Genomic DNA, 144179 nt, shown 5'->3' on the forward strand with positions numbered 1-144179 from the left:
TGTTAAATTTGAGGGGGGTTGTGTTAAATTGCTCGTTCCAATTTTTATACTAGTAATTTATTTATTTATTATAGTCTCTTCACTAGTACACAGATGGAAATTTCTGGGACTTGCAGTTGTTTTCTCCACCTTTTTCTTTAATTTGCGCACATAGAATTTTTTTTGTCACATTATTTCTTTGTATAGAATTTTTATATAATAACCCGGATGGTAACAAAGTAGCCACAGCACAGGTGTACCGGATCAGATGTCTGACTGCGTATTTTTCGCAAACAGCGATATTAAATATGTATTTATTCAGGTTTAGGAGTATATCCTAAAATACAGAAATACTTGATAAACAAACAATATCTTTAGCAACAATCTACCTGGTCATTACATGTTCTGCCGTACTGTCCCGTACGATGGATTACTTAAAATATTCTCAAAAAGTTGCCCCTTCTGAAAATGAACACCAATTGTAAAAAAATAACGTCCAACCTAGTTATGTGAAACTATATGCTCTAAAATGTCCGAAAGTTCGACCACTTTTGCAGCCCCTTACGGAATTCAATGTATATATCAATAAAATGACAGTTGTTGTGCGGAGTAATATACATGTTTCATATACTTTTCAATTTTAATGTGGAAATATGATTTAATGTCGTTTGATTTTTATTTTCTCTAAATGTAATGCTAAGTCTTATTAGGGTTAATTACACAGCAACTGTGATACTACAGTACGCTCTGTAGTTCAAGCGGTCTATCAAATTTTACACTTTTTTTGTTTTAATTAAGGACAGTTTCTTCTTACAACTTACACCTAAGTCGCAATTTCCCGTGCTTTTACTATTAAATCCCCCACAATATCCAGTGGATTAATTACTAGATCCGTCTACAAACCAATTAGAGTAGTTTTAACTGTTATTCACTCGTCTTTTTTCCCCGCTTTTCACAAGCACGTCCATGACCTCTGCTAAAATACAATAGGAGATTTTACGACTGATAGATTTTCGTAAATCTCGTAAGTAAACGAATATATAATACCCGGGTTGTAGCGCACTCGGCTGAGACGCTTTTATGCAATGCAGTAGAAGTCTTCAATAATATAAGACCTAGTTATTAGTGACAACATTCATACAGAGGAGAAGGAAGGAAAAATAAAAAAGATGAAGATACTTCTTTTTTGCATGTTCTACGGAATTGCACACTGTGCCGAATGTAAGTGTTAATCTTTATTATAATCTGTTACACATAGATAATCAAACGTTTTGCATGTTTCGGTTGTACAATGGGATATGGGCTATATACTAATAACAATACTAGTTTATTATCTATACTATATATTCAAGGCTACACAGTAGACGGATTCTCTATAGGTTTACCCTGCTATTGTTTGTGGATTAGTATATTTAATGATTGTAGTTGTCGGAGAATATCGAATATAATCACTGATAATATAATATTTAATATAATTAACAGCCGGAACTTATTGGCTAGTTTTTTTATCAATTTATGTTATTCCACTGATTATTTTAAGTTTTTATGGACATTTTTATGTGCATGAATGACGAAGCACTTTTTTTTTGAACATATTATCTACTGACAATTTTTAAGAAGTATTAACAGTGCAGAAAACCATATATAACCATTTATTCATGCAGTCTTAAAATCTTTAAGTTTAAACCTGCGGTTTTGATTTGAATTGTAATTTTAAAAGATTTCATTTACTCAGTCTGTAAGTTTATAGAATGAAAAATCTTTAAAGTTATGGATTGTCCGTACATTTACAAAATATCTGTAAATACGACGTAGACCTGATTAAACAAAGTTTTGCACTAGATATCACGGTGACAACATTTAGATGGGGTTTTGTGTAAAAGTATACAGTGCTAACTGCATTTATTGCTACATGTTCTCGGTTTATTTTAATTTGACTTCTGCTTGTATTACAAAGAAAAATTTCATTATTTTAGCTCGACTAGAGAGCTATTCGACTCTCATCGATTTTGTTAAGTTTTTGTATGTAAGCTGCTATCTCAGTTACCAATTATAGGAATGGATTGAAACTTCCCACTCTTTTCCACTGTGAAGAACTGACACATTGCGTATGTTCCACAACTCTTTTTTTGCTTTTTTACAAAGTTTAGCCCCTTTTCCGACATTTTTTTTAATTGACGATCGTTGCCGTCCTCCGACAGCTCTCGTTGGTCAGAGAAATTACGAATCCATTCAGTATGTCTTTAAAATTATACATTATTTAAGATAACCTCTACGAAACACAATAAGCTGTGGGGGTTCCTGTGGTTATTGCTTAGTTTGTTGAATAATACACCAAAGTAGCATTACTAAGGTATAAATGTCTAAAATTGTCTTCTATTCTGTCCGACTATATGCCTATTATCTATATTTTGTTGAAGATTGTATTCATCGCATTTATCATCGAGTTATTGAAACAATTATCTTAGAGTGGTGCCGTGTAAAATAGGTCCTTAATAATACATTCTACATAGTTTTGTGAGTTGTGCAGCTTAATTCTACATAGTTCTGTGAGTTGTGCAGCTTAATTCTACATAGTTTTGTGAGTTGTGCAGCTTAATTCTACATAGTTTTGTGAGTTGTGCAGCTTAATTCTACATAGTTCTGTGAGTTGTGCAGTACTGATGAGTTTTATGCAGTATTTCCTGCTTGCGTGAATCGCGTCACAGAACTTCGATATCAGTGCAGTGTCAGAGAGTTTTAACCTCTTACCATACAAAAATTAAAAAAAAAAAACAGTTCCGTTCAGCGTATGTTTGAAGACATTTAAAATACAAAAAATATGGGTTTATAAATTCCCTCAGTTTAATAAAAAATATAGCTTTACATACTTTCTAAATATGATAAGAGATACAGACTTTATTTAAAAAAATAACAGAGATAAGACATCGAAACCTGTACAAAAAGAAAACTTCAAATGTACATACTTCGGTCTGCAAGACGTACACTTTTATCATGACGTTGCACACATATATAAAACGGAAGAAAGGTGCAGTATAGCCGTGTTCATGTGGGGGTTCTGCAATGATTGGTTTTACAGATTTTTTGATATATGCTTATGATAGCATAAAGCTTATATCCATCCATCAACAATTGAAGGAGTTTTCTGTATCTAGGAGTGTTCCATTCACCCAGAATATCTGATTTATGGCTTGAAGCTGGTCTAATTGATATCAGTAAAATCAACATTCTTTTCATCGCTTATGCCTGCTTTGTTTTTAGTTCAAAGTTTGTTTTGTACTGTGCTTTCAAGATAATATCTTAGATTCTTTTGAATTAGACAATGTACTGATATTTAACATAATGGTGTAATTTGAAGCCTAAAATTCATAGTTTATTCATTTACAGTTTTTCTTCCTGACATGTACCTCACTTATCAACGTATTACGAGTCGTCTTAGTCAGTGAAAATATTACTTTAAAGTTAGAAAATTATATTCATGGTATATTTATTGTGTACGGTTGCCTGTATGGAGAGCGGATATCATATTATCTCTGACCAACGGCTCCGACGGGCTAATTCAGTCAGTACACAACGCTATATATCAATCTAGAAGTCGCAAGTTCGATCCATGGATGATCGGTGTCAGTGACTGTTTGATAAAAGACAGCACGTCTGACGTCATTTGACCTCCACCTCTGATTCATCTGTAGAAGTTGTCAATAATTTACAGACTACAAGCTACAGTTATGTACCAGAGGCCTCCGTGGTCGAGTGGTAAAGGTCTCTGACTTTAAATCACTTGCCCCTCATCGATGTGGGTCCAAGCCACACTCAGGGCGTTGAATTCTTCACGTGAGGAAGCCATCCAGCTGGCTTACGGAAGGCCGGTGGTTCTACCCAGGTGCCCGCTCGTGTTGAAATAATGCACCTGGAGTCACAGCTGGAAAGTCGCCATATGACCTATAATTTGTGTCGGTGCGACGTTAAACCCAACAAAATAAAATACATAAATACAGTTATGTACCAAATATTAAAGTTTACAAAGCATTTCCCAAAAAACGTGCTTGCTTTTATTAAAATGTGATATCTCTGACCATAGTAATTAGTATTTCTCGAAATTATATACTGTCAATACCTAGTACATAGTGCTACAAAATTACACCAACTTAAGCATTCACATCTACATTGCATTGAAATGTGTAAGCTTTACAAGATACTAGTTCACGTCCAATGAAACAGAAGAAAGTGCAGTAGCATTTACAAGTATAGGGAAATACTTTTGGCGCGTAACTGTAACTAGTAATTCTTGTAACCACTCTATATATCTGACAGGACTGATGGCTGTGCCAAGTTTTCTGACTGACGCTATTTTCTCCAAAGCTGATATTGAACTCTTAAGTATACAAACTACATGTATTTTGTGCAAATTTTAAAAGGAATTTCTGTTTTTTTTTGTTATATATTTCCTTGACAATAAGATTAAGATATGATAACCTTTTATTATTTCAGTGTTATAAGATATTACAAAATTCTTAAGCATTAGACCCAAAGGGGATATAAATAATCTGTAACATAAACAAATCACGTATATATATCAGATACAATATACAAGCAAGAACTTTTCGCATACGAAGCCAGAAAATGCTAATTATAATTAACACGATTGATGTACAATGTGCTAAATGTCTGATAGAATATTTCAGATCAATATGCATAGTGCATTCTGTAGATAAAATAACTGTTACTTTGTCTCATGAATATAGGGATAACGCATGTGTTTCGTGTTATAACATCTGCGGAATCCCGAGGGATTGGTTGGTGCCCGAGCCAGATGTATAACCAACGTATCCCGAGGGATTCTATCACAAGATAATATGGTGTCCCTCTAACGGAAAGCGCACGTGTAAAAATGTGTGTTATCAGCACGTGAGCTCGAGAATCTATCTACTCTCTTGTTAAAACACCCCAGAAAAAGGCACTTACTAGAGCACACATACTGTGATTGTAGATATTCAACTTAAAATATTGGCAAAGATTTTTTGCTAGATGCGCAGCGCTGTGCGGTAAGAGAGATTGTACCCTACTTGTTGTAATATAACCTTAAGTGACATCTAATCCTCAAAAAATGAAATCTCTTGCTTTTTTCATCTGAAGGTCTCCACTTTAATCTACACGCACGTGCATAATGAACTTGAGTATTCTCACGTATTTATGTCTAAAGTAAAGATGATGGTATAGAAACGAAAACAAAAAAACAAAAACATACACACACACAAAACAACAACAAGGACAAAAATCCCATCGTTTTTTTTTATTTCATACAGATTGTGAACAAATTGGGTTTGGATTTTATACGGTATTAACACTGCTGTTAAAACAAAGTATTGATTTTCACTTCCTGGAGTTTTCTCAGAAACTTAATTGAATTCTTTGTTTCACCAGGTTCGTCAAGAATCCCGCATTAGAATTTAAACTTATTTCGTGTAATAATAAATAGCTATGTTCAATGAAAAAAGTAGCTGATATTTGCTATGCTCTGTCGTAAACATTCAAGCATTGTACAGTGCATTCACACTAGTATGGAAACATTTACGCAAGTATGTGTACAGTGCATTCACACTAGTATGGAAACGTTCAAGCATTGTACAGTGCATTCACACTAGTATGGAAACGTTTACGCAAGTATATAGATATAGTACGTCTGCCAGTCTGTTATAGAATTAGACGATCTTAAAGCTATGTCTCCGGACAAAACGGTCCATCTACCGCATTGTCATACTGCCTTACTTTATAGAAATTTACAAATGTGTGTTACCAACGGTGGTCAGCGTGAAAAAATCGACATGAATACATATAAACAGGATAAACGGTTATTCAAAATAGTTTTATTTTGTAGACTGTTTAAATATTTACACACGACCAATAGGATTTGACCATGTATACAATACGTTATTGAATTATACTTAGGTGGACAGCACAGATCTTCATTTATTTGACATTTTGACCCTTGTTTGAACCAATAGTGCTGTATCAAAATCCTAAAGTTTTTTCAAGCATTGTTAATGGATTAATTGAATGTATTCGTTTTTGAAATACATATAGCCGACGGCCATAATTTTATGGAACGCCGTAGCTTATGTTGCGCTTTTCGGCTATGCTGAACGCTTATTTTGGGTCATAATGTTAAGCAGAAAAAACGAACGAGTTACACACTTGAACGAGTTACACACTTGGTCATGTATTGAATAGACCCATTGTTCGCCCAAGTTTGCTCTGTTAATCTGTGCATCAGATAAACCAATACCGTACTGCTCAATTAGTCTTTGCATGGTTGAAACCATGCGAAATTCGCCCGAGACGTTACTGTGTTGTTACCAGTTCAAGAGACAAACCACTGCAAAATTTGTGAACCTCTGTAGACGAGCTACTTAAAGCATCCGCCGCTTGTTAAAATTGACACACATTCTACAAAATTTCACCGTCTGTAATTATATACGATACCTCAGTGCGTGGAATAGCAAGTAGGACATGTATATTCCTATTAAACCCATATACTTTGAATGTGCTTATTGAATGAAATTCAACATCAAGGCATTAAAAGATGTAAACATTACCACTTTTCAATAAGTTTCTTTCCAAAAAAAGCTAGTATATTGATTAAACTTTACCATAATGAAATAAATTTATAAATAAATAAATGATTAAATACTAGTGATATCGAATTCATCAGTACTCTAAAACGACATCAGAATTTAGAGTCTATATAAGTTAAGAGAAGAATAAAAAAAATGTAGAATAGTATTAAGTTAAATTTATTTAAATGAGCCGCGCCATGAGAAAATGCATAGTGCATTTGCGAACAGCATGGATCCAGATCCAGATCAGCATCCGCGCAGTCTGGTCAGGATCCATGCTGTTCGCTTTCAAAGCCTATTGCAGGTAGAGAAACTGCTAGCGAAAAGCATGGATCCTGACAAGACTGTGCGGATGTGCATGCTGGTCTGGATCCATGCTGGTCTGGATCCATGCTGGTCGCAAATGCGCTTTGTTGGTTTTCTCATGGCGCGGTTCAGTTTTGTTTTATTTGTACATGTTGAAATTGTAATAAACAAAAGAAAGAAATAATATAAAGTGAATTCATAGCCTGGTGATTTCAAATCAAAAGGTTTGACTTCAGATATTTTTGTATTTATAAAATAGATATGCACGGGTAACGATATTACAGATGAAACGACTTTTGTTACAGTATAATATTAGATTATTTAGCATTGTTCTGTACAATACCGAGATATATTTGGACGAGTACCCAGCTGAGAAAACCATATTGGACGAGCCGCTGACTTTGTCCAGTATTTTGACTGAATTATAAAGCTCTTGTTCTTTAAACCTATAGATAGATCACAGGACGTAAACATCCAAGAAGTATATGTGGGCCAGTTTAAATGTATCAATCAAATATGTGCGCCTTTACGAACTGCCCTCGCTGTAACGATTTACCATTGTGCTGCAGGCAAGTTCTGTTCTGTTGTGCTCCGATAGTCTTTTTTATGTATTAAGATTTTGATCAACTAATGTATATTTTGTACATGGTCTGGTGGTCATAGGAGCAGCGATCGTAATGTTCGAGTTCGAAGACAAATATAAAGAAAATACTGAGTGATGTCTCCATAACAATAATTGCCATCTGTATAAATTGTTCACTTGGTACTTTAATAGAATACTGGTCATTCTGAAATAGTTTTATTTGTATAAACGCATGTATGTTTAATAGATCAATGTTTTTTATCAGTAAGAATGTTGTTACAGGCACACACATACCTAAATAAGTGTCATAAGTCAGTTTATTAGAATGGGAACGCTAAAAACCTTAGCTAGTTTACATTACAGATTTGAGATACTTTGAAAGAAAGAAAAAAAACAACGAAATATGGTACATGTACTACGAACATATTAAGATGTACTGAGTATATATGTTACCAAAGGGGCTCCGTAGATTTAAGAAAAATATTCACTTCTCTGAAGCAAAAATGTTTCGAATTAATTTGATGACTTCTTTTGAACTTTTGGTTGAAGCTGCTGAGCAGACGTACAGAGCAGACAAATGAATGTTGGAATGTCTACCAACACTCTTTAGACCGATGTTACTCAAACTTGGTTCGATGCTTTTTTTTTTTTGTTGTTGAAGGTTGAATATAGTTCGATGATCGGTTGATCGGCTGATCGACGGACCGACCGACCGACTGACTGACACAGTTATAATGGATCTGAATATGTATATATTTACATTTATATCTCATAATGATAACATTCTTAACTCGTTCTTTTGCGGAGTAATACTGCTCCTTTAACTCGTGCAATATTTCCGATTGTGCATGTTTTTCTATACAAATCTATACAAATCTAATAACCGGTTATCATTTCCAAATAAAAGTTTGAGCCTGAAGTTTTTTTCAAACCTAATACATACATGTATACAAACTATTTAATACTAACCCTATGCAGAAGTGAATACTACGGGATCCCGTTAGTGCCACATTGAATGACTCGACGTAAAACACGACAATGCAACTCGGCACTTGATACGAAAGTCGACAATGCGAGGCGGCATACGACTACTGAACACAGGAATGTTGCGTTGTCGCAGTCGTGTGTCCCGCCTGTAGCATGAAATGCTGTATTAATTACCGAGAGTCGCGTCCCCAAAACAAACACACTAAAGTATTTATATGCATAATCTATGATTTTACGTAAACCAGCTTTAGTTCATTATAAGATAAATCAGTTGTCACGGGCAGAAAATTAACTTATTTTCCAAGAAAATTATGTACCTGATATGTATATTTCAAATGCTTTGACTTAACTGAAATTATTTTATTTTGTCCTCATTAGCAATTAATTTCACCATTGACCTGAGATAACAGTGTTCATATAAGTGAGGAAGATGCTTATGACTGTTAGAAGATCCTGCAGGCATATAGTGCATGAACTGTCCTTCTCCCCACCCCTCCGTCATTCCGTCCGTCCGTCCGTCACACTTTCTTGTGTACTCAACTCTTTCAGTTTTCACCAGATTCATATGAAACTTGAAATGCATCCTTTGGAGATTTATTTTCACTTAGTATTTTAACCTTTCTCGATTTAACACGCTACATCGGCTATATCGTTTTGCATGCACCAATAGCCGAATTTTGAACTTATGAATTATGCTATCAAGCATTTTTTTTAATGAACCTACTTTTCTATTCTGTCAAGCATTATCACGGGGGCAATGTGTCATACAATCCATTAGGCAGTTCAATAGCATCGTAATTTAAATACATTTTATAAAGAAATTGATCAAGTTACGATGTAGTCGCTGTATCGTTGTAAGTCGAGAAAGGTTAAGATACAGATATATCAAACCATGCGTAAGTATAATAAGGTGAAACAAGAACTGTCGGATGACAGCGCGCTCGACTATTCGAAGAATTGATTGAAGAATGGAGGCAAAATATTTCCATAGATTTTCAGACTAAACAAAAAAATGGATTAAACAAAAAATGTTCCTGTATTTGTGGATTTCGATTAGTCTTGCACTAAATGGCAATGTGTGACCATGATGGCAAATATGTTAAGTTATATGTTAGGCAAAACATGGACTTATATGAAAAATTTAACTAATTTCCATGTCCAAAAAGGGCCATAATTCAGTCAAAATAGTTGACAGAGTTATGTACTCTACAGATGGAAATCATGTTGATAAACTAGTGTTAAAAGTTTCAAAGCCACAGTTCAAATAGTTTTGACAAAACGCTGACTTGTAAGAAAAACTGAACAAATTTCAAAGTCCAAAAAGGGCCATAATTCAGTCAAAATTGTTGTCAGAGTTATGTACTCTTGCCTACAGATGGAAATCATAATGATAAACAAGTGTTTAAAGTTTAAAAGCCATATATCAAATAGTCTTGACAAAACATGGATATATACAAAACAGAACCAATTTCCAAGTTCAAAAAGGGCCATAATTCAGCCAAAAAAGATGAGACAGTTACGTACTCTTGCCTATTGATAGAGACTATTATACTGAACAAGATATAAAAGTTTCAAAGCCATATGTCAAACACTTTACACAAAATATAAACTGGTACGAAAAACTTAACCAAGATTTCTAAGTCAAAAGAGGCCATAATTCAGTCAAAATGCTTGATGGAGTTATGTACTCTTGCCTACAACTGGACATTGTGACGGTAAACAAGTGTTGAAAGTTTCAAAGCTTTATCTCAAAAGACTTGTCAAAATGTGGACTGGTACGAAAAAGTTAACCAAGATTTCTAAGTCAAAAAGGGGCCATAATTCAACCAAAATGCTTGATAGAGTTATGTACTCTTGCCTACAACTGGATATGGTGATGGTAAACAAGTGTTGAAAGTTTCAAAGCTTTATCTCAAAAGACTTTGTCAAAATATGAACTGGTACGAAAAACTTAACCAAGATTTCTAAGTCAAAAAGGGCCATTATTCAGTCAAAATGCTTGACAGAGTTATGTACTCTTGCCTATAACTGGACATGGTGATGGTAAACAAGTGTTGAAAGTTTCAAAGCTTTATCTCAAAAGACTTTGTCAAAATGTGGACTGGTACGAAAAACTTAACCAGGGTGTGACGCCGACGCCGACACCGACGCCGACGCCGACGCCGTGGTGAGTAGGATAGCTCTACTTATTCTTCGAATAGTCGAGCTAAAAATGGAAAATAATATAATTGCTAATAAAATACATGAGGTATGATGTAAAAATTATCTTTTTCCAAATTTTGACGTTTGTAGAAATTTATGGTATAGATTTTAATGTTGTGTAAATTAGTCTATGTTACGTACTTTATGTGCGTAAAGAAGTGACACTACTGCTACACATGATCAATTTAAAATGTCAGTTAATTTTAATTCCTAATTTATTAATTTTCAATTGAATTTTAAAGTAGCACTGTAAATGTGAAAAAAATCAACCATTGAAGTTTCTGTTTTAGAAGTATAGAAAGATACCCGATTCAAAAGGAAAAGGGACATCGTAGCCAGCTCTCAAAATAATGTCACCAACATCTGAAATGATTGATGTTTTATCGGATGTTTCAATAAAATAATCACTTTAAAAATCTCAAAGTTTTAAATGTTTTAAGGGGAAATGAACGTGACCGCCATGCTTAATTTGATCAGATGATGTGTGCAAGCAAACTACATGATATCCTGTAATTGGATATGATATGCAATTTTTACTAAACTTGAGCACAGGATTAAAACTGAAAAGGGAAAATTGTCCGATATGACAAATATTTGCTAGTAATTGTAACATTAACCCGGATGTACAACAATCTTAACGTGTAGAAGAATATCATGTAAAAACCACACGCCCTGTGGCATGTATTTGAATAAGAACTACATTGCTTTCCCTATTTCATGGTTTAAAGTATTGAGCTATGCTCTGAATTTTGATATTGCCTTTTCCCAAACATAATCTTTATTTTTCCGTTATAATAATAGATGGTTTCTTTCTTAATCATCAGGCACGGCTAAATGTAGAAAATTGGAATATCTGTTGAATATCAAGGACATATTTCTGCACTTCGTCAGATTTTAAAACAATTTATTCCTACGGATGTCAACAGTTGCTCTACGTTCTTATTGCCTATAGCCAATATTAATCATACTATCACTCAACAATTGTGACAAGACCTTGCCTATAGCCAATATTAATCATACTATCACTCAACAATTGTGACAAGACCTTGCCTATAGCCAATATTAATCATACTATCACTCAACAATTGTGACAAGACCTTGCCTATAGCCAATATTAATCATACTATCACTCAACAATTGTGACAAGACCTTGCCTATAGCCAATATTAATCATACTATCACTCAACAATTGTGACAAGACCTTGCCTATAGCCAATATTAATCATACTATCACTCAACAATTGTGACAAGACCTACAAACTGACCTTTACCCTCATATGACTATAATTTTGGTCATACGGCCCGCATAGATCAAACCTACAAACTGATGTATATATATAGAGAGAGGGATGACCCTGACCCTCATATGACCTTCACCTTCAAACTTTGACCCTTAATGAACAATTTTTTTTTTATCCTACAGCCCACATAAATGACCCAATTTATTTAATACTCACACTCAACAAACCGCCTCGGTAGCCTAGTGGTAGAGCGTCCGCTTCGAGTGCGGGAGGTCGTGGGTTCGATCCCCGGTCGCGTCATACCAAAGACGTAAAATGGTACTATAGTAGCTTCCTCGTTTGGCGCTCAGCATTAAGAGGACACCGTCGTTTATATGACTGAAAAATTGTTGAAAAAGACGTTAAACCCGAACACACACATACACACACACACACACACACTCAACAAACCTTGTTGCAAGACCTACAAACTACAAACTGACATATATATAGATGACATTGACCTTCATATGGTCTTCCCCTTTAAACTTAGAATAAAAAAAAAAACACATCTTAGTTATACATCCGGGGCCATGATTTTGCGTTTTGAAAACGCAGCTCCTTGTTAAATAATGTCCTAAACTGACTCAAGCTGTTAGATTTTGGAAGCTGTGTCCATAAAATGATTTTAGAGAAATCAAGTTGGCAAGATGTTTCAAAGAGTCCAAAGTCCCTCACGTTGTCTGTCCGAACCCAAAGTATAGACATAGTACTAGAGATCGATCAATGACATAAATAATAATCCTACCTTGCATTTACATTTACACCTGTATACTGTAAATTAAAAGGCAGAATGCAGTAACTGTATAGTTAACAAGAGCTGTCGGAGGACAGCAACGCTCGACTATTCAACAGCCTTGTCGACTGAATGAATACGAAAGTCGAAAAAGGGGCATAATTTAAAAAAGCAAAATAGGGTTATGGAACCTGCATAGCGCTTATCAGCTCATGACAGTGGACAAGTGTGTGAAGTTTCAATCCATTCCCATTAGAGGGTACTGAAATACCAGCTTACATATAAGAATTTAACCCAAAACTCCTAAGTTTAAAAAGGTGCATAATTTTGTAAAATGCAAAGTTGAGTTATTGACCCTTTGCACTGCATGTCATATCATGACAGTGAACAAGTGTGTGAAGTTTCAATCCTTTCCCATTAGTGGATACTGAGATACCAGCTTACATACAAAACCTTTACCAAAAAATGCTAAGTCGAAAAAGGGGCATAATTTTGTAAAAAAGCAAAATAGAGTTATGGAACCTGCTTTGTGCATGTCAGATCATGACAGTGAACAAGTGTGTGAAGTTTCAATCCATTCCAATTAGTGAGTACTGAGATACCAGCTTACATACAAAACCTTAACCAAAAAAATCTAAGTCGTAAAAGGGGCATAATTTTGTAGAAAAGCAAAATAGAGTTATGGACCTGTGCAATGTAAGTCAGTTTATCACAGTGAATAAGTGTGTGAAGTTTCAATCCATTCCCACAAGTGGTTACTGAGATACCAGCTTACATACAAAACCTTAACCAAAAATTTCTAAGTCAAAAAGGGGCATAATTTTGTAAAAAAGCAAAATAGAGTTATGGGACCTGTGCAATGTAAGTCAGTTTATCACAGTGAATAAGTGTGTGAAGTTTCAATCCATTCCCACACGCGGTTGCTGAGATACCAGCTTACATACAAAACTTAACCAAATCGGGACGCGGACGCGGACGCCGACGCCGACGCCGACGCCGACGCATGGGCGAGTGCAATAGCTCTACTATTCTATGAATAGTCGAGCTAAAAACTTAGGGCTATATTTCATAGACAATACTCCAACACCACTCATTGAGTACACTTAAATAAATTGCCTAACGGTCACGTCTTTACTCAGGAAAGATTCGATTTGTATTCATAAAGGTGAGTGACAGTCGAGTCAACTCCCAAGAGTGAGTGAATGTTGAGGGAGGTCCTGGGGACACTTGAGTGTTTCTCAAGGTCTCATAATGTAAGTTTAGATGATAAATTTACAATATTTAATTAATTTGAAGGTAAGATAACAGTGTCATGTATGTATTTAAAGCGAAAGTTCATATTTGTGCAAGGTATTTTGGAAGAGTAAATTGATGCAAACGGTTAAAAATATAGGAAATCAAATATACATCCACGAAACATAGCCTAACGGGGCTCATCAGTCACTCCCAGAAACACACGTCGTAGTAACAAATATTTACATTTCACAAGCCTAGATATCGGTTTATTCATACTGAAAAATATAAACATTCCCTCAAATTAAATGTCATGAAGAAAACCTATATTTATTAAATCTCATTGTTTAAATGACAACAGAAACATTTATTTTATAAAAAGATATGTTTTAGTTATTGAAATTTAAAAAAAATACGCGGGCTGACATTTGGGAAACACCAACAATTAATGGTAGAGTTAATTCATCGAAAATCAAACTCGTCTTTTTTTAAGTATAAATTTCATGCTACTTATGCAGATGAGTAGACTGACTGACGGACGGACGAACGGACGGAAGGACGTAATATAAAACAAATAGACGGACGGACGGACAAACATACAGACAAGCAATAAGATGACAACTTCCGACTACAAAAATAATGATCAGCACTTTTGCATACCTTTGATGTTATTGTCATATAAACTGTTATAATCCTCTAAATCCATTGTGTACAACGAAACCATTACTCGAGCTGTCCTTCCGAAAGTTAAGATTGAGTGGAATTTATGAATATGACTTTCGAACTCCACTCACACTCCCGCAAGGTCTACTCGAGGTCCACTTGAGTGATACTTACCCAAGTTTGAGTCAAGTGTGAGTTTGAGTGACGACTATGAATATGGCCCTTAGAGATAAGTCATTTCATTGTAATGTCCATTTTCATGGTAAATACTGAAGAGTTTTTTCTTGTTTTTATATATGATGTGTGATATGGTACAAATAACATTATATCTAAATTTCAGCTTAAATAGTGGATCTGAATTTATTTTTATGAGTCTTAAAAGGTTTTCTGATATCATGCAATATGCATGTATTTGACAATTTTTTTTGCACTGACATAAGTTTTTCCTGCAATAACCTAGTTATAATTGGGGATTAAAAAATATCAATGGCTAGATAAAGGTAGGACTATCTGCAAGATGGAAATTAAATGAGAAGTTTCAGAAAATCATCAATAACATGCTTGAAACAGATCAAGACTTGAGTATTTTATTATGTCTTAATTACATGTTTAGCTCGATTATTTGAACTGTTCTCAAAAGTAGAGCTTTTGTTGTTTCTTTCGTCGGCGTCAAAACGTCACAGACGGCGACTTTCAAGCTTTTCGTGGTACAGGAAGAACACAGGTGCCCGTACGGGTGTTATTTCATCACGGTTGGGCACCTGTGAAGAAAAACCTGACATTCTAAAAGCCAACAGGATGGCTTCCTCGTCGCATGAAAATTCATACGTACCGAATGAGATTCGAACACACATCGGCGAGGGCCATGTGATTCGAAGTCAGTGACATTAACCGCTTGGTCACGGAGGCCCCACAATGGTAGCCTAATATGAAGTGAGTGCTGGAACTGCTGAAAAATGCTGGACATTGTTACTTCCACATAGAAAATAAAAGTGTCGACATAGTACCGTCTAGTCACATAGATCTACCAGTCTAATACATGTTTTATCTTCGCACTATTTTATATTAATTATATTCTGAAAAACTGTTGTCATTAAAAAAAAAAGAATACCGTTTTTAAAGAAATAAGAATCAGGAAGACTGACGTTGAATGTGACATGGCCGAATCAACCGCAACATGAAGGTCACGTCTTCATGTGATGACGACAGACGTGCCAATTTTCAGAAAGACGAAAACCAAACCTTTGCGACACTGGGTCTAAATTTTGAAACGATATTAAACAAAGTTAAGGTAGTTCAGCAAATTCAGATCAATGCAGAGTTTGATTAAACTCTGATTTTTTTAAAAAAAAAACATAAGAATATACTTAAATAAAAATTAGGGTCGTATGACTGACTTCCCGTTTGACTGATACGAAAAATGTGAAGCTCACACTAGTTTTCATAATCAGAGTCCATCACGTTTTTGATGGCATTTTCGAGAATACAAAGTTTTCTACAATGTAGATTTCAATGAAACTCACAGTTATAAATTAACGTATGGTCTATACTTTGGAGAAATAAAATGTATAGGTCCGCTTGCTTCTTTTTGAGAGATTTGCCCGTAGTTAATGGGATACATACATTTCAAGCTTATTAGAGACATTATTCGGAATTATTTAATGTAATATCATATTTCACCTTTATATGCGGTATCCGTGTTTTATTCTATTTATGTCATCCTGTACCCTATGCTATCCGGATAAATGACACTACACCATTACTTCCTGGTAAACAAATCAAACTTTCTGTTATTTGGTGTCCAAACTTCAAAATATATAAATCACAGACACTTTGAAAGTAGAGATGATACCTATATTTTAAATTGTGAAAAACAATTAAAAAATTAACGTTGATTGCTTATAGATATATATATATATATATATATATTCCAGTTCTAGGACTAGTTTTGTATTAAAGACCCACCACAATCTAGTGACCTACTTTTTTCACCCCAAAAACTTCATGAAAATCATTCTTTTAATACATGTAATATACAGCTATACTACAAGTTTAGGCCATTCCTGAATAAATGTGTTTTGACATCTTCACCTGCAAACTTATTCAGTCAATCTCTTTTTAGCATAGTTTCTAAAATATAGATGAATAACTATCTTACATTGTAGAAACAAAATGTGATTGAAATTTAACTAAATACATTGATTTCTATACATATTGCTACAGTAATTCATTAAAATGTTAAGATATTAAACACATTGTCTTGGCCTAATATATGTCACTGTCAATTTGTAAATAAATACTTATACAATGTATATCTCTTTTTTTTGCAAACCATGTTTAATTACCATCATGGAAATACAAAAGAATACAGTTATTTTATGGTGCGTCTTTAAAAGCTATGAACTGTTCAAGGTTTGGTACCATTTAGGGCTTCCCAACTTTCATAGCCGACTGAGAAATGGCCTATACGTACCAAAATTTACGTCCAAATACATCACCACAATTTCATACTTGATTTTCAAAAATTTCCTGACCTCCTACCTGTGAAAATTCTTACAGAAATTCTTATCATTTACTTTGTAGGAAAACTGTTTTATTTTGATGTGCTTTTTGGGGTGTGTGTTAATATAAGAAGTATGTAAATGCATACAAAATGTATGCAGTTACTAGGATATTCACATCATATTTAAGAATAGGTTTGTAAGAAGGTCCATTCTTTGATATTTTGCTAAAATTTGCTTAAAATACAGAAAGTTTCAGTCCATATAATGGAAGAAGTTAAGTCTGTCTGTTAAAAAATGTGCATATCATCATTCCTAGTAGCTTTATTAGCGTATACACGATGAAACATGTTTTATTACGGTATATGCAGTAAAAGATTTTACAACTTATTGTTATGCAAAATTTTTACTTCATATCCTGCATAATTGTTTTTCTGTAATGTATGCACTGCACAGTTTATAGTCCATGTTCACTGACATAGCAACAAAATGGTAGAGATAAGATTGTAACAATGTATGTCAGGTTATACCCATGTTCACTGACATAGCAACAAAATGGCAGAGATAAGATTGTAACAATGTATGTAGTTATACCTGTTTACTGACATAGCAACACAATGAGATAAGATTGTAACATTATGTCAGGTTATACCCATGTTTACTGACATAGCAACACAGTTGTAGAGATAAGATTGTAACAATGTATATCAGGTTATACCCATGTTCACTGACATAGCAACACAGTGGTAGAGATAAGATTGTAACAATGTATATCAGGTTATACCCATGTTCACTGACATAGCAACACTATGTTAGAGATAAGATTGTAACAATGTATGTCAGGTTATACCCATGTTCACTGACATAGCAACACTATGTTAGAGATAAGATTGTAACAATGTATGTCAGGTTATACCCATGTTCACTGACATAGCAACACTATGTTAGAGATAAGATTGTAACAATGTATGTCAGGTTATACCCATGTTTACTGACATAGCAACACTATGTTAGAGATAAGATTGTAACAATGTATATCAGGTTATACCCATGTTCACTGACATAGCAACACTATGTTAGAGATAAGATTGTAACAATGTATGTCAGGTTATACCCATGTTCACTGACATAGCAACACAGTGGTAGAGATAAGATTGTAACAATGTATGTCAGGTTATACCCATGTTCACTGACATAGCAACACTATGTTAGAGATAAGATTGTAACAATGTATGTACGGAACAGAGTTCTTTCTGCAATGAAGAATTTTATTAAACACAAAACTTCCCAATATGCAAAAATAAAACGATAGGGCTGCGTTAGACTATACACGAGAGGGCTTTGTTAGACTATACACGATAGGGCTGTGTTGGGCTGTGTTAGACTATACACGATAGGGCTGTGTTAGACTATACACGATAGGGCTGTGTTATACACGACAGGGCTGGTGTGTGAATTTGATTTTGTGCTAGGATGAAATGAAAAACAAGGCAAGTTTTCATAACGTAGTCTATGTGAAACACATTTTCGTTGACTTTTTTAGCGACTAGAAATTTTTTATCACGTGGATTTGTCAACAGCACGCACAACTTTGAGCTTGAATGTTCAGAGATACTGACGGTCAAAATGGTTGTTAGATGATTTATTCAATGTTCAGTATTTGACATTCATTACGATGAATTTCGTTCAATATCGTCTGTTAGACTATACACGATTTGTTATCTTTGATTTAACCGCCGATTTCAAAGATTTACAAAAAGGTAGAACTTTGCACTCTTCAAAGAGCCGAGTGGTTAACGTCGCTGACTTCGAATCCATTTTGTAGCGTTGCCATATTATAAGCCAGCACCCACACTAATGTTTCTATGACTTTAACTCTATTTTTTCTGGTGGACGGATAGCCCAGTGGTTTGCACACTGGCCTTCCAATCCTGAGGCCGGGGGTTCGATCCCCGGCAGCTACTCGGGAATTTTCAGAAACGCTTTTCAGTGTTTCCCGCCCAACACTGGACACGTTAAAGAACCAGGCTGTCTATTCGCAACGAGCTAGGTTAAGTTAGCCGGACAAGCCTGTATCTGATTTCTGATCTCTCTGTCGTGGGGGCTTTGTCTCACTCTGTCCCTCTGGTCAGATCGCTCTGTGTCTGTACTAGTAGAGGATGAATTATGCGCCCTGTGTGGCTGCAATTGAACTATGTGAAGCGCCTTTGAACGTGAAATTGATCATGAAAAGGGCGCTATATAAATCTGGTATAATAATAATATAATAATTTTCTAAGTAGTTCTTCAACTTTTATAATATCAATTTACATATTATTCAACATGATTGTTTTGACAAATTGTTTTTTTTTTTTGTCCCCGGACCGCTCTCGTGACTGCTTCAAACAGCCACGTTAGAACGAAAACTCCTTTCTTAAAGCTAAGTCACAGGCCTTATATAATATTTGGTCGTACACTCATTTAGATACGTTAACATTTGATTTATGAGTTGTCATAAAAGCATGCAAGCAATTCCACAACAATAACTATATTTAGACAACAACATTCTTGCTTCAGCATATTGCACATTCAAAAGCTGTACTACCAACAATGCACTCAGTCTGTCAAATGTCACTATTTGTAGAAATTATTTTATACTTTCATACTTTTGTAACCATGAAAGACACATGTATTATTTGCTGCATATTCATAGTTATGCACATTCTTTCCATATTTAGTCATTGTGTTGCCTTGTAGAATTCTTTTATGTGACTGGGAAGCCAACCATTTGGCTTTCATAAGGTCGGTGGTTCAACCCTCTGCCAGCTCTATCTAAAATAAATCTTCCTCCGCCATTTAAAGCTAGAGTGTCGGTATATGACCAATAATTCTGTTAGTGTGACGTCGCACCCAAAATGAACATTTGTTAAACACTTTTGAATTTTATTGCTGTTAACAGGCCAAATACCACTTCGTTAAATATGAAATATCTATTACCAAAAAATATAGCTTTATGATATATATCTTTCAATTATTTTCAAATGATACCATAATAAACATACTGTGTGGTTCAGATATGAAGAACAGATGAAATATGATAGTATTCTATTGCACAGCCTGATGGGATGCATAGTATACATATAAACTAAAAATAAATTGTCAAAAGACTGATAACGTTTTCTTTATCAACTTTAATGTCACATCAGCATGCTTATTCGTTACTTCAGAATATAAATATTCTTATGAATAAAAGTTTATTCTCCAGAAAAACACTTTACGAGTGAAATATATGATACGTGTAAAAACATGCACGGGCAATAAATCAGTGAAATTATGGAAAACAGTATCGGTGAGGGTCAGGTGGAAACTACGGGTTTAGCAGAGTTTGACTTTGAATGTATATTTCCTATTATTGTTAATCCATCATCTGGACTTTGGGGGCTTCAGTGTGGTTATAACATACAGACAAAGTAAAATGCATTAAAATATCGAGGTATGCCATACAAACAATTTAAACGTGAAAATATTTAGCGCCACTATTCGAAGAATAAAGGGGGATATTGTACTCGCCCTAGCGTCAGTGTCGTCATTGCATTCAGGTAAACATTTATGGCAAGTTTCTCAGCTTTATCTTCTTAACTCCTGCTCCTGTTATTATCGAACTTCACATAAGGGTTGGTATTTGTAAGGGGAAAATATCTGATACTGTAGGGTCAGGTATTCCAAAGATCAAGGCCACATTAGTCAAAATGTTGTAACGTTTCGTGGCAAACCTGTCAAGTTCACTGTCTTATTAACTACTGCCCCTGTATTCATCAAACTTCACATAAGGATTGACCTTGGAAAAAGGCATATATCAATGGGCTTGGGGTCAGGTACCTGAAAGTCCGAAATCACCGGCATCAAATTTTGTACTAGTGTTTGTTAATTTTCATGAAAATATTTTTGTACGAGTCCCCTCCCCCCGCGCAAACCCTACATAAACGTCTTTTATCTAGCCCCCTTCCAACCCATAACAATCCCCAAACCAAGTTACATTCCCCAAACTTACTTTTCCTTCATATTTCTTCTGAGGTTCCTCCGTACACCCCCTGCCTATAATTCCCATATTCGTCCCCATTCCACACCAAATTTCCACCACACCCCACAAAAACTAATGATACAATTACTTAAATCGTAAATCTGTTATGGTTTCGCAGTATCCTTTACACTCCCCACTTCTACCACCGACCACTTGCAGAAAAATTACGTTCCTTACGTATCTCATATTGTTTCTTAGATTCCCTCATAATCAAAAAATTGCATTTCTGAAACGCATGGTTTTACTTTCGTACATGTATTTATTGTTTCGTATATTTCTTATGGTTTCTTAGTTTCCCTAATAGTCCCTCTCTCTCCCCGCTCTTCACGCCTGCATTTGCTTATCATTTAAGTATACTAATATCTTGGTAAAAAATTTCGAATAGTTGAGTGTGATATCCTGTTGACACCTCTTGTTTTAAATCAGCTGCTGTGTTAACCTTAAATAAGAGCGATGACTTGCAAATAGTTGTTTTTTGCTGTAACAAAAACCCCGGTGTTGGTAACTTAAACCGGTCTTATAACAAAATAACTCTTTAATAGGTTTGTTTTTCAAAATACTTTATGTTGAAAACATTATACACCCGCGCGAAAAACATGTTTACTTAAAATGATAAAGTAGAGCAAGGTCCTTTTACTGTGATTTGACATGATTTAAGAACTTTTTTTTCCAAATGGAAATAAATTGCATTTTTATCATTTTTTAACTGAAACGTCAGTCTCCTCATCGGCATCCATTTAATATTTGTTGGTATTTGAGGTCATATGTATGGAATGCGGGTATATATTCACCGGATGACCACAAAACTTCTTTTTTACGTGTAAACGCGGACCGTGATTTGTGGAGAAAATTCACAATAGTTACACGTGTAATCGTGCTACAGTAAGCTATATAAGTGAAATCAAACTTCAAGGGGGGCCCATTTTGCCAAGTCGTTCATATTGCTAGATAGACATTTACCTTAAAAATGAGAAAAGGGGCTCTATGTCAACTAGATATTAGCTCTCGGGTTACCTGAACTGATCCTGTTCCAAAAAGATTTTTTTTTCAAATAGTAAGAAATGTTGATCTTGAATCTTAGCTCGACTATTTATAGAAGAATGATGAGGGCTATTGTACTCATCCTTCCGCCGGCGTCGGCGTTGTTTTAAGGCAAGATTCTGAGTCTCAGTTTATTTTCTTAAATACCGCCCCTGTTATCATCAGACTTCACGAAAGATTTGATATCTTCTATATAACTACTGCCTCATCCATCATAGCAACTCGCACAATGATTAACCTTAGTGAGGGGCAGAAATCTTTTGATTTAGAATCAGGTGGTTCACAGGTCAAGGTCACTGGGGTCAGATTTTGTAACAGCATTGATCAAATTTTATGACAAGCCCCTCAAATTCACTTATATCTAATAATGTTACTTAGTACTGGTATATCCCTCATACCTAAACTTTTATTCCTCTCCGCTTCCTCGAAAAACCTCTCCACCTTTTACACCCGCTTCTTCCCTCATCCCACACAAATCAATATTTTTACAAGTCTCATACTTATATATGATATTGATTCTAATATACATTCATACCCCACTCCTGCCTCTCCTTACACCTCCCCCATTTTATTTCACCCCTCCTGACCTCCCCACAAAGATTCTTTACACTTATTTATATCTTACGTCTGATTGTGGTTTCTTAGTATTCCTCATCCCCATTCACCTCTATCCGCCACCGCCCCTTCCAGATTCTTTTGTATTTCTCACACTGACACCCTTTACTACTCTTATTACACATCTTCTGTCCCCCTGCTCCAAACAAAAAAGTAAACAAAACAAATGTTTTCTTTCGAAAATTGTCACATTTACATATATTAATTTTCGGACGCGCTGTCCTTGGCAGCTCTTATGAAAAGCCAAAGTACACACTGACTATCTCAAACGTATATCTAGACGTTCGAGACGTAAAGATTAAAACGACAATTTCGAAAGACAGAGAATATATTTGATTTTCACCAGTAAAAAGGCAATTCCTATCGTATACTAGTAATTGTATACTACTATGTTTGCATGTTGTGATACTAGTGGTCAAGAAAACCATGTGTGTTTTTGCATACATGACACAGATTACATTAAAATGACACCTAATGTAATCGATTACATTTTATTCCGGATACATTTTTGTCGAGTACGATTACGGTTACATATAGTGTAATCAGTTACATTACACTAATATAGTATTTGATCTGAAGTGTCATACAACCGCATGGAAAACTGTCTAATACCCCAGTCACACATACGGCGTGGATAGCTACGTCCAGCCACGGGTAGAAACGTAGTAATCTGTATCGATCCGTACCTGAGTCGTATCTCAAAGTAGTAATCCGTATCAATCCGTACCAACACATGGTCAAAATGTATTCAAAACTTATCCCGAACTTGCAAGTTTTTCCAACTTTTGAACATGCACAAAAGTTTGAGTTGCCAGGCGCAGTAAAACGTGGTTCAACGTAGTACTTACAGTACTAATTCGCGTCCTGTATTTTTGTTCCCCGTTTCTCACCATTTTTCTCGTTCTAAGACGTACTTGTACATATTTATTCATGTTCGCCCCCGCCCCACACCCCCACACCCACCACACCCACAGACCAATCCCATCCGCACCGTACCTGAATGCTCGGACATATCAGTAGGTGTGACTGGAGATTTAAAGTTTAATTTTCCGTTCCGTCTTTCACGCAAAAGTTTCATGTGGACATGTGGAAACATAAAACAAATCTTGAACTGTTATCTCACTCTTCACGACATCGAGTGCATAGAACAAAATGTCGTTAATGCCAGAGCAGGAAGATACTGTGCTCTAAGTGATCTGGCGATTTTACATGACCGATATACTGGTTACCCTTATAGGTGTCAGAGCGAAGAAGATCCGCATGTGTGCAGTACATTGTACAATGCCTTTAATGTTAGAAATGCTCGTTGCGTGTTGGAAGCAGGTAGTGTTATGCTGCTCATCAGTTGTTTACAAATAGTTCTTTCCCTTGTTTATATTTGAACATTCCTTACTGGATTAATCTGCTGGTATTTGTTAACAAAAGCCACGTGCATGTTGATGTGTTTGCAGCGTTTAGTGAAGTATTAAAATATGAAGCCAAAAATTAATACAACTAATTGAAACATGTAAAGCTAGCCTGGCAAACAGGTTTTTCAAGAATAGATCTAGTTATTTGCAGTAAAGGCTGTGGCATGCGAACACATGGTATGTGCATCTAATGCGAAACGAGTAAAAGAACATAAGAACAAGACTGTATAATGGGTTTCTTAGAATCCACAGTAAAAGTCAGCAACATTAGGGTTTAATACAGATATTTTATTTACAAGAACACAGACTTTGTTATTTAGTTTAGTCAGATAATCTTTATTTATATGCACCCACCTTCCCACCAAACATGTTTATTTAGATTAGCCCATGTCCGTACGCTGGCCTTCCTTCCGGTTGTCCGTACGTTCGAATTTGCGCTGTGCATATCTAAAAAACGTATTTTGACTATGTCATAAAAATGTTACATGTTTGTTATTCAGCAAGCAAGTAGATTCGGTTTATAAATTATACATCTATTGTAATTGCATGTACACCGCTTACGACCACGAAGGCGAGGTTAAGGTAGCAGGGTACACTTTCGAATTTTGGCCCCCTCAATATTTGTTATAAAGAGAACATCGTGATTTTGGATGCATGTAAATTAAGGTGAGAGATAATGATTATTAATTCTTTAGAAAATATATACAGCCGATACATGTAAAATTCTGGTGTCAGTTGGAAAACTAACTGCTGGTAGCTTTGTATGATCAATGAGACACCATTTCGCGGAAAAATTCAATTCACGGAAGGGTTCTGTGCTTGTTGATTGATACTCAGGAACATTTTCGTTATTTTCCGAAAAAACGAGCTGGATAGGCCCCCATTCCGTTTATGTCCTGACGTTCAGTAAGGACTATTAAATTAAGAAATGCAGTAAAACTGGACAGTGTTCTTGCAGCGGGATCATTGTAGGCTGTTCAAAAGGTGCAAAATTGATGATTTTGGCACGCTATTTTTCATGGATGATGTAAACCTTTCGCTTTGATAACTTTCTTTATTCTTGTATGAGAATCCTGATCTTGCCATTAATTAAAAGCACAAAACATGCACGCAATTTATAAAATAGCCACCCAAATTTTGCTCATAGGGGAAGTGCAATATTGCGACTCGCTACATGTAAGACCGTCCGTGCCCAAAATTTTCGCATCTAAGTGTACCTTGCTACCTAATGTCCGTGATGAAAATGAGTTCGCAAAGCTTTGAATTTATCTAAAAACTTATGAATGATCCACGTCGGTTTATAGCGTATACATATTTTAACATACCCAGTCAAATGTAAAATAATAATATGAAAGTAAATTATTTTCGGTATTTAACCTTACCGATTGTGATCAGCAATAAAAAAAATTGCATATGTCATGAACCAGGTTAGTGTGACCTGGCAACAAATCAAAACTATTAGCTTTGTAATATGATTTGATTTTATTCAGTTTTCAGTTTTAACTAATCACATAGGGCGGGGTGCGGGGTAATTACGAGTCATCGTACAGCTTGCCGATCGGGTAGTCATTTTTAGCTCGACTATTCGAAGAATAGGTAGGGCTATTGGATTTACCCGTGCGTCGGTGTCGGCGTCCGCGTCCGCGTTCGCGTCCCGATTTGGATAAGAATTTGAATGTTTGTATCTCTATAACCACTTGTGGGAATGAATTGAAACTTCACACACTTACATTGCAACGGTTCTGTTTTGCCTTATTTTTACTTCAGAACCCACTAAGTATTGCATTCACTTGCTCACTGTGATAATCTGACATGCAGTGCACAGGTTCCATAACTCTATTTTGCATCTTATTTCTTTTTTTTTTTGACTTGGCATTTTTTTGTTAAGTTTTTGTATGTAAGCTGTTAGCTCAGTACCCACTGGTAGAAATGGATTGAAACTTCACACACATATCCACTGTGGTGAGCTGACATACATATTGTACAGGTTCAATAACTTTGATTTCATTATTACAAAATAATGCCCCTTTTTCGACATACATACTCTCTCCCATCTGCCTCGCGTTTGTAGTGCAGACTTCTTCCCTTACATATTTTAATGGATCCCAATAAAATTTCATACATATTTATCACACCGAGGTGTAAATTTGAAATATTTTTATGAACTGTGTAGAGATGCGTGGGTGGGGGCGGGAGCACTAATCCCGAACAAATTTTTTCATTTACTATTTAAAATGCATGCTGTCATCTCAAAAAGGTTTAGATAATTCAGGCCTGGATCCAGAGGGTTGGGGTCCGTGCCCTTTGCCCTAGTCGACTAAGTATTTACCTATTCTCATAAAAGTTTTGTTCAAAACATGTACCAGATGCCACCATTTCATATCTATATTTTAAATATATCCGGAACCCACCCCGTTGAAGTATACACCCTCCCTTGACTAGCCTCCGATCATTTTTGAACTCTGAACAGCTAAAACATAAAATAAACATGAGCATATTATCGGCGCTTTCAGGTCCGTTTAATTTTTTTTCGAGATGTTTTGACTTGGAAATGTTACAAGTACATCAGAAAACGATGTACTCAAATCCTTCTGCAATAAAGAAACAATATTTGCGGGTGCATGTGTCATACAATATTGGTATCATTCTTGTCATGGTAAATACGGTCGATTCTACGGAAACCCAAGACTCAATCGAAAAAAACAAAAAAGGGGGGGTAGTCGGTACACGTTGCCATCACTAGTTATGATATTATTATGTCTAGATTTATCAGAAACACATGTATTGCTTACTTGTCACTTGAAATCTGAAATGAGTGCAGTTCCATAACTTATTTTGCATGTCTTATTTTTTTTTTGTTTTTGACTTGGCATTTTTGTTAAGCTTTGTATGTAAGCTTTGACTCAGTACCCATGTAGAAATGGATTGAAAGTTACACACATTCCATGTGGTGAGCTGACATACATATGTACAGGTTCAATAACTTTTGGTTCATTTATTCAGAAAATAATGCCCATTTTGTTTGACTTTTATATTCATGGATTTTTTTCTTGGGCTTACATACTCTCTCCCACTGCTCGACTTTTGTGCGCAGCTTCTTCCCTTACATATTTTATGGTCAATAAAATTTCATTACATATTTATCAACGAGGTGTATAATTTGACATATTTTTATGATCTAAGTAAGGATGCGTGGGTGGGGCGTTTCGACTAATCCGTACAATTTGTTCATTTACTATTTTAAATTGCATGTTGTCATTCCTAAAAAGCTTTAGATAATTCAGCCCGGATCCGAGTTGGGTCGTTGCCTTTGCCTAGTCGACTAATTTATTTACTTTTTCTCTATAAAAGGTTTGTTCAAACATTGTACAGATGCACACATTTCATAATCTATTATTTTAAAATTTTTCCGGACCCACCCGTTGAAGTTAGTATACACCCTCTTGGATATCGCTCGATCATTTTTGAACTCTGAACAGGCTAAAAAATATAAATAATACATGAGCATATTATCGGCGCTTCAGGTCCGTTTAATTTTTTTTCGAGATGTTTTGACTTGGAAATGTTACAAGTACATCAGAAACGATGTACTCAAATCCTTCTGCAATAAAGAAACAATATTTGCGGGTGCATGTGTCATACAATATTGGTATCATTCTTGTCATGGTAAATACGGTCGATTCTACGGAAACCCAAGACTCAATCGAAAAAAACAAAAAAGGGGGGGTAGTCGGTACACGTTGCCATCACTAGTTATGATATTATTATGTCTAGATTTTTCATCCATTAAACGACACTTATTTGTTAGATTAGCCTTGAAAATCGGTTCGTAAATATGTAGTTATGGATTATTTTCATTGTGTTATCAGGTTATTGATGGTTATTGATGTTTACTTCAAAACCTGCCTTGGACATTTTTATAAAGCCACATGCTTCTACACTCACTTTGATCTTCCAACCCAATTTAAAATGCAGTCAGTTTAGTACTAGAAAGTTTAACATACAGGGTGTATGCATGTTTATCTTCTCTTAATGCATATCATCATCACCGCCACCAGCAGCATCATTTTCATCAGTCATCTTTTGGTCATGTTTTCGGAGGGAATAGGATTGTGCTTGACAGTCAGTCCACCAGTCCGACCGCGTTGTTGTGCTCGCTCAATAAGCATGCCATCCAACAAGGCCTTTAAATTCTGTTTTCTCCCTCCCCATCACCCTATCCCACTGGGGGAGACATTCTTTTGCCCTGTCCGTCCGTCTGTCCGACCGTCACGCTTCATATCCGGTCAATAACTGGTGAACCATTAGACATAGAATCTTCAAACTTCATAGAGTGATAGGGCTACTGAATAGATGACCCCTATCGTTTTGAGGGTTACTCAATCAAAAGTCAAGGTCGCAAGTGCCTGAACATGGAAAACCGTTTCCGATCATGTTTGCCTGTTCGAGCAATTTGATTGACCCATGCCCCGGCTTCCACGTCCAGATTTGGTGAAATTTTTATAAGCCAATATCCTAGATACAACTTTACACACTAATTCACTGTGATGAACTGACTTGCTATTCACAGGTTGCATAATTCTATTTAGCATTTTTTCAAATACTAATAGGAATGGATTGAAACTTCACACATTTGCTCATAGTGATGATCTGATATGCAGTACATAGGTTTCATAACTCTACTTTGAATTTTACAAAATTATTCCCAATGTTCGACTTCTATCTTCATTCAATTGACGAGGGTGTATGATTGAGCGTTGATGTATTCCTCCTAGTATAGAAATGAAATATCGCTTAAGTATTTTATTAACATCAGGAGTGAAAATTTTGTTCAGGCTATTGAAAAAAATCATAATATTTATACAGTACTTATACGAGGATAATAAAAAGAATATTAAGCAGCGAGAAATATGCATTCGCTCGTTAGTGAGATAATACTGGGCTTCTATAATCGCGCAATATTTCCGCTGCATGCAGATCTCGAGTAATTTTCGATATAAACCTATTGTATAGACATCATTGACATATATAATGTCATTAGGTTATGTTGCAAATGAGATAATTATTCACATTCCAACCAGAAAAGAAAAAGTCATTGTTCAAGTTATAGCCTACCCCCAGATATGCTGTGAGAAACATTGTCATGAATGAGATGATTTACTAGCAATGTCGTCAACGTCATTCAAAACCGTGTGTAACATTCGGTCCAGACAACAAACAAAAATAGAATATGCAGTATTCGACAGTCAAACTCGAAATGACGGATGAAAATCGTCTTAGGGATGAGTCTGAATAAGAAATCATATAAGTGGTACACATTTATTTTGATTTATGAATCTATATACGTGCAGTAGAAATTACGCTTCATTCACTTACACTGTATGAAGTGTTTAACCAGGGTCCAGTGATTATTGCTCTTTCTTGGAGTACATCAAGGTTAACACACCAGTTACCCATGGAAAAAAATGGTGCTCCAATTCCAGGTTTTCCCGATTCTATAACATGCTAGGTTTACACGTATTGACGTAACTGTAACTCAAAAAAAAAGTTAGTGGAGCAGGGGTTAGAATTACGACCAGTGTCGTAGTCCGACGTCTTACCATTGGGCCTTTTCGTCCATATATTTTCATTCATAGGTCACATTTTAATAATTTCAGTGTTCTACACCATGTTCAGAGCCTAACAGCAAATACTTGAGAAAATTCAGGTATTCTTAGATTCAGTTAATTCTGGATGTCTTTGATGTAATAAACACAGACATGCATGGAGACATTCTGTTATTACTCATTCTGCAAAATGTCCTTGGTGCTCTTCTAAACAACATTCTTTGTTATAATGGATCTGAGAGAACAAGCACACTTTAAGTACATCTTGTCTTACAAAGAATGTGCCTTGATGTGTTCCACCCTTATGCCTAACAACTATTGCTACATTTTAGAACCAACATCATTACCACAACGTGTATATTTATCAGTTGCCTACGAAGTCAGAACGGCTGCAAAATTAAAATAGTTGGCTGTACGCATTGCCTTAAAATGTATCCGAAGTAAAAAGACCCATGCATTTCTTGAGAAACAGAAACTGTTAATTAATTACGTGTCATGTTTATCTAATTCATGTTTGTTTCTATCCACGTACGTTCATACTTGGTTGAGGAAATTTCAAACTGCTAACTACAAATACTAAGAGTTCAGACAGGGTGTAACGCTGCACGTGTTACGTAAAGTTTCTTTGGGGATTTTTTTTTAGCTCAAATTCAGTTTTTCAGGTATTTATTATTTTTCGCTCGAGTCCACTTAATTGAGGGAATTAGCAAAATCCAGATTCTGTTTCTTCTTTTATTCAGTTTTCAACAACAATATATGGATGTCCACATAACAACAATAATTTCTAAAAACACAACTACAGTAATAAAAACTTTGTAATTATCTAGTCGGATATCTCGACATGAAACACAGAAGTATATGTCCTTCTTATTTCGTAGGTAAAAGTCTTCTGATTTCTGTTATCGTTGATATTTTATGATGTTCATGACAACAAAATTAACCAATGATATTGCAGGAATCCTACATGTCCCCTAGCAATAAATCTCGCATACCGCGATACCTAGTGAGATTTCACGTGATTTCACATGGCCAGGGACCTTTGTCTGCGTGTCAAAAGATTATTATCTCATAAACAGATATTGAGATTATATAATAAAATGCAATAAGACCATTAACAGATATTTAAAAGCAATTACTTTGACACTGCAAGATTTTATCAATCTAGTAAGAAATAAAACATTTCTATAATGACAGCATGTAATTTTTTTTTAAAGATTATTCACAAAATTTGAGTTTTTACATAGATCTATACAACTATTTTTTAAACATTTCAAAACAAATAATTTAACCGTTGTTTAACACTTATGTCACTGCATGACACAGGTTTGCAAGTTAGTTAATCTGACCGCCCGACATGGTACTTATATGTGAGACTGTAGTTAAGCTGGTGCAGCGAGTTATAGGTGTAGTCTTACAATATGGGGAAAAGGTATCTAACGCGTTGGTCACAAAATAAAACTTGATTTATGATTGTCCATATTTTATGTAAGCTACAGGGTTTCAAAACAGGTATGTCCCTTTAACATTGAATAAAGAAAAATCTTCAAAGATTAAAAAAAAAACGATATTAGTTTTCGCCTCGATTTCACAGCGTTTAAATAAAGGTGGATCTTATATACATTGTATAATGAAATTTATTTGCAAACGAATCATGGTAAATATATTGACAAAACGAAATGCTTGATAAATTGTACTGCTTTAGGTTTGTATTGATTGACTATTCACTTCGATAGATTAAATAAGATATTCTTTTTACATTTTTACTAAGAACTGTAAATTCAACAAACACAATTGTATGATATGCTCTACATTTGAAAAGCTAGACAATACAACTTACCTTCCTGCTGTTTTCAAGTGCTTTCTAAATAATCATTTTAGCAGAAACCTGGAACATTTAAGCGTTTAGAGAGTTTATATCACTTCAAAAGTTCATATGATTCAATTTGAACTTCATCCGGCCTCTCAACTGAAAAAAAAGTCTTCAAAATTCTAATTTTGTTCTCTTCTGCATTCATCACACCGTCTCGGTAACGATGGTTCTATTTCAGGACAGACCACTAACAACGCTTGTTTTCTAAATTGATGTTGAAAATTGTCTCACATAAGAGCAGATCTCTATATTGATGTATGACCTTGATAATTATTACCATCCTGTGATAATATTATATAATTGTACCAGACTGGAGAGAAAATTTTTCGTTTTCAGAAATCATAGTGGTTTTTAATGTCATAATTCACTAAATATTTGAATTACTGAAAATTAACAGTTTAAGGAGCAAAAACCCTTTACTTGGCAGATTTTTCTCTAAAATAAACAAAACCGCCAAACTGTTTCCTCAATCTGTTTAGGATCGTTGATGCACAGACAAATTGACTGCAGCAACAACTACAGTATGGTGGGTAGTTAGTGCCACCGGTATAAATTTGGTTGCGTAAATAACTTAGCTCGAATTCTGAGAAGTTTTATTCCAGAGGGGGTATTCAATGTCTATTAAGCATAAAAACGACAAGAAACGTTTTATATGAGCATGTAGTCAAGTAGGCATACTGCAGTATGTGTTTCAGGTAGATTCAGCCGCGTACTGGCGTATAGGCAGCTACGCACTGAAGGTGTGCATATATAAAAAGTATAAGCCATCTCTGTACTTCAGTAACGTGAAGTTTTCTTTTTGGAACTTTGAACTGCTTCATATTAAAAAAAATGTTAAGCGTACCGAAAACACTCGAAGAGGTGTTCCCGGACTTAAGTACTTTCACTTCCTGCTGGTGTTTAAAGCGCTCCGTTCTCGGCAGGAATCCCGAGTTCTTCCAAATTCTCACGATGGGTCTGGAAGAGAATGTTTCGTTAATGACGAAAATGTCTCGTTAATTCTAAGATATTTATATTTCCAACTTTTTAATTAGATAAACAATAATTCTTGCAAAGCGTGTCTGTAACAATATCAAAGTATACAAAGACTGAAAGATCTTATAAGATATTGCTTAATTAAACCGGATTTGCCACTTTTAATGTAGAGAAAAAGATATTTGCTTATTACATCATTTTTTGGGTTCACTTTTAAAAATTAACCTGTCATATGACAATTAACGTAATTTCGCGTAGGTTTTTTTTTTGACCACACACACATTTAGATATTGTAATTGTTTTATGTTGTCCCAAGGAAGTCTAATTTTAAGCGGGTCTGTGGGGATTCGTGCATTGTCACTCTGGACTTCTGCAGTGCTATTTATATCAAAACTGAACCGAAAAGAAAACCTGCTCGTTTACTTAATGAAAACAGATCTATTTTAGATTAATAAGCATAATGCAAATATGTTATCAAGTTATGTAGATAAAATCTGTCTATTCAAATACTTTTGATTGAATAAAAATGCAAATATTTGGGAGATTACTGCACATATCAAGATGACAGTTTCGTTTGAATTAGAAAGATAGTGACATAATTTCAACATTAAAGACCCACCACAACCTAGTGGCCTACTTTTTCCTCTCACATGAACTTCCTGCAAATCATTTTGATAATACTGGTATAATACAGCTATAGTACAATATGACAGGTGGAATATTTAGGCCCTTTTAGACATTTAGAAATGTTTCATGTCTAATTTATAATTTATTCAGATGAGAAATGATTATAAAGACACAAAATGCAACCTGAGTGGCTCATGTTGCTGGCTTCAAACTAGAGCTACTTCCTATTCATCGTTGTTGGTTCGAACCCTACTCGGGTTCTTAAAATTTCTGAAAGTCTTGAGGAGTTTGTTCTGACAGTGGATACGCCTACGGGTGCATGTGTATTGTACATTGCAACTTATTAAAGGTAAATGGTTTGCTCTTTTTATATATGAAGCGTTTGTACAAAATCTTTAAAGTAAGGTCGTTGCTTTTACCAGTGTGTCTGCTTATGCTTGAAATAATGCCCGTGGGCATCTGGGGTCTGCATACACCATCAGGGGCTAAATCTGGGGTCTGCATACACCATCAGGGGCTAGATCTGGGGTCTGCATACACCATCAGGGGCTAGATCTGGGGTCTGCATACACCTTGCAATATATTTAAATGGGAGTCAATTTACATTAAACTAGCAGTGCACAATGGTTTGGGTATACGGGCTTATTACTTTCAATTTACGCTACAGCGAATGACCTAGTGTGGTGAGACAGGTTAAACGCTTGAACAAGAAACCGGACAATTTCAACGGTTACAGTACTCTGTATAGCATAATGGTGGTTCGCGCGGAACAGACAATATTCTGTTAAAAGACCCGTGTATAATTTAGAAAATCTTCATCCAGAAATACTCCATTTGGCGCCCAATGAACAGTCGGGTTTTTCTGCCTGCTATTGTTTAAATATCCCGGCTTTATTTTCAAGCATTTTATAGGCTGAACATTTCAGACGAAAAGTTTTTCGTAAATAACCGAGATATCTTTTAATAATGTTATCTGCCGCACTTGAACAGGGCAACAACGGGTTTCTGCTTTTGAATACCTCTTATACTGAAATAACATGAAAATTACTTTTAAGTTTTTTCAATAGCATTGCGGTAAATCCGATGAAAATTTAAATCGGATAGGTACTGTGATTGCAATGTGAGTGTTCCAGCAACGTCATCCAGTGACAAAGATCAGTCTGGCTGATACTGTTCATTTGTACTGATTAAACTGCTTATTGTTCATACCCAAAATATAAGATAACAATTTTGTTTGCTTTAGAAACCGAGTGATCTAATTTCATCGTTTAAGCGTGATGTATTTCGTACAAAAGAATATGAAAATGTCCTTCCGCCTTGATACAAAGTTTAGATGCAGCTACTTGACTATATTTCTTTCAGATTTAAAGTACGTTGGCTTAGAAACATATTTTTATGATAAAAAATTGGGGAAACGAAGCAAAAAAGATAATTGCCAGCGTCTAAACGCTGAGTTCCCGCGGTTTTAAGTATGTACAGAAGATAAAACTGCTAACTGTGCATACTTTTGGGAAAGTTTTGCGTGTCGGATTTAGGAAATAGCAAGAGGACGAGTCATGTGCAACATCCGGATCCTTACCTTAATGTTCAGTATCTGTTCTTTTCAGGGATTTTAATATAACTTGGTTCATATATTTCTTATTACTCGGACAAGAGCCCTTCTTCGAGAAGTCAAAAGTTTGTCATTTAAGTCCCTTTCTGATTGAAATCCAGTTTCTAGAACTATTGGACCGCGCTTTTCCGTCCGACCGTCCGTCCGCTCTTTCGTGTTTGGTCCATTACTATGTCGTCCATTAATTAAGGGATTTTAACATTCAATGTTCCTCACAACGAGACAACGTCTCATGCGCAACACCCAGAACCCTAGTTCAAAGGTCAAGGTTACACTTAGTGGTCAAATAACAATAGGGGTTTTTCTGTTCGAGCTATTTGATTGGCCCATGCCTCGGCCTCTACGTCCAGATTTGGTGAAGTTTTTATAAGCCAGTATACCTGTTACAACTTCACACACTTTCACTGTGATGAACTGACTTGCATTTCACAGGTTCCATGGGCCTTTGCGGTCTTAGGTCACATTTTAATAAGTTCACTGTGCTACACCATGTTTAGGAGCCTTACAACAAATGCATGAGAAATGTCTGCTATTCTAGATTTGAATGCGATGGAATGCATATAGACATGCATGAAGACATGCTGTTATTACTCATACTGCAAACTGTTCTGATGCTTTTATAAACAACAACATTCCCTGTTATAACAGAACAAGCACACTTCAAGTACATCTTATCTTACAAAGAGTGTGTCTCGACGTTTTCCACCCTTATTCTGAAGAACTATTGTGTCATATTACAGCCAACGTAATTGTAAATCTTATAACCATAGTGTGTATTAGTTTCCATTGAAGTCAGAAAGATTGCAAAATGAAAAGTTGCTTGTAGGCAGGGCGCTATTATGAATTCGATATAAAAAGACCCATGCATTTCTTGAGAAACAGAAACAGTTATTATGTGTCATGTTTTTTATTTCTAATCCAGGTTTGTTTCTTTCAAAGTACATTCAGAGTTGCCATATTAAGGAATTTCAACCTCTTAACTATAAATACTAACAGTTTAGACGTGGTTGCAAGTAAGTTAACCTGACCACTTGACATGGTCCTTAATGTGAGACTGTAGCCAAAGTGGTGCAGCGAGTTATAGGTGCAGTCTTATAATATGATGAAAAGGTATCTAACGCGTTAGTCACACAGTAAAATGATGTAATATAAAGTCAGTTTTATGATTGTGCATATTTTATGTAAGTTACAATGAGGTTTCACTAAAAACGAAATCTCAGATAAATTGCACTTATTTGACAAATTAAATAAGATATTTTCATCCGGAACTGTAAATTCAACAAACCTAATTGTATGATATGCTCTACATTTTACAAGTTAGACAATACAACATACATTTCTGCTGTTTTCAAGAGCTTTTTGTATATTAATTTTAGCAGAAACCTTGAATCTTTAAGCGTTTCGTGAGATTATATCACTTCAAAAGTTCATATGAGCCGCGCCATGAGAAAACCAACATAGTGGCTTTGCGACCAGGATCCATGCTGTTCGCTAACGGTATCTCTAATAACAATAGGCTTTGAAACCGAACAGCATGGATCCTGACCAGACTGCGCGGGCTCGTCTGGATCCATGCTGGTCGCAGAGCCACTATGTTGGTTTTCTCATTGCGCGGCTCAATTATTATGATACAATTTGAACTTCGTCGACCCTCTCACCTGAAAAGAATCTTTAAAATTCAAATTTTGTCTTCTTCTGAGCTGGTCACAACATAACAGTGGCCGTTGCTATAAAGATAGTCCTATTATTATACCAGATTTATATAGCGCCCTTTTCATGATAAACACGTTCAAAGGCGCTTTACAGCAACTGCAGCCACACAGGGCGCGAAATCATCCTCTACTAGTACAGACACAGAGCGATCTGACCAGAGGGACAGAGTGAGACAAAGCCCCCACAGAGAGATCAGAAATCAGATACAGGCTTGTCCGGCTAACTTAGCCTAGCTCGTTGCGAATAGACAGCCTGGTTCTTTAACGTGCCCAGTGTATAGCACTGATACACGCAAGGATTGCCTGGGTTCCTGACCAGTACACCTCTAGCTGGGTGGGAAACACTTAAAAGCGTTTCTGAAAATTCCCGAGTAGCTGCCGGGGATCGAACCCCGACCTCAGGATTGGAAGGCCAGTGTGCAAACCACTGAGCTATCCGTCCACCCATTACACGCCATACCCTAAAACAAAGCTTGCTTTCTAAATTAGAGTTGAAAATTTAATTGTCTCACATCAGGGCAGATCTGTATATGGATGCATGACCTTGGTAAAAAGTTATTTTCGGTGCGTATACGTTCTTTTGCTAAACTTGTATAATTGCACCAAACTAAGGAATAATTTGTTCGTTTTCTATGACAAATGGTCTCATACTGGGTTTTGTCAATGTCATAATACTAAACCAGGCAAGTTTCCCAAGCTCTACATTCTCAGAGAATGTTTCGTTAATGACGAAATGTCTCTTTAATACTTCCAATTTTTGAATTGAATAAACAGTAATTCTTGCAAAAGCACGTCTTTAAAAATATCAATGTATACTAAAAGATGTTATAAAGTATTGATTAATTCGGATATGCCACCTTATGTAGAAATGAAAAGATTTTTACTTATTTACATAAGTTTGTTCACTCTGCAATATGATGAAGAAAAACATAATTTCGCGTATACACTCGCTGTATATGATCCCACCAAAAGCGGATCTATGGCTTAGTGCATTGTCACTCTGGATTCCCGCAGTGTTATTTAAAACAGAAATGAACCGAGTAGACAACCTGCTCGTCCACAGAGATCTTTTCAAGATTAATAAGCAATTTAATCAATGTAAATGTGTTATCAAATTATGGTGATAAAATCTGTTAAATACTCTTAATTGAATAAAAAATGCTAATAGTTTGGAGACAGTTCCGTTGACTGCTCAAATCAAGATGACAGTTTCGTTTGATTTAGAAACACAGTGACATAATTTCAACATACAAGTTTCTATATATTCGCAGAATGCAAATAAATGTACATGACTTTCAAAAAATTAATGAACGCAAACGATAATGACAGTACGAAATATTTCGAGCTTTCACCATCGTAGTTTCATTCTTTCGACTTTTTCAACATCATTGTTTCGTTATTTTGACTTCTCAACATTGAATATCGTTTGCGGTGGTCTTACCGGTACATCGTAGTATCGCTCTTCATTATATCAGACTTACAAATACTTCAAAAGACTGTACATTAACTGTACAATAATATAATAAAAGTTTATTGCTTTGCAGATATTTTACATGTTATTTACATACTTCGATAATGGTTTTCTTAAATTTAATGACCTTTACGCATGATAAAAAATATATAATGAGCTTATTTAAAGTATGCAATTTTATTTTGTAGCTGTTACAAAAGCGCCGTGGCAAGGATCTCTGGGAAGTTATTCGGTAGAGAGAACTGGGAAATTAAGGACTGTTCCATGCCGAAATTTTAATTTATCCAGACGAGAAACATGTAGTTCAGGAAGTCATGTTGCTGGCTCCAAGTGGCTCATGTTGCTTTCTCCAAGTGGCTCATGTTGCTGGCTCCAAGTGGTTCATGTTGCTGGCTCTGAGTGGCTCATGTTGCTGGCTCTGAGTGCCTCATGTTGCTGGCTCTGAGTGGCTCATGTTGCTGGCTCTGAGTGGCTCATGTTGCTGGCTCCAAGTGCCTCATGTTGCTGGCTCTGAGTGGCTCATGTTGCTGGCTCTGAGTGGCTCATGTTGCTGGCTCTGAGTGGCTCATATGTTGCTGGCTCTGAGTGGCTCATATGTTGCTGGCTCTGAGTGGCTCATGTTGCTGGCTCTGAGTGGCTCATGTTGCTGGCTCTGAGTGGCTCATGTTGCTGGCTCTAAGTGCCTCATGTTGCTGGCTCTGAGTGGCTCATGTTGTTGGCTCTGAGTGCCTCATGTTGCTGGTTCTGGGTGCCTCATGTTGCTGGTTCTGGGTGCCTCATGTTGCTGGCTCTGAGTGCCTCATGTTGCTGGTTTCAAACTTCTTCCTATTCATCGTTTTTGGTTCAAACCTTGCTCGGGTTCTTAAAATTTCTGAAAATCTTGAGGAGTTTGTTCTGACCGTGGATATGCCTACGAGTGCATGTATACTGTATAAAGAAACTTAAAGTATACTATAGAATATCTGCGGATAGGGTATGACATGTACAGTGATATTTTCTTTCTGGTCTGCTGCCAGTAATTCTGCAGTATTTTATTCTGTTTGGTCTGGTGCCACTGACCAGAATATAACTTTTATGAAGGTTTGCTCTTTTTATATATGAAACATTCTTAATTTGCGTATGTCACAGTACAAAATCTTTGAAGTAAGGTAATTAGACTAGTCTGGCTACAGAGTGGATGACCGATCTTTCTCGGCTCTTTGAGAAGAAAAGGGACCTAACTATACAAAATTTGAATAGTCTCAGGAGTTGACTCCTGTGAACAAAATATGGGATCTGAACACTGACTACCCATGTGCCTGCTTATGCTTTCAATTAATGCCTAGAGGGGAATCTGGGCCTCCATAGAATCTAGTAAAGTCATCATATGACATAAATTGAATTGATGTAACAATAACCTATAAAAAATCATATCACGCCACATAGTTATTCTAAGTTGCAAAATATTTGAATGGGAGTCTATTTACATTGAACTAGCAGTGCACAAAGGTTTGAGTATCAATTAAAGCATTTTCATAACGAATGACAAGGCGGTGTGGGACAGGTTTAAATGTTTGAACTAGAAACCGGACATTTTAAACAGTTACAGTACTCTGTACAGCACAGTGGTGATTCCCGCGCAACAGACAATTCCTGCTATTGTTTAAACATCTCGACTTCATTTTCAAGAATTTTATAGACTGAACATTTTAGACGTAAATTTCTCGTAATTACCGCGATATCTTAAATAATGTTAGCTGCGACACTTGAACAGAGCAACAACTGTTTACTGTTTTTGAAAACCATTACTTATTAAGCGGACCTACTATTCTTCTTATACTGAAATAAAATGAAAATTACTTCCAAGTTTTTCCATAGCATTGCGGTAAATCCGATGAAAATTTAAATCGTATAGGTACTGTAATAGCAAATTAAACTAACGGGAGCTAAGTGAAAAGTGTCACACGGTATTCTCGCAACGTCATTCAGTAATAAAGATCAGCCTGGGTGATACTGCGAAATAAAATACGCCCATTTGTACAGATTAAACTGATTATTGTGCATATCGAAAACATTAGATAACAATTTAGTTTGCTTTAGAAACCGAGTGACCGACTTTCATCACTTAAGCTTGATGTATTTCGTACAAAATACATATGGCCCTCTGTTTTTGATACACGTTTAGATGCGGCTACTTGGATTTAAACCACGCAAAATGGTCTAAATGTATTTTCTTTAAGATTAGATGAACATTGACATAGAAACATAAATGTACATTGACATAGAAATATAATTTTATTATAAAGACTGGGGAAACGAAGCAAATATAATACTTTCTATATCTATACGTTTACTTCCTGTGGTTTCGATGACAAGATGATAATTATTGTTTCAATGTTATCTTTGATTGCGGAAATCCTGCATCCTTTTTCAGTGTACGCTGTCTGTTGAATTTCTTGAAATGATTCACCTGTCTTAAAACCGGGATGTATTAGGGTTACATATTCTATTTTCTAATATCCGTTCCTATGCATACGTTTCTTGTTGTATATAATCAAAGTTCTTCTTCTAATCTGAGTCATGGTCTTAGCTCGACTATACGAAGTATGGAGAGCTGTCCTACTCGACTCAGCGTCGGCTTGTCCGCACCTGGGTAAAAGTTTTGATGCACTTTCTCATTACCTCTGTAATTGCATGATGTATTTGTTTCAAACTTAAATTAATTATTCCTCATCATCACCGCATCATATGGCACAAGGGCTATAATTCTTGGACCAATATTTTATGAATTATCTCCCTTTCTGATTTAGAATTTTCAGGTTAAGGTTTTGATGCACTTTTGCTCTATCTCACTTATTACTAGATGGGTTTGATTTAAACTTAAAACAGTTGTTCCACTTCATCCCCACATCATGTGACAAGGTCTATAACTTTTGCACCAATATTTCATGAATTATCCCCCTTTTACTTAAAATTTCATGTTAAAGTTTTGATGAACTTTCACTCTGTCTCTATTATTACCCAATGAATTTTATTCAAACTTAAAATAGTTGTTCCATATCATCACACACATCATATGATAGAAGGTCAATAACTCTTGCACCAATATTTCATGAATTATGCCACCTTTTTACTTAGAATTTTAGGTCAATTTTAATACTTTTTAATGCTTTTTTCACCATATATTTGTTGTTACTCAATGGATTTGATTATATTTGATTAATTGATTTAATATTTTTGACAAAGACTTAAGCTATTGTCCAATATCATGTTTAACAATGTACCTGTAGTGTACTCGTTAATTAACTTTCTGTTCTGTTCTGTTCTGTTCTGTTCTATATATATTGCGTAGCAACTTCACATATTTTAGCATTTTTCTGATCGCTCGATGTCCGGCGTCTGTCGTCTGTCTGTCGTCTGGCCTCTGGCTTCTGGCGTCTGTCGTCCGTCAACATTTAGCTTGTGTATGCGATAGAGGCTGTATTTTTCAACTGATCTTCATGAAATTTGGTCAGAATGATTAACTTGATGAAATCTAGGCCGAGTTTAAAAATGGGTCATCTGGGTTAAAAAAACTAGGTCACTAGGTCAAATCAAGGAAAAACATTGTGTATGCGATAGAGGATGTATTTTTAAATTGATCTTCATGAAATTTAGTCAGAATGATAACCTTGATGAAATCTAGGCCGAGTTTAAAAATGAGTCATCTGGGGTAAAAAACTAGGTCACTAGGTCAAATCAAGGAAAAACATTGTGTATGCGACAGAGGCTGTATTTTTCAATTGATCTTCATGAATTTTGGTCAAAATGATAACCTTGATGAAATCTAGGCCGAGTTTGAAAATGGGTCACCTGGGGTCTAAAACTAGGTCACCTGGTCAAATCAAGGAAAATCCTTGTGTATGTCATAGAAGCTGTATTTTTCAATTGATCTTCATGAATTTTGGTCAGAATGATAACCTTGATAAATCTAGGCCGAGTTTGAAAATGGATTATCTGGGGTCAAAAACTAGGTCACTATGTCAAATCAAAGAAAAACCTTGTGTATGCGATAGAGACTGTATCTTTCAACTGATCTTCATAAAATATTGTCAGAATAATAACCTTGATAAAAAAATCTAGATCAAATTTGAAAATGGGTAATCTGGGGTTAAAAACTAGGTCACTAGGTCAAATCAAATAAAAACCTTGTGTATGTCCTAGAGGCTGTATTTTTCAATTGATCTTCATGAATTTTGGTCAGAATGATTGCCTTGACATAATCTAGGGCAGATTGGAATATTGGTTATCTGGGGTCAAAAAGTAGGCCACTAGGTCAAATCAAAGAAAAACTTTGTGTATGTGATAGAGGCTGTATTTTTCAATTGATCTTCATGAAATTTGGTCAGAATGATTGCATTGATGAAATCTAGGTCAGGTTTGAATATGGGTCATCTGTGGTCAAAATGTAGGTCACTAGGTCAACTCAAAAAAAAAAAACCTGTGTATGCGATAGAAGCTGTATTTTTCAATTAATCTTCATAAAATTTGGTCAGAATGATTGCCTTGATGAAATCTAATTCAAATTTGAATATGGGTCATCTGGCATCAAAAACTAGGTCATTAGGTCATATCAAATAAAATACTTGTTTAAACTCAAGAGACCACATTTTTGGTCCAATTCTTATGAAAATTGGCCAGAATATTTCTTTCCATGAAATCCCTAGGTCAAACATGTTTACACTGTTATAGTGTGTTTCTCAAGTGAGCGACCTAGGGCCACCTTGGCCCTCTTGTTTATGTTTTCTTTTGGTTATAATCAATACAATTGTCATCTTCCCAAAGCCATGGTATAAAATATGGAGAAGTGTATTGTTGTTTTTAGCTCGACTATTCGAAGAATAGTCTAGCTATTCTACTCACCCTGGAGTCGGCGTCGGCGTCGGCGTCGGCGTCGGCGTCACACCTTGGTTAAGTTTTTGCATGCAAGTACATACAGCCATCAATTAAAGGCATATAGCTTTGAAACTTATTTTTTCTTTTTCTAGGTCAATTACCAACCTCTCTGGGTCAAGTCCCATAACTCTGACATGTATTTTGAGCAAATTATGCCCCCTTTTGGACTTAGAAAATTCTGGTTAAAGTTTTACATGCAAGTTACTATCTCCAAAACTAATGCAGATATTGATTTGAAACTTCACATGTGTCTCCGGGGTTATAATTAAACTAGTTGATAGCAGCAAGTCCCATAACTCTGACCTTCATTTTGGCCAAATTATGCCCCCTTTTGGACTTAGAAAATTCTGGTTAAAGTTTTGCGTGCAAGTACATACAGCTATTTCTAAAAGGCATATAGATTTGAAACTTATTTTTTCTTTTTCTAGATAAATTACCAACCTCACTGGGTCAAGTCCCATAACTCTGACATGTTTTTTCGAGCAAATTATGCCCCCTTTTAGACTTAGAAAATTTTTGTCAAAGTTTTACATGCAAGTTACTATCTCCAAAACTAATGCAGATATTGATTTGAAACTTCACATGTGTCTTCGGGGTTATAAAACTAGTTGATAGCAGCAAGTCCCATAACTCTGACCTTCATTTTGGCCAAATTATGACCCTTTTGGACTTAGAAAATTCTGGTTAAAGTTTTGCGTGCAAGTACATACAGCTATTTCTAAAAGGCATATAGATTTGAAACTTATTTTTTCTTTTTCTAGATAAATTACCAACCTCACTGGGTCAAGTCCCATAACTCTGACATGTTTTTTGAGCAAATTATGCCCCCTTTTAGACTTAGAAAATTTTGGTTAAAGTTTTACATGCAAGTTACTATCTCCAAAACTAATGCAGATATTGATTTGAAACTTCACATGTGTCTTCGGGGTTATAAAACTAGTTGATAGCAGCAAGTCCCATAACTCTGACCTTCATTTTGGCCAAATTATGCCCCCTTTTGGACGTAGCAAATTCTGGTTAAAGTTTTGCGTGCAAGTACATACAGCTATTTCTAAAAGGCATATATATTTGAAACTTATTTTTTCTTTTTCTAGGTCAATTACCAACCTCTCTGGGTCAAGTCCCATAACTCTGACATGTATTTTGAGCAAATTATGCCCCCTTTTGGACTTAGAAAATTTTGGTCAAAGTTTTACATGCAAGTTACTATCTCCAAAACTAATGCAGATATTGATTTGAAACTTCACATGTGTCTTCGGGGTTATAAAACTAGTTGATAGCAGCAAGTCCCATATCTCTGACCTTCATTTTGGCCAAATTATGCCCCCTTTTGGACTTAGCAAATTCTGGTTAAAGTTTTGCGTGCAAGTACATACAGCTATTTCTTAAAGGCATATAAATTTGAAACTTATTTTTTCTTTTTCTAGATCAATTACCAACCTCACTAGATCAAGTCCCATAACTCTGGCATGTATTTTGGGCAAATTATGCCCCCATTTGGACTTTGAAAATTCTGGTTGAAGTTTTACATGCAAGTTTCTATCTCCAAAACTAATGCAGATATTGAATTGAAACTTCACATGTGCCTTCGAGGTTATAAAACTAGTTAAGAGCAGCAAGTCCCATAACTGATATGCATTTTGGTCAAATTATTCCCCCTTTTGAACTTAAAACTCTTTTGATATTTAACCTTTTTGGGTAATATTTTCCTGCTTCTGGGACAATATTTCGAATAGTCGAGTTTGGCTGTCTTACGGACAGCTCTTGTTATACTTGGCGGAAGAATTTTAATTAGAAAAATAATTTTGTGCTGAATAAAGCAGTAGTGTTGATTAAAGGCATTGGAATGTAAATCATTAGCTCGACTATTCAAAGAATAAGTAGAGCTATTGGACTCACCCATGCGTCGGCGTCCGCGTCCGCGTCCCGATTTTGTTAAGTTTTTGTATGTAAGCTGGTATCTCAGCAACCACATGTGGGAATGGATTGAAACTTCACACACTTATTCACTGTGATAAACTGACTTAAATTGCACATGTTCCATAACTCTATTTTGATTTTTTTTACAACATTATGGCCCTTTTTCGATTTAGAAATTTTTGGTTAAGGTTTTATATGAATGCTGGTATCTCAGTATCTTTTTTATGGGAATGGATTGAAACTTCACACACTTATTCACTGTGATAAACTGACTTAAATTGCACAGGTTCCATAACTCTATTTTGATTTTTTTACAAAATTATGGCCCTTTTTCGACTTAGGAATTTTTGGTTAAGGTTTTGTATGTAAGCTAGTATCTCAGTACCCACTAATGGGAATGGATTGAAACTTCACACACTCATTGACTGTGATGATCTGACATGCACTGCATAGGTTCCTTAACTCTACTTTGCATTTTTACAAAATTATGCCCCTTTTTCGACTTAGCAGCTTTTGGCTAAGTTTTTGTATGTAAGCTGGTATCTCAGTACTCGCTACTGGGAATGGATTGAAACTTCACAAACTTGTTCACTGTGATGATCTGACATGCATTTCACAGGTTCCTTAACTCTATTTTTTTTTTTTTTTTTTTGCAAAATAATGCCCCTTTTTCGACTTAGAAATTTTGGTTAAGATTTTGTATATAAGCTGGTATCTCAGTATCCACTAATAGGAATGGATTGAAACTTCGCACACTTGTTCACTGTGATGATCTGGCATGCATTGCACAGGTTCCATAATTCTACTTTTCATTTTTACAAAATGATGTCCCTTTTTGGACTAAGAAATTTTTTATTAAGGTTTCGTATGTTAGCTGGTATCTCAGTGCCCACCAATGGGGAATGGATTGAAACTTCACACAATTGCCCATTGTCATGAGCTGATATGCATTGTACAGGTTTCTTAACCCTGTGTTGCAATTTTACAAAATTATGCCCCTTCTTGGACTTTAATATTCATTCAGTTGACAAGGCTGTTGTATAGTCGAGCGTTGCTGTCCTCCGACAGCTCTTGTTTTGCTTAATTATTAGTTTTTCTTCCCTGCAAAATTGTGCAATCGGCGATGCATTTAAAGTAAATAGAACTATTTAAGGTATTAACATACTTTGAAGAGACAATTGAGTGTTAATGCGTTGTGCGCATTTTTTATTTAATTTCCTCTCTAAAGACCATAAAATTTATATTTATCAACAAGTATTACTGAATTCAGACTTTTGTAGTCCAAAAGCATTTTTCTTTGCTTTTAAATTGCCATTTTAATTCAACACTTATGCACAATAAAAGTATAAAATATTTAAACCAAGCACCCAGATGGTAAAAAAAACACCAGCAAACATTTTTAAAAACATTTAAAAGCTCCCTATCATAAATTAAACTGCGAAATTTTGAAAATTTATTGTTTTTCTATTCAGAAAAGATATACTGCACAAAATTCCCACCTTAAAAGCCTACATCCTTATTATTTATAATTTATAACGTTGTCATTCAGGTTTATAAACCAGCATATTTACATAATTTTGATTTGATTATGTATTTAATATTCCTGTAAGTGTTTTATTTAAATGTCATAAAATATCTCAGGTACAAAAAAAAGCTCGCACACCTATATCCGTTCTTCCTTGTACTCGTCTCAACTTAATCTAAATCTCACCTTAACTTCTTAACTTTGAAAAAAAAAAGATATCCTGATTATAGCTTTTTTTGTTGGTTGTGTACGCGACTTGTCAAAGAAAGTAGATAAATGTAGGTAAAGCACGATCTGTTTACTTAGAAGGAAACAAAGCAGCTAATATTAATCTTTTTCATGCTTCCCCCTTCGGGAGCATATAGTCGCCACCTTGGCTTGTCCGTCCGTCCGCCACACTTCTTGTCCGGAGGATAACTAAAATATTATTGAAGATAACAACATTGACAGAGCTCATTGGGAGAAAGTGGAGTGATAAGGAACTATAACTCTAGGTGGTCCCATTTTTTAATTATCTTCCTTTATTTGAAAACCTTGTCCAGGGCATAACTTTAATACTATGTAAGGTATTGACTTGATACTCTACATATTGATAGAGGTCCGGTGACAAGGAACCATAACTCTAGGTGGTCACATTTTTTTAGAGGTCAGTGAGGGGGAGTGCAGTGACAAAGAACCACAGATATAGTGGTTCCATGTTTGAATTATCTCTCTTTATTTGAAAACCTTGTTCAGGATATGTAAGGTATTGACTTCAAAAGTAACATATTGATAGAGGTTAGTCAGAGAGAGTGCAGTGGCAAGGAACCATAACTCTAAGTGGTCCCATTTTTACCTCGGCTATACGAAGTAAAGAGAGCTATCCTACTCGACGCGGCGTCGTCGGCGTCCTTCCGCGTCCGCAACTTGGTTAAAGGTTTGATGCACCTTCTCTTGTTCTTATTTTTGTTATCACTTGATGGATTTGCTTCAAACTCAAAATAGCTATTTCTCATCATCTTTCTCATCATCTTCCACATCCATCATATGGCACAAGGGTCATAACTCTGGCGTAAATATTTTATGAATTATAGCCCTTTTTACTTAGAATTTCAGGTCAAAGTTTTGGTGCACTTTTACTTTATCTCAGTTATTACTAAATGGATTTGATTGAAACTTAAAATAGTTGTTCCACATCATCATCCACGTCATATGACACAAGGTCCGTAACTCTGGCACCAATGTTTTCATGAATTATGCCCCCTTTTGACTTGAGAGGGAGTGCAGGACGAGGAACTATAGATCTAGGTGGTCCTAGTTTTGAATTATCTCCCTTTTTTGAAAACATTTTCTGAATACTATGTAAGGTATTGACGTGATACTTTACATACTGATAGAGGTCAGGGAGAGAAATTGGAGTGTTAAGGAACCATAGATCTAGGTGGTCCCATGTTTTTAATTATCTCCATGTTTTGAAAACATTGTCTAGGGGCATTTCATGCTTGACAAATTCATAGAGATCAGTGAGAAGGATGCAGTGTTAAAGAACCACAACTCTTGCTGACCACATTTCTCCTGAACACAACCTCAGTGGCTGAAAAGACCCCTACGCTACAGTTATTTTGGGAAGCATCCATCGGTGTTACTGATCGCCTTAATTTCTCTTAATTTTTATGCCCCCGAAGGGAGGCATATAGTTTTTGAACCGTCTGTCCGTCTGTCGGTCTGTCGGTCTGTCAGTCTGTCGGTGTGTCCGCAATTTTCGTGTCCGGTCCATATCTTTGTCATCGATGGATGGATTTTCAAATAACTTGGCATGAATGTGTACCACAGTAAGACGACGTGTCGCGCGAAAGACCCAGGTCCGTAGCTCAAAGGTCAAGGTCACACTTAGACGTTAAAGGTCATTTTTCATGATGTGCATTCGTGTCCGGTCCATATCTTTGTCATCCATGGATGGATTTTCAAATAACTTGGCATGAATATGTACCACAGTAAGACGACGTGTCGCGCGAAAGACCCAGGTCCGTAGCTCAAAGGTCAAGGTCACACTTAGACGTTAAAGGTCATTTTTCATGATAGTGCATTCGTGTCCGGTCCATATCTTTGTCATCCATCGATGGATTTTCAAATAACTTGGCATGAATGTGTACCACAGTAAGACGACTTGTCGCACGCAAGACCCAGGTCCGTAGCTCAAAGGTCAAGGTCACACTTAGATGTTAAAGGTCATATTTCATGATAGTGCATGGATGGGCGTGTCCGGTCCATGTCTTTGTCATTCATGCATGGATTTTAAAATAATTGGGCATGAATGTGTACCACAGTAAGACGACGTGTCACGCGCAAGACCCAGGTCCATAGGTCAAAGGTCCTAAACTCTAACATCGGCCATAATTATTCATTCAAAGTGCCATCGGGGGCATGTGTCATCCTATGGAGACAGCTCTTGTTTTTTTTTTTTTTTTTTGGTCATTTCTGTTTGATTCCATAATTGCTTAAAATCCTCACTAAATGAAGCTGGCTTTACATAGAACAAACTGACGTGTTCTTCCATGCCGACAGCAGCTGTGAAATTAATATAGACACTGTCATTGTAATTACAAAAAGCTGACAATGGCATCTACTGGCCACAGGCATTCCTCCACAACGCACCAATATGCTGTCAACTACTGGTCACATTCTTTCCTCCACATCATACCAATATACTGACAACCACCGGCCACAGGCATTCCTCCACAACATACCAATATACTGGCAACTACTGGCCACATGCATTCCTCCACAACATACCAATATACTGATTATTCTTCAAACTGTAAAAATAGGACTGTTAACACCAAACAGGACGTAACTACTCAGTGTTACGTGAACAAGTGCAAAATGTAGTTACATATTGTTGATGAAATATCGTAATATGAGGCATATAAGAATGTGGGAGATTTCTTTTTGGCTTATTTTTATTGCTTATTGTATTGAGAAAAAAGATCAAGACCATTTTCGTTTTTAATTTCATTCACTGAGAAAATGTTTACATACGCTTAATTGCTAAACATCAAATTTGATGGGGTGCTGTTTTTCGAGGTAGATTATTTTTTAGCTCGACTATACGAAGTAGAGAGAGTTATCCTATTCGACCCGGCGTCGGCGTCCTTCCGCGTCCGCAACTTGGTTAAAGTTTTGATGCACTTTCTCTTTTTCTCTGTAATTACTTGACAGATTTGTTTCAAACTTAAAATAGTTATTCCTCATCATCACCCGCATCATATGGCACAAGGGCCTCTCACACCAATTTTTCAGGAATTATTCCCTTTTTACTTAGAATTTCAGGTTAAAGTTTTGACGCAATTTCACTCTATCTCAGTTATTACTAAATGGATTTGATTCAAACTGAAACTAGTTGTTCCACATCATCTCCCACATCATATGACACAAGAGCCAAAACTTTGGTACCAATATCTAATGAATTACACCCCCCCCCACACACACACACACACATACACACCTTCCCACCCTTTAACTTAGAATTTCAGGTTAAAGTTTTGATACCTTTTCAGTCTATCTCAGTTATTACTAAATGGATTTGATTTAAACTTAAAATAGTAAAATAGTTGTTTAACATCATCACTCACATCATATGACACAAGGGCCATAACTATTGCACCAATATTTCATGAATTATCCCCCTTTTTACTTAGAATTTCAGGTTACAGTTTTGATGCAATATCAGTCTATCTCAGTTATTACTTAATGGATTTGCTTCAGACTTGAAATAGTTGTTCCACCTAATCACCCACATCATGACACAGGGTGTATAACTTTGGCACGAATTTTTATGATTTATGCTCCCTTTTACTTAGAATTTAAGGTTAAATGCATTTTCACTGTATCTTACTTATTACTAAATGGATTTGATTCAACCTTGAAGTACTTGTTCCTCATCATCGCCCACATCATATGACACAAGCCCCATAACTCTTGCACCAATATTTTATGAATTATGCCACCTTTTTGCTTAAAATTATTATTTATTTAGTGTTTTGGTACACTTTATCTTTACCTCTCTTATTACTTAATATTTTTGACACTGTGAGACTCCAGCTATTGTTCAATATCTTCATCCACAATTGGAGTCATTAAACACTCCGGTGACAGCTCCAGCTTCCTCATATGTGCCCAGTTTCACTATCCAACATCGAAATAGTCGAGCGCGCTGTCTCCTGTGACAGCTCTTGTTTTTATATGTAACATAAGGCTAAATATTTTTTTTAATTTCATTTTTTGTTAAGAAGACCTGTTATACCAACTAGCTATATTGTTTTTAATGTCATTGAAATGCTCTAAAGTTCTTCAAATGAGGTCTCAAGAGTTAATTGTTTTGTCTCAGTTTAGATCTTTACAATTGCTTATTACATTTTGATCGGGCACATGAAAAAAAGAGCTGTATAGATATGGCTTAATAGATGCGATAGTAGAAGTAGTAGTAGTAGTAGTAGTAGTAGTAGTAGTAGTAGTAATAATAATAATAATAATAATAATGCACGTGTCTAATGGCTGTCGTGGTAATATATAAGAAAAATGTAGCGTTTATACATTCCTTTGGATGACATTCATACGCCCAGTTTGTGAACTGATATTTAAAGATTACAGTAAATAACCGAAATTTAACCGCAATAAACAAGCAAACAGACACGGCCTGATAAACAAACAATATTACTTTTAACCATTACAATATGAGATACCCCGTTTCAGGAGTGACGAAGCGTTTCTTTTTGTCATGAAAGAGATTTAGTTTCATTGTGTCGGTTTACAGTCATAGCCATAGAGAGGATGAGAATCCAGATGGTGCTGCGACTGGTCATAATTAAGGTTTTGCCATCCACTACAGGCGGGGACGTTTGTCCATTGCCTCCAAGTTTGGTTAAAATCGATATGTTTTAAATTTTGACACTATGTAAACTTTTGAAATGTGTAAAATAAAATCCTACATATACACGTCTACACGTACACGCACACGTATACACGTACTCGCAAGAATAAATCTCTACCTCTATGCCTGTACTAACTGTCTCGTTATAGTGTTCCTCCAGGATATAGCTGGTGACTTCATTGTAAAACATTGTGAAATAAAAAGTAAAACCTAACGTGATTTACCAATCCAGGCAGTATTTTTATGTAGTCAAGAATGTTCTCTTATCAGACTAATGCGAAAGTCACGCAACAGAAGTTTGACGTAAATTGCTTAGTTCTACAAAAAACGGCATTTTTCTTGCTGAAGTTGTCATGCATGAATATTCGGTAGTAGGAAATTTATTAACTTACATTTCATGAAAAAAAGAAATTTACCTTTTGAAATTTTGCAAATGTTTACGCTGCTGATGTAAACTAACGTTTTGTAGTAATACACCAATAATTAAAATGAAAAACATTTTGATGTCTGAAATGGCTGAAACTAACATAGTTCTAGCATCATAATTCCACAGGCCTTAGTTTTGGTTTCTGATGGCCGTGCCGCGAAAAAAAATCTAAACATAAAAATACACTTTTGACGATAAAGCAAAAGGTATGTTTGAAAAGTTCACATTTCCTCCCTCGAGTTTTAAATAATCCCTTTTTTTAAAAAGAGAAATCAATGTATAAGCAATCTTAAGAAAATTGGGGATCAAAAATGAGGTTGTACCTTATAAAAAAATGTCCTTCTCATATCAACCTGAAAATAATACGTTATAGTCAGATTAAGATCATCTTATGAAAAATGACGTGGTTCTCAGCAAGCTGTTGAAAGTTTGGTATTAGGGTTCATAATGCATTTGAATTAACCTTTGAATGACAGACTATATATATTTATACTGTGTATCAACGAACTTCAAAGTTCAGTGACTTTTTTGTGACTTTTATGTACTGCTGAAGAAAGACCGTAATGATGTGTTTCAAACTGTATTTAACTACCCGTCAAGGGTGACATCCAACTAATTTACTCAAATTTTCAATTGAAAACGAACGCATCTGAAGGGGCATATCTCTAATATGATTAAAAGCTGATATAGCAATATTACGCAACTAAGTGTTGTAAACGCATTTTGATGCTGAGTACCTAAATTAAGTACGCATATGCGCGTATTAACGATATTACTGGTAATGTGATGTTGACATCAAAAAAGAAATATTTGAATGAATATTCACAGTAGGTAACAGATTACCTGGACACGCAATGTTTACCGTGAACTTGTGCGACCACTCATTGATATTGTTCTTCAAAATGCATTGGCTGGGAAAAATCCTTTCCATGCAGAACTTTTGTTCATTTAACCAAGTAAAGTAAACTTTTAAAATCAAGGAATTATTCTAGGGGGACTTTACCCATTTTTTCAACAAATGTTCTATCCAAAACATGTATCATTAGGATTTTGATCGGTGTCTTGACAGGGAAAAAAATGCAAAAACACGACATTTCGAGTGCAAAAAAAAAAATAAACGGAATATCTTGCAAGTGATATTAGACATTGCAACTTATAAACCAAGTTTTTAAAGTAAAAATTTAAATGTTCATACTTTCTTTTGTAATAACTAAATGATGAAAGCTTTACCCTATATTGAAAATGAACTGAGACAAATCTGCAGTTCTACAGCTTTAAGTACGGAATGATCAGAACATATTTGAAAAACAACTGCCACATAACACGTACGCGCACGTATTGGTACAAGAATCGTTGCAAACATAATAGCTTTTACGGCTGCACGTATTACTTAAAACGTACGCAGATTTTTTTCTACTAGAACGTGTGCACGTGCTTTTATGTGCGCACGTGTTAGTATAAAATATCTATGTCAGCTCTGTGCCACTATAATTATCCTCTCACTGTATACAGTGTTCTTTACATTTTTTCTTTTTACTATTTTCAGGGTCATATGCAGGCAACAGTGGTAAGTCAACTTCATTTCAACTACTGTAATTTGACTTTAAAGATATCCAATGTCCATCTTTAACTAAAGTGTGTTCTATCTTCAGATATTCATTTCCAACTTTACTGAATAAATACATTAATTGCATATTGGAGTTACATTCATAAATGGCATGCAGTAATAGTCGGTTGTTAAGAAACTTTAAGTTTTTTTTATGGTAACTCTAGTACACATTTACATTTCTATGCTATTTTTATCGTGGCGTATTTAAACGTGGAATTGTACCGTCTGGATTCTGTCATTCTATAAAATGAAAAGTCAGGAAAACATATTTAAATTTTCATTCTAAAATATAGCGTAAATGTCATGTTTCTGCAGGCGTGGAGTACTGGCCAGAAAGGACTGGCACATTTTGTAATCAGGAAAGGCAATCGCCGATTGACATACCATGGACACTTCAGTACCAAAACTTTGACCCCTTTGTACTGACGGGGTACAACAACATGGCGACTTACGGGCTGAAGCTAAAGAACAATGGACACACAGGTAGGTTATATACCGGGTGATGTATTGAAATGCATCATTAGCATCATACAGGGTACCATTTAAGTGAGTGCTTGGAGTGAGCGGTCGTGAACACTCGCCGTCCATTGTTCGCATGTCCACACTTTTTTTTTTCAAACGACTTTTCCTCTGTGACCGGTAGATGAAACTTTGTGTAATTACTCATGGGTTAGACCTCGGCTAAAAATTTCCATTTGTTGCACATATGGGCAACTAAAGCTAAAACGGAAAAGTCTTCAAAGTACTTATCCTAAACCGCTTATTCGAATTTGTTACATAATTTTACAGAAATTTCCCTTGGCTGTCCCTCTACAAAGACTGTTTAAGTTATTTTGAGACGAAAAGAAAAGAGCTACAGTAGTGGATGGTCAGTTTTATGTGTATGCATAATCTGGACACTTAAATACTGTGCTAATCAAAAATTGCTTGCTAGCTTTCATAGGTTTCTGGCAGCCATGTTTTGGATGATTTTCTACGAAACTTAAATGTCAGATGAGCGATTTAGGGCCATCATTACCCTCTTGTGTTAATTCCACTGTGATAAAATTACGCCATGTACCCGATGAAACGGAAAACGAAAACAAATCTCGTGATTTAAATTAAAACCTGTACTCTGAAAGCAAACATTCCAACGTTTGTTTTAGTAACGACTGTGACTATTTTTCTTTATATCTGCTTACTCAGCTCAGTAGGGAAAGTGCAAATCTTTGGATCGCAGGGTTGTGAATTCTATCCCTGGGCGAGGCGTATGTTCTCTGAGACGGCTGATAACAGACATGGTGTCTGAAATCGTTCGTCCTCAACCTGATTCATGTGAGGAAGTTGTCAGTTGCGGCAAACAGGTTGGTACTGGTACAGAATCCAGGCACACTGGTTAGGTTAACTGTCAGCCGTTACATAACTGAAGTACTGTTAAACCCCAGACAAAAAGTAATGATTTCAAGGGTATTTTTTACAATAAAGAATGAATAAGAATATCGGGACCAAATAATTTGTTCGGTTTAGAGAGGTTTCTGGATAAGAAGGGTTTGGATTAGGGAGGTTCCACAGTATATAATTACATTTGTTTATCTTTATCAGTGATGTCTATAAAATCGTCTGTAAAAGAAAGTTCTTTTAAGCTTTTATGTAAATTCATTCAAGTACTTCTTAAGAAGTTTATGATGCAAAAATACATATCCGAAATTTTACGAGGGTTTGAAAGAAAGTTTCATAAATATTAGTTTAATTAAGTTATAGTGAGTAGCACATGTATATTTCACAGTAATTATTGAAAAGTAGTGCTTCACTTCAGTAAACTGTAACTTCGCAAATTTCAGAGATGACTCTTCACATGTTAAAATATGTTAATATCAGTACAATTCACGATTTCTGGAACATTTATTTTTCATTACTATCTGTCACTTGAGCCTCATTGGTGACATTCGGCGAATAGTTGTCAATATAAGCCGTTTATCTCATAAGTCATGGGAATTTCTCGTAGCTTTTGCCAAATTATCAACTTAAATCACTCAACGTTAACGGCCGTGTCTACATGTTACGAACACACGACTGAATATTTTCAACATTACTTGCAAATGTGAAAACTGTCAGTTTCAGCTCAAATTAACACCGTGTCTGCTGCAGATAAGCCTGCTTTTTAAGAATGAACAGCCGTTTCTTTATGTTTTAAAATCTTTTCATCTACATATACCGCCTGCTTACCTCAGTAGGGTGAGCGCAGATCTACGTATCGTGGGGTCATGAGTTTGATCCCTGGACGGGTCGTATGTTCTCCGTGACGATATGATAAAAGACATTGTGTCTGAAATCATTCGTCCTTCACCTCTGATTCATGTAGGGAATTTAGAACATTAACCTTTTGTTTGAGTTGACAGCTCTGAAATATTTGGTCATAAGTTATGCCTTATGTACAATACTTTATTGATTATCGATAATCATTGTTGAATATCACTCTACTCTATTTTGCGAAGAACAGGTTTTCCTGGTACAGAATATGTTTATACTGGTACAAAACCCACGAACACTGTTTAACATTTTCTGTTTAAGCACAAATTGACATCGCGGCTGCAAGTTTAAATCAGACCTATGTGACCGGTGGTGGTCTTGACGGAAAATACATTGCCGTACAGTTACACTTTCATTGGGGTAGGAACGATGACGAAGGGTCGGAGCATACATTCAGGGGTCAAAAGCACCCACTGGAGGTAAGTTTGTTATATTTTGACGTGGGAAGGGAGATTATTGAATAATGTGTTAGAAGAAAGAATATCAGAGTTATTTCAACTGTACTTCGACGCGGACTGCGAACTTATAGTACGGGTTTTCTCAAAATATTTAAAAATTCGCAAGAAAGAAAATGTATGTGTAGTAACTTTTCTCTTCGTCCGTTATAGTATTGTTCTCTGCTAATACAATACACACGTTTGAAAATATATAGTTAGGAGCTAGCGAACACGCAATTTTCAGATGATCATATTCTATAATTGTGCCCCGGGGGCATATAGATCTCAGGTGGCAGTAACGTACCTAGGAAACAGTATGGGTCCATGAGCCAAATACAGTCAATATATTACAATTATATTGTTTTCTCAGAAAAAAAATCCTAGGTACGTTACTGCCACCTGTGATATAAATTTGGTCTTGTCCGTCCGTCCGTCCGTCATCCGTCTGAAAAAAAGTTTTTGGCGCGCCTAGATCAAGATGTATTTGATATAAATTTATAGAACCATCATGATATGAGCTTGCGCACCTCCTATTTTTCGTATGGCTCCGCCCGGTATTTCCAGAGTTATGGTCCCTGAAATAATCAAAATGCACATTTTCACCTTGAGACGTGTCTAGCTAAAAAGCATTTCATATAAATTGATAAAACCTTGCATGAATCTTTATCATGATATGAACTTGCGCACCTCTTATTTTTCCGTCTGGTTCCGACCCCTATTTCCAGATTTACGGCCCCTGAAAGTCAAAAATGCACATTTTCACCTTGTGACGCGCCTAGCTCAAAAAGTATTTCATATAAATTGATGAAACTTGCATGAGTCTTTATCATGATATAAACTTGCACACCTCTTATTTTTGTCCCCCCCCCCCCCCCCAACCCAAATGAGTGGTGGGAGCATACAGATTTGGTCTTGTCCGTGCGTCCCTGCATCCGTCCGTCCGAAGTTCGTGACGCGCCTAGCTCAAAAAGTATCTGATATAAATTGATGAAACCTTGCATGAGTCTTTATCATGATATGAACTTGCGCACCTCCTATTTTTCGTCTGCTTCCGCCCCCTATTTCTAGAGTTATGGCCCTTGAAATAGTCAAAAATGCACATTTTCACCTTGTGATACGCCTAGCTCAAAAAGTATTTGCTGTAGATTCATGAAACCTTGCATGAGTCTTAATCATGATATGAGTTGGCGCACCTCCTATTTTTCATTTGGCTCCGCTCCTATTTCCAGAGTTATGGCCCCTGAAATAGTAAAAAGTACACATTTTCACCTTGTGACGCGCCTAGCTTAAAAGGTATTTAATATGAATTGATTAAACCTTGCACGAGTCTTTATCATGATATGAACTTGCGCACCGTCTATTTTCCAACTGGGTCCGCGCCTATTTTTAGAGTTATGGCCCCTGAAATAGTCAAAAATGCACATTTTTACCTTGTGATGCATCTAACTCAAAAAGTATTTTATATAGATTGATTAAACCTTGCATGAGTCTTTATCATGATATGAAGTTGCGCACCTTCTATCTTTTTACTGCCTTCGCCCCCTATTTATAGAGTTATTGCCCCTGAAATAGTCAACAATGCACTTTTTCACCTTGTGACGCACCTAGCTCAAAAAGTATATGATATGAATGGACGAAAACTTGCATGAGTCTTTATCATGATATGAACTTGCGCACCGTCTATTTTTTGCCTGGCTTCATCCCCTATTTTTAAAGTTATTGCCCCTGAAATAGTCAAAAATGCACATTTTCACCTAATAAAGTGCCTAGCTCAAAAAGTAATTGAAGAAATTCATGAAACTTTGCTTGAGTCTTTATCATAATGTATCCTTGCATACTTGGCATTCCTTTTGAGAATTTTAGCGTTTATTACAGAGTTATGGCCCTTGAAATAGCCAAAATAGTGTTTTTTTTGTTTGTGATGCTCATAGCTCAAAACGTATATGGCCTAGAAAAATGAATCCTTTTCATAAAATGTTTGTTGAGGCTATACCCCCTTAAGACTGCAAAGATTTGAATTATTGCCCCTTATTTGTGACAAATGTGCCAATGGGGACACACCCTGTGTCCTACAGACACATTCTAGTTGGTGTTTGGCTCTATCCCCTATTTCCAAAATTATGACCACTGAAACAGTCAAAAATGCACATTTTCACCTTGTGATGTAAATTCATGAATCCTTGCATGAGTCTTTATCATTAACCAGGTTTTCAACGAAAACCTGAGTTATTAGATTGGGGTAGATGTCGGTCGGGCGGGCGGGCGGTCGGGCGGGCGGGCGGGCGGGCGGCGGCGGCGGCGGCGTCGGCGTCAAACTGGTGTTTCCGGTCAATAACTTTTGTTTCGGTAAAGATATTTGAATAAAACTTGGTATGTATGTAGCTTATATCAAGACAAAGGCTGGGATTGATTTTGGGGTTTCTGGGGTCAAGATCAAGGTCACTGTTACTTAAAATAGAAAAAGGGTTTCCGGTCAATAACTTTTGTTTCGGTAAAGATATTTGAATAAAACTTGGTATGTATGTAGCTTATATCAAGACAAAGGCTAGGATTGATTTTGGGGTTTCTGGGGTCAAGGTCAAGGTCACTGTTACTTAAAATACAAAAAGGGTTTCCGGTCAATAACTTAACTTAGGAATGAGCTATCGTGATGAAACTTGGTGTATAGAAAACTTATATAAAGTTGTAGCTTGGGATTGATTTTGGGGTTTCTGGGATCAAGGTCAAGGTCATTGTTACTAAAAATAGGGTTAGGGTTAGGTTAGGGTTAGGGTTAGCATATCTTCTACATGCATGGAGGGATTTTGATGAAAGTTGGCACAATTGTTCACCATCATGAGACGGAGTGTCATGCACAAGAACCAGGTCCCTAGGTCTAAGGTCAAGGTCACACTTAGAGGTCAAAGGATACAAGAATGAAAACTTTGTCCGGAGCATATCTTCTTCATGCATAGAGGGATTTTGATGTAACTTGGCACAATTATACACCATCATGAGACAAAGTGTCTTGCGCAGTTCCCTTCCTTAGAATTACTTCCCTTTGTTGTTACTTTAAATAGCTTATATTGTAACTTTTTCATTACTAGACCTAGGGAAAAATCGAGACCACTTTTCTGTAGTACAACATGCATGTTACATCCAATTTTGAGGTGTATTTTGACCAATCTCTACCTGGTAAGGATTTCTGTGTGGACTTACATTTTTTTTTTTTTTTTTTTTTTTTTTTTTTTTTTTTTTTTTTTTTTTAAGATTAACTTCCCTTAGTTGTTACTATAAATAACTTATATTGTAACTTTTTTATAATTGACCGTAGGGAAAAACCAAGACCACTTTTCTGTGGTACAACATAGTTGTTACTTTCTAATTTTAGGTGTATTTTAAGGTATCTCTACCTGGTAAGGAGTTTTTTTGTGGACCTAGAAAAACAAAAGAATTACAATGATTACTAAACAACCACAAAATTAAAATTACATCTGCAAATACAGGTGCTAGAGTAAAGAAATTTGCTGTGACGGGCGTATATTGTGACATTCTGGCACTCTTGTTTATTCTTATGAAAAGTGTTGAAAACCTGGTTTCGTGGCATTGCCGCGTTTCTTGTTGCACACTTCTACAGGGTTTCGGTCCTTGAACTAGCGAAAATAGTTTATTTCTTGTTTATGATGCTCATAGCTCAAAAATATAAATGGCCGTATATATGGCCTAGAATAACGAATCCTTTATTTAAAATGTTTGTTGAGGCTATATCCCCCTAAGACTGCAAACATTTGAATTATTGCACCTTAGAGACATTTCTGGCGTTACCTATCCTTGCCGCGACGGTATGATACAACTCGAACGAAACGACATGCCACTTTATGGAGCCGCGGTTCTACGATAACCTCTTCACTTGAATAAGTTTATTAAAAATTACAACTTGCCTTGCAGTAGGGATTTGAAGGTAACAGCTATTCTCTAAAAAAAAAAAAAAAAAAAAAAAAAAACAGTTTGGTTTTAATTTGTAGCCGTCCATACCATCTCTAAAATTGTTTTTTTTTCTTCGTAACAAGATAGGAAAAAATGCAATTTACAAAATATAATTGTGAAAACGAGTTCTTAACGGTCTGAATAAAATGAACGTCCGTTTATTTTCTTGTTACATAGTATAAAGACTGTATTCTCGCAGACCTACGTACGGAAAAAGTCACTGTTTTTCAGTAGTTTTTGATAATTGTTGAATGTTCCATAATTTTAAGTTTTAATGAAATACTTTGAATGATTTTGTTCAACACTTTGTCTAAAAGTGCATGAAGTTCATCCCCGTAGGAACAATAGTCAAAGTTTGCGAAAATATCCTGAATTAGTTATGTATCAGCATGTTTGAAAAAAAGGAATAGCCACTTCTTATTTTCATAAATCTTAATATCATATTTTGAAAAATGATTCAGAAATGCTCGATCTTGAGGACTAAGGTCACGAATTCCGGGATTTCTTGCCCCAGTTTTATGAAAAAACTTAAGTCGGTTTTATACTTCGTTTTCTGTAAAATTCAGAATTATTGTGTTTTTATCTATGAAATAATCATATGCGGTTCTGATATAGACGGTCAACATTGAAGACTCATTAAGGAAAAAAACAAGCATTTGAAATAACAGACTTAGCTTAGCAATTAAGTTTTTTTCATGATATTGTGGCCTGTCCTCAAAACATTTTGAATCTCAGCTAAGTTTGATACTGAAGCTTTGTCATTTATCAAAGTCGCATTTTTAAATTTTAAATTCATGATTATTTTCAAGTGACTATTCAGTACGGATGGTCTGCAGATTTGACTGAAATTAATAGTTAAATACTAAGAAAACTATCTGTCAAAGTTTCAATCGCAAACCCAGCTGAGACCGAAAATTGTTTTGTGAACATGGGGCATGGGAAGCGTCCAAGGTCAAAATTCCGATTATATTCCAAAAATATTTTATGGGCTGTTCATGCATAGCATTGTCATTGACTTAGTCAACTCCAGTGACACCATTTGAGCAATTCTGTTTAGTAATCTGATAAAAACAGCTTAGTAGTCAATACTAACTTTTTATCATTATTGACAAAACGTTTTTAGTCAAGTACCTTTTCGAACACATGCATATAGGGTATCCCTATGGTATGTGTAGATACTCGAACTCAAGGTTTATATTGGTTTAAAAATTCATTTTGTAGCCATCGTGTATATCATGATAAGGTGATGAATTCAGTGCAGTATAAAGCTGAATCTATATGGTTTGAAATGGTTAAGAATATATAATACCACGTGTGATATTTTTTTACCTCGGTGCATTAAAATGTCACGCATTTTATAATACCTGTGCGCGTTTGCTATCCAAAAAAAGTAGCATTTTAGTATTCCGAGTGCAATAATACTCCATGTTTCCATATACATTACAAGTACCAAATATTCAATTAAAAAATGTCTTGTAACATATGTTGTTGTGATCCCCTACGCATAGGCGTCGCCTGACCTAAAATAGATGAACCTCTTGCATCGCACTAGTGCAGGGGAAGTGTCTGCCTCCTCACTGGGAAGTATTTGTTCAAATCCTGTATTACAGGTTATTTTGATAGTTGAATCAACAGCCATTTCTACCTTAAACGAATACCGGCTGGAACCCCACCGTACAGATAAGTTGCAGCACTTCAAGTGAAATCTAGCTTCTTGTTTGTAAATACGGTAGGCGAAAGATTTGAATACTGTTAGATATATTAACAAAAATCGATATAAGGAAAAGGGGTAAAATCTAAAATGCTAAGAATGCTTGTAATACATCGGTAATTGTTGTACAATAAAACGGATATTAATAAATCTTTAAGACTTATAATGTTACATCATCGATGTCTTCTCAGAAGGATATTTAAGATATAAACAGTATTACTGCATAATAACTAAATATCCCCCTGTACAGTTATGCATAACTCCCGTATATACAGTTTGAGAAAATCCGCAGTCCGTTGTCCGCAGTACGCGTCAAAGTCTCATATCTATAACGGTTTAAAGATGGACTATGCTCATATTTTTATGCCCCCAGCATCTACTGATGCGGGAGGCATATAGTGATTGTCATGTCCGTCCGTTCGTTCGTTCGTCAGTCCGTCCGTTCGTTCGTTCGTACGAGGTTAACCAAATGGGACCGTTTCGTCTAGCATCAATACCCCATACTAGAATGACTTGATACTAATACAAATGTAACCTGTGACCATTCCTCATCTTCAGACATCACCTGACTTCAGTTTGACCTTGACCTCATTTGGACTTAGGTTGCTCTCTTGGTTAACCAAATGGGACCGTTTAGTCTAGCATCAATACCCCTTACAAGAATGAATTGATACTATTACAGGTGTAAACTGTGACCATTCCTCATCTTCAAACATCACCTGACCTAAGTTTGACCATGACCTTGACCTCGTTTTGGACTTAGGTGCAAAATCTATCGACAAGGATGCCACTGGGGGCATCAAGCGTTTATTGAACGCAGCTCCTTGTTGTTGTTTTTTACTTTTTTATCATAAGATATTGATTCAAATCAGGGAATCCTCGTCCAGTGTACTTCTGCTACAAATGACCATTTGTTAAGTATTCCTGTTTTCAATGGCGAATATTACGTATTCACTATTTATAAATCATTCACTGATCAGTGTGTTGTATTAAAACCTGACACACAGTCCTTTTTATAATCACAAATATGTTTAAGTATACATAGATCCTGTATATGAATGTAAATTTATCCCCCTTTTTGTACTGATAAATTGTTTTTCTACATCATTCGAATGTTAACTTTTGGTATGTATTGCTAGAAGGGAGGAATGTTGTTGGTCAATGCTTCTGTCTGTCCTTGCTTCTGTCCGTCCGTCCTTCTGTCCGTCCATCCTTCTGTTGGATTGATTTGCATATATGTTGGCATACATATTTTGTTTGCTTTTTGTCATTTCTTACAGGCCTTTCTATTAAAAATGCCTTGAAATAGTCTTTTGCAATAAATAAGTAAATATAACGTAATAAGACGAATGTTCATTTTCGGAATATAGCTAAATGATTTCAGCGGGCTTAACCACAACATAACTAGTAACTTCGTGCGACTTATATTATATAATTCAGTTACATATAGTTATTTAATATATATATAATTAATATATAATATTATTATATAATATTACTATTTTTTCAGTTACATAAGTATATATATTTTCAGTTACATATATATTTCAGTCACTATAGTTATATATATTTTCAGTTACATATAGTTATATATATTTTCAGTTACATATATATTTTCAGTTACATATAGTTACATATATTTTCAGTTACATATATTTTTTCAGTTACATATAGTTACATATATTTTCAGTTACATATAGTACACTATAAACACGAGTATGGATCTCTGTCAGAAGCTGTAAAACATGGTGACGGACTGGCAGTCCTCGGCTTCTTTTTTACGGTAATAAATTCTATATGAGTTCTATATAAATTTATACTATTTCTTTCTGTGATATTGTTGGGAGCTATTGCACCCGCACCGGTGTCGACATCACCGTTGGCTAAAGTTTTTGATAAAGTCAAATGGAGAAATAATTCCCATAACTCTGATTTGAATTTTGACAGAGGTATGCCCCTTTTTCACCTAGATTTTTTTGTTTGTTTTTAATAATGTTAGCTGTCTCTGTTACTATCAAAGCTCTTGACTTGAAATTTAAAATACACAAATGTAGTTATTTCTATCCAAGTCTACACCAGGAGAAACAATCCCGACAACTCTGATTTAAATTTTGACAGGGTTATGCTCCTTTTTAATTTAAATATTTTGGAAAAAGTTTTAAAAAATGTTTACTGGCAAAGCTCTAATTCAAAGTCAAGCACTGAGAAAAGTCAATCGTGCTGTCTTACGGACAGCTCTTGTTAACATAGAATTTTTTGGTTTAAGTTTTGTAAAGTTTTTACTGGCAAAGCTCTAATTCAGAGACAAGCACTGTTAAAAATCAAACATGCTGTTCTATGGAGAGCTCTTGTTGATACAATTTTCTTTTGATCCTGTTTCTGTGAATCAACTTAAGAGGTGTTTATAAACTGTACTGCATGGACAGTGTCACACTTAACTTAATAAAAAAGTAGCGTCAGCCAGAGCTCGGCTTGCCACTTGGCAGGAAAAAGAATTAAGTGTATCGGTTTGAAAACATGGCACATTGTGACTGTTACTTTGTATTTTTTTCTATTAACTAACCTGTACTTTGAATTATTTATTGCCTTGGCATAGATTATTGCGTTGGTGTCAACATTCTTGGTCCTATTACTTATAATTACCATTTGTATGATAACATGTGGAAAATAATTTAGAGCATCTATATTTGTAGACAAAAGATGCAAAAGACAATGAAAATCTGGCACCTCTCATAAACAGTCTCGACAGTGTTTCCTTTAAAGGTAAGACGGAGCTACGAAATAAGTGGTCCTAAAGATAGAGCATTTACTTTTTGCTTGTCACTGTCCTAAGATCGTGCAACTCTGAAATGTTTCATAATATTAAGGTATCCCTTATGAGAAAGTCAATGTTTATAAGTTTAAGTGTTTAAGAAAACTTGTCTGTTGCATTATTTTATTGATTCTCGATGATCATTGATGACTATCTCTCTAATCTCTGTTCTGAATATCCATCTCTTTAATGAATATTCATCTTCTCTTTAATGGATATTCATCTCCCTTTCATTTCTTCAATGAATATTCATTTTTTCTTTAATGAATATTCATCTCCCCTTCATCTCTCTTTAATGAATATGCATCTTCTGTTTAACGAATATTCATCTACCCTTCATCTCTTTAATGACTATCTATCTTCACTTTAATGAACATTCATATTCTCTTCATGTTCTTTTTAACAAATATCCATCTTCTCTTTAAAGAATTTCCATATTCTCTTTAATGAATATTCATCTTCTCTTTAATAAATGTCCTTCTCCTCTTTAGACATCTCTCTTTTCTTTGATGAATATCTCTTTTTTTTCTTTAACTAATATCATTGGCAAGGCTACACAAATCAAATATCAGGAGAGCTTGAAGCATTGAGCATTACGTGGATTGTAAACGGATTAAGATATCATCCTGTTTGCATTATGAAACCCTCCTCCCTGCCACAGCGGAAAAGGGAAATGTTAAAAATATTTGAACCACTGCTAAACATGAAGTAAGAGCTGCAGCTGTATATATACTGTTGTATCAGTATTAAAACTTGTTTGTCTATTTAAGATGGGAAGGTGCCGATCGGTATCGACTTTGAGGACCTAATGCCGTCCACTCATCAACATTTCTACAGATACATGGGTAGTTTGACCACCCCAGAATGTAACGAAGTTGTCGTCTGGACTGTGTTTGATACTCCCAATACTATATCTTCTGCCCAGGTAAAATGGTCAAACAGCTAGGTTTTATGATGAATTAAAACTGTAAAATTTGCTTTAACTACTTACAACGGAATCCTAGGGTGACATGTGAAACTACTATGTATTGTTTTCAAAGATATGTGCACAACATGCAGTATCTGCAACTAGATTATCTCTGTTTTAAAACGTCCATTTGTTTGGGGAAAATTTAAGTCACGTCGAATTGTATTTATTTTACTCCGTTTTAGTTCAATTTGACATAACTGCTAGAAGTTGTTGTTTACATGAAGGCGTTACCATATGTTGCAATTATAACTTAAAAATGGGTTTCGCAGAGCTTTTTGCTGAAATAACGTGTCTTTATGTCATGTCAATATAAATAACAACCATTCAGGTCACTGTTAAGTTGACATTCAGTTATCTCGAAGTAAAACGTTTTAACACATCGATTTTCTGAGTTGTTTCAACAGCATTAGTTATCTACACCAAATAAGGGGAGTGGTGGTCTAGTGATTAAGGTGTCGGGGGTCGTGGGTTTGAGACCTGCTGGGAGTCACAATCACGCCTTCTCATAAGACACCAGTACTGGCTTTTCCAGGAAGCAGCCTGTAAGAGTACGCAAGCTTAGCATGCAGTTGTCATGCACGCGACACGGTATAGATATATTTACATGCGCGCGAAACATTATATATATATTCACATGCCAGACACAATATAGATATATTCACATGCCAGACACAGTATAGATATATTCACATGCCAGACACAATATAGATATATTCACATGCCAGACACAATATAGATATATTCACATGCCAGACACAATATAGATATATTTACTTGCCAGACACAATATTGATATATTCACATGCGCGCGAAACATTATATATATATTCACATGCCAGACACAATATAGATATATTCACATGCCAGACACAATATAGATATATTCACATGCCAGACACAATATAGATATATTTACTTGCCAGACACAATATTGATATATTCACATGCGCGCGAAACATTATATTATATATTCACATGCCAGACACATATATAGATAGATATATCACATGCCAGACACAATATAGATATTATTCACATGCCAGACAAATATAGATATATTCACTTGCCAGACACATATTATGATGATTATATTCACATGCCAGACACATATAGATATATTCACTTGCCAGACACAATATAGATATATCCACATGCCCGCGACACAGTAATATTATTCTTAGATATATTCACATGCCATACGCAGTATAGATCGATTCACTTGCCAGATGCAGTATATATATATTCACTTGCCAGATGCAGTATAGATAATTATTTACTTGCCAGACACAGTATAGATATATTCACATGCCAGACACAGTATAGATATATTCACATGCCATACGCAGTATAGATATATTCACTTGCCAGATGCAGTATAGATAATTATTTACTTGCCAGACACAGTATAGATATATTCACATGCCAGATGCAGTATAGATATATTCACATGCCAGACGCAGTATAGATATGTTCACTTGCCAGACACAGTAAAGATATGACTGAAATACTGTTGAAAAACGGCGTTAAACCCAAAACAAACAAAACAAACAAACAGTATAGATATATTCACATGCCAGATGCAGTATAGATATATTCACATGCCAGACGCAGTATAGATATGTTCACTTGCCAGACACAGTATAGATATATTCAGTATAGATATATTCACATGTGCGTGACACAGTATAGATATATTCAGTATAGATATATTGAGATTATTATATTCACATGCCAGACGTAGTATAGATATATTAAGTATAGATATATTCACAAGTTCGTGACACAGTATAGATATAGTCAGTATAGATATATTAGTATTCACTTGCCAGACAAAGTATAGATATATTCACATGTGCGTGACACAGTATAGATATATTCACATGCCAGACACAGTATAGATATATTCACATGCCAGACACAGTATGGATATATTCACCTGTCAGACACAGTATAGATATACAAAAATGTATTCCCATGAGCGTGACACAGTATAGATATATTCACACGCTAGACACAGTATGGATATATTCACATGTCAGACACAGTATAGATATATTCCCATGTGCGTGACACAGTACAGATATATTCACATGCCAGTCGCAGTATAGATATATTCACTTGCCAGACACAGTATAGATATATTCACATGTGCGCGACACAGTATAGATATATTCACATGCCAGACACAGTATGGATATATTCCATGAGCGTGACACAGTATAGATTTATTCCCATGTGCGTGACACAGTATAGATATATTCACATGTCAGACACAGTATAGATATATTCCCATGAGCGTGACACAGTATAGATATATTCACATGCCAGACACAGTATAGATATATTCACATGCAAGACATATTCACATGCCAGACGCAGTATAGATATATTCACATGCAAGACGCAGTATAGATATATTCACATGCAAGACGCAGTATAGATATATTCACATGCCAGACGCAGTATAGATATGTTCACATGCCAGACGCAGTATAGATATATTCACATGCAAGACGCATTATAGACATATTCACATGCCAGACGCAGTATAGATATGTTCACTTGCCAGACGCAGTATAGATATATTCACATGCAAGACGCATTATAGACATATTCACATGCCAGACGCAGTATAGATATATTCACATGCCAGACGCAGTATAGACATATTCACATGCCAGACGCAGTATAGATATATTCACATGCCAGACGCAGTATAGACATATTCACATGCCAGACACAGTATAGATATATTCACATGCAAGACACAGTATAGACATATTCACATGCAAGACACAGTATAGATATATTCACATGCAAGACACAGTATAGATATATTCACATGCCAGAGGCAGTATAGACATATTCACATGTGCGCGACAAACTTCAGTTGCAAGGTTGAAAATAACCTCTTCAATGTGAGTATTTTAGGCCAGAAAATAGTAAAAATCTGACGAGTTTCGCATGGAGAAATTTTTCTTGATGTCATTTTAGTAAAACTCAAAAATGATATAGAGCTAATTACCAAATGTAAAATATGTCTGTCTTTGTACTAAGATTTAAGTCGTATATTTTGAAAAGTTCAAACCAAAGCGAGAATATGAATGCTTCACAACCTTATGCATTCTTGCATTTTGTCTTAATTTTCCATACTTTCAAAAACATTTTCTTGCAAGTGAACGTTCTTTGAGGCTACTGTACTTTGGGCTATTATCTCATTGAATAAAATGCAAAATTTAGCAATGAACTAGTTAACCAAATAATTTTCTCAATATTAATATTATACATATTCATATAATTTTAGCTCGCAAAGTTCCGACAACTGTATGAAAAAAAAGAGAATGAGAAAAACGAACACATTACATGGAACTACAGGCCGACACAGAAACTGTTTGGTAGAACAGTATACAAGACTTTCGAGACCGGTAAAATATTTTTTCAGTAATTAACAGCTTTAAGGTAATATGCAGAGATGTATTTCATTCGAACATTTTGAATTGGACACTATTTTTAGCTCGACAGTTTGATATTTTTTCAAGTAGTAGAGCATTTGTTTTCACCCTTTTGTTGGCGTTGACGTCCACATCACAAAAAATGTTTGCATGAAAGCCTACTTCTTTAAAACTACTCGACCAAATGCTTTCAAACATCCAACTTGACCAAATGCTTTCAAACTCCCATAATGTTTAACTTGCAAGTTTCGGTTCATGACATGCATTTTTAAAAGCAGGTTTCTCAAAAACTGCTAGGCTAAATACATTCAAACTTTATACAATGTCATGACATTTAAGACATAGGTCTAGTTTTTACTCTGTCAAAATTATGCCCCTTTTTTAAGATAGAATTTTGGTCAAAGTTCTGTAAAAAAGTTTGTCCCAGGACTTACTTGACCAAATGTTTTCAGATTTTGGTTTTAGCATACTTTGATACTATATGTCGAAAAGCTGTCAAGATCTTGTCATCCATCTCAAGTAATTTTTCTCGGTATATTCTTTAATTCATAGAGCATCGCAGTTTAGTGTCAAAACATTACCTCAGGTATACCACATGGACAATTTTTATCAGGTCATATGAATTAAGGTGTTTGAACTTTATTTAATGGCAACAAACATTGTAAACTCGACTTTTCGAAGAAAAAGTACAGCTGTTGCACATGCCTCAGCGTCTGTGTCGCCTTTGCTTAAAGTTTTTGATAAAGTCAAATCTCTGTTGCTATCAAAGCTTTTGACTTGAAACTTAAAGTAGCTATTTACTATCAAAGTCTACACCAGGAGAAAAATCCCAATAACTCTGATTTGAATTTTGAAAGAGGTATGCCCTTTTTTTGAACTTAAAGTTTTTTGGTTAAAGTTTTTGATAAAGTCAAATATCGCTTTTACTATCAAAGTTTTTGACTTGAAACTTGAAATAGTTATTTACTATCAAAGTCTACAACATGAGAAACAGTCGCCAGATGATGATGACTCTGATTTGAATTTTGACAGAGTTATGCCTCTCTTTAACATAGATTTGTTTTGTTAAAGTTTTTGATCAAAGCTTTTGACTTGACACTTGAAATACAACTTGTAGTCATTTTCTATCAATGTCTACGCGGCAGCGGGCAGGAGAAACTTCCCCTTTTTAACTTGGAATTTTTTGTTAAAATTTTATAAAGTTTTTACAGTGGCAAAGCTCTAATTCAGAGTCAATCACTGTGAAAAGTAAAGTGTGCTGTCTTATGGAAGCTCTTGTTTTTGTTGGTTTTAACATCGCACTGACAAAATTATAGGTCATATGGCGACTTTCTAGATTTGATACTGGTGGAGGAAGACCCAAGGTGCCACTTCAATCATTACTTCCATCAATCTTGAACGGGCCTAGGTATAACCACCGACTAAAATTCCTTAAGCTAGGTGAATGACTTCCAAATATAAAGTGCCCCGAGTGAGGCTCGAAGGGCAAGTGATTGGTAGTCAGTGACCCGAACCACTCAGAGGCTTCTAATAAACATTTTATTATGCTTGTCTCTGTTAAAATACGCTTACGCTAGAATTTCGTCACGTTAACATGCGGTGACGTCAAAGTGACGTGCAACCAAAAAAAGAGCGCTACAATATTTTATCTACTGTTATAGATTAAAGGCATCGCAACAAAATATTTCTTAATTGCAGTACTAGTAATTAAGAATAGTATTTATTATTTCTGTTTAATATTATAATGTGAAGTCGCTGTATGGTACTAGCGCTGCTTTAGAAATGATAGGGAAGTAGATAAATAATTGTCATGTTCGGAAACCTGTAATTTAAGTCCTCGCGCATTAAATATGTTCTCAACTATGTGTTCCATTTGCTGCAAAATATAATGAGAAGTAAAGATACCAGGACACTTTGCGGCTCCTGTTCGGAGACTTTTCATCCTGTAAGCATTTATCTGTATTTACATTTGAGCTTTTGTTTTTCAGATATTCCACCTTCCTGGCATTGGAGTTACGAGGGTGTTGAAGGTAATTACAAACACAAAATATAACATATACGTATTGTTCTTAACATTGGTTATTATACCACCAAATACAATGTAGGCCTATATGTGTCTCTAATAATTATTACAGTCATGCATGTCTGTCAATTTGTTAGACCAGACGTCTGTCCGTAATAGATGTCCACGTCATATCTTCTTAACCACAAGAAAGATTTTCGTAAGAATACCATCAGTTAGTAACACCATATAGACTACATGCAAATAACACAATTCAGGTCAATTGGTCCATGGTCAATGTCACTCTTAGAAGTCAAACATTTTGTGCCCATGCCATGTTTTAATCACTTGATGAATTTTCTTAAAACTAGCACAAATTGCCAGTATTACTGGTCTTTACTACAGGAGTTGTTAAAAAAATAATTACAACATAGGTCGCTTGTCTGTTTGCAGTCCCTTGCAGTTTGCATGGTTCGGACACGAAGGAGTATTATGTACATTTACAAAAGGGTACACCTTTATAAGGACAGGTCATTTTGAATCAGTTCCAAATTTGTTTTCAACTTTTTATTAAGGAGCAGCTTACTGGAAGAATTATTACCAAACATGCAGCGGAGACCGCCAGTCCCCTATTGACGTACCTACTGGGGATCACCTAGAACCATATGATCCCAACTTGAATCTGGAATCCCTCGAGTTCGTGAACTATGACAAGCTCATCACTGGAAAGATTTTGAACAATGGACACACCGGTACAAATCTTATGTTTTAAATAGGTTTTTGAGCTTTGTTTCAGACAGACAGATGCATTTAATTATGCACAAAAATCACTGTAGTTTTTTATACAAACATAATTATGCATTTTTGTTTTCTAAAAAGCAAATAACAACGAGTAACTGCTGTTGCTATAAATGGGATCTTTTTCCTGATGCTCTAACCCTTTGTTTATGTCACGTGTACCGAGCGTACTAATTATTAAACTGAATATATATAATTTTCCTTAAGCTTTCTGCTTTTGATTAATACAAAACGTGTATAAAGAATTTTCCTTAAGCTACCTTGCTTCTGATTTGTTTGACCAGTGATTTGTAAATGATTGTTTGAAACATAAATCAACTAAAAATCAAACAGATAATCAATTTACTATGCGGACCTTATTGTACCCAAGCTGGTTTCAAACAACCTAACTTTATGACCTTTAACCAGCTGTTTTAAACGGTACGTTTTAAACACCTTGTCACGAACCACTCGACCGAGAATGAGTATATGGATTGGAAACCCCACAAGTATGAGCATATGCTGCAAGTATGAGAGACTGACCTTTCCACAACCCACCTAGGTCGAAACCTTAAAACAAATTCAACCCAAATGTCTCAAACACCTAACAATTTTGTCTAAACTACTGTTTTAACCCTTGTCTCAAACTATGTTTTAAACCTTGTCTCAGACCTAACAAGGTTCAGCACTATAACCCTAAACCATCAGCTTATACTGCGACCCGGACCACTAAAATAATATAGCTATCAAGGGGACCCAGCAAGGATGAGCCGAAGCTGCAAATATGAGGGTGCCTCACCTAAATTATTTATTACCAAAGTCCCAGTTATAATTTTTGCTTATTTAATTATTATAAATTATTTCTCCAGTTTCTCTTCGATGTGCACTCTTTGAGCTCCCAGGACGATCTGCCCAAACTGGATGCGCAGTGTGTAATTATATGGCCGTATGACGTCACTCGCCTACGGAAATACCTCTGACTTTTACATAGACTGCTGAATACAATTTACCGAAATGCACTTAAAGCGCGAAAGGACCAATTTCCCAACATTACCCACGCCTCGGATTTTCAAGCGTCCCACTTGACTTCATTTAACATTCATTCATCTAATGTAATTTCAAAGCATATAACATAAAACAGCGGATCTGTCTCAACATTTTAAATACTCTATGATAAATTACTTAAGCTTGTTTAAGGAGATCCATACAATGTCTCCATCACCGCCATCTTTCATCTCTTCTGTTCTTGTAATCAAGTTGGATATGAGTTTGATTCTTTAACCTTCTTTTCCTTTATTATGGTTGAACATTCTGACTCCTTCACACTTTCTATTGATGGATAAAAAACATCTTTCTCAGATATGCCAGAATGTTTCAGCTTTTTATGTCTTGACAGGTAATTCATTTTGTTGAACAACCTTTGACAAATCTTACACAGATGTCTTTTCTGAGTACATTGCAATTCTTGGTCCTGAAATATTGCGGATTTACGTAGATGATCCTTAACCGATGGACATATCATATCCAGACCATGTTCTTTCATCTCCGGTAACTCTGATCTACATACTTTTGACTTACAACGAACAGTCTTACACTTAACATCTGATAAATTTTCCTCTTGAACTCGGGTATGACCTTTCCGAATATATGTTAAGCTAGACATACAACATGTCCTGTCAGCTAGTCTTAGACTACATTCCTTACCTTGTATTATTAATGTATCAGATACTGCATCAACCTGACAGTGTTGAGTTTTAAGAAAGTCTAAGCCAAGAATAGCATTTACATTAATGTTAGCAACTACAACGTTCCAAACACATTTTATGCCTTGTAGTTCAATAAAAACGTTTGTTTTTCCCTTTACATCAAGAGTTATGTTTGAAGCAGTATCGATTTTACTTCTGTATGATTTTAAAGGGTTATGCTTGGAATAGTTTAGAAGTTTGTTCCATAAAGATAATGATATGATAGAAAGAGAAGCACCTGTGTCAATTAGGCATTCAGATTGTAAACCATTAAACTTTACATCAGCAATAAGTCCCGAACCCATGGAATTATTTGACTGCCTATTGTTTCCAGGTTTATGATGTAATTTAGGGCAATTCCTTTGGATATGATTCTCAGAACCACAGTTGAAACATTCACGCTTTTCTTTCAGTTTTGGGTGAAACCTTGGTCTTTGAAAATTTTGAAAATTGCCTTTGTTTGAATTCTTATGACACAATTTGTTTTGATAATTTTCAAGAGATTTTACCGAGTTAGTCAGTTGTTCAACCGTTTTCTGCAGTGTTTTCAAACCTTCAGCAAAATAAGTTTCAGACGTCTTATCACGGTCACCTGCTGAACGGATAAAACCCTCGCTATCAAGATGTTTCCTTTCGGCTTTGTTATAAGCTTCAAGCTAAATGGCGTGTCGCACTGCCTCATTTAAATTAATTGGTCTAGCCTGTTTAACACGAATTCTCATATCTGAATTTATTAGGGCATCCATGAATTGTTCTTTTGCCAAAGTTTCTCTTACGTCATTTAGGGCTGTTGGATATGCCATGTTTGTGAGACGTTGTATGTCTTGACCAAGCTCTGGCAAAGTTTCAGTTGCTTTTTGTTGTCTTTCACGAAGTTGAACCCTATACAGCTCTGTCTGGTTTGGTGGGGCAAATCTTTCTTCTAATGATTTCGACAGTTCGTTATAATCATTTTTGTTGCCTGATAAATTACCAAAAACTCCTTGTGCCTGCCCTCTTAAACATATCGCTAGATATAAACCTTTTTCATCATACGACCAGTTGTTTAGTGTGGAACAGGCTTCAAAGTGAGCCTTGTAATCTAACCAATTCCCTGTTCCATCAAAAGTTGCAGATTTCAGCTTGGCACCACTCTGTTTCAAACTAGCTTTAGCTGGAACTGACATCTTTGGATAGAAATGTCTTGTGTTGGTGTTGAGGTGACTGGTTGTTTCGGCTTCTTTCTGTTAGTCACAAAACGATCTGGGTTTTTGATTTGATCTGTTGTGTTGAACTGAACTTTTCTACTTTGTTTAGGTGTACCCAAAGGTGACGTATCTGTACCAAACATACTGTCTGTGCTTCTTTTATGGTCTTGAAACAACTGTCTTGGCCGTGTTTTGACATCCGTTGTTTCAAGCATACTCAGCTCACGTTCAAGAAATGATATTTCTGTCTGGAGCTTACTGATTTCGTTCCTTCTTTGTACTTCCCTCAAACGTTCGTTCATATTCTCCAGCCGTCGCTCCACATCATCTGGACTGTCCATCTTTATGTGTGGGTAAGTGATATTATTCGATATCTGTTGAATCCCACCGCTGCCACCAAAAACTTCTGTCACGTGTACCGAGCGTACTAATTATTAAACTGAATATATATAATTTTCCTTAAGCTTTCTGCTTTTGATTAATATAAAACGTGTATAAAGAATTTTCCTTAAGCTAGCTTGCTTCTGATTTGTTTGACCAATGATTTGTAAATGATTGTTTGAAACATAAATCAACTAAAAATCAAACAGATAATCAATTTACTATGCGGTCCTTATTGTACCCAAGCTGGTTTCAAACAACCTAACTTTATGACCTTTAACCAGCTGTTTTAAACGGTACGTTTTAAACACCTTGTCACGAACCACTCGACCGAGAATGAGTATATGGATTGGAAACCCCACAAGTATGAGCATACGCTGCAAGTATGAGAGACTGACCTTTCCACAACCCACCTAGGTCCAAAACTTAAAACTAATTCAACCCAAATGTCTCAAACACCTAACAATTTTGTCTAAACTACTGTTTTAACCCTTGTCTCAAACTATGTTTAAGACCTTGTCTCAGACCTAACAAGGTTCAGCACTATAACCCTAAACCATCAGCTTATACTGCGACCCGGACCACTAAAATAATATAGCTATCAAGGGGACCCAGCAAGGATGAGCCGAAGCTGCCAATATGAGGGTGCCTCACCTAAATTATTTATTACCAAAGTCCCAGTTATAATTTTTGCTTATTTATTATAAATTATTTCTCCAGTTTCTCTTCGATGTGCACTCTTTGAGCTCCCAGGACGATCTGCCCAAACTGGATGCGCAGTGTGTATTTATATGGCCGTATGACGTCACTCGCCTACGGAAATACCTCTGACTTTTACATAGACTGCTGAATACAATTTACCGAAATGCACTTAAAGCGCGAAAGGACCAATTTCGCGACATTTACTTATTCCACAACGCAAGCCAATTTCCGCATTAAAGTTATTGCTCGCATTATAGTCCACATAAGACAAATAGACAATTCTACTGTATATATGATATTTATTTTGGTGAAAATTGAAATGTCCCATTATTTAATATGATATTCTTCTTCAAAGATAACTTGTAACTCTAAAGCAAATAACCTTAAGCCTGATGGCCGCAAATGATTCTGCCTTTGTGACCAGTGCAGACCAAGATCAGCTTGCATATCCATGTTTTCAAATTTTCAGTGAAGATCCCTTAAATGATAAATGGTATTGCCCAAATTGAATGATGGACAAGTCTATTTTAGAAATTTAGAAGGGTAAAGGTTAAAATTTTGCAACTTTAATTGATATAATGCTTTCCACTTTCAGTGCAAGTGAACATTGATAGGGATGACATAAAACTGAGGCACGGTGGTCTAAGTGGTGATTATATCGCTGCACAGTTCCACTTTCACTGGGGACATAACAATCAAGAGGGATCTGAACATACTCATGAAGGCAAAGCTTATCCACTTGAAGTAAGTGTGCTGTCCATTTAAAGTTAGATTGCTCTGACCTCACATTTGGACACAAGACCTGCACATTGGAAGTTAGATTGCTCTGACCTCACATTTGGACACAAGACCTGCCCATTGGAAGTTAGATTGCTCTGACCTCACATTTGGACACAAGACCTGTCCATATGAAGTTAGATTGCTCTGAACTTGCACTTGAGCACAATACCTATCCATTTGAAGTATGATTGCTCTGAACTCGCACTTGAGCACAAGACCTATCCATTTAAAGTAAGATTGTTCTGAACTCACACTTGAGCACAAGACCCACCATTTAAAGCAAGAGTGCTCTGAACTCACATTTAAGCACAAGACCTATCAGTTAAATGTAAGAGTGCTCTGAACTCACACTTGAGCTTAAGACCTATCCATTTAAAATAAGATTGCTCTGAACTCACACTTGAGCACAAGTCCTATCCATTTAAAGTAAGATTGTTCTGAACTCACACTTGAGCACAAGACCTATCCATTTAAAGTAAGATTGTTCTGAACTTTCACTTGAGCACAAGACCTATCCATTTAAAGCAAGAGCGCTCTGAACTCACACTTAAGCACAAGACCTATCAATTAAACATAAGAGTGCTCTGAACTCACACTTGAGCTTAAGACCTATCCATTTAAAGTAAGATTGCTTTGAACAATCCATTTAAAGCAAGATTGCTCTGAGCTCACACTTGAGCGCAAGGACTGTCCATTTAAAGTAAGATTGCTTTGAACTCACTTGAGCACAGACCTATCCATTTAAAGTAAGATTGCTCTGAACTCGCACTTGAGCACAAGACCTATCCATTTAAAGTAAGATTGCTCTGAACTCGCACTTGAGCACAAGACCTATCCATTTAAAATAAGATTGTTCTGAACTCGCACTTGAGCACAAGGCCTATCCATTTAAAGTAAGATTGTTTTGAACTCACACTTGAGCACAAGACCTATCAATTTAAAGTAAGATTGCTCTGAACTCGCACTTGAGCACAAGGCCTCCATTTAAAGTACAATTGCTTTGAACTCCCACTTGAGCACAAGGGATATCCATATAAAAGTATGATTGCTCTGAACTCACACTTGAGCACAAGGCCTGTCCATTTAAAGTAAAATTGCTCTGATCCCGTGGTTGAGCACAGGACCTGTCCATTTAAAGCAAGATTGTTCTGAACTCGCACTAGATTACATGACCTGTTCGTCTCGTACTTGAAAACAATGCCTACCACTTGAAGTCAGTTTGCTCATAACTTGTACTTGAAGAGAAGGTCATTCTACCTAAAGTAAGTTTGTTCTGAAAACACATATAGAGGACATGGTCTACCTGTTTGAAGAAAGTTTGATCTGAACACTCTTGAGGACAAGACCTATCAACCTTAAATAAAGTTTAATGTAAATGCACACTTGACACGTGAGGACACTTGACACATGTGAGGACACTTGATACATGTGAGGACAAGGTTTATCCAGTTAAAATAAATCAGAATATGTTCTTGAGGACAAGGCCTGACCGCTTGAAGTAAGTTTTTTATCTGAATACAGACTTGAAGACAAGACCTACCCACTTGAAGTTTGTTATGAATACATGTACACACTTGAGGGCAAGTCTTATCCACTTGAAGTTAGTTCGATCAGAACACTTACTTGAGGACAATGCCTATCCACTTGAAGTTTGTTATGAATACATGTATACAACTGAGGGCAAGTCTTATCTACTTGAAGTTAGTTCAATCAGAACACATACTTGAGGACAATGCCTATCCTTTTGAAGTAAATTTGTTCTGAAAACACACTTGAGGGCAAGGCCTATACCCACTTAAAATAAGTTTGTTCAGAACATCCACTTGAAGACAATTTTAAGGCCTTTCAACTTGATGTAAGTTTGTTCTGAATACATGCTTGAGGAGAAGGCCTATCCACTTGAAGTAAGGTTGATATAAGCCTATCACTGATAGCAAGTTCCACTTTCTGTCTAATAACATATATGTACCTCAGGACAAGAGGAACCCATTCAAAGTCAGTTTCTTTTTAGGTCTTCAGATTAAGGTATTGCATCACCCAATCTGGCTAAAACTGTTTTTGTTTATACTGTAAGAGCTATAGCTTATAATCATCAGATGAGAAGGTAGACAACCAGCCATTTAGGTCCAATTTCTCTGAATACTACAATGGCTATTATTATTAAAGTCCTGATTTTTTAAAAATTTTGCTTATCACTGTATAGCGAGCAGATAGAGCAAGAATTTTTACTCGCACTCATATCTTGTCAGAATTTATTATAGTTTTTAGCTCGGCTTTCGAAGAAAATGTAGGGCTATTGCACTCACCTGGCATCGGTGTTGGTGTCGGCGTCACCGTTGGTTAAAGTTTTTGATAAAGTCAAATATCTCTGCTACTATCAGAGCTATGGACTTGAAACTTAAAATAGTTATTTACTATTACAGTCTACACCAGGAAAAACAATCCCCATAACTCTGATTGAATTTTGACAGATTTATGCTCCTTTTTAACTTAGAATTTTTTTGTTAAAGGTTTTGATAAAGTCAAATATCTCTATTACTATCAAAGCATTTGACTTGAAACTTAAAACAGTTATTTACTATCAAAGGCTACACCAGGAGAAACAATTCCCATAACTTTGGTTTGAATTTTTACAGATATATGCCCCTTTTTAACTTAGATTATATTGGTTAAAGTTTTTGATAAAGTCACTATCACAGTCTACACCAGGAGAAACAATCCCCATAACTCTGATTGAATTTTGACAGATTTATGCTCCTTTTTAACTTAGAATTTTTTTGTTAAAGGTTTTGATAAAGTCAAATATCTCTATTACTATCAAAGCATTTGACTTGAAACTTAAAACAGTTATTTACTATCAAAGGCTACACCAGGAGAAACAATTCCATAACTTTGGTTTGAATTTTTACAGATATATGCCCCTTTTAACTTAGATTATATTGGTTAAAGTTTTTGATAAAGTCACTATCACAGTCTACACCAGGAGAAACAATCCCATAACTCTGATTGAATTTTGACAGATTTATGCTCCTTTTTAACTTAGAATTTTTTTGTTAAAGGTTTGATAAAGTCAAATATCTCTATTACTATCAAAGCGTTTGACTTGAAACTTAAAACAGTTATTTACTATCAAAGGCTACACCAGGAGAAACAATTCCCATAACTTTGGTTTGAATTTTTACAGATATATGCCCCTTTTTAACTTAGATTATATTGGTTAAAGTTTTTGATAAAGTCACTATCACAGTCTACACCAGGAGAAACAATCCCCATAACTCTGATTGAATTTTGACAGATTTATGCTCCTTTTTAACTTAGAATTTTTTTGTTAAAGGTTTTGATAAAGTCAAATATCTCTATTACTATCAAAGCATTTGACTTGAAACTTAAAACAGTTATTTACTATCAAAGGCTACACCAGGAGAAACAATTCCCATAACTTTGGTTTGAATTTTTACAGATATATGCCCCTTTTTAACTTAGATTATATTGGTTAAAGTTTTTGATAAAGTCACTATCACAGTCTACACCAGGAGAAACAATCCCCATAACTCTGATTTGAATTTTGACAGATTTATGCCCCTTTTTAACTTAAAATTTTTTTGTTAAAGTTTTTGATAAAGTCAAATATCTCTATTACAATCAAAGCATTTGACTTGAAACTTAAAGTAGTTATTTACTATCACAGTCTACACCAGGAGAAACAATCCCCATAACTCTGGTTTGAATTTTTACAGATATATGCCCATTTTAACTTAGAATATTTTGGTTAAACTTTTTGATTAAGTCACTATCACAGTCTACACCAAGAGAAACAATGCCCATAACTCTGATTTGAATTTTGACAGATTTATGCCCCTTTTTTACTTAGAATGTTTTAGTTAAAGTTTTTGATAAAGTCAAATATCTCTGTTACTATCAAAGCTTTTGACTTGAAACTTGAAACAGTTATTTACTATCAAAGTCTACACAGGGAGAAACAATCTCCATAACTTAGATTTGAATTTTGACAGAGGTATGCCTCTTTTTAACTTAGAAATTTTTGGTTAAAGTTTTATATAACGTCCAATATTTCTGTTACTATCAAAGCTATCAACTTGAAACTTAAAATAGTTATATACTATCAAAGGTTACACCATAAGAAACAATTCCCATAACTCTAATTAGAATTTTGACAGATTTATGCCCCTTTTACTGGCAAAGCTCTAATTCAGTATCAAGCACTGAGAAAAGTCAAACATGCTGTCTTGCAGAAATTTCAGGCGGCAATTATGAAACAGTGCTTGAATTGCTAAATGCCATCTATAAGGGCCATTTACCCTACATGTCCAACATTTAAAACCAATTTTCTTTCTTTCTAGGTGTCACAATATTCAAGTGATTAATTTATGGGTTTGGGATGATTACAAAAATCCTCATGGTTCACTACAGCAACTGAAATGAAATTGCTAAAAATTGCATAATTTTCTCCTGAAATGCTTCCAGCATGAGCGTGTTAAATGATACAGAAATTTAAAAATATGATTGTTTAAACTGTTAACATATACGGTTATTTTCAGATGCACATTGTCCATTATAAAGAGGAATACAGGGATTTGGCAGGAGCAGCTGTAAAGCCTGATGGATTAGCAGTTGTTGGAGTTTTTATTCAGGTAAAAACATCTCCATTCATAATATTAAAAAAATTCTACTTTTCCCATAGTAAACTTAAACAAATCTACCATTATTTGTAGGGGGCAAAATTACTAGTAATTAATTTTATAGCTGTTTCATTCTGCAAATTTAAATTGGAACAAATTAAACTTTAAGTCTTTGTGATCTTTAATTTAAAATTGACTAATCCAAAGCTGCATTCTGGTTGGAACCCCACAATACTCGTGCGATTTACAACATCTATATAGTCAATGCTCTCTTATGATAAAAGCGATCCTAGCACGAAACCCTGAAATGGACCTATATGGGCTATATCTGGGCAATTGTACCTTACATGTCCCATATGGAACCCATATTGTATTTGCCCACATCTGACCCATATACAATGTCTCTTCGATGTGGGACCCATGCCGATCCTGTTTGCAAATCCCATGTGGGCCCCATATAGAAAACAGTAAGGGGCCATATGAGTCCCATATATTTTGCTAGCTGCGATAATTATCATTATTATTGCAGGGTGGTGGCGCCATTTTGAACAACAACTATGAAACAATCGTATCTAAACTGCCTGATGTAAAATATAAGGGTAAGTACTAAATCATTGTCAGACGCATTGTTTACTATTTCTCAGCTAAAAGAAAGCTATCACATTATTTATACAATAGATCTACAACTGAAATCCTAAATAAAAATATATTCTGACAAACAAATTGGAAATTGAACTGTTTGGTAAATTTAATCTTACATTTAAAGTTCCTTTTATAGGACTGCATGAAGGGTTGTTTTGCCTTACCTGAAACAAACTAGAATCAAATCTATTAACTGTATAAATAAGCTTAGACCTAGCTCTTCAGTAAGTATTATTATGTCCAATTGAAATCCTAAAGGATTTTATCAAAAAAATGTAATTCATAATTTTCTAAATTTTTTTGTTTTATATATATTGACAGATGCAGAGGAAGCTATCAGTGGGTTCAATCTTAAGCAACTTATAAATAAAGACCTCAAACTTAACGCAACAACAGGACTCCACACGAGTTACTACCGATACTTGGGCAGTCTCACAACACCCCCTTGTTCGCCAATCGTGACTTGGTCCGTATTGAAATTCCCTGTTCAAATCAGCCAAGAGCAGGTATATATTCGTTACTTTTTAGCTCGATTATTCAAAGAATAGGAAGGGCTATTGGACTCACCAGTGCGGCCCAATTTGGTATTTTTGTATGTAAGCTGGTATCTCAGTAACCACTTGTAGGAAGGATTGAAACTTCACACTTATTCACTGTCATAAACTGACTTACACTGCACAGGCTCCATAACTCTATTTTGCTTTTTATACAAAATTATGGCCCTTTTTCGACTTGTATATTCATTCAATTGACAAAGCTGTTGAATAGTCTAGCATTGCTGTCCTACGACAGCTCTTGCTCTTCTAGAGTTATAAGATCAATTGTTCAATGCAAATTTCGTATTTTTGTCGTTTTCATCGAATGATGAGGAATCATGACCAAGTACAGCTGTATGCACAAACTCCAACACAGTGTTACTTCCCCTTATCCGTACAGATTGTTTGACAATATTCCTGCCCGGAGGTTGCTGTATGCACTGTTGAAAGGGTAATGAATATACACAATATAATTATGTATACAATATTGGCGGTTGAAGTATTATTTGCCAAAAAGTGACAGCTAGATGGGATTCACCTTAGCTACACCTTGCCTCATAAGTGTACATAATAGTAAGTAAGGGAGACAATAAAGTCAGAGTGGATTTTAGTAAAACTGATAATCAGGGAAAAAAAAAACATTGAAATTTGAACATTAATGTCCTTCAATAGTTATTTTAGAGAATTAAGGACACAAACATGTTTTAGCTCATCTGAGCATTCTGCTTAAGTGAGTTTTGTGATCACCAGTTTGTCTTCCGTCCGTTTGTTGTAACATTTTACTTAAACATCTCCTCCTGTGAAGCTGCTAGTCAGAATTACACAACTTAGTCTGTAACATCCTGGCATAGACCTCCTGTGAAGCTGCTAGTCAGAATTACACAACTTAGTCTGTAACATCCTGGCATAGACCTCCTGTGAAGCTGCTAGTCAGAATTACACAACTTAGTCTGTAACATCCTGGCATAGACCTCTCTCAAACTTTTTCCAAGGGATTAAACATGGCTGATAAACTAACAATTAGATTCTTCAGATAACCTGGATCATCTTCCAAAACTTGTCCTGTTCATGCTGTGGTCTTTTTCAAAAGTTTAGCATGTGGCCATGACACAGACCTGTGAACATATTGGATATACATGTATTAATTAATTCACCATCTACATCCTGCCACGTCCCCTCCAACACAACAAAAAAACAAAAACAAATGACTGAAAAAGCTCCCAACCTACTCACCCCCAACCAAAATAACTGAAATATCTGTTAGAGCTCCCAAAATTACTCCCACCAAAAAACAAGGCTGATCCTGCTAATATCATGTATTTTAGATTGATATAGACATTATAATGCGCATCAACTCAGCTGAGCTATATTGGGCCATCATTGCCGCTCTAGTTTGTTTTTCTTTTTAGTGTTCTTTTTTACTTGTGTCTTGATGCATGCTGCTTGATTAACTGTATTCTCACCACCAAATCCAAGATTTATACAAATATATATTTCTTTTACCAGATTGATGCATTCAGGAATGTCACCCACATTACCAGTGGCCCCGCCGGACAGCACGACTTCATCAAGAAAAACTTCAGGCCTGTACAGGACCTAGCACAAAGGAAAGTTTACCAGAGTTTCCCGGGTACAACCACAGCTGGTTCTTCTGGTATTTTACCCAGCATGCTCTCCATGATGGCCATCTTTGCGATGACTGTTCTACTATAATGAGACACTGGCATAGATTTATATTTAAAACGAATCGCTTTATGACCGGAAGTAAGAGAAACCATTTGTATTTTTATGTTATATTGTCTTGACAAGTCCTGATAAAATGAAGTAAACACCTTATTTTTCCCAAAGTTTTATGAATCAGTAAGCTGAAATTATTACTAAATATGAACTATATGAATTGTCTGTTTCATGACGTAACATACTTAGTCCGTTTTGGAATGAAGTGTTTAATTTGAACTGCGGTTATTTATATAAAATGGCTGTATGGCAAAATATATATTTTCAAGCAAGTTGAAAATATTTGAATGTCAATTGTATTGTCACAAATTGTGTTTCTATATACATTCTGTCATATTTTGACAAATTATATCAAAATAAAATCATGAATAGAAAACTCATTTTAGTGTACAGTGTTGTCATGCAAAATGAGTGCTAAATAGATCTAGGTTAAAAGTACATCATTTCTATGAATATCTTCATGATTATGTCAAGACAAGAAAATAAAATCGGGAGGAACTTGTTTAGAATGTTTTTTCTTGCCAGCATTGTAATTTTTAGCATAAAACAAGTATAATGTGTACCATATGGTTAAAGTCCAAGAAATTTCACACAAAAATGCATGCATGTATCTCTGTTTCAAGATGTGCACTTTGCTCAATATTGGTAGACTATTGATACAACGGTAGAACAAATACATCCATTAGCTGTTAAAGAATAGTATTTATATTAGGGTCAGTTGTTTTTTCTTTGTTCTTTTTTTTAAATATATATATATATATTTTTTTTTCATCTAATCAAAATTGTATGTGCTCATATATACCAAATGTATATTTTATAATATGTGTATGGGTGTGATACTTTTATGGAATGTGACATCATTCAGTGAGAAAACACGTTATGATATTTTTTTAAAGGTATACTAGACACAAATTATTTCAAAGTTGAAAATATGAGAGATACAACAGCTAGCTTCATATGTAAATATTTTAATATTACGAAGTTTATATGCGTTAACAGTACTATATATCAGATTTAAATCATTACATATACAAAAGGTGTATATGTAAACACAGTACAGTGTAACTTCCTAAAACCGAACGACTTCCGGACCAGCCTAAAAGTTTGGTATTTGGAAGTTTCCGGAATTCAGAAGTTTGGAAATTTGCAGGCAAAGCAGACGGGGTGCACTAGAGTTATCTTTTCTTACACATAGGATGAAAGAGATTATTATCTTTTAGGTAACTGTACAAGATTGTATAAAGTAATCAATTAATATATTAATGAATTAATTACAAACATTAAGGATAATCAAGTACAGTGCATTCGCGATGCTACGAATCGCAATTTAACGAAATACTGGTATACTACGAAAAGGTGTTGTGGTCCCGGCTGCTTTTCTTCTTATTTCTATGTTACAAAGTCGCGGTGTTACGAAAATGCAATTTAACGAAAAATGCGCTCCTACGAATGTATTGTTATGCCCTTAAAGCCTGTTTTCAACTTGTTTTAGTTGCGATTTTACGAATACCTGTATTGTCTAAGTTTTCACACCTTCCATAACGGCGTGAAAACACTTTAGAGTGGAAAATGTCACTATCATTTATCTGGACGTAAACAATAATTAAAGTGTGAAAACGTAGTAATTAAATTCGAAACACATACGCTGTACACTATGAGACAAGTTAGTGGTTAATTTTTTCTCCTAGAACTATCAGATCGGATGGCATACCAGTCACACTTGCTTCGATATCTATACGTCTCAAACAATCATTGCATAAAGAATATTTAAGTCCTGATCGTCTGTATAATGTCGTTTTGTTATTCTGAACTATTCAATAAAGGGTAACTGAGGGTATCGGAATATGCAATTGCGATTTGTGTTCTCGTGTAACAATGTACCCTTAAGTTTTATTCAGTGAATAAATAGTGAATGAAAAAAATTATCATTTTAGATACCAGATTCGAATAAGATTGTATAACCAAGTACATATAAATTGATATACATGTACTCATACGAAATTCAAATTTAAAACTTCCGGTACGACGTTAATATTAAGGTGCTGTGTAACGAAATTTCCTATGCTACGCTCGAACGAAAATGCAATATTACTGAAAAAACGGCCGGTCCCTTGGCTTTTCGTAGGATCGCGATTGTACTGTATGTACAGTCCAGAGTTCGTCAGATTTAAATGATGTTTATAACGCATAGTTTACTCGATGTTACTAAATCAATTAAAACATCAATCTTTCTTTCATTCAAACATTAAGCAGGTTTTTCACACTAAAGGTAATTAATTCATCACGTTTTCATAAATTGAAAACAAAGTAATCGCCAATTACTTCTTTACTTTTGCATCAAATGATCACTGTTATTATAATGTGTGTCAAAATAAACGCATGCCGCTAATAGATACACAAAAGAACATGTTGACAACTTGCCATGGATGTTTTTGGATTAACAGGTGACTCTTTTAATCCGGCAAATATTTTGTTGTTCGGTTTTCGGAAGTCAATTTAAGTGATAAAATATAAACAGTCCTACAAAAATCGTCCGGTTTTCAGAATTCAGAAGTTCCGGTTTTCAGAAGTTAAAAATATATAGAAATAAGAACAAGAAAAAATGGGACTTTAAGTTTTGTGCAGTTTTCAAAGGTTTCCGGTTTTCAGAAGGTTCGGTTTTCGGAAGTTCCACTGTATAAGTGTGCACTACCTCTGAAAATGAAAGTTTTTTTTTTAAGGTATTAGGTCACTAATAGTAATGTTTACAAAATGGCCTTTGCTTGGTATATTCTGAAAGGTAACCATGTTTTGCACTATTTTGCAAATTTTAAACAACTTTTACCGTGCTGTTTTTTATAAATTTTGAATAACTTATGGTTTCTCCTCAAGCTCAAGTAGAGACAAATTTCAAAGTGATAGCCACTATCCAAAACGTTTGCAGAGAACTCATTTTACCATTAATTTCAATCGAAGAAACATCAAGCTATTGGTAACCAATTATAAAACACAAAATAAAAATGTTAATATCATTTTTTCTATGGTGCCTCGAGTAAACGGATTTAATGAGACAAAATTCATACTTCAACATTGAAAAAATAAGGTCGAATGATGAGTTTCTGTTTTGAATTTTGCTTACTCCATTTAAAACTAACCTTAGGGAAGACGTAAAACCTACCTAAATTTCTTCCACAATATATAATCTTAGAGTGAAAGCAAAATAGAGAACTTTCACCGTGTGTAACTCAATATTTTTAAAGGTGTGTAACTCTACCCCTTCTGTTTAAGTAGTAAATTCTCTTTGAACACCAAAAAATTGCTTATAAGATTCATCTTTTTCCATTTTAGTACAAAACATCAATAATAAGTCTTGAAAGAAGTAAAAACTTACTAGTAAAAAAGGAAAATAAAGAAAAAAAAATTTGGTCCCAGTAGGCCTTGAACCTACGCCCCCTAAGAATTGCAGTAAAAGTAGGTTTATGGTAGGAATTAAATACTCTTCAAAAAGGAGGTTCTCTATTAGTGATCTAATACCTTAACAATTGACTGTTGCTGTAAGGCATTTAATTACGAATGTAGCATTACTCACATCTAATTTATATAAATTAAGTAAAATTAAATCCATTAAAGAAGATTTTCTGCATTTCAAGTAAATATCTGCAGCTGGAAGATTCTACTGGATGATGGGCATTGCATATCTTTAATCTTATATTCATGCACGTGTTTTGTGTGTAAACAGAATTACTTTTGCGAAGTAAATGTAAATAATGGTATTATGAATATTATCTTCTGTCATTTCAATGTTAATGACATTATTGTAATTGATTGATAGTGAGTTATATAATTTTCACTTTCTTTTGAATGTAATGTGAGGGTATTTTTTTCACATAGAACTAGCTCATGATAAACACGTGTATCTTTATTCATCAACTTACTGCGTTTGATGAAAAAGAATTGAAGGAAAAAAGTGACAGTTTATTTAATAAATATTCGGATTTAGTTTTTAATATCAAATAGTTAATTCAAAATTAATTCACAGTCAGTTTGTCAGTCATTCATTGAGGATTCTGAATTATAATGATATAATTTTCTTTACTCCAAAGTTTCAGATGTTGTATATGATTTGATAGATGTTTAGTGTACATATGAGCCATGCCATGGGAAAACCAACATAGTGGCTTTGCGACCAGCATGGATCCAGACCAGCCTGCGCATCCGCGCAGTCTGGTCAGGATCCATGCTGTTCGCTAACAGTTTCTCCAATTCCAATAGGCTTTAAAAGCGAACAGCATGGAGCCTGACCAGACTGCGCGGATGCACAGGCTGGTCTGGATCCATGCTGGTCGCATACCCACTATGTTGGTTTTCCCATGGCACGGCTCATATAATATTGAATTGGTTATTATATATTCGTAGTTAAACTAAATGTTTTCAAAACATCATGACATAATAAACTTCAGTATTTATCAAAGTTATTGTATTGATATTAACTACAAGAACTTTTAACATTGTATTATATATGTTCATTATTTACAATCAGTAAAAAAATCACAGAGCGACCCAGAGGGTTTAAATGGTTCTGAAGGTGTGTCTTTCAGAAAGGAACAGGCAAGATTGCTAAATGGTTCTGAAGGTGTGTCTTTCAGAAAGGAACAGGCAAGATTGCTAATTTTCTGTGAATTGCTAAAGCAAATCACATTCCATCACAATTAAACCAAATTTAAAATTATACCAGAAGGCGTATATCTGAAATGTAGTGGAATATAGTGTCTTTTTGTACATTTACGCACTGGAATTGGGTTCAAAGGAAGAATTTGAGCTTGATCTCACAAGACCTGGGTCCAGCATTTGGAAACCCGAGTTTTAGAATGCTTTGTGCCATTGTGCATTTTCACAGCTGAGTTTAAAATCAACCTATCAGATGAAAATATTTGAAAACACTTGCGGTAACTTATTTTCACATTTTTATAACTTTTCTCTTTTTCAATATTTTTCTTACCATATACTGTAGCTAAACATCATTGAAATTTCATGCCTGTACCTTTTTAGAGGGTTTGAATGAGACCTGTGTAATTTGTTCTTTAGATGCAATGAGTTACAACAGTCATTCATTCTGTTCTTGATTTGTAGTCTTATGAAGAACCATTTAAATATCAGATTTATATATACACAATACCTCAAAAATAAACACACTTGTCTGAACTATGTTGTTGTTTTACTTCTAAATATAGAGAAACTAGAAGTTGTGTGCAGGTAAATGTAGTTTATAGTTTAATGTGGGTAGTCAACTAAAGTCCCGACCTGGAATTAATGGAACAACTTATTTCCAGTCAAGCCCACGGCAGGTGTCATATTTACCTCCCCAGCATTCAGTCTAGGTCGATACTGCTGGAAACAGTATCGATTTAAGTAAATCACCTAGCACTAAACACTAAGTCTTGATATCAGCTGTGACCGGGAATCACTCCAAGATTGCTGGCATTGTAGTATAACCTGCTAACCACTGCGGCTCTAACTCACTTTTGCTAATTAAAAATTTCATTTGAAAATAAATCATGAATTGTGAAACACTGACAAGTTTTGATGTGCTAACAAAGCTTTCAAAATTAGCTAAAACTAGTGGTTTGTGACTGTGTGGACGATTGACTGCCTCTCTAGTGGTTTGTGACTGTGTGGACATTCTGACCACCTCTAATGGTTTGTGACTGTTTGGACATTCTGACTGCCTCTAGTGGTTTGTAACCATGTGGACATTCAGACTGCCTCTATAGTAGTTTGTGACTGTGTGGACATTCTGACTGCCTCTGTTACAGTGTGGACATTCTGACTGCCTCTCTAGTGGTATGTGACCGATTCTAACTGCCTCTCTATTGGTTTGTGACTGTGTGGACATTCCGACTGCCTCTAGTGGTTTGTGACTGTTGACATTCTGACTGCCTCTGTGACTGTGTGGACATTATGACTACCTCTAGTGGTTTGTGACTGTGTGAACATTATGAATGCCTCTAGTGGTTTGTGACTGTGTGGACATTCTGACTGCCTCTCTAGTGGTTTGTGACTGTGTGGACATTCTGACTGCCTCTCAAGCGGTTTGTGACTGTGTGGACATTCCAACTGCCTCTCTAGTGGTTTGTGACTGTGTGGACATTCCAACTGCCTCTCTAGTGGTTTTTGGCTGTGTGGACATTATGAATGCCTCTAGTGGTTTGTGCCTGTGTGGACATTCTGACTGCTTCTCTAGTGGTTTGTGACTGTGTGGACATTCTGACTGCCTCTCAAGTGGTTTGTGACTGTGTGGACATACTGACTGTCTCTCTAGTGGTTTGTGATTGTGTAGATTTTCCGACTGCCTCTGTGACTGTATGGACATTCCGACTGCCTCTCTAGTGGTTTGTGACTGTGTGGACACTCAAACTGTCTCTGATTATAACTGAATATACAGCAGAACCTTCCTAGGCATACCCCTGTGGTAAGCATCCACTTGTCTTAATTAGCAGCAGTTGGCTTACTTCCCAAATTGACTTTTTGTTCTTAGTTCAGGTAATCTTAATCAGCCCCTTGCTTTTAGCAGCAGGATAGTGGCAGCTTATACAAGTTTGAGGCTGTTTAACACAGGTTTGACTATATGTGTAAAATCTTACTGGGTCAGAGTGGAAAAAATACCAGTCCAGGACAGTATGTAATGTAGTGATAGTTAAACTGTTTTAGTACCGAAATCTGAAAAATATTACCTTTTTGATCCAATTTTGACACAAGTTTATATTTTCATCAAGATTAATCGACTTTTTGTTCCAAAACTTAATATAGCAATTGTACAGTATATATAGAGGGATTTCTGTAAGCAAAATCCAATGTTTACAAAGGAAGAAACATGGTTTACAAGTTAAAATTATTGCTCATACTGATCTCATTAATGCTAGGATAGACCATCACCAAACCCGGTCCGTAGCATCCTTGTGTGACCCTAACTGTGGTGAGAGACATATTGATTTACTCTGGTCTGCATGTTTATGTGTCTGTCACAAATCTTGTCCGCACTCTAAGTCAAACATTTCTTATCCGATCTTCACCAAACTTGAACAAAATGTATTTGCCAAAAAGTCCTCAGCCAAGTTTGATAACTAGCCAAATTGACCCAGGCACTTTGGAATTATGGCCCTTGAATGAACAACAAGAGATCACAGAGTGATCTTGGCGCCCACCAATGTGCCATTTTTGAGTGTTCCAAATTTCAAGACTTATTGACTAGCTCAAGGTCAAATTTCATTTCCGTACACAACACAAATCTATGCATGTGGTCCAAATTTGAAGCCTGTACCTTCAAAAATGTGAAAGTAGGTCACTAGGTCAATGTCAAGGTCAAAGTTTGTTTCAGTATACAAAACTATGCATGTGGTCCTAAATTTGAAGCCTGTAGCTACAGAAATGTGAAAGTAGGTCACCAGGTCAATCTTAAGGTCAAAGTTCATTTCGGTACACAAAACTATGCAAGTGGTCCAAATTTGAAGGCTGTAGTTTGAGAAATGTAAAAGTAGGTCACTAGGTCAAAATCCAGGTCAAATTTTACTTCGGAATACAAAACTATGCATGTGGTCAAAATTTGAAGCCTGTACCTTAAAAAATGTGAAAGTAGGTCACTAGGTCAATGTAAAGGTCAAAGTTTGTTTCAGTACACAAAACTATGCATGTGGTCCAAATTTGAAGGCTGTAGCTTGAGAAATGTAAAAGTAGGTCACTAGGTCAAAATCAAGGTCAAATTTTATTTCGGAATACAAAACTATGCATGTGGTCCAAATTTGAAGCCTGTACCTTAAAAATGTGAAAGTAGGTCACTAGGTCAATGTAAAGGTCAAAGGTCATTTCAGTACACAAAACTATGCAAGTGGTCCAAATTTGAAGGCTGTAGCTTGAGAAATGTAAAAGTAGGTCACTAGGTCAAAATCAAGGTCAAATTTTATTTCAGAATACAAAACTATGCATGTGGTCCAAATTTGAAGCCTGTACCTTCAAAAATGTGAAAGTAGGTCACTAGGTCAATGTCAAGGTCAAAGTTTTTTTCCAGTACACAAAACTATGCATGTAGTCCAAATTTGAAGGCTGTAGCTGGAGAAATGTGAAAGTAGGTCACTAGGTAAAAACCAATGTCAAATTTCATTTTGAAACACGAAACTACGCATATGGTCCAAATTTGATGCCTGTACCTTAAAAAATGTTAAAGTAGGTCAAAATAAAGGTCAAAGTTTTTTCCAGTGCACAAAATTATGCATGTGGTCCAAATTTGAAGGCTGTTGCTACAGAAATGTGAAAGAAGGTCATTAGGTCAAAATCAAGGTCAACTCATGTCAAGGTTCATCTTGCCACTCAAAAATATACATGTGGTCCAAGTTTGAATGTTGTAGTTACTGACAAGAACATTTTAAAAGCTTTTCCCTATATAAGTCTATATGAACCATGTGACCCCCGGGGCGGGGCCATATTTAACCCTAGGAGGATAATTTGAACAAAATTGGTAGAGAACCACTAGATGATGCTACATTACAAGTATCAAAGCCCTAGGCTTTGTGGTTTGGACAAGAAGATTTTCAAAGTTTTTCCCTATATAAGTCTATGTAAACCATATGACCCCCAGGGCGGGGCCATATTTGACCCTAGGGGTATAATTTGAACAAACTTAGTTGAAGACCACTAGATGATGTCACATACAAAATATCAAAGCCCTAGGCCCTGTGGTTTTGGACAAGAGGTTATTCAAAGGTTTTCCCTATATAAGTCTATATAAACCATGTGACCCCCAGGGCGGGGCCATATTTGACCCCAGAGAAATAATTTGAATCATCTTGGTAGAGGACCACTAGATGATGCTTCATACCAAATATCAAAGCCCTAGGCTCTGTGGTTTTGGACAAGAAGGTTTTCAAAGTTTTTCCCTATATAAATCTATATAAATTATAGAAATAAACAAAGGGCCATAACTCACTCATAAATTGTTGAACCAGTCTGATTTTCAGGGGGACACAACTAGGGTACCAATACATCATTCTGACAAAGTTTGGTCAAAATCCCCCTAGTAGTTTCTGAGGAGATGCGATAACGAGAAATTGTTAACGGACGGACGGACGGACCACGGACGCAGAGTGATTTTAATAGACCATCATCTGATGATGGTGGGCTAAAAATACTGATGCCAGTAATACGTGTCTTAGTGCATGGTTAACTCAGATATATAATGGAGGAGAAATGGCAGTAATCTAGATGATTAGGCAGTTGTGGGAGACATGCGCTTTGCTCAAAAGCAGCTCTAGTTTCAAATGGTTTTGCTAGGCTGCTTTAAAAGGCTGCCAGAGCAAAAATAGAAGCCTTACATAAATTTTGAGGACCCTCCTTTTGCATGTTCACCAACATGGCCAGATACAATGACTGCAGGTAACAGTTCTCCAGGTGAGCAAATAAATCTCGCTCGAGTCCCTTGTTAATTTTGTTTGCAATATTCAAATAATTAAGATTGGTCATTCAGAGCCTCCACCAGCCACACAGTCCACCAGGGAACACGCGAATGTCTAAAATTTTCTCTCATACCCTCATGGTGATGGATTCCATCAGGAATGAGGTGTAAATTAGTATAAACTAATATTAAGGATTTAACAGTTTAAGATAATGACAGGAGACAATAGTTTTGCCATGTAGGTGATAAAATAAAAACTGAAAACTGTTTCATATTTATTTCTGATATCTTCATAAAAACAGAGATGGCAAAAAAATAATATACATTTCATGATATTATGACTATCAATGTTGCAAACAAACATAAATATTTCCATTAGACACTGCCGTTGCCTTAAAAATGACATTATGATCAAAACAGAGCTTGTAAAAAAATCAACAAATAACCATTGCTCCAGTAACTACATGCCTTTGAAAAATAATGTTCTTATACTTGTTCAATAAGATAAGACAGACATTGGCAAGTATATGCTAGCAGATATCTAATACACTAATTTCTCCAGAATTAACTTCTATCTTCATTTGCATGACTACTTCAAAGCAATTCCAACTAGTTTGTAAAACAGTAAACTGATGGGCACACACAGTCAACTTTAAAATTTATTTTCAATAAACCGCTCTCATAACATAGTCTCATAGAACTCACAAACAAACACAAATCAATCACATTATATGATAAATTTATCTGGTGTTCATGTATGTTTATGCAAACCCTGCTGAATAACATGCACATCTAAGTAAGCCCTGAAGGGGCTTTATATCAAATGTGTGCATTAAACACAGGGTTTATACATGCATGGACACCTAAAAAAAGTAATCTAAATTACTCAATCCTTAAAATTCCAAGTAAACTTGTTTCACTGATTTTTCTTTTTTTCTGATTTTTCTCTGTCTGTTAATTTTTTAAAACAAATTTTTGATAAATTTTGAATTGAAACAATTTTTTTAAAAACAAATTTCTGATATATTTTTAATTGTAACCATGCTCAATGCATAGGAAATGATCTAATACAAGGCAGTCTGAAAGACAGCTAAATCCCCCACCACTGCTATGGATGACAGTGAAATGGTAAACCTTTGATTTTAGCTGTGTCCTTGACCTTGAACTGACATGGCTGACTCATGAATTCTGCACAACGTCTTGATAAGGTGATCATTTGACCCAAGTTTCATGAAAATCCTTCAAGGGGTTTAGGAGATACAGAGCTGAAACCTTTGACCTTCAGTTGTGACCTTGACCTTGAGTTGACATGGCTGACTCATGAGTTCTTGATGAGGTGATCATTCGACCCAAGTTCGATGAAAATCCTTCAAGGGGTTTAGGAGATATAGAGTGGACATCAAATGGAAGGCTCAAACCTTTGACCCTTAGTTGTGACCTTGACCTTGAGCTGGCATGGCTGACTCATAAGTTCTGCACATCGCCTTGATGAGGTGATCGTTTGACCCAAATTTGATGAAAATCCTTCAAGGGGTTTAGCAGATATAGAGCGGACACAAAATGGAAGGCTCAAACCTTTGACCTTCAGTTGTGACCTTGACCTTGAGCCGGCATGACTGACTCATGGGTTCTGCACATCGTCTTGATGAGGTGATCATTTGACCCAAATTTTATAAAAATCCTTCAAGGGGTTTAAGAGATATAGAGCGGACACAAAATGGAAGGCTCAAACCTTTGACCCTGAGTTGTGACCTTGACCTGGAGCTGGCATGGCTGACTCATGGGTTCTGCACATCGTCTTGATGAGGTGATCATTTGACCCAAGTTTTATAAAATTCCTTCAAGGGGTTTAGGAGATATAGAGCGGACACAAAATGGCAGGCTCAAACCTTTGACCTTGAGTTGTGACCTTGACCTTGAACCGACAAGGCTGACTCATGGGTTCTGCACATCGTCTTGATGAGGTGATCATTTGACCCAAGTTTGATGAAAATCCTTCAAGGGGTTTAGGAGATATGGAGCGGACACGAAAGTGTTACGGACGGAAGGACGGACAGATGGAAGGACAGACGGACGCAGACCATTCCTATAATCCCTCCGCCATGGCGGGGGGTTAAAAACTAGTGCCCACACTAATATGTTTCATTTAGAAATTAAAATTAATCATCAGTCTTGAAATATTACTACAATTAGTTTTGGCACTGAGGCTAAGCTGAAACATGCGCATGAATATGAAAAAGATAAACAAGCAATTCGCCATATTGTGAGTATCTCGGATAAACAAATCAAATTGCTTGAATATATAGATATTGGAATTGTTGCTTCATATTTACATACTTTGTTTACTTTTGTATGATATATTTACCCATCACACCTAATCTGGAATTATAATGTTTTTGATCTTACTGCCAAGTCAGTTAACTCGCATAATGGAACATATTGCTGCCGCTATCCTTTGATAATTAACGTCCTAGTTGTATAGGTTTCTAGCTTGACCATTACCCATCAGTGTTAAGTAGGAAAAAGCTTAAAAGTGATTTTTCCAAGGTGAACTATATTCGTTGACTGAGTCCAATATAGGACTAATAATAGTTACTGATGTCTTATCAGAGATCCAAAATTGGTCACACCTCAAATAAAAGAGAAAAAGCCTTGTAGCCAAAGTTTGTACACACATCTATCTTTGGACTGCTTCCTGATACACATAACACCTGAAATATCAAAATAACTTTCCTAATAATTACAACATACTATAAAGGTACTTAAAATTCAGGTAATATGATGCACCGAAAACATGCTTGAAATAAAAAAATCTAAAATTTTCAAAATACAGATCTCCATTTCATCTCAAATCAAACATTATTGAAACATATTCTGCATACGAAAAATATAGTTTTAGTAAGATTTACTGAAATTTTAGTGAGAGTAATTGAACAGATTTCAAAAAGATAAATACCTTATTTGTTGACGAGTTACTATTGATACTGACATCAAACACAGTACTGGCTGAGCATGGAACTTTCGATTTCACATCTCCATTAACAAACCAGTGATTTACACAGGCCTCACTTCCTCCAGAGATTACCTGATAACAAAACAGATCTTATAATAGCTTTTAACTTATTTCTTACCTTGTAGAAAGGAAATGAAAAAGTTGAAAATGTTCTTATAGTAGTGATATCTATACTTGTTCTGGGAGTAAACCGACCTAGAGGAAATAAAATCTTAACAAATTTGCATATTGGGGTATAACAACACTAAACAGTGGTAATCTTCTGATCAATCAGAATATTGCACGGAAACGGTTTTCAGTTTCAAAGTCATTTTGACCTTGACCTATGATTTATTGTCCCCAAAAACACTAAGTCATTACCTTTGACCTACTGACTCATGAAATAGCTACACTAATCTACAAACCCCAGGTAATCATCCTACAAAGTTTGAAGGCAATACAGCAAAGTGGTGTTTAGTGGTTGAGCTGGAACCATTGTCAGTCCTGAGGTCACTGTGAACTTGACCTTTGACCCTCAAAACTACAGGATGCACTCACTGATCACAGCAATCACCCTGAAGTTGGTGACTGATGGTAAAGTACTGAGTTTTATTCATTAGCTGTGTTTACTCTCCAGATCATTGTGAGGCAAACAATATACCCACTCTTATTTGAAACAGAGTGCCATGAAGATCATAATTTGCTCACCTGAGTATATAGCAAAAAACTATTTCATGGAAATCTAGTCAAAAATGTGATTTTTAAAGTGCAAGTCATGGTTTTCTATTATCTGACACAGTGACCTAGCTTTAAACCACAGTGACATAGTTATGAAATTGTAACATTATTACAAGATTTCATAAAGACCAGGTAGAAAACACGACCTCCAGAGTGTTACTTAGGTTTCTCTATGATCTGACATAGTGACCTAGTTATTTACCCAAGATGACCTAGAGTTAAACTTGGCCTAGATGATATAAGGATTTATGCCGATGTAAATCAGGTAGAAAATGTGTCTTCTGATGTTTTTGTTTTTGCTGAGCTTAACATCATATCATCATAATTATAGGTCATATGGCAACTTTCCAGCTTTCTGATAGTGGAGGAAGACCTCAGGTGCCCCTTTGTGTATTATTTTATCATGTGCGGGCACCTGGGTAGAACCACCGACCTTTTGTAAGCCAGCTGAATGGCTTCCTCACTTGAAGAATTCAGTTTAGGTGAGATATACAGAGTAAATCTCATAATAAATTGTACTGTGTTAACTTTTCATGAACTGAGAGCACTATTATAAAATAAGACAAAAATTATGTGCACTGTTTGATCCACTTTATACGCAACATGGTTTTTAGTGAATTGCAACTTTATTTTGCAAGATTCAGAAATAAACTACACATCATTCTAAAGGCCTTCAAGGATGCTAGTAGGACCTTTTGAATTTTTACAATATTTCTGATAATGTCAGTTTTATGGACAAAAATGTATCTCCCCCAAAATTAAGAACTTGTAGACATTTTACAAAATTTGTGCACAAAATATTTACTTCAATGCTGAAATATCCTGAAGTTTCATAACAAAACAAAGAAACAACTGGTTTTTCAAATTGTTAGTGGCTGAAGTTAACAATGGAAAATACCCCTTCAAAATTGTTTTTTGATGATTTAAAACTAATCAAGATAAAAAAAGTCAAATTACTCTAGAAAGTCTTTAAGAGTGATGTAAAATATCAATGGTATTGACATACAGTTAACTTTTAGCCTGCTGGCGGCAAGTGATTCTGCCTTTGCGACCAGTGCAGACCAAGATCAGCCTCCGTCTGTGCAGGCTGATCATGGTCTACTGTGTTCGCTATTCAGTCAGTAAATTTAAGTGAACGCCCCTTCGAATAATAAATGGTACTGCCCAAATTGAATGCTGGATCAGTCCATTTTAGAAATGTAGCAGGCTAAAGGTTAATGAAGTATCAGGGGAAAAAACCCTTGTTACAGAAAATGATCAACCTGTAGCCCCAAAATGTCTACATTTACACTTACAGTATCGTCATAGAAGTTGACAAAATTATGTGTAGCTCCTGGAGTATTAAACACAGAAACCGGGGCCAGAGATCTGAGATGCCAGGAGGATAAATGTGGTGCTCCTCCACATACCTGCAACAAACAACTTTACAGAACATCCAGTTCAAATGCGAAGAAACAGTGGTTAAAATATAATACAGAAAAGAGTTGTCTAAACTCTGGAAGAGAGTCAGTTTTGTGATCAAATGTTTGTATGTTCAGTTATGCAGTATCTACAACAGGAGAAAATCACATTGATTATACCTTTAATCAGATCAAACAGTTCTAACATTGTTTAAGTGGAAAACATTGGAACAACCTGATCTTATAAAGCTACGACTAGTACAAATTTAACGAACACAATTTTTTTAGACAAGGGCAAATAAATGAGTGACCATGGTGGCATAAATATGTCATCTCTTACTATTTTCTATTTGAAATATAGTAACTACTGTTAAATGCTGAGTATTCTCAACTGACTATCATATATTTTTACTTTGTTTTGTTGGGTTTTTAGTCAAATATCATACAGCTTTAAGTGGAGCTGAACGACCCTCAGGTGTTCCCCAACTTCCCTGAGACGTTCTTGCAGATGTTTACAAACACACCTATCTTCTGGGAGTAAGTTGCAGAACTTCCTCACAAAGAAATCTATATTTTGAATCCATAGTGAGAGGAAAGTGATCAGAGATTTGCAACCTATATCACTTCTCCACTGAGGTTCCTTATTTCATCTGAATATATGATGTACATGAAAACTGCTTTTAAAGTGCAGAATATTTATACCAGCTAGCGAAAACTAACTTCTATTTAAAGTGACAAAAAATCTTATTAAATTCATTATCTTAAAAACATTTACCAGCCAATCTTCATTATTATCACAAGCAACACACCCCACCCACTTGCCAAGGTCTGATCTCGCTGTCAGCTCATGTTTATTTGGTTCCAGTATATGTACAGCCTCGCCTCCTACTCTGCAATCTGTGTAAGTGAAATAAGATACATTAAATAAATCTTTAATTGACAATGCCGAAAAAAAAAAAAAAACAAATAAAAACATTATATCGGTAATATGCCAACTTTCTAGCCATTTAAGGTGGAGAACCAACAGAAATAGGAACCCATGTGCCCATCTGAACACTATCTAACATAACTGCATTTGAAACAATAATTAACCTTCCTCATAACAGCTACTGAATGCTTCCATATATGAAAGAATTGTGCATCCAAAACAAGAATTCAAGGCAAGTGGCTTTAAGTCAGTAACCTAACCGCTTGGCCACATAGCCCCCAGTCCCATCTACCCACACATAAACATCACACGATCTTCACTGTCCGAAGTCCAAACACCTTGCTCATCTTGGATATGCATAAATTTCATGTTTTTAACAATAAAGAATGGAATCAGTAGATGAAACCTCTCAGTCAGATTCACTACATGTAAAAAATAGTTCGAGGACAGTCAAACTTGTCATATGTGACTTTTCACGGGACCATCCATAAAAGGTCACATATGACAGGGAGTCTTTAAATTCAGGTTCACTAAGTGGCAAGGTTAATTGTTTAATATAACTACATGTATGCCATTTTGTGGATTCTATTATCTTTTATACATGTTTAAGACATAAGATACTATGTTGTCAAATAATTTATTCTATATTTAAAATATTATGTTTAAAAAATAAATACAATAAAAATATGTTGTGTTTGTATTAAATGACTATGTACAAGTAATGTATAAAAATCATGTTTTTTGGCATTGCAATATTATGTAATTTTTTGATGATCAATCGTCGGCACATCACTGGTGACTTCCACTGCAATTAACTATTGGGGTGTCATAAAATATTTGGAAGCCGCGGTCCTTCTGTTTTGATTAACACTTTCTGTTATATAAGGCCATAACTTACAAGCCATCATATACAGAAATTGTTGTTTAGAGGAAATCCGCATAAATCACATGTGACCTTCATGACCATACACATTCGAAAATATTAAGGTGTTTAATGGTTGTTATTTTTAGAATGAGGAAAGTCTTGCACACTGGCCATCTGCAAGTAGTTTTCCTAGTAATTTTCCATGACGTAGCATCGTGCATAGATAGCAAAAATCACGGGTGATTTGGGTGGCAAATTACTCGATAAATTTTAATAGTAACCACATGATGTTTTACGCAAATATTGATGACGAAATCCCATACTTTGCATTAATAAACATCCAGAATTTGTTCCTTTAGGAAAAGAATGAAAATAAAGAGATGTTTTGTTTTTTTGTTTTGGGTTTAACGCCGTTTTTCAACAGTATTTCAGTCATGTAACGGCGGGCAGTTAACCTAACCAGTGTTCCTGGGTTCTGTACCAGTACAAACCTGTTCTCCGCAAGTAACTGCCAACTTCCCCACATGAATTATCAGAGGTGGAGGCCTAATGATTTCAGACACCATGTCGTTTATCAAATAGTCACGGAGAACATACACCCCACCGAGGATCGAACTCGTGACCCCACGATCCGTAGACCAACGCTCTTACCTACTGAGCTAAGCGGGCGGGCTATAAAGAGATGTGGATATATGTTTTTGTTCAAATGGCTGATAATCGAGAATATACGTATTTATCTCCGGTAATCGATAGACACGGGTCAATTAAATATAACGATGATATATACAGCAAACTCTTTGAAGAATAAACAATTATCGCTAATTGACTACTTATACCTCCACTGGCCCCAGAGTCAAGGTTACGATGAGGTGCAAAAAACATTTTTTGCAAACCTTTAGGCTGTGAAAAATGCCAAGGGTCATTGAAACCAGCCATATAATCGTCATGGGACGCAAAAATTATGGTCGTTCGTCGCGTCAGACAGGGAGTCGTTTAATTCAGTGACTTTATACAGTAATTTAGGTTGGACGGTCTGGAACAGGGTCGTATACGACAGGAAGTCGTTTAATTCAGTGAGTCGCTATGACAAGTTTGACTGTATTAGTTAAACAAATTAGTTAAGATTACAAAATTCTTTCTTATGTTTTGATTTAAGTAAGGTTTAAGGGTTACACTGTCATAATTTTATGTCAAATGGCAAATTTCCAGCTTTTCACGGTGAAGGAAGACTGCAGGTCTCGAACCCACAATAGTGATGGTCAAATGATTATGATATATTCAACTCAAAAATACCCTGCAAACAATATCAGGATACTGGTACTATCAAAGATACAGAATTTCGGGAACCTCAAGTTCTTGAGATGTAGAAAAATATTGAACTCCAATAAAAAATGAAAGCGTCATGCTGGAGAAAATAAAAACATACATTGTATTTTGGTTGCATTTTTTTGCAGATGTGAAATGTATGTGAGTCTTACCCCAGATCCTGACAGTTCCATCTTCTGCTGCAGACACACATTCTCTACTTGAGTTCTTTATACAGACACAGTGTACATAATCTCTGTGCCCACTGAATGTACGCTGCAAGAAAAATCAAATCAAGCCTAACTACAAATGTGTACTCTGAAAAAAAGTACACTGACAAAAAGTGGCAATACTGTATACAAAAATACATAACAGCGGTTCACAACTGTAAAATGTAATTTTTACAAAATATCTACAATGGAACATAGAAAAAATCTCCCCCAAGACAAAATCCCCATGCCCCTGTTAAATTTGACTAAAGTAAACAAATGCCACCTTTATTTTTTGTTCACAGTTATCCTAATTATCAAAACAGTTCACTTAACAAGAGCTCATAGAACACAAACTGCCCCCCTTTATGCATTCAGTAATTGCACAAGGAACAGAAATTATTTGGTCACTGTACTGGGAAGTTCTACTGTTTTGGGTCAATGTTACCTTGACCTTTGACCTATTGACCTCAAAATCAATAGGGGTAATCTGCTGGTCATGATCAACCTCCCTATTAAGTTTCATGATCCTAGGCCCAAGCCTTCTCAAGTTATCGTCCAGAAATGGATTAACTGTTCTGTGTCAATGTGACCTTGACCTTTGACCTACTGACCTCAAAATCAATAGGGTCATCTGCTGGTCATGACCAACCTCCCTATCAACTTTCATGATCCTAAGCCTAAGCCTTCTTGAGTTATCATCCGAAAACCGTTTCACTGTTCCGGGTCACTGTGACCTTGACCTTTGATCTCAAAATCAATAGGGGTCATCTGCTGATCTAGATCAACCTCCCTATCAAGTTTCTTGACCCTAGGCCCAAGCCTTCTCAAGTTATCATTCAGAAATGGTTAAACTGTTTCAGGTCACTGTGACCTTGACCTTTGACCTACTGACCTCAAAATTGATAGGGTTTATCTGCTGGTCATGACCAACCTCCCTTTTAACTTTCATGGTCCTAAGCGTAAGCGCTCTTGAGTTATCATCCGGAAACCATTTCACTGTTCCGGGTCACTGTGCCCTTGACCTTTGACCTCAAATTCAATAGGGGTCATCTGCTGGTCATGACCAACCTTCCTATCAACTTTCATCATGATCCTAGGCCAAAGCTTTCTTGAGTTTAATCATCCGGAAACCGTTTAACTGTTCCGGGTCACTGTGACCTTGACCTTTGACCTACTGATTTAAAAATCAATAGGGGTCATCTGCTAATTATGACCAACCTCCCTATTAACTTTCATGATCCTAGGCCCAAGCGTTCTTCAGTTATCATCCGGAAACAGATTGGTCTACATACCGACAGACCGACCGACTGACATCTGCAAAACAATATACCCCTCCTTCTTCAAAGGGGGGCATAAAATGGACAATCATCTAAGAAACAAAAATATGCAATAAAAATCAAAGGTCACCGGTATTGAAAGAGTTATCTGCCCTTGAAAACGGCATTTTTGGGTAAAGACCTATAATTTTTATTGCATACAGTCAAACCTGTGAACAAAGACCACTCTTGGGAACAAGCAAAAGTGGTCTTTGTTCACAGGTGGTCTTTATTCGGGGGGAAGGGTCACTTCTCAGTTAGCCATTATCATGCTGATAAAAAGTATTTTCACAGCTTCTTGCTTTCTTTATGTTCTATGTATTAATTCGGCTGGTACAAACTTGCAAATTTTCAATCAAGCAGTAATTATTATGTTTGCTATAAGGTGAAAGTTGTGAAAATTTGGCGGAATTTAAGTATTTTTATGCCGGAACGGTCCAGCTTGGTCGTTATTTGGGGGCAAATATGACCCTTGGGAATGAATCAGGCCGGTCGCGGTCGCCAGGTGGTCGCTCTTGACGGCCTTTTTATGAGTATTTTTCTACAGGGGGACCAGAGACCGGTCGTTGTCGACAGGTGGTCGCTATTCACGGGTGGTTGCTAGCACAAGTTTGACTGTATTTTTGTTTCTTAGATGAATGTCCTTCAATATCCAAGGTTTGAAGACATTCTATTATAGGGAAAATTTTCGCCCCAAATTCTAACGTACGCCTTTACTTTTTTAATTATAAGCATTTTCAATTTCGACTGCACAGATGAGCGCATGGACAATGACAAAACAATAACCCTCCACCTTCGATGGTTAAAAAAATCATCAACAAAAAAAAACGTGACAACTTTATGTAATGGCATATCAATTTTCCTGGAATTTCATAGTTAACCATGGGAGTTAACTTATCTAGCATCAGTGTTGTTATACTCACAGTTTGCTCCCCTGTCTCAATGTCCCATACATATACATTGTTGTCCCCACAGCCAGCATACAGCTCTGTACTAGACTCCTGTTTATCCAGTGCTATAGAATTGATCTCTGGGTTCGTAAATACCTGCCTAGAATCACAGCAAATATTTCTAAATAAATCAAAATTAGCAATAAGAAATCTGTACCCATATTAATGCAAGTATAATGTATTATATGCCACTAATGATCAAGGTGAAAGAAAAACATATTATCAAGACTAAACAGAATGGATTCCCAGCTACCAATCTAGCTTTAACCATAAAGAAAATCTAAACACACTGTCAGATAAACCTTTGCATTACAGATACATGTACTACTGGTAATGTATTGTCTATACAGGGGACTACTTTTTCGTTGATTTTGCGGCATGGTATTTGACTGATAATTTAGTAAGGAACGAGTAGTTTTCAGCTTTCGGTAAGCAAAGAATGCTTCTTTAAGGGTGAAACCTTTACCCTGTTTGGCAGCATATATCAATTCATTGAATTTGCTTGTTACACGTATGGAAAGTAAATGACAGATGTTGTAAAAATCATTACAGGACTATACTCACATCTGAGGTACTTTTAACGTCCAAACAATCTTGGCAGTCTGCAATTTAAGAAAAGATGGTTTTAAATACACTTCCAGATCATCAAGAAGTGAACCATTATTTAAACAGCAATGTTTACAGTTTTCTTGGTAACTTTGTAAGAAAAACAGACTTGATGATTCAGCCAAATATGGAGTTGTCTTTCCCTCAAAAACCTTTAAGATTAGATACACATGACATATACTTACAATGTACTGATTTACCTAAAGTTCATATTTACCTTATCAAGTATTTCTGACCACTTCCATGCACAAATATCTCCATTTCCTGCACTAAGAAAACACAAAAAGCATCTCAGGAACAACTTATAGAACAGTTTAATAAATGATTAACCTGTTTAAGCAATGCAATCTGACTGAAAAAGATGACCAAAAACTGATTGTTGCCTATTAAATACTTTTATTACATACTTTTTAGTGAATTACTGAAACAGAACAGTGAAATATACCAGGTAATATCACAGTGAAAAATATACTGGATATACTTTTTGGCATCTGTGTATATCTGGACTGTGCAGAATGTTATTTTTAGTATTTTCATTACTTGCTCCATGACAATGCTTGTCATAACTTACTTAACTCTTAAGTTTTACCAAGATCCTTTATGCGTAGTAACTTTTTTTCTGAACTCTTTTGTTATAAAATCTCTTACCTGATGAGTAGAGATTCGGTAGACACAAGACTGTATATGGCTCCCTCATTACACGCTGAAAAAAAAATGCATGTTTATTACAATTAATGAACAATGATAAAATAGCATTAAGTTACTGGCAGTACAAAATTTCAGTAAAATTTTCAGCATTTCAATATAATTATACATGTACATGTATGTTGCAAAGTCTTAATTGTGGAACTAGCTCTCTTATTATAACAAGAGCTCGTAGAACATGAAATGCCCCCCATTGATGCATTCAGTAACTGCAGAAGGAACAGAAATTATTTGGTCACTGTGCACTGGATGTTTGAGGTACTGACCTCAAAATTGATATGAGTCATCTGCTGGTCATGATCAATCTCCCTATTAAGTTTCGTGATCCTAGGCCCAAGCGCTCTAGTTATCGTACGGAAACAGTTCAACTGTTTCGGATCACTGTGGCCTTGACCTCTGACCTACTAAACTCAAAATCAATAGGGGTCATTTCCCGGTCATGACCAACCTCCCTATTAACTTTCATGATCCTAGGCCCAAGCGTTCTTGAGTTATCATCTGGAAACTGATTGGTCTACGGACCGACGAATGACATCTGCTAAACAATAATATCTACATTAATATCTTTAAATTTTAAAATCCACCAAGTTCCACTACAAAGTTAATGGCAAGTGTGGTAAAATGTTTCGACAGCATTCGAGGTTAAGGCAACCAGAACCAAAGTAATAAGAAATTTACAAACACATTTTACTTCAATATTAAGCCAGATACAGGGTTAACTTTACCTTTAAAGCTGTAAATTGGTCTTCTTGTATCTTCATCAGCATTTGGTGCAAGTGCCGCTACCAAGCTGTAAATTATTTCACAAAAATATTCACCATGAAGAAAATCAAAGCATGCCTAATAAAATGCTATTCACTTCAATTATTTTCATTTTTGTTTAAGTAAAACTCCTTATTTAGATTTATGTACTTTAAAATTCTAAAGACTTTTGATCTCCGATTACAGCCGCTCTCATAAAGTAGAGCAAGCCACTATGATGCTTGGCGTAGCTGTTTGGTTGCAACCTGTAAGAAAGTTCAAAGTATAAGATAGAGGCTTTGGAGAGAAATCAGTATTAAGAGAGTGTAGCCTCTATCTGCTTTAGTGTTTTAAATTGTATTATACCAGATTTATACAGCACACTTTTCATTACAAACATGTTCAAATGAGTTTTACCGTAATATAAAGGTAACCTGACTCAGGACACCAACAATTATCCTTTTTAAGTACTGGTACAGACATGGTGATCAAACCAGAGAAAAATTTTAGATACTGGCATGTCTGGCTAACTTAGTCCAGCTGTTTTAGAATAGACAGCCTGGTTCTGTAACAGGCTGGGTGAACACACGAAGCACATTTTCCAGGAAGACCCAGGACTGGCCTCTTAGTTGGGTGGTAGACACTCAAGAGCATCCCAGAAAATTCCAGTGCCTGGACTGTGATTTGAACCCCAGGCCTCTGCACTGGCAGTCAAACATGTTACCACTGGACCACATGGCCAGTTTGCCTACTTTTTCAATGCAGCTCTATCTAGGTAAGGCTAGGTAAACAGGAAGGTTTGAAAATGTCTGGCATGTGACCGGTTGAAAAAAGTAGGGTAAGCACTAAATATTGCACCAGCCACATGCAACTTTCTTAGCGAAATGTTACAGACTGCCAGACACCTGCCTATCATTTTTAGTTTTGTGATCTTTCCGATCATGTATAAAGCAACATATTTCAGTAGCTACCAACAAACAACTCAACATATTTTTAAACGATTGCATTGTCATGGCTAAATGATCAAAAATGTGATTTACATGCTTAAACATATTCTAATAGATAGATATGTTAGACTTTTCAATGAAAATCCTTTATTGGGGAAATCACCTTAAGCATAAAATTGACATTTTGGCAACATGAAAAATGATTAGGTAAAGGAAAATTTTCGCTTTAATGTTATTGTTAAACCTGACCTACATTGTATATTTGGCAATATAACCAGAAACCTAAAGCCACTTTCATTAAGTTTAGTCTATCCATATTATTGAAGCTCAAGTGTAGCAAAAGCTTGAGGTTTATTTGGATCACTCAGGTCCACTTCCTAGTCTAACCAGTACCGGAATCATATGAGATGAGGTCGTGACCCCACTGTGACTCTAGTGAGACTTCAACCATGTGACATTTGGGTTGAGTTGCTGATACATATGTACCTGAACTGTTGTAATGATATCACTCTTCTTTTTCTTTTACATTCAATGTGTAAATCTGCATTCATTTACCTGTAAACGGCAATGTGTCCAAAGTTGCTGGCAGCTACAAGATACTTTCCACATGGAGAGAAGCATTGAGCAAACACTGTTGTGTGTAAAAGTCTTCTCTTGGACAATAAACTATCCTGAAATACAGAAAATAAGAGCAGAGTTGTCTCCCTCTATTTACTGTTTGATCCAGATTTTTTCCATGAATGTCTTCTGTACTACACAAGTTATACATCATTTCATAAGTCTCCACATGTGACAGCAGGTTAAATTTGAATTTTGACAATACAATGAATCATTGAACTTTTGCAGGGAAAAAAAACCCAGAAACTTTTCAGACAAAAATCCCCGTGTATCAAAATTGTTGACTTTTGCAAACATCTATTACATTACCCTAAATAAGGTATCCTGAAAGTTTTTTGTATTTAGCAAAAAATAAGTGATTTCAAATTTTTTTGGAAGGCCTAAAATGGCTAAAATTGGCCATCCATTGTACCCAATTAAAACTGCTTCAATTATATACATGTAGCTTCCGTTTTAGATGTCTGGTAACCAGACATCTATTCTGTAGACCCTGAGGTGCCTAGAACCATTTTTTTCTTTAAAAAGATGCAAATTTTAACGTAAAAAAAGTAATATATTAAGAAATGATCATTAAGGTTGTTCAAATAAATAAAATCATGTATGATGCATAAAATCTATCAACTGACCTTTCTACCTTTAGTTTGAATATTTCATTTCAATTTCAACGCACAGAACAGAACAAAATAATTGAAACAACCTATATTGAGGAGATAAAAATTTGTTGCAATTAGAGTAATTGTGTTATTTTCTGTTTATCTTTTTAACAATTCTTTTATTATAAATCGTAATAGACTTTGATGTTTGTATTGACAATATTCTGGCATCAGTGTAGAAGGTACTTGTATATCACTTAGGAAGATTACACAATGTAGAATAGTGAATTGTCAAAAAAGATGTTAACATGCTGCAAACATACCCACTTGTGGTTGATAGAAATATATTACTACTTGTGGTAAGACTTAAAGTTAGAAAATTTATTTATGAAATATAATAATAATTATATTGGTATATGCCTGAATAAGCATGATGCATTTTATAAAGCAGTTGCTTTAGTTTGAAACCTTGAAATGTTGCCTTGAAATAATTCAGAGCACCTAAAAATGAAAATGATGCTTAAAATTTTGCAACTGAATCAGAATATCTAATAGGATATGTAACAAGAGCTGTCACAGGAGACAGCGTGCTCGACTATTTCGATGCTGGATAGTGAAACTGGGCACATCTGAGAAAACTGGTGCTGTCACTGGAGTGTTTATTAATTCCAATGGTGGGTGAAGATATTGCACAATAGCCTGAGTCTGTGTCAAAAATATTAAGTAATAAGAGAAGTACAGATAAAGTGTATCAAAACACTATACAAGTACAGCCTAAGCAAAAAGGGGGCATAATTAATTAAATATTGGTGCAAGAGTTATGCATCTTGTATCATATGATGTGGGTAATGATGTGGAACAACTACTTCCAGTTTGAATCAGATGCATTTCATAATAACTGAGATATAGTGAAAATGCATCAAAATGAACTTTTAATTCTAAGTAAAAGGGGGCATAATTCATGAAAAATTGGTGCCAGAGTTATGCACCTTGTGTTAAATGGTGTGGGTGATGATGTTGAACAACTATTTTAAGTTTGAATCAAATCCATTCAGTAATAACAGAGATAAAGTGAAAGTGCATCAAAACTTTAACCTGAAATTCTTAGTAAAAAGGGGGAATTATTCATGAAAAATTGGTGTCAGAGATATGCACCTTGTGCCAAATGGTGTGGGTGATGATGTTGAACAACTATTTTAAATTTGAATCAAATCCATTCAGTAATAACAGTGATAGAGTGAAAGTGCATCAAAACTTTAACCTGAAATTCTAAGTAAAAAGGGGGAATAATTCATGAAAAATTGGTGCCAGAGTTATGCACCTTGTGTCATATGGCGTGGGTGATGATGTTGAACAACGAATTTAAGTTTGAATCAAATCCATTCAGTAATAACTGAGACAGAGTGAAAGTGCATCAAAACTTTAACCTGAAATTCTAAGTTTGTTTGTTTTGGGTTTAACGCCGTTTTTCAACAGTATTTCAGTCATGTAACGGCGGGCAGTTAACCTAACCAGTGTTCCTGGGTTCTGTACCAGTACAAACCTGTTCTCCGCAAGTAACTGCCAACTTCCCAACATGAATTATCAGAGGTGGAGGACTAATGATTTCAGACACAATGTAGTTTATCAAATAGTCACGGAGAACATACGCCCCGCCCGAGGATCGAAATCGCGACCCCGCGATCCGTAGACCAACCCTCTTACCTACTGAGCTAAGCGGTGAAATTCTAAGTAAAAAGGGGGAATAATTCATAAAAAATTTGTGCTAGAGTTATGCATCTTGTGTCATATGATGTGGGTGATGATGTTAAACAAGTATTTTAAGTTTGAATCAAATCTATTCAGTAATAACAGAGATAGAGTAAAAGTGCATCAAAACTTTAACCTTAAAAACTAAGTGAAAAGGGGAGATAAATCATGAAATATTGGTGCCAGAGTTATGGCCCTTATGTCAGATGATGTTGGTGATGATGAGGAATAACTATTTCAAGTTTGAATCAAATCCATCAAGTAATTACAGAGATAAAGTGAAAGTGCATCAAAACTTTAACCTGAAATTCTTAGTAAAAAGGGGGAATAATTCATGAAAAATTGGTGCCAGAGTTATGCACCTTGTGCCAAATGGTGTGGGTGATGATGCTGAACAACTATTTTAAGTTAATGGCAATTTTAGCAGAGCTACTGTTACCTCCTACAGTTTTGCATGAAAGTTAAATGTGTGAGTAAGAAAACAAACTATTCTTAATCTAATGTATACTGTTGAGTTGAAAATTCATGACATTTGATGGAATTTGTAATGTTCAGATAGGACTTCACATTATCACATAGAACTAAATGGTGTCAATAGATGCAAGCAGTTTACAGATGATTCAAGAGTCCTGCTTATTTTTTTTTTTTGACTGAATGTAAATCAGTCCTTGATAAAATAAATAAGTGCCAAATAATTTTTTTTAATTTGTAGGAAAAACGGTAAATACACAAATTTCAATGTGAAAACGAATCTCATCACACAACTGAATTTATTTATATATACCTAATTTTATACTCTTTTGGTATCAGGGTTCCCCCACTGGCCCAAAGGTTTTTTTAAACCAGTTTTAGATTTTTAATTTATTTATCGTGAATTTTTCAAATATTGTATGTGATGTGCTAATTTATCCGGTGTTTTGTTTTCATGTCAGGTTCTTGTGTTTTATGTACAGAAAGTAACTTTTAATTACGTAATATTATTTTGGGATCCAAACTGAAAGGCGTGGAGAAGATTATGTTCCTCTTCTCCCCAGTCTTTCACATACATTGCAACTATCTCAAAAAGTCTAAAAGAATCACTGACCAGAATTTTACACAGGGAAAAACTATTGACTATTAAATTGAGAATTAAAATTTACAGAAAACTATGTAAATATTTGAATTCATATGTGTATAAATTCATTTGTTGTCCACAAATTTCAAGTTTGTTACACAGTGTTACTGAATGTAACGGCGTAGCTTCGTAATTATTCGCACCTGCAATTGTTTTTTTAGAGTAATTGGACAAGCGCCATTCATAATAAGACTTCAAACTCCATTTATTTTAATTGATCTTTGATACTCTTTCACACTTTACCATAGTGTCAATAAAGAACAATTATCACAATTATCAACTGGACTGTCAAATTGATTTTTTTAAAACAAGGTAATAAACGGGCCGCTTTTATAGACAGGCGGTACATGATAGTGACACATGCGATGCTGGTGATTTCTGAATTTTTTTTTTTAAATTTCTATCTATAATTGAAGATGACTAAATTAAAGCCCTTGCGAAAATGTCTTTTTTTCTGTTTACGTGAAATTTAATGCCAGCAAATTTAAATGATTTCACAGTATATAAACAAGAGTGCAAGACTGTCACAAAATTCGCCCGTCTAAATATTCAGTTACGTATCATAAAGGTAATAATGTTGATGTTGTATGCCTTGTTAACCCCAAAAAAGAGTAAGAAGGAATCAAGGCATTTGTGAGGTTCCATGTGGGATGAAATTGACAATCGGATCAAAACTGTTTGAATGGACGACACTAATTTCGCAGATTTCGAGTAATTCAAGGGCCATTATCCAAGAGTGCCTGGGGCGATTTGGCTGGTTATCAAACTTGTCGGAGATACTTCGAATTTAGCCACTCCTGGATTATGGCCCTTGAATTACTCGAAAAACTGCAAATTTAGCCTTGTTCGCTCTCTAAGTCGAACAGTTTTCATCCGATCTTCACCAACTTGGTAACAATGTTTGTGGGCATAATATCTCCGATAAGTTTGATAACCAGCCAAATCGCCCTAGGCACTAATAATCCAGGAGTGGCTTGGGCGATTTGGCTGGTTATCGAACTTGGCTGAGATATTATGCCCACAAACATTGTCAGCAAGTTTGGTGAAGATCGGATGAAAACTGTTTGACTCGAGAGAGCGGACAAGGCTAAATTTCGCAGTTTTTCAAGTAATTTGAGAGCCATAATCCAAGAGTGCCTGGGCTGATTTGGCTGGTTATCAAACTTGGCCGAGATATTATAACCACAAATATTGTTAGCAAGTTTGGTGAAGATTGGATGAAAACTGTTCGACTGTGAGCGGACAAGGCTAAATTTCGCAGTTTTTCGAGTAATTCAAGGGCCATAATCCAAGAGTGCCTGGGGCGATTTGGCTGGTTATCAAACTTGGCCAAGATATTATGCCCACAAACATTGTCAGCAACTTCGGTGAAGATCGGATGAAAACTGTTCGACTTAAAGAGAGCGGACATGCTTTTTTTTTGTTTTTTTTTTCGAACATGCAAATAATGTTTTTATCCAGAACACATTTGGCTATTTTACTGCTGCTATATTTATTTTCACTGTGATGAACACTGGATTAATTTAACCGATAATTAATTTAAAATAAGGTGTATATTTTATGTCTATTTTGTCTGATACTGTTCATAATTATACTGAAAGCTACAGTCAGTCGACGATTTTTTCCTTTATCTATCTATCTATAAATACTGCATGACACCCTTGCAAGTATTTTATGCAGGTGCGCGTCAGTGCATAAGAGTTTAAAAGCAGGAATGTACAGGAGAATTAAAGTAATACATAAAGTATTTGTGAGAATTTGAGAAAAAGCTGATAGTGCTAATAAAAAGGCGAAATGTACAGTAAAAGGATTAAAAACAGCCTGGTCACTCAGAAGTCCTGGCCCAGTTTGGTTACCCCTTGCCTAAACTGGTCCAGGGTAGGTGCTTGAGCAATGTCAGCCAGCAAAGAATTCCAGAGAATGATGGTAGCCGGGTAGAAAGAGAACTTGTAATAATTACAGGGTGTTTGAATTTGCCGGAAAGATTGGGAATGCATGTGTCTAGTGAGCCGGGTAGGAGGTAAAATATAAGATGGCATTGGCACTGCAACCAGTCCATGGACAATCTTGTAAAACATCAGTAGCCTGGCATCATTTCTTCTGTTTGCAAGGGAACGCCACCCCAATTGCTTAACATGTGTGTGACACTGCTGTAATTTGAATAGTCACTGGGCCATTATTTTTTTATTTTTTGGTTTACGAACCGCCAGGATGACACATGGTCGTAGGAGGAGGGAAAAAAATAAAATTAAAAAACAGAATCAGAATTTTTTTTTTCGGTAGGAAACGGACCTTTGAAAGGAATATGGGTAAATTCTACATAACATCACACAGGCTGCATGTTATAATCTTCTTTCCCACTTTTGATGCTTTTTCCTGCAAATATACCTGTGACCTTGCTTATATTTGATTAAAAATGAGCCTTGGGGCTTGTCATAGCAGCTTGAGAAAAAAATTTGTCTTGGTATTTCTGTGAAATTACATTAATATACAGCTGGGCAGGTAGCTGTATCATTTTTCTTGAAAGGACTGTACTATACATATAAACTGCACATATTCTCACAAACTAAATGATTGGAGACATAGAAGTCATTTGTTGAACACGGACTGAATTAATACCTTCTGTTAAAACAACAGATGGAAGAATCTAATATTCCCCTATTTGAAGAACACTGTCACCATGGATATATGATTTTACACTCAGCAGCTTTCAAGCATCTTGGCTGTTTATGGGCCCAGTCTGAGACTTAGGGGTACAGCCTACACTGCACTGTGCCTAATAAGCAATTATCTTTTTAAGTGTTAGGAATAGGAAGTGTCTAGCCATCTGGTAAACAGACACCTAGCCTATGTCTGTTAACTGGAAGCCTTGCCTTTCCTCATATGGTTTTCTTGGTATTTGTTAATTTATTTTATGAATAGGCCTAATGTAACACAACAGTTCATCTTTGCAATGATCTTTGAAAATTCTGTCAGTCAGTAGTTGTCTTGCCACATCTACATTGCAAAAGACAGTAATTACATCTATAATCAACATTAATCAGATGTTAATATATAACGTACAATAATTTCATTAAAAATACCTAATTCATAACTTATAAACAAAATAGGTTACTGGACGCCAAAAAGCTGTACAGGCTAGACGTTTGCTTACCGGGACTTACAATTACACAGTTTTAATGTCCCCTGTACCAGTTTATATCACCAAACAAAAGTACTGTCATCATTGTATATTTAAATGATATTTTTCGGGAAAAAATGCTTTCAAGTTCGCGTAATAAGCGGTGCATAGAATCACCGTAATAAGCATTGCGCTATTGGAACGACAGTTACCATAAACTTAGTTGTATACTAAATACAGACTGCATTTCACCGACAATTGGCCATTTTTTCAGGAAAGCACTACGTCGCAACTTTGAATGTTCTTGCATTTTCATTAAAATTACTTCAAAACTTTGGAAATAATACAGCCTGGGCGCAGCCATTTTTAAACGTTTCGTAAATTGCGTAACAAGCATGTTGATTGGGCGCAGTATATATCGGAAATTTTAATTGGACGTTTACGTCATGCATAAGATATGAAGTTTAAAAATAGAATTATAGGAATTCCTAATGTTAATTTGACTCTTTCGCCGTGACGGATATTTGAAGAATGAGACTTTTTTTTCTTTTTGGAATACGCGATGCATTTTTTCTTCTGCAAGCTTTCATGTCATAGCGGAGGAAATAAAAAAATCACGTTTTTTCAGTTTTATTTTTTTTCTGAAAACACGTTTTTTTGAGCGGCGGTTCCGTAAACCGAAAGATCAAAAATAAAAGGCCCTGGTGACCCATCGAGCGGCCCTGCATTGGACCATCTCGATTTTATGTATGTTGAGCTGTGTATGTGGACTCCACACTGAGCTGCAGTACTCTAGTTGTGGTCTAACAAGGGTTTTGTAGGCAATTAAATTCCCTAATATTTTGCTGTTTGGAGGGAATATTGCGCTTAATGAAGTTAAGTGTTTGACCAGCTGTTGGGTGACCTGGTTTATGTGTTTGTTCCAGTTCAGATCTGAAGTGATGCTAACACCAAGGTATTTTGCATCACTCACGGTTTCTAGTGTCTGCCCATGTAGTGTGTAAGTGGATTTGTAAGGGTGTTTAGACTTGGAAATATTAATCACTGTACATTTGGATGGATTGAATTCCATGTCCCATGTGTGTTCCCATTTTTGTAACCTGGTTAAGTCCTCTTGCAGAGTGTGTTGTTGTGTAACATTGTTGACTGTGATATAAACAGCAGTATCATCAGCAAATAACCGGACCTGTGAAACAGTATTTTCAGGCAGGTCGTTTATGTAAATGCAGTTAAACTTCAAGACCTGACATAACATGGAAAACAAAAAATTTCAAATATTATTAAAAATGAATGTAAAACGTGACTATATGTTATCATTTAGGGCTAGAAAACCTATCAAATTAGGTAATAAGGATTTACATCGCGAATATACATGACAAATAACATTTTCGAAAGAATTATCGCCAGTGATTCAACTACACATTACCTACGTTTAAAATTAGAAAAAATGATCATTTTAAGTTCTACTTTTTGTAAGAAAATGTAAAATAGTGCATTTTAAACGTGTTTTCTCACTTGTTCTTTCATTTTTTTGCCGGCGGTTTAATCGTAAGAAAAAAATATTGTAACTTTTAGTAAAATGCATAAAAGGTGGTTGTAACGCAGACAATTATTACACGCGACAACATTTCAATTTTTGGTGAAATAATCAATTTTGGAATAATGGAGCAGGAAAATTCCGTACCAGCATTTGCTGTAACAGCAGCAGTGGGAGCTGTGGTTTTGCTGATTATGCTTTTTTGTACAATGAGTCGAAAATCGACGGAAAAGGAACAAGGTTTTTTTTTTTTACTTTCTGTTTCCGACAGAAATTATCAACAGGTCCAGGAATAGTCAAAATAATTCGCCGTTTATTAGATTGTTTTATTTTGTGACGTGCAGTCAAAACTTGGCGGCCAGTGTAAACACCCTGGGACACTCCGGAATATCTTTATTTTTATAGAAAGCTTTGAATTTATTTGTTTTTATAATTTGCAGCTTTATCATATTAATAATAAAAGCAATAAATTGAGCATAAGTAGCAAATTCATAACACGAACCCTAGGATGCCCGATTCTTCTTCGCGATTACAGTGATGAACTGCATACACCGGGACACCTTAAGAAAGCTTGCAAATACTTATTTTGTTATTTAGATGTATTTATTTCTGAAATAAATAAAACATAAATTTAGGAATATTATAAGTAGGCTATACTGTTCATAAAGCATACCCCGGGATGCCTGTTTCGTCACTATTATACAGTATGCAATTCTCGGATGAATCAGGCGTCCCTGGTTTCGTGTTATGAGTCTGCTACTTAGGATACACCTATATTCACGCTCAATTTATTGCTAAATATGGAAAAAAAAACATGCAATAAAATTAACAGTTAAATTAAAGCTTTCTTTGAAAATAAAGGTAACCCGGGGTGTTTACCCCGACCCAAAACTTGGAAGGACCAAAATAATGGAGGATTAATCACAGTACAGGCCTCGACCTTAACTTTTTTCAGCAGTTGCCAGCAGGTCCACCAACTGCTAAAATCTAGTAGACCTGCTCAGACTTTAGTGGACCTCCAATTCTATCACATAAATTGTGATGTTGTTGTCGTCATAACTTCATATGACTCAAAGAAACAGGACTTATTTCTAAAATAATTAAAAATGGAAGACTGTAGCAAAGAACTAAAAATATTTATTTTTATAGCTCTTTGACTGTAGCAATCTGTTATCCCGAAAATAATTATTTTGAAAAGTGTCCCAAAATATGGACACAATAATCATCATCCTCCCGACCCGTGTTGAAAGTGAAAAAAGAAAACATCAACAATTAATTATCGGTAATTATTCTGATGATAAACTAAGTAATTGGCCTTGTTTTCATATTCAATTAACACCCCCTCAAAGAGCTAAAAGAAGTGTGTCGGTTATTTGTGGCATCTGAAGCGGAGATCAAAGCGGTATAGTTTCCCCGAGATTGTCATGGCATTACGTCATGTTTTCGCGCCATGTGACACATTACTGTCTGATCGTATTCTCGATTCCTTTAATTGTTGAGAAGAAATCAGTGAAAAAGTTTTTTCTTTAATTTTTTAAAAGCGAATGTGCAATATCCCGAATAAACTGACATGTAAATGTGTCAAACCGTGAACGATGATAGTGGATGTCCTACCTCTGTGACCTATTTGCCCTCAAGAAATTTACATTATTGTTTCAGAAGAATATCTAACAAAGTGTTGTGTCAAAACATACATGTACAAAGAATCATTTAAAACTTATTAAAAATCGCAACGACATCATACTGCTTTATTTTATACCACATTTCTATTTACGTTCATTAGGTCACGTAAGCTATTCTGCCGCGCTAACAGAAATCTGTTTGCCAAAAATCGTTTTACTCCATGTATTTAAATTGCTGCCGCTTTTTCATTATTTAAGATTTTTTAATTGTGTTTTTTGTACTTTCTGGTCAAAAGTCTGAATTTTATTACCATAGTATGTACCGTATATTTACTTTAAGAAAGAAATAAATAATCAAGATCGCGCTGTTTGAAATTTTACAAAACATTATATGAAAATTTGATCATTTTTAAAAAATTTTGCCTACATTCCTGTCGGTATCTTATCAAAATTGTTATAGAATTCAAACTGTATTAGTTCTCAAGCGGTGTTGAAAATTTAAAGCGATTATATTAAAAAATGAATGCACCACGCGCGTTTATTGTGTCAAAAGTAACCGCGATGTAAATTAGACATTACGATAGGGCGCACGTGCTTGTGGAATGGAAAATTACCAGCATGACGTTTTGATATTTTTACGATTCGCGGGTAAATTCTAGTCAATCCAGGTAATTTTGCCTGATGTAATTTCTCAATTTGGTGAAGTTACCACGTAAAAACCACTCGCCCGATCGGTGGAGTAGTCCATTCGTGCTCTCCTGACTTTAACTCGCCAATGCTTATAACGGTAGAATGCCGTACTTAAGGCAAAATCAACTTTCGTTTTGTGAATTCGCCGATATGGGTACGATTTTCCCTCCTATTTTTTTACTTTTAAGGGTTTTATTTTATTTGCAGACCGTGACTGAAAATTGGTTGACCGTCGGTCTACCCAACTTTTCATAGTTAGTGGACCTGCCGATATTTTGGTTGAGTCGGTCCAGCGGTCCACCGCTAAGGTCGAGGCCTGCAGTACACAGTCCTGTAAAGTTATTGGTTTTATCGCTTGCTCATATAGGAGCGGAAAAATGTGCAGCCGATACAGGACTCGAACCTGCGACCTTCTGCTTGCAGGTCAGATGCTCTACCAACTGAGCTAATCAGACAACCGATATCATAGAGCAGGGCTTTTTTTCCCTATGAATCTACCTCCTGTAAAAGGAGGTAATCCCAATGCCAAAAAGTATGTTTTTTTCCCAAAGTTGAATTTAAAATTTCCAAATGAATATACCTTCTAGGGTTTTTGCTGTTTTAAGATAGTTTTGCTAATATGTATGTATATTTAGGTAAATTATAATACTGTTGAACAATTACTGAAATGCAGTTCATTAATATTTCACACAAAAACACATTTATGTAGATTTTGGTAATTTGCAAATTGTCCCAATTAAGATAATTTCCGAGAGCATTTTCCCAATTCCAACGGTGTTGGTGGCAATCCCAAATTGATGGAAAAAAGGCCTGTAGAGGTCAGCATTTACAGTCAGAAGTGACTCCTGACCTTATTATGGAAGAAGAAGATCATAGACAAATTATATACATTATATACACACTGCTACATTCCTCTCTCCTGTTTTTCAAAGACAAACTCAGATTCTTTTGACTATCCCAGCCATTGTTTCACCCTAGCTCTAAGATTCCAAGGCTAGTCACCACACTCATGGTACCAGTGTAATAGGAGTGGGAAAAAGTGCAGCCCGATACAGGACTCGAACCTGCGACCTTCTGCTTGCAAATCGGATGCTGTACCGAGGTAATTGGACAGTCGATATCATAGATTAATTATATACATTATATACACACTGCTACACTCATATGATATAAAAATTTGCCATGTAGACGTGGTATACTTTGTATACCAAGAAAGTATACCAGTTACCAGGATATACATATTACTGCGAATGTCCTGTTTTGACACTTAACAGCTTGAAAAGTGTTTTACATTTTTTCTCAATATTTATGCTCAGTGGGCTTAGATTTTTAGAAAAACTATTTTTGAAAATTAGAGTGTATTTCTTTTTATTTCACACAGATCCCAAATTAAGGAATTTAGCTAAGTGGCTGGTCGTTATGGTTTAAGGGAAAGGCAATGTTGTTTTTATGTTAATTCGGTCTGCTAGAACTTCTTATTTCATTTAAAGAAGTAAAAGAATTTTCAAAATCGGGTTAAAAATGAGAAAGTTATCGGCATTTAAATACAATGTATCAGGCCAGGAGTTTTAGCAGAGATCTTCAAAGTTTTCCAAATAGACAAATAGGAAAAACCAGCCCCACCCCCTTACGATCAATTTTTTTAACAAAACAGAATACTTTGATGAAGGAAACTAGTAGCTGGTTGCTCAAGAAATATTGCTGTGAAATTATTTTTAGCTCTAGTGGCCCCTTAAATAGACAACATATCGCAGCATAAGTCAATGAATAATGCTTAGACTATACTGCCTATCTGTTTAACAGTTTTCAAAATGAAGAGTGCCTCTATCAAATGACAACTGTAATGGTGGGCAAAATATTACAGACAGCGGTACACATTTGAAACTTGTGTGTATACTCTTCTCCAAATGGTGTTGCATGTTGTTTTTTTGTCAGGTCAAAAATCAAAGAAAAATTGATAAAAAATATATAAACGGTAGGTATGTGGCAATTGATTTAATAACTTACAGTAAAACAGATTTCTGGTTATAGGTGATTGTCTCTTGTCTCATAAACCATTTGGATAGGAAAATAGTTTCTTAGTGTTGTTACTTGTTTCAAAATTATTCAATCCAGCTGTGAATGTCAGGTGAGCGATCTAGGACCATCATGGCCCTCTTGCTTAATTTGTTGGAATCCTTGTGAAATAAATCATTTCATAATTGTAGAAGAAGAGGAAGAAAAGAGTGAAACTAAAACAACAAACAAACATGAGAAACAGCCCAGCAAGAAGTCGAAGCCTGCGGGTAAGAGCCGTTTGAAGACCCAGCAGTCAGTGTTCACCCACAAATGGCTTGCTAGTTCACTCAAGGGACATGGTGCACGTATCTTAGATATGGACTTCAGTCCAAATGGGAAATATGTCATCACTGTTGCTGAAGGTAAATAAATAAATGTGTTTTGCTTAAATGTTAAAAATTGTGCTTAAGTACCCCTTAAGACAGTTAATGGCACTGTTCAAATTAAAAGATAGACAAGTTCATAATAGAAATTGAGCAGGGTAAGGGTTAATTTACCAGAACGGTTCTGAGGGACTAGTTTCAGTTATAAATAAGTTTGTAGAGGGACACCAAATGACCTATGATTGTGTTGGTGTGACTTTTAACCTCTGGATAAAGGATTTGACCGGATCCTTTAGTTATTTTTCAGACTCTGCTTCTAGTCATGTCAAAAACAAAATTGTTGCTGTATATATACCATGATCTTTTATAAATACCAAGAAGTTATCATAGTGTCAGCAATTGCTTTCAAGTCAACAGGATGATTCTTAATTAAACTCACTAAACAACTGAGTTTCATTGTAAACAAAAGAGTTGATATTGTAAACTGCTATATTTATCACCTGTGAACTCAAAAGGTATACGGTTATTGAATTCTTTAAAATGATGTATTACTGTTGCATTTTACTGTTTCCTTATTTACAGATCGCTCTATTCTTCTGTGGTCTACAAAGGAATTTGAACAGAAAGAACACAAGTATGTGTAACTTATTATGTTCTTCCCACTAGACCAGGTTTTAGAGAACTCTTAACTAAATTGTCAGCAGGATACTCAATTAAGCTGAGGGGCTACTAGTTTTGCTAACAGGATACACAATTAAGCTGAGGGGTTACTAGTTTTGCTAACAGGAAACACAATTAAGCTGAGGGGTTACTAGTTTTGCTAACAGGATACAAAATTAAGCTGAGGGGTTACTAGTTTTGCTAACAGGAAACACAATTAAGCTGAGGGATTACTAGTTTTGCTAACAGCTTACATAATTTTGCAAGATGACATAGCAGCAGAAATACAGATTAAAATTGTACAAATAAATAAATTTATTATAAATTCTAGTTTAAAAATATTATGCTATTAAAAATGTTTATGTGTAAAATATGCTTGCATAATTACGAAATATAATGCAAATCTTATTTTGTGATATATGTAAATTACAGGTCAATCAGGGGTAATGTTGACCTTGATCATGCAACAAGAGTCAAGTACAGTCCTGATTCCAAGTAAGTACACACAACCGTTGATACCTGACTCATTCAGACAGGATATACCGGTAATGGAAAACTTCTAAATAACACAAATTAGAAAACTGACATATAAACTTAAATGAGATGATGCATTAAAAATTTGGTAAAGTTCAAATAAACCATGCTCAGATGATTAGATTTCAGGTTATAAGAACAAGGTTCTCTTTACTAGTTGGCGACCCAGATTCGGACAATTTTACAACATTTTCAGCTGTCATATTTTCATATTTAATGCAAAATCCATGAAATGTTACCTCAATCAAGTTCAGTTCTTTGGTGCCACAAAACGCGAATTTGTTTTTATCTAAAAGTAATCTGAACACGTCACAAAGGCCTGAAAGAGGGTGCATAAATTTAATGTTTTTAGCGTGTTGCAGGACCCAGAAATCGGACAGTAGGAAAACGCTAAATATCGTCATTTCTGTCTTGCAGAATCACTTTTAGGTCGGTGTTAATGATCGATTAAAAGACATGTTCACCTTGATTACATTCAACTATTAATGTTTGATTTAAGGCTGTCGAGAGTTAAAAAAATTCAGTTGGCCTATATACGATACACTTTTAGCTCACCTGTCACGTAGTGACAGGATGAGCTTTTGTGATCGCCCTTCATCCGTCATCCGTTTGTCACGATAGAGACAACATTTTGCAATCAACTTTAATCAAACTTGCACACAACCTGTATTGGCATAATATCTCGGTTCCTTTCGAAAACTGGCCAGATCCCATCATGGGTTTCAGAGTTATGGCCCCTTAAAGGGCCAAAATTTGCTATTTTTTGCTTGTGAACACAATAGAGACTTTTTGCAATCAACCTTAATCAAACTTGCACACAACTTGTATTGGCATAATATCTCGGTTCCTTTAGAAAACTGGCCAGATTCCTTCATGGGTTCCAGAGTTATGGCCCCTTGAAGATCCAAAATTTGCTTTTTTGGCTTTTGCAGCCATATAGTGACTTCATTTATGGTTTGATTTGATACAAACTTGCAAAATATCTTCAACAAAAATAAATCTTGGATTCCATGATGATTCTGTCAGATCCAATCTTAGGTTCTGGAGTTATTTTATATCTGATTACCTCCCCTGATTTTAATCAAAATGGATTTATATCAGTAAGTACTTATAGGACTCATTTGAAATTTCATTATTGTCATTAGTTGGACTCAGACAATCAGGGCAAATAACTATGGACTGATTTTATGTCAAATTACCGCCCTTTATTTCAAATTAAAATTGGTATATCTCTGTAACTAATGAAGAGTATGATCTGAAATTTCATTTATGCCATCAGATTGACTTGGACAATCAGTGAAGATACATATTGACTGAAATTATGACAAATTACCTCCCTTTATTTTTTATGCAAATGAATATACCTAGCAGCTTCTAATGAGATTGGTTTGAAACGTTATTTCTGTCTTCCATGGTAAGAAATTTCTACTTTTACTTACTTTTCTAATATATTGTTGTAAAGGCTCTGTACTCTGTATCTTCTACATGCATATACCAATGCATGATTACCGCCCCTGATTTTAATAAAAATAAGATTTATCTCAGTAAGTATTTATATGACTCATTTGAAATTTCATTATTGTCATGACAATCAGAATAGATAACTATGGACTGATTTTATGTCAAATTACCTCCCTTTGTTTCAAATTAAAATGGGTGTATCTCAGAAACCTATGAAGATACTGATTTGAAATGTCATTTATGCCATCAGATGGACTCGGACAATCAGGGTAGATAACTTTTGACTGAATTTATGACAAATTACCTCCCTTTATTTTATGTAAATGAATGTTCCTCAGCAGCATCTAATGAGATTGGTTTTAAATGTTATTTAAGTCTTCCAGGGTAAGGAATAGTCATGTTAGTACAAAAATGCAGCATTTGAGCCTAGGTATGGAGATTGGCCCTGACTAGTATGTGACCCATAGGTCAAAAGGGACTGTTTCAAGAAAATATTTATCTTGATGATGTTTAATGTGTATGCCAATGTGATCTATGTCAAAACTTGATCTTGTCATCAAGAGCAATGGTACTCGGGTGAGCGATATAGGGCCATCACGGCCCTCTTGTTTAAATAAAGCTCATTATCTTCTTGAAAATTTTATTTAAGCCTGGCACTGTCTACCCATTTTGATCATTTTAAAACGCAATTTGCTCATCTGCATTTAGCAGATTGTAGTTGAGTACCCCTTGAATAATGTAGGGGCCTCAAAACAAGTATGCGCATGCGCACTGAAAGCACATTCAACTTCCCCCAGCGAGAGCTGTCAAAACATTCCGTGAACAAAGGTAAATATTCCAATATTGCAAGTTTTACTAACCGATATGCAATTGTTGCAGTGGATGTTGCACATAATGCAAGCATCTGTGTACTTGTCAACAAATGATCAAAAAGAATGCTGAAATAAGCGTTTACGCGACTGTCTGGGTTTCTGGGTCGTCCGAAGTTCTGGGTCGCCAACCAGTAGCCTTGTATGGCCTACATAATTTGGAAAATTTTCATCAGATATTTTCCTCAATAATGAATAAATTGTGAACTGTTGCATGCAGTTTGATAAAAGATTACTTCTTGATGAATAGAGACCTGGAATTTACTCCATTTATATACTTAGTTTTTAGACCAATTTGAAGCAAAAGTGAAGCATCTTTTCAAATATTCTAGATGGCATTGCTGTACGGAGAGCCCATATATGTGTGATTTATAATTCTGATATGCCCGCTTAGCTCTGTAGGGAGAGCGTTGGTCTACAGATTGCTGGGTCGCAAGTTCGATCCCCGGGTGGGGCGTATGTTCTCCGTGACGATTTGATAAAAGACATTGTGTCTGAAATCATTTGTCATCCACCTCTAATAATTCATGTGGGGAAGTTGGCAGTTACTTGCAGAGAACAGGTTTGTACTGGTACAGAATCCAGGAACACTGGTTAGGTTAACTGCCCGCCGTTACATAACTGAAATACTGTTGAAAAATGGCGTTGAACCCAAAACAAACAAATGACATACAATGTTTGTTTTTAACACTAGACTAAAAATAATGTTCTTAATCCCCCGCCGTGGCAGAGGGATTATAGGAATGGTCTTACATAATTGAAATACTGTTGAAAAATGGCGTTGAACCCAAAACAAACAAATGACATACCATGTTTGTTTTTAACACTAGACTAAAAATAATGTTGTTAATCCCCCGCCGTGGCGGAGGGATTATAGGAATGGTCTGCGTCCGTCCTTCCTTCCGTCCGTAACAAAATCGTGTCAGGTCCATATCTCCTAATTCCCTTGAAGGATTTTCATGAAACTTGGGTCAAATGATCACCTCATCAAGACGATGTGCAGAACCCATGAGTAAGCCTTGTCGGTTCAAGGTCAAGGTCACAACTCAAGGTCAAAGGTTTGAGCCTGCCATTTTGTGTCCGCTCTGTATCTCATGAACCCCTTGAAGGAATTTTATAAAACTTGGTTCAAATGATCACCTCATCAAGACGATGTGCAAAACCTATGAATCAGCCATGCCGGCTTAAGGACAAGGTCACAACTTAGGGTCAAAGATTTTGAGCCTTCCATTTTGTGTCCGCTCTATATCTTCTAAACTCCTTGAAGGATTTTCATGAAACTTGGGTCAAATGATCACTTCATCAAGATGATGTGCAGAACCTATGGGTCAGCCTTGTCGGCTCAAGTTCAAGGTCACAACTCAAGGTCAAAGGTTTGAGCCTTCCATTTTGTGTCCGCTCTATATCTCCTAAACCCCTTGAAAGAATTTTATCAAACTTGGGTCAAATGATCACCTCATCAAGACGATGTGCAGAACCCATGAGTCAGTCATGCCAGCTCAAGGTCAAGGTCACAACTTAGGGTCAAAGGTTTGAGCCTTCCATTTTGTGTCCGCTCTATATCTCCTAAACTCCTTGAAGGATTTTCATGAAACTTGGGTCAAATGATCACTTCATCAAGATGATGTGCAGAACCTATGGGTCAGCCTTGTCGGCTCAAGCTCAAGGTCAAAGGTTTGAGCCTTCCATTTTGTGTCTGCTCTATATCTCCTAAACCCCTTGAAAGAATTTTATCAAACTTGGGTCAAATGATCACCTCATCAAGACGATGTGCAGAACCCATGAGTCAGTCATGCCGGCTCAAGGTCAAGGTCACAACTTAGGGTCAAAGGTTTGAGCCTTCCATTTTGTGTCCGCTCTATATCTCCTAAACTCCTTGAAGAATTTTCATCAAACTTGGGTCAAACGATCACCTCATCAAGGCGATGTGCAGAACTAATGAGTCAGCCATGTCGGCTCAAGGTCAAGGTCACAACTGAAGGTCAAAGGTTTGAGCCTTCCATTTTGTGTCCGCTAAACCCCTTGAAGGAATTTTATAAAACTTGGGTAAAATGATTACCTCATCAAAATGATGTGCAGAAATTATGAGTCAACCATGCCAGCTCAAGGTCAGGGTCACAACTAGGGGTCGAAGGTCTGTGCCTTCCATTTTGTGTCCACACTGTATCTCCTAAACCCCTTGAAGGATTTTCATCAAACTTGGGTCAAATGATCACCTCATCAAGAACTCATGAGTCAGCCATGTCAACTCAAGGTCAAGGTCACAACTGAAGGTCAAAGGTTTCAGCTCTGTATCTCCTAAACCCCTTGAAGGATTTTCATGAAACTTGGGTCAAATGATCACCTCGTCAAGACGTTGTGCAGAATTCATGAGTCAGCCATGTCAGTTCAAGGTCAAGGTCACAGCTAAAATCAAAGGTTTACCCTTTCACTATCCATAGCAGTGGCGGGGGATTTAGCTGTCTTTCAGACTGCCTTGTTGTTACACGTACCTGCTTCTGGCAATCAAGATTGAAGAAAAAAACCAACCATTATTATTTCATCTACAATTTTAAATATTAATTAGTGTTGAAATAATACATAGCAGATGTTATTTTAACACTCTGAATCGGTTATACACCACACTGAATCATTCATTTGAGCTCCACTCATGAAATAAGTGTGCAGGATATATAACCTCATAACCTTGTTTAAGAAGCGGAGGTCTAGTGGTTCAGGCGTTGGTTGCTCAGCCTGGATGTCATGGTTTTGAGCCCCATCAAGATCAAAACGTTGCCTTGTCTTATGACACCTGTCTCATCTCCAGAAAGCAGACTACAGAGTGACTACAGAGTGATTCAAATAAGCTTCAAGCTTCCATCAAAGTCATCTAAAATGATAGTATAAACTAAACTCACTGTTCAATCCTCCTTTATATTATTTCTGATATAAAAAAGTAATAAATGGACAGTGAGCTGTCAGCCTGTTTGAATTAGTTATACTGTTTATTGCAGGGCATTTGTAGTTAGTCTTGGGAATGCAAATACTGTTAGAGTGTTTAGAATTGGGAAGAAAGATGACGGAAGCCCCGGTAATATTACCGGGGCATTAGACTTTCCACAGGTTTGTTCTATTTCATTATAAAAGTATGACAACATGGTTCATAATACATGTAATATTGCAGTTTATTATACGCCTAAAGGGACGTATTATGTTATACCCCGGTGTCCGTCTGTCCGAGCCCACGAATGAATATTTGTTGGGTACTGAGAACAATAGGCAACGGTAAATTCTATTCATGCCATAGTGTTTATTGGGTATTTTTTGTCGCTTGTTGGGTACTTTTTAACAAAAGAAATACCCAATAAAGGTCCATCCGTAGGAACGTCTGTCCGTACATTAGCAATTTCGTGTCCACTCTGTAACTCTTGAACCCCTTGAATAATTTCAAAGAAACTTGACACAAATGTTCACCACACTGAGATGATATGCAGAGAGCATGCTTTGGATGTCTCGCTTCAAGGTCAAGGTCACGCTTAGGGGTCAAAGGTCATATCCAGTTTGTTTTGTGTAACTCTTGAACTGCTTGAAGGATTTCAAAGAAACTTGGCACAAATGTTCACCACACCGAGACAACGTGCAGAGCGCATGTTTTGGATGACTCGCTTCAAGCTCAAGGTCGCACTTAGGGGTCAAAGGTCATATATGACTGCTTTGTGTATATTGCTCTGCATTGCAGTGCTCTTGTTTTTATTTGACAGATCCCTTTTTTGTTCACTTACAATAAAAACATTTTTAATTACTTCCTTTTTATGTTACTATAAATAGCTTATTTTGAAACTTTTTTATTATTGGCCGTAGGGAAAAAACAAGACCACTTTTCTGTGGTACAACATGGATGGTACCTCTAATTTTTAGGTATATTTTAGGTATTTTGACATACCTGTACCTGGTAAGGATTTTTTTGTGGACTTAGATTTTTTTTGGAATTTCTTCCCTTTGTTGTTCCTGTCCTTTGGGCTTCAACAGTCAAGTTCTTTAAATTTTGCTCCCATCCTCTGACATAACCCTTCGGGCGTATATTGCTCGCTTGGCGGAGCTCTTGTTCATTAAGTTAAGGCCTAGTTGTCTTCAGTTTTTGGAAGTACACTTTCATCACTTAAATTTTTATCAAGAGGAAGTTGTAAAAGAATTTTTTGCTGAAATTAAAGCATACAAAGAGCCTTAATTAGTGTTGGAGATATAACAGGGACAAAGCATCTACCTCATATTGAACCATTATTGTGTCTGAGGTTATAAAACTGAGTTTTGTCCTGGTTGGAATTCTACATTAATGTAGTTTATACAAACTAATGGCTATGTATCAGCTATGCTGAAATTGCACATGAGGAATACTTAATCAAACATAAATTTGCATTTGTTGTTTTTAGGTCTACTACCTTGATAACACATATTTCTTGTCAGTATCAGAACTTGAACCTTTCCTGTTTCTATATCATTTAATTCATTTTGGCTGCCTGCCTGATTAGATCTGTAGGTGAAGCATATGACTAAAGACGAGTGGGTTAGAGTTTGATGCAAAGGTGAGGCAGTGTTCTTCATAGTAGACAGGTGTGCAATACCCACCTCAGATTCACAGTAGATAGTTGTTGATTACATGCAGAGGACAAGTTATGGTTAGTCCTGGCAGAAAATTTATATACACTTGATTTGGGTTTACTACATGTCATTACAAAAACTAAACAGTGTTGAAAATGATTAATTGTATGAAAGCCATACTTAACAATCATATCACTTGCAGTGTCTGTAACTTGTCAAATAATCATTTTTTTTGTACTTGACAGAAACATAAGGCAGAGATTATCAATGTGGGTATAGCCAGCAATGGAAAATACATTATGACTTGCTCGTCAGATACCACTATGGTAGTGTGGTCTATAAAAGGTATGTCTAATCACCTAATGAACTTTTAAGCTACACCTGTCTGGTTAATGCAATATTTTGGAGTATCTTGTAAATGCAGATTTTCTTGTATTAATGCCCTTCAAAGAAGAGGGAATATATAAATGTTTTACTAATTGTCAGTTGGTAGTTGGTCAGAAAACCATTTGGTTTCCAAGAAGTAACTAGAGAACACTTGGACATACAGTACTCCATCTTCATAGGATAATTGCCTGTGGTCGGTAAATATCCCCTATTGTTTTTGGGGATCAGTAGGTCACATTGACTTTGAAGCTGAAAATGGTTTCCAAAAATAGCTACATAGTGCTTTTGACTTCTTCCTTCAAACTTAATAGGAAGATTGTGTATGGTCAGGTAGATGATCCCTATTGTTTTGGGGTTCAGTATGTCAAAGTTCAGTGACCTTGAGACTGAAAACAGTTTTTGCTCTATAATTCAAGAGCACTTTCACCTACAGTGGTCAATCTTCAAAGGATGATTGCCTTCAGTCAACAGACGATCCCTAATATTTTGATGGGTCAAGGTCACATTGACCTCAAGACTGTAAAAGGTTTCTACTCAGTAACTAAAGAACTCTTTGGCCTACTACTTTTGGACTTAATGTGATGATTGCTTATACTTAGTACATGACCCCTAATGTTTTCTAGATCAGTAGGTCAAAGGTGAAGGTCACAGTGACTTCTAGACTGATAATTTCTGGAGCACCATAAGGTTTACCACTCAAATGTTTCATAGGATGATTAGCTGTGGTCAGGAGATAAACCCTATTGATTTTGTGATCAGTACCTTAAGGTCAAGCTCCCTGTGACCTTGGAAACAGTGTCTGATTAATTTCTGGAGAAAACTTTGGGTTACACAGGGTTCGCACAGGTCTGGAAAAGTCATGGAAAACGAGATTTGTCTGGAAAAGTCAGGGAAAATTGAATTTTTTCATTTTGTCATGGAAATGTCATGGAAAATTTAAAAATCGTCATGGAAAGTAGGAAAGTGATCTGGAATAAGTCTGTATGTGCATAAAACGATTACATCTGTTTTAATTTATTATCAGAAAAATCCAGATTTAAACACGTAATCGAACAATCAGTAATTTACGTCAATATTGGGGTCGAATCTGGTTGGATACGAAATGACCGTTAAGTTTACTATTGCACCGTTTCCGGTTTATTTTCGTTGTACTTTTAAAAACGAAACTAAGCGTGAAATAGCTAAAAATAGTAAAATATGAGTCAGAAAAGAAGTTGCCGATACAACACTAACTGGGAAAGGAATGAACAGTACAAAGCATGGTTAAAGCCTTTCAAGTTGGATAACAGGAAAGCCTTATGCACCGTCTGTGACAAACTTATTGATCTGTCAAATATGGGTGAAACTGCAATAAAATTGCACATGAAAGGTGGAAAACACGTTGCAAGCATTGAACTCCGTGATTAAACGACAAAAACATGTGACACATTAAAATTTTTTTTCAAACCTGTGGAAACAAAATGCGAGGAAACTGTCATGTCTGATATGTGTATTCCCCCACCCACTCGAGAACAATGTCCAAGACAAAGTGCCAGTGGGATAGACTCCTTTGTGTCTAAGGAGGATGTAACAAGGGCTGAAATATTTTGGACACTGAAACTAATAACATCACATCAATCATACAAATCTTCTGCTGACAGTGACAAAAAAAGAGTAAACAGCTGTTTGAACTTGAACTTTACTCTTGAAAAAGAAAAAAAAAAACAAACAACTGAAGTCTTATTTTGCAAATAGTTTGAAATAAAAGTCTTTGTATGCCAATAAAATAAGTGTATCATTGCATTTATTTCGAGTTTCGTATGTTTGGATTGCGTCATGGAAAGCCAGGCAATGTCATGGAAAAGTCATGGAAAAGTCATGGAATTCTTGTATCCAAGATCTGTATGAACCCTGGTTACAGCCTTCAAATTTCAAAGGATATTGCTTGTAGTCAGTAGATGACTGCTGTTGTTTTTTAGGTCAATAGATTTAAGGGTAAGATCACAGCATACAAAATACATACTAGTTGTCTCTGACAAGCCAAATTTATGAAGATAAACTCTTTCATGGATAAATGCCCTTCAGTTAGTTAACTGTTACTTTAGTAAAGGTTGTAGTAGCATCATTATTTATTTCACATTCCAAGATTTAAAAAACATTTTAAGATTTTATTGAACTTAACTAATGGTTAGTAAATTTTGTAAGGATAATAGTAAAAGACATGTATAAATACTATAATTTACATAAAAAGTTAAAAACCATTCAGCAAGGCTTGTCATCAGTGAGTCTGATAACCATTCTTCTCACTATTCTACTTCTGAAATTATAAAGTCTCTTCACTGGCTTCCAATAATGGTTAGAATTACGTTTAAGATACTAGTTCTTGTGTTTCGAATTGTTCAGGGAACAGCTCAGTCTTATTTGAAAGAATTATTCAATTATGTTAAGAGTAAATGTCTACTAAGATCATCTGATGTGACATATTTCATAGAAACAGAACCGAAATTGCTGACAGATGGATTGCTACTTCTGGACCAAAATGGTGGAATGCTCTTTCATAAAGTTTAAAACTACCAGTATTACAAATGGAAATAGTTTCAGAAAAAACTTAAAACATATCTTGTTAATAAGTTTTATAACTAATTTGACTTGATGTCGTTGTTGTACCTAGGACTTGGACTTTGGATGTAATAATGAACTGTATGAAGTGCAGGAGAATACCGTACGATACATTTTTGCGCTATACAAATGTATTTGTTAATAGTATTAATTTCAGATGAGAAAAGCATTTTGAAATGCACAAAATAGTACATGGATGGAATGGAGAGAATTTTCCTTTCTACTGTTTGTTTGTCGTTTTAGGTGAAGTACTTAGTGAAATAAATACCAATAATATGAATAATTCATACGGGGCAGTATCACCTTGTGGCCGGTTTGTTGCCTCATCAGGTATGTTGTTGTCTTTTCTTGTGTTGTTCTTTGTTACATTAAATGTGTTTTAGAAACACTTCAAAAAGGCATGTTAAAATATTCACCATTTCTTGTAATGTAAAGGAAGATGTATAAGTTTGGTAGAATTATTTCACTATTTGAACATGGTCCTTGTGGCATTGAGATATTATTTGTGATATGGATTGGGTAAGATGGATAAAATTGGAGTTAAAACCATTGAAAAGACATAAAATAAAACCAGAGCTTTATCACTTGATATTCCCAAAAAGTTTGGGAGGTGTGTTTTACAAGAACTTGAGATTTTCAGTCTTCTGTTCTATGCTGTAGGTTTCAGAGGTGAAAGTTTACAAAAACTAGAGATTTTCAGTCTTTGAATTCTATATGACAGGTTCCATCCCAGATGTGATGGTTTACAAAAACTGGAGATGTACAGAGTTGTGTTTTATGTTACAGGTTTCACACCAGATGTAAAGGTCTGGGAGGTATGTTTTACAAAAACTGGAGATTTTCAGGAAGTGAGACGAGCGTTTGAATTAAAAGGTCATTCTGCTGGCGTATATTGCTTCGCATTTAATAATGATTCTACCAGGTAATATTTTACATAAAATGCTGTTCATGAATAATACATTTTATTTCTTATCTACCACTATGTGGTTTTACTAAAGTATGTACATTATCAAATACTGGTATCATGCATGTTGAAAGTAAAGGAAGGAATTTCAAATCTGTTTTAGGGGCCTCCGTGGCCAAGTGGTTAAGGATGCAGACTTTGAATCACTAGCCCCTCAATGATGTGGGTTCGAACCATACTTGGGGCGTTGCATTCTTCATGTGAGGAAGCCATCCAGCTGGCTTACAGAGGGTGGGTGGTTCTACTCGGGTATCCACCTATGATGAAATAATGCACGGAGGGGCACCTGTGATCTTCCTCCACCATCAAAGCTGGAAAGTTGCCATTTGACCTATAATTGTGTTGGAGCAATGTTAAACCCAACAAAACAAACAAATATCCGCAGTTTCCTCATTTTCCAAACAATAACATGCTTCTTTGTTTATAATATTCTTCAATGTGTTTTTAATGAGAGCTTAATATTTCTAGAATTTTTATGCCCTATCCCATTCAACTTCTCCAAAGAAGAGGGTTATATTGTTTTGCTCATGGTCTGTCAGTCTATCTGTTGGTCTATCCATCTACAAGTCAGTAGACCATTTGGTTTCTGCTCAGTAACTAAAGAATATTTTGTAATACATAGAGTACGGTGATTGTGTTTGGTCAGCAGATGTCCCCTTCCATTTTGAGGTTCAGCTAGCCAAAGGTCAGGATCACAGTGACCTTGGTACTTTAAACTGTTTTTGTTCAATAATTAAAGCCTGCTTTGGTGAAGTAATCAAGGGATGATTTACTGTGGTCAGTAGATGACTCCTGTTGGTTTCGGGCAAGGTCAATGATCAGAGTCACAGTTACCTCAAGACTAAAAATCAAGACTTTCTCTCAATAATACACAAACTGTTTGTTCTACTGCCTTCAAACTTATATGATAATGGCCTGTTGTCAATAGATTTGTAGACCTGTATTATTTTAGGGGTCAAAGGTCAAGGTCAAAGTGACCTTGAAATTAAAAACAGTTACAGTCTGGTAACTAAAAAGCTCTGGCATTCAGTCCAGGATGATTGTCCGTTGTCAGAAGATGACCCATATCATGTTAGGTGTCTGTAGGTCAAAGATAAAGGTCATAGTGATAATGAGAGTGAAATTGAAACAAACTGTCATGGGGGCAAACATGTTTTACAAAAAAAAAAACCTTGTTATATTTCGTAATTCTTTATTTTAAGGGAACAGTGGTGTGCTTTTGAAAATCATTTCAGTGGTTCAGATGGCTAGATGATTTCGCCTTCCCTGTTAAATGCTTTTATTATTGCCTTAGATGTTTTCATTGCCTTAATGCTTTTATTGCCTTAACGAATGCCAGAATTTGCTAATGATAGAAATGGATTTTCTATTCAGAATGGCATCTGCATCAAAAGATGGCACATGGAAATACTGGGATACAAACAGTAAGTGTTGTCTATTTTTAGCTCACCTGTCACAATGTGACAAGGTGAGCTATTGTGACCGCTTGCTGTCCATCGTCAGTTGTGCGTCGTCCGCTCACAATTTCTAAAAAAATCTTCTTCTTGAAAACCACTGGGCAGAATTACACCAAACTTCACAGGAATGATCCTTGGGTGGCCCCCTTTCAAAATTTTTCAAAGACTTGAATTCCATGCAGAACTCTGGTTGCCATGGCAAGCGAAAGGAAAAACTTTAAAAATCATCTTGTCCAAAACCACAGGGCCTAGGGCTTTGATATCTGGTGTGTAGCATCATCGAGTGGTCCTCTACCGAAATTTTTCAAATTATCCCCATAGGGTCAAATATGGCCTGCCCCGGGGGTCTCATGGTTTATATAGACTTATATAGGCAAAACTTTGAAAATCTTCTTGTACAAAACCACATGGCCTAGGGCATTGATATTTGGTATGTGACATCATCTAGTGGCCCTCTACCAAGACTTTTTTAAATTATCTCCCTAGGGTCAAATATGGCCCCGCCCTGGGGGTCACATGGTTTATATAGACTTATTTAGGCAAAACTTTGAAAATCTTCTTGTACAAAACCACATGATCTAGGGCTTTGATATTTGGTATGTAGCATCATCTAGTGGTCCTCTACCAAGATTGTTCAAATTATCCCCCTAGGGTTAAATATGGCACTGCCCCGGGGGTCCCAAGTTTTACATAGACTTATATAGGAAAAAAAGTTTAAAAATCTTCTTGTCTGAAACCACAATACTTAGACCTTTGATATTTGGTTTGTAGCATTGTCTTATGGTCCTCAACCAAAATTGTTCAAATTGTACCCCTTGGGTGAAAAGCATTCTCATCCATCAGAGGTTCGGCAAAATCCCGAGACGAACCTCTGATTTATTTCCATCGTTTACTTGGTGAGCATGCGCATTCGTAATTACTATCGGGAGTGGTTTCAGCCAATCATTGTTCGCCATTATTTGGAACTCCGAATTGAAACTTCAAAAAATATGTAAACAAGATACTTGCTTACGATGGATAAAGGCTGTATTCCATGATTGCGATAAATAAAGATTTATTCCTGTAATTCGACGTTAAGAGATTTACATCAAGAAATAATAATATTCTTCGTAAATGGACATCGTATTCCCTCGATAATACGGAAAGGACGCGGTCACGCATTTCACGGACGATTTTGATTGGTTCGCTACGATTTGTCGCGAAACGACGCTGATTGGCTGAAACGTTTTACCTGTATTGTAACCAAACCATAAATATCGGCGAAATGTGCCAGAGGTTCATCCGGGGAACCACGGTAGACCTCTGGTATGCGAGAATGGGTGAAAAGAGGCCCTGCCCTGGGGGTCCCAAGTTTTATATACCGGGGTCACTTAGTTATGTGAGTCATATAGGAAAAATACTTAAAAAATCATCTGATCCTATTTCCAAGACTGTTTAATTATAATTACCTGATGACCCCAAGTAATATGATTTCACTTGACTGTGACCTTGACCTACTGACCTACTTTCTTGTTAGCTCACCAGAGCCAAAGGCTCAGGGTGAGCTATTAGGATCAGTCACTGTCCGGCGTCCGTCTTCCGTAAACTTTTACTTTAAAAAACATCTCCTCATAAACCGCTAGGCCAATTTCATCCATACTTCACAGGAATGTTCCTTGGGTGAAGCTCTACAAAAATTTTTCAAAGAATTGAATTCCATGCAGAACTCTGGTTGCCATGGCAACAGAAAGGAAAAACTTTAAAAATCTTCTTCTAAAAAACCAGAAGCCCTAGAGCTTAGATATTTGTTGTGAAGCATTGCCTAGTGAACCTCTACCAAGTTTATTCAAATCATGACCCCGGGGTCAAAATTGACCCTGCCCCAGGGGTCACTTGATTTTACATAGGAAAATCTTTAAAAAATCTTCTTCTCAAAAACCAGAAGCCCTAGAGCTTAGATATTTGACATGTAGCATTGCCTAGTGGACCTCTACTACAATTGTTCAAATCATGACCCCAGGGTCAAAACTGACCCTGTCCCAGGGGTCACTTTATTTTACATAGGAAAATCTTCAAAAAAATTCTAAAAATAAACCAGAAGGCCTAGAGCTTAGATACTTCACATGTAGCATTGCCTAGTGGACCTCTACAAAATTTGTTCAAATCATGCCCCCCGGGGTCAAAATTGAGCCTGCCCCAGGGGTCACTTGATTTTACATAGGAAAATCTTCAAAAAATTTCTAAAAATAAACCAGAAGGCCTAGATCTTAGATATTTTAAGTGTTGCATTGCTTAGTGGACCGCTACAAAATTTGTTCAAATCAAGACCCCCGGGGTCAAATTGACCCTGCCCCATTGGGTTACTTGATTGTACATAGGAAAATCTGCAAAAAATTTCTAAAAATACACCAGAAGGCCTAGAGTTTAGATATTTCACATGTTGCATTGCCTAATGGACCTCTACAAAAAAATTTCAAATCATGACCCCCCGGGTCAAATTCACCCCGCCCCATTGGGTTACTTGATTGTACATAGAAAAATCTTCTAAAAATAAACCAGAAGGCCTTGAGCTTAGATATTTGACATGTAACATAGCCTAATGGACCTCTACAAAATTTGTTCAAATCATGACCCCCCAGGGTCAAAATTGACCCCGCCCCAGGGGTCACTTGATTTTACATAGGAAAATCTTCAAAAATTTTCCAAAAATAAACCAGAAGGCCTAGAGCTTAGATATTTCACATGTAGCATTGCCTAGTGGACCTCCACAAAATTTATTTAAATCATGACCCCCGGGTCAAAATTGACCCCGCCTCAGGGGTCACTTGATTTTACATAGGAAAATCTTCAAAAAATTTCTAAAAATAAACCAGAAGGCCTAGGTCTTAGATATTTGACATGTAGCATTGCCTAGTAGACTTCTACAAAATTTGTTCAAATCATGACCCCCGGGGTGAAATTGACCCCGCCCCATTGGGTTACTTGATTGTACATAGAAAAGTCTTCAAAATTTTCTAAAAATAAACCAGAAGGCCTAGAGCTTAGATATTTGACATGTAGCATTGCCTAGTGGACCTGTACAAAAGTTGTTCAAATCTTGACCCCCCCCCCCCCCCAAGGGTCAAATTGACCCAGCCCCAGGATTTACTTGATTGTACATAGGGAAATCTTCATAAATTTGCTAAAAATAAACCAGAAGGCCTAGATATTTGATATGTTACATTGCCTAGTAGACTTCTACAGACTTTATTCAAATCATGACCCCCGGGGTAAAATTGGCCCCACCCCAGCGGTTACTTGATTGTAAATCAGAAAATCTTCCAAAAAATTTCTAAAAATCATCAGTTTGACATTTGAAACATGTAGCTCATATTACTCTGGTGAGCGATCCAGGGTCATCATGACCCTCTTGTTTTTTAGCTCACCTGTCACATAGTGACAGGGTGAGCTTTTGTGATCGCCCTTCGTCCGTCCGTCCACAATTTCTTGTGAACAAGATAGAGACAACATTTTGCAAGCAATTTTGATCAAACTTGTACAAAACATGTATTGGCATGATATCTCAATTCCTTTCAAAAACTGGCCAGATCCCATCATGGGTTCTAGAGTTATTGCCCCTTAAAGGGCCAGAATTTGCTATTTTTGTGCATCAACAATTTCTTGTCTGCATGGTAGTGGTTTCATTTATGATTTTATTTTAACCAAACTTGCACACAACTTGTATCACCATAAGATCTTGGATCCTTTCTTGAACCGGCCAGATCCCATTATGGGTTCCAGAGTTATGGCCCCTGAAGGGCCAAAATTAGCTATTTTGACCTTGTCTGCACAATAGCAGCTTCATTTATGATTTGATTTTTACCAAACTTGCACACTTACACTTGGTATCCACCGGTGAACGAAGATTTTGGTTGCATCCTCTTTTACTTGAACTTTGGCCAGATTCCTTCATGGGTTCAGTGTTCCAGAGTTATGGCCCCTGAAAAGGCCAAAATAAGCTATTTTGACCTTGTCTGCACAATAGCAGCATCATTTATGATGTGAATTTAATTAAACTTACAGAAAACTTGTGTCACCATAAGATCTCAGTTCCTTTCTTGAACCGACCAGATCCCATCATGTGTTCCAGAGTTATGGCCCCTAAAAGGGCCAAAATTAGTTTTTTTGACCTTGTCTGCACAATAGCAGCTTCATTTATGATTTGATTTTAATCAAACTTGCACAAATCTTGTGTCACCATAAGATCTCGGTTCCTTTCTGGAACTGACCAGATCCCGCAACAGGTTCCAGAGTTATGGCCCCTGAAAGGGCCAAAATTAGCTTTTTTGACCTTGTCTGCACAATAGCAGCTTCATTTATGATTTGATTTTAACCAAACTTGCACACAACTTATTTTGAACCAAGATGTTGGTTCCTTTCTTGAAATGGTTAGATTCCTTTATGGGTTCGAGAGTTATGGCCCCTGATAGGGCCAGAATTAGCTATTTTGACCTTGTCTGCACAATAGCAGCTTCATTTTTGATTTGAATTTAATCAAACTTGCACAGAACTTGTGTCACCATAAGGTCTTGGTTCCTTTCTTGAACCGGCCAGATCCCCTAATGGGTTCCAGAGTTACGGCCCCTGAAAGGGCCAGAATTAGCTATTTTGACCTTTTCGGCTTAATAGCAGCTTCATTTAATATTTGATTTTAACCAAACTTGCACACAACTTGTATCATCATAAGATCTTGATTCCTTTTTATACGCCCGAAGGGACATATGTTATCGCCTCGGTGTCTGTCAGTCTGTATGTCTGTTGGTTAGCAATTTCCCTTCTGCTCTGTAACTGTTGAACCCGTTGAAGGATTTCAAAGAAACCTGACACAAATGTTCACCTCATCGAAACAATGTGCAGAGCGCATTTGGATGGCTCACTTCAAGGTCAAGGTCACACTTAGGGGTCAAAGGTCATATGACTTCTTTTATGTGTATATTGCTCTGCATTTGCGTCGATTTCAGTGCTCTTGGTTATCTTATATTTGGCAGATCCTTCTTTTGTTGACCTGCAATAATTTTTTTTCAGTTACTTCCCTTTTATGTTACTATAAATAGCTTATTAAGTAATTTCATTATTATTGGCTGTAGGTAAAAAACCGAGACCACTTTTCTGTGGTACAACATGGATGGTACCTCCAATTTTTAGGTGTATTTTGACATATCTGTACCTTGTAAGAATTTTTCATTTCTTTTTGGTTAAATTTTACCCTTTGTTGTTCCTGTCCTTTGGACTTAGATATTTTTTCTGAGGACTTAGATTTACTTTTAATTTCTTCCCTTTGTTGTTCCTGTCCTTTGGGCTTCATCTGTCAAAATTTTGCTCAATGTAATCCTTTGGGCATAAAACTACTGGCCTGATTTAAAAATAATTTTATTTGAAGTAACTTTAAGAAAATTTCAACTATATTTTCTCATAATTCTTTTGATTGATCTGGATTATGATTCTTTGATCTTCTTGTCCTTAAGTGCAATGATAACAGGTGAGCGATATAGGGTCATTTTGGCCCTCTTGTTAAGATACAGCCTTGAAATTTTGATGACATACACAGTTTTGCACACAAATCGTAAAACTGAATTTCTTTGACCATGAATGTGACCTACTGACTTTCTTAATATTTTATCATCAGTTTGACATTTGAAACTTGTAGCTCATATTACTCAGGTGAGCGATCCAGGGTCATCATGACCCTCTTGTTAGCTTATATCCTTGGTTTAACACTGACAGTTAACAGTATGTCAGCTATATACAGTTGTCAGTTAACCTAACAAGTGTCCAGGATTCATTACCACTCCAGTATTAACCTGTTTTTCTGAAAGTAATTGACAACTTCTCCACATGCATCAGAGCTGTAGAATGAGTAACAGACACATTGTCTACAGTCACCCCAGAGTACATACTCTACAACCTGGGCCTGTAACTTTAACTACCTGTTAGATTAACCACTAGTTAAATTTTGATTCAAAATAATAGTCTTAGTGGGAAACACTAGTTTGGTGTTTTGATTTGGTTTTTGACATTTTAGTGTTCATAATACTAAGTCTTCTAAAATGTTGAAATAAAACCCTAAAATTTAATTGACAATTGCAAATCTTTTTCTTTTCCTATTTAACTGACAGTACTTAGACAGTAGAAAGGGAATTCTGGACATAAGCACTGCGTTATTACAGTAGTAAAATAGATATTGGAACATGGGTAATGAAATGAAAAGTACCTACTTGAGCCAGTGTTAGACTGGCAGAATTGCAGGATTTTACATGTATATTTAAAGAAATATTACATTAAACAAAACTGATGAAGTAGCCAAGTAGCTAATATATCAATAGAGCAAATTTAGGGTCTCGTAAGAGGTCTGGGTTTTAAACATAGTTACTTTTTGAAAGCTTAAAAAACTATCTGAAAATGTAAAATACTTTGTATTAAGGGTAAGTCAATGTTCCCCTACTAAGTTTGTTTAAGACAGGTCCCTGGGATCAGATTGGAGGCTGCCACTAAGAGGTCGGTGTTACTTACTTAAAATTGTCCATCCGGAGTACCTCAGATCTTCTCTCAGTCTGGAGCAGTTTGGTGGAAATAGATGAAACTAGGCATTGATGAGGCATGGATTGTCCTCTTCCAGTGATTTGGCTCAGCTACATATCGAGGGGGTTAGAGTGCAAGTGGTCTAATTACACATGGATAAGAAGCACTTAGAACAGTTTAGCTCTAACCTTGAGATACAGAAACTTCTGAAATTCATATAAATCTTTCACATTTAATATTCAGTATCCATTCCCTATGTTTTGTTTGTGGGAGATAACTCCAGACGCTTTCAAAATTATATCTTATACTCACTGTTTTCTCCTCAGAATCTAAGATGGATTTTCGCTGAGATAGTAAGTGTGAAATTAAGGAAAGACAGAAAAGTTTGTCTAGTGGGTAGCTGGAATACACAGTAACTTGTACTCTAAAAATGTGTTTTGTCTGGTCCTTTTTTCTTGATTGAATGCTATATTTATTAAACATAAATAAAAGAATTCTGTGTAAATTTAAAAATCTTCCATGTTATCTTAAGTTGTTTCCTGGTTTCTATTTTCAGTTCGATATGATATGAATCAGGATCCATATTTATTATTCACGGGGAAGTTAGCGTTGTCAGGGTCGTGTCTTGTATCGTTATCACCAGATGGTAGAACTGTTGCCATAGCTCAAGAAACATCTATATATGTGTGCAACTCTTCAGGGAATGATGAAGAACTCATTGAGAACATTCACTCAGGTATTTTTTTCCTTTTATGTAGGGGTTAGATTTTGCTCGATATATATCAACAAGCCTTCTTCTCATTTTCATATGTATTCTCCTGAACTACTAGTTCTTGTTCATGTAGAATTATATCAAATTCTAATTTCACCCAGGTAAGTGATGCTGGGCCCCTCATTGACAGCCAAGTATTAAAACATGTTCTGGAAAGTCTTGAAACAATCTTATTGCTTACTCCTTGTCAGACATTCTGTTATTATATTCGTATTAAGTGAATGCTTAATTTGAAAAAGCATGTTTCCAAACATGTTTATTTGATTTAATTGTTTTAAGAGAATGAAAGTTTTATTGGTAGAATTACATTGATTAATTGTTCATTTTAATTGTTTAATACTGTTCATGAATGTTTAACAAGTCTTTAACAATGTATTGGAAAGAAAAGCATTACATTTTCAGTATGGGTTGAGTGTTTTCTTCCTATCATGAGAGGATGTATACCAATGATGAACATGGTTTTTATTTCAGAACCGCCAGCACAGATTGGTTTTGACAACTCAGGAAAGTATTTGCTAAGTGCTGGTGACAAACATGTCCATGTCTTACATAATATCACAGGTATATTGAATCATTGTTTCACAAAAGCAAATTAGACTGCCGATTTCAGACATCTTAGCTCAATACAGTGTTGCTAGTGCACCTTTTAAGCATGTGGGGAAGTTGTTTGCAATTTCAAGAAAGTAAACACAGGTTTAGTATTCAGGAACACTGAGAAAATTAACAGATTGTGGTTACGTCACAAAATAATTCCTGAAAAATGGCTTTCAATTTGTATCAGATAAAATTTGTACTGAGGTGTAACAAAGCAAATGAATTTATTGTAAGGATCTCACAGAGACAAACAAAATGATGCCAAAATCTCAATACAGCCAAAAATTGAGTTACTGGTTTGTAGAATTAAGGCGACCATATTGAAGAAATAGGTGTTGATACTACTGTATTTCTGCAACTTGAAACAGACATAACTGATTTTCTATATTATGTGTTCAGGTTATAAAGCGACTATAGAAGAGCTGATTGGTTTAGAGAAGAAGGCCAGCGGTCAGGCAATGAAGGAAAGGATAAGGTCTCAAATCAGAGATGCCAAGTAAGTACTGTGAAGTCTTCATAATTGTTTTGCCAGTAGTTCCCCTATATCAGAGTACGGAGATTGTTTATTTTGTTGTTGACTCAGAAATATAGAAAAGAGTGTACTTACAATCTCATAGTCATGATCATGTCAGATTTCATATACTTGGCCCACTAAGATACCATCTTAATATCACTCCGCACAAAAAACAAACCCCAGTTTGCAGTGGGCAAGACTTGCGACAGGTTTATTAAGAAGGCAGATTTCATTTACATGTATGCAGTTCAGATAAACGCTTGTTTAATAACAACATACATTTGCATTTAAACAACATAAAACTCTCCCTATTCATACATATTTAAGTGTATTCATCCTTTTTACTCTAATAACTCTTACGTGTCATACATGCTACGATCAAATTAATCAGAAATACTTTGACGGCTACTGTAAACAGACTAAAACAGTTTAAAACAGTACTGATACTTCAGTGTTATAAACAGAATACTATCCCACTTGAAAAATTTGATTGTATTTTCATCTCTGGAATACTGGCCGCACACGAAAAACTCCCTAAGAGCCCACACATTAAATAAAAATGATATATTATACCAGAGTTTAGCTTAGGAAGAAACGTGTCACCGTGGCTACAATAAAAATTGTATTGCACGAAATCAAAATGATTTCTCAGAATATTCCTCCGATAATTGGATACCAGATCTAACCCAAGCATGTATATGTTAATAATAAATTTATACATAATAGTTACATAAAAAACTTCAAATTTGAATAGCAAAGTAAATGTTCAACCTGTCAGAGTGAAGTCTAGCCTAGAACTAAATAACACCTGCTAATCCATCAAATATCTGCCAAATATCACATGACTCAACTGCATGACTGATTCGCGCCAAATATTCTTTCCCACAAATATTTGTGCTACTCTATGTTAAGACATTCGTTCTGTGCTATACTGCGAAACGCACAGAACTGTCAGTTATCAAACAACTCCCACCATCTATTCTTTACAAGTTAGTATTTCTAAAAAACTTCAGGAATTCTACAGAAAATTACATAGAGTTACTTATTTTATCAACAAACTTCTACAGATAACACCAGCATTACGTAATTTCTTTGAGACCTGATTGATATAGAACTATAAATCTGAGCTACTGTGAAGGTTGCCTGTGGGAAATGAGGTCCTCTGCAAGAAATGAAGGTTGTCTTTGGGAAGTAAGGGTTGTCTGTGGGAAATGAGGGTTGCCTGCCGGAAATAAAGGTCATCTGTAGGAAATGAAGATTGTCTTTGGGAAGTGAGGGTTTCCTGTGGGAAATGAGGATCTTTTGCAAGAAATGAGGGTTGTCTTTAGGAAGTGAGGATTTCCTGTGGGAAATTAGGATCATCTGCAAGAAATCATGGCTATTGTCCACAAGTGTACATCAAGTTTTGCCAGTATCACTGACCTCTGTTTTTTTTTCTTTGGTATACTCCGCAGAATTATTGAGTGACCATTTAGAAAAATTGGTATATTCAAATTATTAGTACTAGATAAATGATATGGAAAACAATTACCAAATGCGATATTGTTA

The 144179-nt window shown here is 35.8% G+C and overlaps 3 protein-coding genes across 4 annotated transcripts in view; 2 read left to right on the forward strand and 1 right to left on the reverse strand.

The window, feature by feature from the left end:
• The first annotated feature begins 987 nt into the window (after positions 1-987).
• On the forward strand, positions 988-86033 carry LOC123533901 (uncharacterized). Its single transcript, XM_045315873.2, has 15 exons — positions 988-1200; positions 53327-53347; positions 53705-53872; positions 55940-56097; positions 63483-63575; positions 64486-64555; positions 65375-65529; positions 68879-68999; positions 71015-71056; positions 71604-71780; positions 76416-76564; positions 81160-81252; positions 81770-81839; positions 82204-82388; positions 83925-86033. Exons 1-15 carry the CDS (start codon positions 1149-1151, stop codon positions 84129-84131), a joined length of 1761 nt encoding a protein of 586 aa, XP_045171808.2. The 5' UTR covers positions 988-1148; the 3' UTR covers positions 84132-86033.
• Positions 86034-93838: 7805 nt separating this feature from the next.
• Positions 93839-116077, reverse strand: LOC123535300 (THO complex subunit 6 homolog). 2 transcript variants are annotated; one of them, XM_045317903.2, is made up of 12 exons: positions 115992-116077; positions 107837-107952; positions 106319-106383; positions 105537-105591; positions 105106-105157; positions 104847-104884; positions 104256-104382; positions 101978-102080; positions 99482-99603; positions 98602-98715; positions 96533-96661; positions 93839-96287 (listed from the first exon to the last, which is right to left on the reverse strand). In XM_045317903.2, exons 1-12 carry the CDS (start codon positions 116001-116003, stop codon positions 96201-96203), a joined length of 1020 nt encoding a protein of 339 aa, XP_045173838.1. In that variant the 5' UTR covers positions 116004-116077; the 3' UTR covers positions 93839-96200. The 2 variants fall into 2 exon arrangements, with proteins under 2 accessions (XP_045173838.1, XP_053376307.1); XM_053520332.1 differs by lacking the exon at positions 115992-116077 and adding an exon at positions 115381-115716.
• Positions 116052-144179, forward strand: part of LOC123535299 (transducin beta-like protein 2) — a 30433-nt gene continuing 2305 nt past the window's right edge. The window contains exons 1-12 of the mRNA XM_045317902.2: positions 116052-116253; positions 120533-120745; positions 121289-121340; positions 121799-121861; positions 127224-127332; positions 129054-129153; positions 132037-132123; positions 132580-132715; positions 134132-134181; positions 141308-141487; positions 141995-142084; positions 142517-142613. Of these exons, the coding sequence (XP_045173837.1) occupies positions 116139-116253; positions 120533-120745; positions 121289-121340; positions 121799-121861; positions 127224-127332; positions 129054-129153; positions 132037-132123; positions 132580-132715; positions 134132-134181; positions 141308-141487; positions 141995-142084; positions 142517-142613 (1292 nt within the window). The 5' untranslated portion in view covers positions 116052-116138. The remainder of the gene's footprint in view (positions 116254-120532; positions 120746-121288; positions 121341-121798; positions 121862-127223; positions 127333-129053; positions 129154-132036; positions 132124-132579; positions 132716-134131; positions 134182-141307; positions 141488-141994; positions 142085-142516; positions 142614-144179) is intronic.

The sequence above is a fragment of the Mercenaria mercenaria genome, chromosome 12 (assembly GCF_021730395.1).
Source record: "Mercenaria mercenaria strain notata chromosome 12, MADL_Memer_1, whole genome shotgun sequence".
NCBI lineage: Eukaryota > Metazoa > Mollusca > Bivalvia > Venerida > Veneridae > Mercenaria > Mercenaria mercenaria.

Coding starts and splice junctions, on each gene's coding strand:
- LOC123533901 (XM_045315873.2), top strand. CDS start 1,149: ATGAAGATACTTCTTTTTTGCATGTTCTACGGAATTGCACACTGTGCC. Junction 1,201..53,326: donor AATTGCACACTGTGCCGAAT/GTAAGTGTTAAT, acceptor TACTATTTTCAG/GGTCATATGCAGGCAACAGT. Junction 53,348..53,704: donor GTCATATGCAGGCAACAGTG/GTAAGTCAACTT, acceptor ATGTTTCTGCAG/GCGTGGAGTACTGGCCAGAA.
- LOC123535300 (XM_053520332.1), bottom strand. CDS start 115,548: ATGGAATTCAATCCATCCAAATGTACAGTGATTAATATTTCCAAGTCT. Junction 105,158..105,536: donor ACCGAATCTCTACTCATCAG/GTAAGAGATTTT, acceptor GTGTTTTCTTAG/TGCAGGAAATGGAGATATTT. Junction 96,288..96,532: donor GTAACTCGTCAACAAATAAG/GTATTTATCTTT, acceptor TTGATATTTCAG/GTGTTATGTGTATCAGGAAG.